Below are 144,179 nucleotides of genomic sequence, written 5' to 3'. Positions count from 1 at the left end.
GGAACTGAAGCAGCTGGAGGGAAAGACTTTTGTTACTTTGACTTCTGCCTTTCCATATGCCATTTTGAGCTTTCAAAAGTCTCTGTGGGTTAACTTGGAAAGCATGTCCAGTCCTAACCCAGACACCTGGGAATACCATGGAGAGGTATAACTAGAAATGCAGTGATTATAGCCCTTTTTAAGACTTCTGAGTTTGATATCCTCCCCGAGACAAGATACTGAGTCTGGATGTGACCCAGTACACCATGCACCATGCTGTGCTGCACACCTCTCTTTCCCTCCATCTCTCTTTTAAGGTCAGGGGAACTTGTAAACACAGGCAGTTTTAAGCACCTTTTATTTGGTAGCAGAACTTCATGCCTCCTGTGTATTCTTAGCTGCCCAAAGTTAAACATTAATTGTTTCATCTCCACTATACTGAAAAACAAAATAAGTTACAGTTTTGATTTAAAAAAAATTTTAAGCTCCACAGATCTGAGCAATCCAATCTCCAGTTCAGACTTATGGGCAATTGAATCAGCTAAAGTGGGAAATCTATGAAGAAATGATGGAGGATCAGAAATTCTTAACTGCATTTCTGTGCTCAAGATAATGCATGCAGAGCTGCATCATACCCACAGAACGCAAGCAGCATCTTGAGATTACAGAGCTTTCATTGCCTTTTTTGATTGATGCAAGTAATATTTATCTAGACTAAAAAACTCAAACAAGTCAAGTTGCTAATAAGGGAGTTTCTTATATTTTGGACCTTAAAGAGATAATGTAAGTGCAAATTTCACCCTTATAATTTCTTTGAGTTAATGGATATTTCCAACTAATGTAAGCATACACTGAAATTCCTGGTGATTGAGGGAATATCAGCCATGGGAATACATGAAGCCCTGTGTTAATAGCTGTCCTACGACTCTTTTGTCACAACACCTCAGATAACACCAGGACACTGACAGCCCGATCCCCTCTACCTGTGTAACAGAAGCATCCTTCTGCTCACCCAGAGTTCAGTAGGATCTAGAAGAGACACTACTGTCTCCAAGATCAAACCTCAAAAACAACGAGTGACACGAGAGGTGAAAGGAATGCCCAGTATCATTAGCTGGGATCAAGGTTGCCCTAATCAAAGGGTGGGCCAATGATGCCCATGAATGCTGCAGTGAAACAGGACAAAAAGAGGAAGACATAGGACTTTTTCTTTTAGGGTAACAGGGTCACCCTTTACACTCAATTCAAGTAAGCTTGTCTTACTCCTTCCACTTTCTTTTCTAGATGCCTGTATATCATTTTCACTTTCTTCAGAGGATTACATGTCTCGGGGACAATAGCTGAGTTTGCTGAGTGAACACAGAGCAATTAGAGCAGTGGTGTAGGCAGCCTCCCATTGCAAAGAAGTGGACAGCTTGCATGCTGCCCCACTGCCAACTGCACTTTTATCTCATAATGCCTTGAAAACTTTTCATTTCTGAATGGGCACTGTGGCATTTACTTCAGCTTCACAGTTATGGAAAAGTTTCCCTGTTGGCTGGTTTCTTTTTTTAGTTCTTAAACTGTTACAATAAGGACAAAGATCATGTTTGGTTTTCATGGTTTTTGTTTGTTAGTTTTGAAAGCAAAAATAAATATAAGATCAGGAGTATCTTAGAAATGATAAAAAAAAAAAAATGCATTTCAGAAAACACATTTACATTTCAAGGTACCACTCCATAGAGGAAAAGTTATCCTGAGATTTCAAAACCAGAGGCCATGTGAGTTTAATAATAGCAAATGACAGAAGCACAAGCCACAGGTATGCTTAATATTTTCTGTTTAGTTTCTAAGACAGCTTTCAAGTCTGGCTATTCCTTTATTTTGATTCCTCAGGATAGCTTTGGGCAGTCATGAATGTAAATTGAACTCTAAATTCCAAGGAAACTGGTTGGAATTGGTAACCTAAAACAGTACTCTCGCTACATGCAAGGGTGGATTGCAAGGAAATGTTATGTCACATATTCTGTGTTATTCTCTACATCTATTGTCTTCTGAAGATTTTTCAAGATTATGTCAACCAGAAACACATCTCAAGAAAGCAATTATCTTTTAATAAGCACTGCAATATCTAAGCAATGTTCATTTTACGTCTTTTTTACCCAAGCATCCAGATGCTCTTGCAAATAACAGCCCTAGAAATAATTCAATTTCAAGGATGCCTTTCTATACTGATTGCCAGATACCACAGGGAAAACTGGATAACAAACAGGCTAAACAGCTGTGTGTATTTAATCCGAGAGCAGCTTTTTTTAGCACCGCTTCATGCTAATTTAATAATTCATTATAAAAGCTAGCTTAGAAGGTTGACATCTCAGTATTGTCAGCTAGCCACACTTGTACTGAGATATCTTGAAAATAAGTAAGAAGCTAGAAACACAAACCTGTACTGCGCACTGTGTCCCCAGCATCATCTGCTAAGATGAACAGCAGCTATAAGAGTGCTGCACTGGCCTAATGGGACAGCCCCCTCAGGCAGCTGGCTGGCAACAGGAGCTTCTCCACCACTGTACCTGGCTGTGTTTGGACACACCTTGGAGACTGTGGCTGGGCAGCATACGTTCAAACTGTTCATTCAGCCCTTCTTGTTGAGTCAACATACAGCTCTAAAGACATAGGTCCAGTTCAGAACAGTTTCTGTGGTACAAAGCTGTGGTGGTGTGCTCTCTGCCCTGAGCTTCCTCCTTCAGTATGCCTGTTATTCCCAAGGCCTTGGGTACAGATAGATAGAGACACCCCAAAAACCTTGTTCAGGACTGGTAACTTCCACAATATTGTCTCAAACTCAGTGCCCAAGGAACTAATAGCAGGCACTCAGTTCACTCAGTTCAAGAGGTGCCAGCTGAGCCTGTGCTTAAATACTGTATCAGCTAATCATCTTATCCAATAAACAGTGATCAGCTAAGAACTCTGTATGGTAGCTGGCTACAAGACAGGCTCTCCTCTTCAGGAGGGACATCTCTTGAGGTTACACCTGCACCAAGATTCCCTTACATCTTGGTGTCAGGATGCCTTGCTGATACAGATTCTTAGTAGACATAGTTTTAAGCTTTGTTAAGATTCAGTTGTAGATTGACTGTGCATATATAACTCCTCAGACACGTAAGAATTCATCATGTCTGGGACTAGGAGTGAATTCAGCTGCACCCATATTGCTTACTTCTGTGGTTCACGGAGTTTAGAAAGCAAGGGGGTCCACAGTGAACGTTATGATTCAATGGGAAGATGTCCTGGATTAGTGTGTTTATGCTGTAAATAATCAAACGTCCCTTGCCATTTTGAATCTTAAACTGCTGTCTTATTTATGACTAAGCTTTACTAATTCATTATATTTTATCAATATATTCCTGCTTCTTTCTTACAAGTGATGTGTATAGCATAGTTGAATCCATGTGACAAAAGCCCAGCAAGAGAGATTCTCTCTGGAAAAGTCGCCTTCCCAAGTATCAGTAGCATCATCCCCTGATTCAAGAATAGGTTTGGTATTGCTATGAGACTATGTTTGATCACATATTCAGAGTAAACTGCCTGACTCACCTCAGCGCTAAAATGTCCATGTGCTAATGCTACTCCGAGAACTCATTTAAGGTGTAAGAGAAAACCTCAAGTTTTCTAAATAGCCCTAGACATTATGACCTGTTTGCCCAGAAGTACTTAAGGAAAATTTGCAACCTGATCAATGCAATGACACAGTATTTTTATCTCTTTCATTATTTCTTATCCCCTTAATACTGATAAACCACATAAACCCCTGAAGTCACAATACCAACAGCACATTTCAAAGATAAATTACATGCATTCTCACGCATGATGAAATTTGCCAAGTGAGAGCATAGATACTTTGGAAATGTGTACTGGGGAAATAGACAGCAGTAGCTTTGTAAAGATAGGGCCCTACATTATTCGTAGAAAAAGTTATTCTCACCAATTCAAGTGTCCATAGCTATTTTTGGCACTCAATAGTGGCATCAGCACAATAAATTTCCTGTTTGCAGCTTTCAGAGCACAGTGTGAAACCCATCTCTTCCCTAAGACTGTATCCTAATGGATCTGTAAGGTCATCCAGACTTCTCTTGAGTTCTGATCCTTTCTAAGCAGGAGCCTCTGAAAGAGAACAGAATCATTACTCATACGTTACCCTCGTACACACTCTGCCGTACAGTGCCTCTGGCTCATACAGAGATTTGCAGAGATGAGCCACACCATCTTCTGCAGTAAATATGCCCAGATCCCCTGTCCTCATGCATAGAGCTTAACTATCTTCTGTAGAGAAATGTATCTTAAAAGCTGAGAACCAAAGTGAAATGAGTGGGCAAATTAAGAGCAGTTTTCATCCACAGAAGAAAATCCAAGGAAGGGGATACTACAGAATTTTCAGGAGTCCAGCTACCTTGAAAGCAGTGGGGTATGTCATCATTTGTACAGCATGGAATCAGACAACATTTGTTGTACCTATCCTATGGTGTTTGGTGCCATCTGAATTCCAGGAAGCCAAACGACTGACTTGTGTAGGAGTAGGATAAGCAAATTCACTGAAAAATGAGAGAGATCTATGAACTGTCAGTCTAGAGACAAGCAAAAGTTTTGGGAATGTCCTTTGTTCAGCCCTGTATTTCTCAGTGCAGTTAGCAGACTAGCATCACTCTGACTCCTGTTTCATGATAGTATTTCAATGATTCTTTAAATTGGAATTGCTTTTCACATAATTATTCTGCCTTTCTGTCAGTCTACGCTTCTAATACTGATTCAAATAAAAAAAATCAAATAGAAACTGGTTCAGCATTTAATGAGAAATTATTGCTGCAAGTACAAATGTAATAAACTATTCATAGTAATAAATATACTTTTAAAGGCTTTATCATATGATCTTGGCAAGGCAATGTGATTTCAAGGACTACCTTTCCAAATAGTTCAATTGTCAACCATTGAATCAGAGAACGGAGGAAGGATTTTGTCTCTTGGGTAGGGAAACTCATAGAACCAGTTAGATCTCCTGTTAGAACCAGACTATTTCCCTCTAATTGCAGACTTTTTAGTAGAGCAGATCTCTGCAGGCCCATGATTTATGTTGAGCTGATGAGCTTCAGCTCACTGCAGTCATGAAAAAATTAAAGGGATTATTCACTGATTCAGGAAGCATCCATCTAATAGCTACTTATTAAACCAAATGAATCTCTTTTATAGGACAAACTTTAGTCCTTGACCACTTAATTATGTGTGAATAACCCTGCTTACTCTTCAGGAGATGTACCAAAAGAATGAGCTATCCTAAGCATAATGGCTAACATCAGTCTGAGGCAAAGAATATTAATTAAGCACCAAGAATACTGTTTCTTTCTTCACATATAAAAAATGGAAAGGTGACAGGTGAGAAAGTTATATTATTGCTAAACAGGCTTGTATTTCCTTTTAAAGGTATCTATAAATAATATTTATAAAGTGTCAGTGACAAAATTTTTTTTTATTCATTAAACTCTACTTTTATTACAGTAATTCATGGAGTCTCAAACACTGGCCAAGAGTATTTAATACCCTGCAAGTCTTTAACAGCTCATCCCAAAAATCTAACTATACATGAAGTAAGGTAATTTGGAGACAAAGAAAGTAGACATTGTCAAAGTATAGAAACAGTGAGGAAGTGTTAGAAAGGCATGGTGAGGACAAAGGTATGAGACTTCCTCATTCAAGTTCTGATGTTAGTTACAAGGCTAATATCCAGCACTGCAATGACAAAGAGCAATTGTATGGATGAAGAGGATGAATGCTGCTTCTACAGCTGTTACAGCACACATCATTCCTAGCTCTTCAAATGCCTTCTGGAGGAAAGTTCCTACTTGTAGAAATTGTACCTGATGATAGCACTTTCCCTAAGACCAGCTTGCAGAAGAGCTGGAAGAACAAAAGAACCTCAGAATCTCATCTGTGTCCAGGGTGTCCACAAAGTCTTCCACTATCTATCAGTTAAATGATGAAAAAGGCAAAAGACTTGAAAATGAAAAGAACTACAAAAATTGGACAAAGCCTGAAGAAGATGGGAAAGCTTCGAGGCTCATTTTATCCAAAACCACAGAATGATATCTATCTGGCTCTCCTTGAAATACAGCTACAACTGAAAGAAATGCTCCTTTCAAACTTATCAACTCATCTGTTTATCTCTCTCACAACTGGCTTTCGCCCTTCATCTTGCCCCCTGGAAAAATGGTCTGCCTTGGAATTGCTTTCCAGAACTTGCCATGGCATTTCTGATGTTTAACAAGAGGGTTGAAGATGTTTTGAATGAAGACTGGGAAGCTGAGCCAAAGTTTGCCAACAAGCTAGGAGCTTTGCTTGTATAAGGAAAAACAAAAACCAGGTTTGGCAAATAATTGTGTCTGGTTGCTGCATCCTACAGCAGGATCTGTTTGCTAACACTGAGTTGAAGCAGACTTTCATGAGGTGAAATAACCTCCCCTTCCTCAAACTATTAGGCCAGCAGCAGTCACTCCAGAGCCAAGAAAGTAAAACTGCTAGCAAGAGGATCTGAGCTAACAAAGGGCTGGGATATTGTCTCCTGAATGACTGAATAAAGAGTCATACAGACACTATTTGCCCATATTTTAAGACTAATATTTCAAATATTTCAAGAGACCAAGCTGAGGCTCTATTTCCTTACACTGTTTTCCCCTCTTCCCCTTTAACTCTTGCTCTATAAATAGATTTTATTTCTGGTCCATGGTGAAAAGTACTCAAGAAGACAAATAGTAGTGAATGGGCAAGGGTAAGGGGGTAGTGAAAGATTCTGGGCCAGGATTTTTTTTCTTAATATTAGTGATCATCAGGTAAGTATTGATCCTTTATTTTCGTATGTTACTGCCCAGCATCCCGCTGGTTTCTAAACAAATGCCTTCATATTTGTTCATAGTCTCTGGCACATATGCCAGGTCTACTTAAAGGGTTTCCCAGGTTTGTATACCAGCTGTTGTAGTACAACAGATATTTTCCAGATAAACTTATGATATTCCCGTAACAGCATACTCATTCCTATTTGGTGCACTCCTTGAACTGCTCTTCCTGTAACCCAAACTGATTCATGTGAAAACTCCAGAAATATGTAAAAGCTTCTAGCTACTCTGACTCCTGAAGAAGAAAGCCTAATTAAATCCTACCAGAGCACACACTTACTCTTAGGTTGCAGTAACAGAAGCTTGGAGGCCACAGCCAAGAATAGTGAATGAGCACACAAACTCAGAAATGACTTGCAACATGGAGATTTTCAGTAGAACATCTACAGATTGTTCCCCATCTTCTCATTAGATCCTTGATGTTGCTCTCTGACATTCATTAATCTGAGTTATGGACAAATATTTGCAACCATTTAGAAATCAGCAATTATGATTAAAGCATGAGGAAGTGCCAGGACAACCCAGCAACAAGTAGGTAAAAACTGTGATAAATATTTCATTTAATTTGATAAATAATTTCTACATTTTTTTAAGAGACATACTGACTGATATATTGCCTTAGGTAAGTGTAATGGTAACTCCCCTTAAATTTTCAGTCTAGTCTATAAGCATAAGGAAATGAAAGATCAGTGCAAGTAGCTATAGCCAGAATCAAATTAACGTATTTGTCAGACCATACTAGATGTCAATATCCAGAAATAGTCCTATACACACATGCACTGAAATGAGAGGTTGTCAAAAGAGAAAAGAGAATCTGGTTCTGCTGAATTCAGATTTATGATATACTCAACATAGCTCTTGAATAATTTCAGATCTGGAGCAGGTCCAGAGAAGGTCACAAAGATGCTCAGAGGGCTGGAACATCTGAAGACAGATATTAGGAGGAACTTTTTCACTCAGAGGGTGGTGAAGCACTGGTACAGGCTGCCCAGAGTAGCTGTGGATGCCCCATCCCTGGAGGTGCTCAAGGCCAGGTTGGATGGGGCAGCCTGGGTTGGTGGGGGACACCTCTGTCCATGACAGGGGGTTGGGACTGCTTGGGCTTTAAGGTCCTTTTCAACCCAAGCATGGGATTTACTCCAGCTAAATAAATGCAGCTACTTTGGATTCCTTTGAACTTGATCAAGGGCCAAACAGCTGAATTTTTATCTGTATTGAATTTACAGGGGAAGAGAAACTCTATTTCATTGCAGGGGATAGATAGTGGTTTTTAAATCTCACCAGCCATGAAAGTAGTGTAACGAACAAATCTTTTTTGGATGGAATGCAGGGAGGAAACATAAGGAGACAACTAACTCTAAATAATAAGCATTGAAGATTAAATTCTTAGTATGGTCCAAATAGAGGATTATTCCCAGCTCTAGTAAAAAGGTACTGGCAGGAGCCCTTCTGAATATAATTTGCTAAACTTACTTTAATAATATTCTGAAGAGCAAAGGAAACAACTTTTTTTGTCACTAGAAATACCACTTGAAAGCTTATCAGTTTCCACAGTTAAACAATTGGAGTGCTTTTAAATATAACATGCAGTAGAAAAGAATAATTTTTTACATGCTTGGTGTCATGGTTTTGGGCAGAGTAAAACTATTAATAAAGCAGAAAGAATTCCTAAATGGGTACACAGTAATAGAAAAATGCCAGGAGCCTTGAAAGCACCTTAGAAGCCTGGTTATTTTTCCCATAGATAAAGTCCATTTTGTTCAGAGAATAGATTTGTCTGCTCTGTTGCCTAATTTACAAGTAAATAACATTTTATCTCTTTTTTTCTTTTTCTTCCCTTTCCCCTTCCTCCTCCACCCCCACCCCTAATGATAGTTGTCATTACTCTTGGTTATGGACCAATTTGCATTGACGTGATTAAGCAGTGTAGGTACAGTTTGGCACATAAACCTACATTCACAAAACAGTACCTGTGTATTGCCTGTGTATTACCTGTGTAAAAAGTACACATTTGCCCTAAGAGAAATTCTAAGATTAAGAAGCACTGCTTTTCCCAGTGAAGATTCAGAATTGTAATAATTGTAATAATTTAAGATTATTGTAATGGACACAGAGGGATTAATTAAAATTCCATGGGAATTTTCATTCTTACGTACTGGCTTTTGTAACATATTCTAAGTGTATATTCACGTGGGGTAGCTAAATATTATTCCCAATTCTGAAAAACAAACTGTGGAGCTGTGCTCTAACTTCCAAATGGTTATTATATGGACAAGTTGCCACGCACATAACCATTTCTTTTACTTAAATTAATTTATAGTCAAAGGAGAATAAAATTTAGTCTCTCAGATACTGAGTCAGGTCACGGCCCAAATGGCTGCAGCACCTCAATCTCAGTTTCATTCCAGATGTGGGAGAGGACAACTGAGGCAAACAGAAGTTCTTCCACTTGTTCTTCGGAACTCCAGCTTTTACTGGTTGCCCCTTGCTAGTACTCCTGATGATTTTTATTCTACCTATATCTTATTCCATTTGTTACTGATGTCCAGCACAGAAAAATTTAGGCCCAAACCATTTCAGGTTTGCAGAGTCGAAGAAAGTGAAATTCAGGTATTTGTAATGGGAAGATCTCAGTGATGCTGGCACTGAATAGTAGCTTCAGCCTGTTATTACAGACATGGATTACAAACACAAAGGTTGCTCCAAAAGTAATGCCTCCTGTTCATTTCCATGTAAATTACAACAGATACAAAGAGCACAATGACACTGTTCGATAGAGCAAATTCTCAGCTACAATACACTATTTTTCAGCACAGTCACTACCATTAGTTAGGCATTTTTCCCACTGATGAACCAGAGCTGCTACAATGGTGTTACTGCTAGGACAATGTTGCCAATGTAGTCCATCTTTCATTGGCCTCAAGAGATGGAAGTCAGGAAATGCCAAATCTGGACTACATAGTGGTGTTCCCTGGTCATAATCCACTAGTTTGCATGGATGAGCTGATTGAGACACTCTTCATTTTGTGGTGTGACAGCTGTGCATGCCCATTCAGCATGTGGCTTGTCTTTCATGTTGCTGTCGCCACTGCTGAAACGCACCACCCACCACCTCACTGTGCTCGCATCCACTGTTTGATCTCCATAAAGGTTCAGCTAGCAGCAGTGAATGTCAATGGGTGCCATTTGTGTCCACATGGAGGAATTCAGTGATGCACCATTGCTTTGTACACATTTCCATGTCAGACGCCATTCTGTCAGACTGCCCCTCTGCTGCCATGTGTCACACAGCAACAAAATGTAACAGAGCACTGGTGGGAAGGTTCAACCTCTACTGCCATACTACCAACATTCACCTCTGACATCATAGGCCGATATCATAAAAAAAGGAGGCACTACTTTCAGAGAAGCTCTCATACCTGGACTGTCTCTAGGCACATCCAATATAGAATAAATCTTCCCAGAACCCAAGCCAAATCAGAATGAACTAAGCCACGGTGCTGCTAACAAAGTGCTGTGTCTTTTCTGCTGCCAAGCCTGATCTCACTACTTAATAAATACTACACATGATTTACTCTATCTATTATCATAAACATACAATTTTAAATGTTTTATAACACATTCACAAACAAGTCCTTCATTTGCTTTGGAGATGTGGAGACTGGAGTTCTTTGCCAGCAGTATTTTAGGCATGCAGCCCATGCAAAACTCCTATCTATTGCTTTAGTTCTAGTACACACTGAAGTAACTGAATCTGATTTTTCATCAGTGCGCAAGGAAGAGAAAAAAAGGGGGACCAGAGTGACTTTCACCAAAACTGGTAAAATCAAATCATTCTGGGATTTGCAAGTAAATATATTTGCCTCGTGTTATCTTTCATTTTCATATAGCTTGCTTCCAACTGGAATTCAAAATAGAGAAAAATATTTTTAAAAGTTCTTGAAATACATCCATTTTTCAGGCTTAGAGGAGACAGTGGGTTTGCGTTGGACTGAGATAAGCACTCAGAAGAATGAATGCTTATCTGAACCAAACTTTCTGAGGTTTTTCATTTTATAAAAAAGCATCTTAGCTGCAATCAGATGTCAGAGAGCAAGGCTGGTCTTGGGACTAAGGGCTCCAGCCATTATGCTTCTATTTCTGACTCTGTTAACAAAGTCCACCCAGCTGACCTTCGGCCAGTATTTTTGGCCTCCCTTCATCACTCCACCAAATGCAAAATGGAGATAGCAATACATCTTTTTCCTTCAAATGTTGGCCTATCCTTCCTGCTCCTAATGCTGCAAAAAATTAACTGCCTAATACAGAGAATTCTCCATCTCAGTTGGACCTCAATACAAAGCTATAACATTAAAAACATAATGAAAAGTGCTGGGTACTGCAAATACATTAGTTTCTTTTCTAGTTTCCTTTGTTTCCCTCCCAACTTTGTTTAAAAAATGCTCTTAAATAACAAACTATACTCAATAATGTCATTCAGAAGGGATGTCAGAAATGTGTAGCTAATTTGAATGTGTTAGTGAAAAGAGATTGTTAGTAATTTTAAGAATTGTTGTTTTGCAATGGAAAACATCTAATTTGCTGAGGAAAGTGGTAGCAGGCCATGTAATAACTTTTCAATTCACCTGATTATTTCATATGCGAGTTCATGACTCAGTCAAGAGATAGCTGCAGAAAAAAATCAGTATTGTCCCAAGGTTGGGCTAAACTGACCTGGGAAAGCACAAGATAGAGGACTGTGCTGAACACTTTTTATCTCATTGAAGCATACCACATGAAGGTTTACTGAAACTTTTTTGTTACAAACATTTAAGAGCTCTGAGAGCTAATGCAAATTAGCTAACAGCAAGTTTTCACACTGCTTCTTGATTTGACTGATGTTATGATACTCATTAGGGTAGTCTGACACTAAGTCCTTTGCAACTTTGAACAATAATGGGAATAGCTGCTGTTCCAATATAGTTACTCAATATTTTGGTGTGAGGATACCATGAAGCAAAGCCATGAATTTCAGCTTCTAGTGCCTGTTTTAAACTGTATATGTATACAAGTTAATAACCTGTGACAGGATACGTACGTATCCATTCAAAAATCCATAGCTGGAGAAATAGTCACTGCAGGTCTTGAGAGAAATCTGTTTTAAAGCCAAGACTTGAAAAAAAAAAAAAAAAAGCAGAACAATTTTCCCAGATCTTGTTGCCAAATACATGCATTGCTCTGAATTCCTGTATTGACTGTGGTGCATTTTCTTACAGCTAGTGAAGTAGGTTGATACCACTGGGATAAAAAAAAAAATGTTGTCAGAGCTTTGTAGTTTGCTGCCAGTTTCTTTGTACTGCAGTGGAAAGCTCTGCTGATAGTTGAACTGAATAAGCACATCACACGGGAGATGATAAAATTATCCAAGTAAAACCAAGAAAAAATAATATAAATAGAGGTTTATCCATCATAAATTTTACTCTAGTCCTCTGGTGTTACTTTCCAAAATATTTTAAAGAAATGTTGTTTTTTTCCATAGTCTGGAAAGCTTTAATGAGCTTCAAGACTGCCCTGTTCCCTCATACCACACGATGTATAATTGGTGAATTTTATCAAGAAAAGTGCAATGAGGATTTGACCTCTCATTCTCAGGAGGGCCCAGAACCCTTATTGTTATTGGGCTTCATATGTAACACTTTGTTCCTTCTTTGGAAAACTAAGTCTGCAATACAGAAAACTAGTGGAATTTTCTGTTTGATTTGCAGAACAATTTAGATGTGGCCCATAATTCACATTTTTCAAGGGAAATTTCTATTTGTGAATCTCTTAGAATGAGGGTGACATCTAAAATATCATACCAGGAAATCTTGAGTTGTTTATGCTTTAACAGCAAAGTGTAAGCCTAACATTGTGAACTCATCTTAACGTTAATGGTTTCTCCAGTGACAATAGTTTAATCCGTAAAAATCTGAGACAGCTGAAGCCTGCACTTTAAGCCATGAAAACCTAACAAGGCAGCCTGGGGTGTGTGAGGGACTGAAGTGAAAAGCTTTCATCTCCATGCATCTGTTTCCATGACATCCTATTCCTGGCTTTGATAGACACAGTCATGTCTTCTCTCTTATCTGCTCTTGTCCATTCAGAATGTATCTGCAAAGAGTGATTTTCTTGACCACTGTTTTTGTATCTCACTTTGCATCTACCTACTCATGCTGCTTTTTCCTTTAGAGTCTAGATGCAGTACTTTTCCCATTCAAGGTATCCCATACTCTATCTAACTTCACCGACCCTTTTTTTCTGATAGGCTTATAGTGCCAAACTGCATCTCATACCCATGATGTTCCTGGTTCACTGTTCTGTTAAGTATGAAAGACATAAGCACTTTATAAACTCCCTCAGACTGTGCACTCAGACTATTCATTCACTCATTCAGACTAGTTCTTAAAACTTTGTTTGCTGTGATGACTACCAGAAGCCATGGTTACTGTGCTAAGTCTGTTGCTTATTTTACTGACTAACGAGGTCTTTTATTTCTTTGTGTATAACTAACTGTTGGTTGTCATGTTGTGTGTTTGGGCTATAGAAACTTTTTTATTTAACTCTACTTAAAGCTTTCAGAACTATGCCTGCATAGTCCATGATGGGCAGTAGATTAATACGACACAGCAAAATCTTTTCAACTAACACTGTGTTCTGTGTTGGTATAGAAAAGCTGCATGATCCATCTGTGAAGTCTTTAAAAAGTAAAACCATGCTATTTTTCAGTAGTTTTTTTTCTTTACAAAACTAGAGAGCAAAACAAAAATATTCTATTTTCCACTACAGTTGCTTCAAGAGAAGATGAAAATAAGAATTGAAAATGGCATCACTCCATGCCCAGAGAAGAGCCCACTAAAGAAAATTAAGCAATAAAAAACAAGTACATTATTCTACTGCTCACAATTTTACCAGATTCTGGTATCACAGCCATGATTCAGCTCACAACATTCTTACATCTATTTTTTAGTAAAAGGTAACCTTCTCTCTTCATGAAAACACACAGCTGATTTCTTTACTTACAAGGGAAGGCAGGTTTCCACTCCAAGATTTAAATATACTGAACTCTGCAAACTACACCATGTACTTCTATCATTATGCTTTCAGGTTCCATTTTTATGCCTGGTGTATTAGGGAGAAGGCCTTCTGACTTCCTGATGATGCATTTAAATGAATAAAGGGAGCCACGGGGGATAGCTGGAGGCCTAAAAAATAGAGCACACTCAATGCTTTTATGAATACTTACATTTAATTAAAGAGCACCATATGCCACCAAAAGTACTGTTGGCTGGGTAACGTCCCTTTTAACAGATGTGATTACAGACATAGGGTAAATATTATGCAAAAAGACATAATAGTAGCGTAGCCCATTGGAAGGGAGAAACCTAGTAATACAAAAGCTACTCTAAACAGCAGTGTGCTGTTTGGCAAGGTTATAGACTTGCTCTGGAAATACCTACCTTTCAGCCTTGCATAGGAGGGTTTTTGAGCTCTTCAAGCTTCACCCTTTACATTTATCTTGAAAACATACATTGCTGTCCTACAAAGCACACAAATAAACTCTAGGTTTTATATTTTACCTCAGAAAGAGATCAGGAAGAACTGCAATTGACATTTAGTCCAAAACAACCTGCATCAGAAACTTCCAGTCCATTCATTCACTCATAAAGCATGCACACTTACCCAGCTGATTTCTGTATCCATCACCAATGAGAAAGTCCCTGGTAGGAGCTAGCCCTGGCAATCTGCACCTCAGTGGCATTTAAGAAAGCATTGGGACTATTCCAGATTATGCTGGACAGTTACCTCTCTGTTATGAGAGCCATTCTTCCAAATCCTGGTGGTCTTCCTTCCACTCTACCATAATGGGGATGGAGGACGATGAGATGGTTTACTGGAAAAGGAGAGGATCAGAAAACACTAACAGGAGATTGAAACAAACAAACAAACAAAAAAAAAAAAAAGAGGGAGAGAGAGAAAGAAAAGAAGAAGGTGAATGGAAAAGAAGTAAGGAAGAAAACACACTGGGAAATATTTAAAAGCTGCCTGGGCTTCACTCTTACTTCTTGCCATACAAATTGAAGGGCAACTACTGTTGTGTGAAGGAGGTATGTGTTAATGGAAAACTGGAAAGGTATGTAAAGCATTAATTCCTTATTTGTTTTTACTGCTATAATATCTGTAATATAAAAATATATATTTTCACCACATTTGTATCATTTATGTAATTTAATATTATGGACAACATAACTTTATATCCACCTCAGTTACTGCAAGATAAAGTAACTATTAACTGAATCAATATAGGCTAAAACAGACAAGCCACAGGTTTGGGAGACTGACAGTTGGAACTGTCAGGATGTAATATTTTCTGTAATTATTTTTTTTTGCTGGCATGGAAACACGCTTTCAGCTGCTCTTGGCTTCAGTAAGAGTTATGTCCGATTAAGGTAATAGAAAATCCTCCATTAACATCTATGGGTTGGCTAACATCCTCAGAAAATGGCTGTGGTTCAGCTAGTATATGTCTGACAAGAAAATAAGCTGAAGGAGGATGTCAAAACTACATCTGTCTGAAGATGAGAATGGATAAAAGTTATTAGTTTATTACGAAGAGAGGTGATGCTCCACTATCTTGACAGATGTAACCGTACAGTTTTTAACTCTGAAAGCAGGTCCTTCCTTAACAATATTATATTTATCAGGAACAAGCTGTGAAAAATCTTTTCATCAAATTCTTTGAAAAGATGACTAATCTCATGTAAAGAAAGAAATTACTGATGCAGACTGTCCTGATGTTAGCAAGCCTTCGGTACAGTACAGTCCCATTTTTTACTCAGAATACAGCCTACAAGAAAGTCTGTCTCATCTGAAACTCTAGGTGAGGGTTTGGGGAGCGGATTCCATCCCACTGTAACAGTGGAACAAGTCCGAGACCTCCTCATGCAATTGAATGCATATAAGTCCATGGGGCCAGATGATATCCACCCTAGGGTTCTGAAAGAGATGGCTGATGTGCTTGCTGAGGTGCTCTCCATCATATTTGAAAAAATCATGGCTGTCTGGTGAAGTCTCCAGTGACTGGAAAAAGGGAAAAATTACTCTCATTTTTAAAAAAGTGAGAAAGGAAGACCTGAGGAACGACAGGTCAGTGAGCCTCACCTCTGTGCCTGGGAAGATCATGGAACAGATCCTCCTAGAAGCAGTGTACAGTGTGTGTCAAAAAAAGATGGTGATCGAATGTCATTGAAGAGTAGAATAATAATTCAGTGGATTTGCAGTAAAGGAAATTTAGGTTAGATACTAGGAAAGTCTCAGTACACCACATAGTAATCCAGGGAGGTAAACCCTCGTAAAAATACTGAAATGTCAGTTAGAGGGTTTTATGGACAAGTTATTTTGACATGTTTAAGAAATACAAATGTTTCTGATACTTACTCAGAGGAAAGGCATTGGTTATACAGCTTCCTGAAAATCTTTCTCTCTTAGTTTCGTTCATTTCTTATAAAAATCAAAACACTGACAACAATATTTAAAGTAAGAACTACAGCTGTCCAGAGACTGTACCTAAGCAACCATCAGGTATAGTAGTACTACAGAGAAAAGCCACATGGCCTTGGGAGAGGATGAGGGGTTAAATGAAGAATGTTTTTTTTTGGCAGAGAAAAAAAATAATGATTCATCAGTTACAAAGAGCAGACCTCCAAATGGAACAAGTTACCAGAATGAACCAAACTGAACATTCATCTCGGCATTCTCCTCATTTACTTGCACAAAATGGCTGATGAAGTCAGGGAAAGAGTCTTTTCACTTCAGCACAAATTATGAATTTATAAACCAAGAGTATTCCATATTCACTGAGACAACAAACCAGAAACAAGGTAACAGTATCACCTTTTGTAAGCATTTTAAAATAGGTCTAATTTTTGCAAGCAAAATTTTCATATAAAATACACTTGCAGCCTGAAAGCTTCTCAGCACACTATGAACTTTTAGCAACGTACAGCAAATTACTTCAATTAAGTCTTTTTTTTTTTTTTTTTTTTTTTGCCTGACAGTGCTAACCTTTTTTTGTTAACCACTGACAGAACACTTGGTATTTAAGTAAATTTCCCTGAGTTGTGCTACAATATTGCCAATATCTAAAGTGGAGTAGATCCCCTGCATTATTTTTAATATTACTCTTTTGCCTAATAGTCTATAAACTATTTTTCTTGCTCCTGGCAAACAGGGAGTTAACTGAAGCAGCATCTCCTTCATTGCCCTCCTTTAAGTTGGCTGTAGGTGCCATTCTTTTGACCCTGTACCTTTCCAGTTGGCACTGGCTACGCTCAATCTACTGTGGAGTAGAGGAGGACTATCTAAATATTTCTGAGAAATAGGACTGTTTGGTAGTCGGACAATAGGACAACATTTCATTGCTTTTCCTGCTTCTCAATAGCCAGCACTGCTGTTTAACACAATTTCTCTTAGGTGTGTCACCATGACTTCTCCATCTCTCAGCTTTTCTTCCATCCTTTTTGCGTGCTTCTCTGTACTCAGATAGACAGTGCCACTAAGGTGCCCCCCTGCTACCTTCTGGTCAGTGTGCCAACCCACCTTTTCTAGACTGATTCTTAAGCTGTGATGAACTGAAAAGACAGTAAGCTACTCTGTCACTCTCATCACATAGAATTCATCACTGCCTTCAAACAGCTCCAGGGAAATCTACCAGCTCCAGCTGTCCTGTGTGTCCTCCATCAAGGGAATCTTGGGAAATGCTTATAAAATAAGGAACCTGTTTTCTAATTATGGGTTTGTTAAAACAAGGTGAAATCTTCGTTCTGTGGCTGCAAAATGGGAATCGTTAATCCCAGTGTAACTGGGATGCACTGAACTCTTCAGCACATCTGAAAGAGTGAATCTGTCAGTGCTTTGAAAATCATTTGTGGACCCTTAGAGAGAAAGCCCTGTTACAACTTCAAATGTTGGTATTATGATTCTCTGCCAAATGCACAAATAAGTACTAAAGAAAGATAGGAGAACACATCTCTGTAATGTCGTTGATTGTAACCCATTATCTGAGTACCCCTGAGTGCACTGTGCTTCTGAGATCTACTGATTGAAGAACAGTGCTAGATAATAAATGCTGTTGGAAGCCATTGAAAAACCAGCAGGTTGCCGTCATACAACTAACAATAGGCAAAAACAGATAATGCTACCAAGATAAAAGCAGCAGGAATGGAAGAAACTGTGTGGAAGAGATCTATAGAAGTGATGATGAAAGAAAATGGACACAAAAACTTTAAAATGTGTATTTTTCACTAATTTCTTGCAAGCCTTTCAATCTACAATAGAAGACACATGCTGCGGCAATAATTATAGATGATTATAGATCTACAGATGCCATGTTGTTTCTGTTGTTATAAACAATAAAATCGTCCATATACTCAAGACTGACAAAGACTGAAAAATAAAAGTCTTTGGATCCACACAAGTGTGCATACATGAAAAAAAAAAAAAAAGTCACTAGGTAGTCTATGAAATTACAATTACTCTGATTACCTCTCAGGCATATGTCCATGAGAGAACCACCAAATATTGACATGACAGGTAAAAATTTACATACAGGTTCATACCCAGAGAGCAGCCAGAGTGCTGTTCTAAGTCCATACCCCTTTCAATTCATATGATGTAAAGTTTATTTGATACCACACTGTACTTGAGTCCTCAGGGTATTCAGTACATTAAAGACACCTGCAGCTCTTCCTGTCTATCCTTTTTGTTTGATCTTCCTGACATTTTTGACTTCTATTCTTCCAAAGAGTCAAAGTACTCAACACACTTTTAAAATAAACACCAGACATCTCTAGGAGGGAAAGCCCTGACCAAGCCACTGCAAAGACGTTAAATGGATTCCTTTTATAAGTATTTGCTGTGGTAGAAGCTAGGGAGATTTCTGTGCTGAAACTCGTTAGTAGAGAATAAGGAGCAGCAGATGTCTTAAACTTTAAGTGACTGTAGAAGTTACTGAACAAACTGTTAACGCATACCCATTATTCCCTGAGAAGTTCTAGGAGAAATCAAGGATGATATAGGTGAGCTATCAGCAGTGGTGGGTAAGTGCCTGTTTAAAACTGTTTTTGTACCTCAGGTGTGAAAACCACACTGGTTTTCAAGAAAGACCTTTGGAACTCTAGGGTAAAGTACTGGTACACCTGCACTAGGCAAACTTGTAGAAATTCAAATAAAGAAATATGAGAACAGAATTACCCAATTCCTGGATAAATGCAATCTGGTTTGAAAGAGCCAGCATGACTCGTATGAACAGACATATTTGCTTGTGAATCTCTGAAGTGGTTAAACAAATATCATAAGGATAGTTTTTGTGGTTTCCTCTTGACTTACAGAAGTCAGTGTCTGAGCATCCTTCTTGGCAAGAGTGATAGGTCATAAGGAAAATGAAGAGGGGCCAAAATAAAAGTGGACTGTTACATTCTTTTATGGAAAATGTTCATACCAAAACCAACCGCAATTCAACAAAATGTTTTCACAATAGGTTCTGAAGCCTAGACTGAATTTCTGGTCAAACCCAAAATGTCTCAGCATTTTATCACAAACAAACACTCATATCACCATAGGGTTATTGCTTAGTCTAAAAATAACACTGAAAAATAAAAAAGAGGAAAAGAATATTTTTGAGCTTCAGATTTTACGTGGTAAAGAAACAAAGACTTCAATCTCCCCTATTCCTCAGTCGTTAAAATTTTAATTACAATTTAAAGCAAAAGAGACCTCATTTTCCCTTGATCATACTTCAGGATAAACTATTCAATTAATGTCCTGTAGCATATGTACAAATTGACTGTATAGTCTTGCCTCCATTACAGATAGATGTGCTATCATACTGATCAGCTTGTAAAGGCCTATCAGCATCCTCTATATAAATAAGGCCCACAATCTGAAAAGACAGAATTGAGGTTACATATTTTCAAACCAGCAGACATTTTTCAAACAGGAGACATTTGTTGGAATTATTTCCCCTAATTTCTATTTTATCAGTTTGCAGTTCTTTTATGCTACTGCCACAGCTTTTGGAACTTAAACATTCATGCTAGAGAAACAGCTGCCTATAGGGCAGTTTTCTAGCAAGGAAGGATTGTATTTACCTTATCATTCTAATGAGTAAAAAATCCCTTACAGTGGATTCCTCGTTCAAGAAAAAATGCAGATGATGTTCTGTGAAAACATTACATAAACTTCCCCAAGGCAAAACATTCACATTAACAAGATGAAATCATCTGCACAGGCTTAAAAACTCTTTCCCTGGTCTTACACAGTTGCAGGAAGTCTCCTGTGTAAATTAGCATTTGTTGATGCAGCGTCAGGGTTAAGCAGAAGGTCTTTGGTATATGCTACATTGCCAGGAAAAAACATGAAGGGCTGTTTGCCCTTCTCCCCTTCTGGGGAGAGGAAAAAAAAAAAAAGAATTTCAAGACAGTAGATGGCTACAGCTCATTACTGTGTAAATGTACAGCATGGAAAATGGAAAGTTAAATTAATCAGCATTCACTAGGAAGGCATACAGAGAATGATATACGTTCATGCCTCTTTATTTCATGTCACATTAACTGAGTAAAAGACAACAGACAGCACATGTTCAACTAACCATGGCTTTCACTAACAGTAGTGCATAAGCTGAAAATTTCTAAGATTTTCTTTCCTTTGCAGACAGAGTGTTGGAGAAGGTAGTTGCACACAGCCCCACACATGGCTCTCAGCACTGCTAATTTGCCCTTTCTTTTCTCTGCTTCACAGTGAATTATTTTCAACAAGGTTATACCAGGCTGTACCCCAATAAGTTTTGGATAAACTAGAGCTCAACTCTGCTTAACCAGCAATGCATTTTTTGACATTTGGATGCAAAGAAAAGTGAAAGCCTACATAAAGTGCCTGCCACACTTTTAATAAGTAATTTTAAGAGATTTAGTCTACTGACAGCAGTGTCACTTCTGGTGTGGACTTGAGTGTGTTGTAACTCTAGTACTCCTCTGAAAACCTGGACTTTTTATTCCCAGTACATCAAACAGGGACCTTGAAACTGAGGTACTGCAAATCCTCTTTACAAGCCATTAAAAGCAATTGAGGCATCATAGCTCATGCTTCTTTTATAGCATACAAGAAGAACCAATAGCTAAAATCTTGTATTATTTTTGCCTCAAACCTAATACAGCTGCATACCTGTGCATATTTTGCCACAGAACAAAATGCAGCTTTTGCATTAGTGCCACCCAGAGGGCTGTACTGGCTCAGGGCTGAGGTCAGCCTGCAGCAGGAGAGGCACAGAATCACAGCTTGGCCATCCAGAAACTTCTGAGTCCATCTGGTCCAACATCCTGCTCAAATAGAACCAGCTAGAGCAGGTGGCCCAGGACTGCACCCACACAGGCAGTGCACAACTGCACATCTTGCATCTGGAGCCTGCTGTCTATTTGCTGTTACTTGCGAAGGCAGAGAAGGAAATTGCACTGTGCTATAGCAGTACAAGGCAAGCAAGGATGTTGCAAAGTAATATCAAGAAGCATTAGCTAACCAAGAAGCAATAAAAAATAGCGTAACACATTTGAAATCGGGCACGTTAAAAAAAATCAGTATAGCCTTTACAATTGCCTTGATCACTAATATGAACTCCTTCACTTGCGGTGTCAGGATCAGTTACAAATTCGGGCATAAAATAAATGTTACACCGGCCAGTTTCTAGATGTAGATTTTGTCAAGTATGCTGCTCTGTATGTTTCCAGGTGAAAAATGACCTGTCAGCCAGCAAATGCTAGTGCATCAAACTGCCAGCACTGCAAGGGGAGTGGGCCGTGGCTAAGGCAGAGACAGCCTTGCACTGTCACCTCACAGCTGCTCCCAGCGCAACCTTGCTCTGCCCTTCTGGGATGTCAGTGTAGAGCAGCTCCTTAGCACTCACTTATCTGCACCTCTGTATGTTACACTGACTTCTCTGTTATTAATCGAGAAGAGCACACCAGGAGGCAGCTGTGAGCCATCTAAGTAATGGGATGGGAAAAGAATGGATTTGTTATGCAGCGTTTGTTTAAAAAGAACAAACGCTTCCATTTAAATACACTTCTGTTCCAAGTTTCAGGATGAGAGTATTAATGATATGGTTTCTAAAGATTCCCAATTTTCTACCAGAAATGAGGTTCAGCTGAATGGAGAGGTCGTGTGGAACTGGGTTGTGCCAGGCACAAGAGGAATAACCACTGTACTGGGACTGGTGAAGAGCAGCTGCTCACAGTGTTGTAGTTTAACCCAGCAGCAGCTCAGCACCACAGCCATTTTGCTCACTCTCCCATACTAGTGAGACAGAGGAGAGAATTGGAAAAAAAGGTAAAACCCATGGGTTGAGATAAAAACTATCTACTAAAACAGAGAAGGAAAGGGAAAAAAAAAAAAAACCAATCCACAATAATAGTGATAACTATATGTATGTCTATATATGCACTTACAAAATCAGTAATGCACAATGCAATTGCTCACCACCCACTAACTAGTCCCCAAGCCGTGGCTGTTACCCCAAATTTACAACTTCACATGATGCCACATACTACAGAAAATCTCTTCAGCCAATCTGGGTCAGCTCTCCTGGGTTTGTCCTCTCCCATCTCCTTGTGCATCCCCAGTCTCCTCACTGGCAGGGCAGTGTGAAGAGCTAAAACGTCCTTAGCACTGTGCAGCACTGTTCTGCAACAACTAAAACATTACCGTGTTATCAACATTCAAGGTCAGGCTGGACCAGGCTCTAAGCAACCTCATCTAGCTGTAGATGTCCCTGTTCACTGCAGGGAATTTGGACTAGATGGCCTTCTAGAGTTCCTTTCAAATCAAACAATTCCACAATTCCATGATTCTCCTAAATCCAAAACACACAGCAGACACTACGAAGAAAATCAGCTCTGTCCCAGCTGAAATCAGGACAGAGCACCTGTTCACAGAGCAGTGAACAGGATCCAGTCCTGTTAGACAGAGGTGAGCTGTGACCACTCTAGCAAGAACACAGTAGCACACAAAATTAACCTATTTCCCAAGACTGAAGACATTTTTCAGCAAAATTGCTCAGTGAAAAAAGATTAAATATTTGTTAATAAAAAATCTAACAGGCTTGATAATTTTGTATTTCTTTAACAGAAATACAAGTGAAAGCTCTGTAAGAAATATTTACTGACTCTTTGTAGAGCCACATTTCCAGTCAAGGACAAGCATGATTTTGAACTGCAGTCCTTGTTGGCTAAACAGAAAAGGCAGCAGGCAGAAAGGATTTTTCCCTCACCAAGCAGTGGGACTAACAAAGCCCAGTCCTCTCTGAATCCTTTGTCAACAGACTTCTTATAACCACAACTCCATGAATAGACACGCCCCATGTGATCCTGCTGTATGATGGGGACATACAACATACTAGCATTAGCACAGTGAGCAAATGTGAAGGCTGTGGGGCAACTGGTGTCCTACTGCCAGCTGGATGCCAGCCCTGCTCTGCTGCACATTGGCTTGAGTCCTACCTCCTGCCTGTCTCCTGCTGAGCCACAGTATTGGAGAGGGACTTGACTTGAATTCCCTGTGCCTCTTACCTGAACCTAAAGTTGGCTGACAGGGAGGGTAACATGGCAACTGTACAATCACATTTTTGGGAAATCTTATATAGGGCAAAGGTCTTTCCTAAATTAAATAAACAACCATAACAACAACACCAACAAAGAGACAAGCAACAACAACAAAAATGCAAACAAACAAAAAAGACCAACCAAGATTGCAGTCAACACATCTTGACCATGAAGACAGAAAAGTGGCACTAACAGCTCCTGTTTCCATGGAAAAGCTGTGATCAAGGGACTAGCAATAATCAGATGTTTTTTTCATTCTTTCAAAGTTATGAGACAAGAGAAATATCCACTGTAGCCCATATCTTGATGGTTTAAATAACAGTGGATAGGAAGCATTACTACCCAGTAAATAGTTTGATTTATAATTGGAAAGGTCTGCGCACTATTACTACTGCCAGAAGATTTTGCATGGGCAGATTAACATTCATCTGTACAGATAATTAAGAACAAAGCAGAGACATACATAACCAGTGTTGAACAGAAACACTTTGGCAATCAAGAATCCTGGAAGAGGACTACAAGTTGGCCAAGCACATCTTTATTTCACTGATGTTAATTTTTTATAAAGTTTAACATCCAGGAGATCAGAAATCCATTATTATCATGCCAAAATTCAAATAATCTGAACTAGTTGTAAGTAAAAAGAAAAAATGCAAGGCAGAGAGAATGGAAAGATTGTTCAGTCAGATAGAGAACTGGAATATAAATAAGCTACTTAGCATGGTTTATGCAAAATAGCTATTACTTTGTTAATGAGATTACAAGTTTGTTTGATAAAAGCAACCACAGCTCCAATACACTTAGATTTCCTAAGGTTCTTGGATTAGTAACACACAATGTGCTTATTAAAAAGTAATCACTTCTCTATATCAATAAAGCACATGAGTAATGATTTAGAAATTGCTGCAGAGATCCGAAATGTCACATCCACAGGGATTGGCTGCACACAGCATTCTGAGCAAGGCTGCAGCTCAGCTTTTGGAAGCACAGCCACTTTACTTTGGGAACAGGACCCTCCTATGGGTGCTCACCACCACCTTGTGTAACACATAGCCTGTGTCAGCACCACTGTGGATGCCCAAAGAGCAAAGCTGATCACAAAACGGATCCAGTTTAGAAATAACCTAGTTGCTATCTTCTCTGAAAGCTCAGAAACTTGCATCTTGTCAGATGGTTCAATAACTCGAACCAACTTAACAGGGTTTCAACTCTGAATCAGGGAGAAACATGAGGGTTGTACCTGAGCTGCTGTTCTACTCTGGAAGGCTCTGTCATCACCACCATGCCCTGAGCTAACTGCCACCTCCTTTCTATAATAATTACCGATATTTATGTATTTAAAAATGCCAAGTCTAAGTTTTGCTGCAATCTTTTCAGTGCTTTCTTTGGGAAAGAACAATTTCAGCTCTGTCAATGCAGCCATCATTTGGCTGACATGAGGGTTGGCCATTTGCCCTCATGGAACATGAATATTTTGGTTGGTGCCTAAAAGGCTCTCGAACACCTGTGGTAACCACTTTCTTTTTTTTACTGTGGTTGAGTCTTCACAGGCAAACCTCACTCCTTCCTCCTCAGCTTCAGTGGTGTTACACTGCTTTTAAGTATTCCTGAGCAGAGCTATCCAGAAAGATTTCTTCTGGAAATGGGGACTGAATTAAAACATTCAACAAAAAAATATTGATTAGCAAACACACATCTTCAAAGATGAGGAGTTTAATTTCTTCAACAAGGCAGATGTGATGCGCATTATGTCTAATGTTACTTGGCAGGTTTTGGAAATAAGAGTCATTTAAAGTTTGCATGAATTCATTTGTGTTCATATTTTATGTAAATAATCAAAATGATACAGATGAAATAAGACTTCTGGCGGCTTTAAAATTAATGTTCCTTAAATTCCATTTCATGGAAAATTAAATTTTTGTTCTGGTGCAAGTCAAAAGGAAAATTTTAAAATGGCAGAATTTCCCATGAGCCAGAAAGTGAGCCTCCAGAAGTTCAGCCGGCATTGCAGGGCCAGAGCACCATCAGGGGGATGAATCAGCTGCTTCTGTCAGGCTCTTAAGAAGTAGGGGGACATTTAGCGATGCTGAGGAACTCATCTATTTCCCAAAATACACCCAAGCTTCACAGATCATCCAGGAAAGCATATGTCCCTGCCTAACTAACCGATTCATGTCTGGCAGATTTTCCAGTTTTCTTTTGACTGTGGTAGACAAATATGCCCACATATTTGCACACAGTGGACACACAGTGTATCTACCATTCCAGCACAGGATTTGCCCAGGTGTAAAGCCCTGCAGGGTGAGGCAGTGCTGCTTCTGGCAGGGGGCATGGGTGGTATTATACAATGGAAGCTTTTAGTACACCATCTGGGCAGAGGCAGCTGACAGCAGAAGTGTAAATTTTATTGGTGTGACTTCACAGACATTCTGATTGTCTGCTTGCAATGAACTAGTATGGCACGAGCTGAACTGGCTTGCCCAAACACTTCATTCTGGGGGCATAACCTGTATCTCAAAAGTCATCCAGACTCAGATTTTGGAATTGCTAATGACAGAGATCCTGTTGAAAATAAAGTACCCTCACTATAAAAATATACTTAACCTTGTTTCTACCTACGTTTGTGCTCCCTCAACACAGAAGCTTATTTTTCATGTCAGCTGCCATTAGAAAAGTTTTACCACTCCCATAACTGTTATGTTCCAAAGTGACAGTCATCTTTTGAAAAAGAGATTGTACAAATGCAGAGGGCAGATAATTCTCCTATTCTTCCTTGGCAGAAGGTAACCAGTCAAAAGCTGTCTGCTCTGCAGTCCATTATCTATACAGCTCCAGAGCCCTTGGCTGTGACAAGCAAGGAAACTGTGTGTTCCATCATCTTCTGTGCCTTCTGTGCATATGATAGAGCTTATATCTCAAGCACACAAGGAAAACCAATTAAATAATCCAAGTAACTGCTTTGCCCTACTATGCAGGTATTTAGTCGCCATTAACTTCATTGTGAGCCACGCACGTGTTTATCAAAGAGAAATACTCCTGTGGCTCATTCTGCAATGCCATAGCACTTAGAATTAGGTCACAGATTTTTCTCATTTCACCATAAATTCCTGCTTGCTCAGTAATTATTACCATAATTTTTTAAGAACACTGTTTAGAGAGGACTTTAAAAAAGGATCCAGAATGATCAAAATGTTGCAATGGAACACCAGCATTCAGAATAGTCTAAAAAAATCTGAATTAACTTTGCATGTACAAAAAGAGTTTAAGGAATTTACTGATTGCAGCTGACAGTTATGTATACAAGGAGAGAGTTATCTGGCAACAGATGGCCCTACAATAATATTAATATCCTCTGTGCTTTTCATCAGAAAGCACTTTATGAATGAGGTCAAATGTAGTGGGAAGAGGCAGAATCAGATATAACATTTAGAAGCTGAAACTAAACAAATACAAGCAAAAAGTAAGTCACACTCCATTTGTTCTATTTATCAAAACAGCAGATGAATAATATAACAAGGAATCTGTCTGAAACATGACATTCTCCATCACTTATTGTCACAAAGGGAGGATCTCATGCTAGATATGTTACAGTTCAAATAAAATAAAATCTTAAAATAAATGTTATTTGAGGTTGTTTGCCTTTTTGATACAGTACATGAAGAATACAAAGTGAAAACAGAAATACTTATTTTCCTTGAAAATTTATGATTCTACTGCATTTCCTATCATATCCAGCCTAACTGCTAGAAACTCCAGCCTAAATCTTACTCCCCACTACAGAGCATCCAGAGAGATGCTATTAAAATGGTAATTTTCACATTGAGCTCACAGTTCCATTTTAGATTTGGTAGGTATTAAATAAATAAATTCCTCTGCAACTCTCAAATGTACATGAAACAGAACAGATTTTTTTGTCCACGTCATAACAACCTGCTGAGGACACAATACCATAATGCTTAATGCTACCTGATGCCTTCCTTAAGTAGTCATCAGATTTGATATGTCAAAGACTGGAAGATTGGTAGACTTACCTGATCTCTGACAACCTGAAGCATGTCTCTGCAGGGTTAAGCATACAGGCAAGTCAAACACCGAGATCCTGCAGTGTTCCCAGGTGAAGTCAAGATGCCAAGTCTACTAAGCCGATGGCTTTAGAAACCTGAAAGTGTGGAGAAGTGATGTATTACAGCTACTCTTCCTTTTAAACCTGCCTGTGCAACCTACATAACACTTCTGCAATAAACTGCTGACCAGATAGGAAAAACTGAATACACAGAACACCCCAAACCCAGTGACTTGCTGGAATGTTTAAAAGGTTACTGAATTCTTTGGTATGTTCAGCCCCAAAAACCACATAATTTTGTCTTCTCTAAAAAAGAAGAAACTGAATGTCATGATTCAGCAGCCTCACTTTAGAAAAAAAAATTGTGCTGCTGCAATATCCATTCTCTGAACTTTTACCTGCCTCAATGGTTTGAGAACTCTTCAGAGCAGTGACTACTTGTTTGCCTGTGTGGTTTGACCTGTGTGTGTGACAGGGTTCTCACTTTGATTGAGTAATTTAGGCTTACTGTAAAATCAATAATATGTCTGGAAAGAAGATGCTTATTATTCAGAATGACCTGTACAATGTTAGCGGATGATACTCTATGAGGCTCAAAAAGAAGCAGCTTATACTGAGCCAATATATGTAAAGGTTTGGAAGCCCAGCACTACTCTAAGAAGCACTTTTAAACTCCATGGCTGAGTAACTTTGCAAGTGAACTCCAGTCGTATTAGGAATCACAGGCCTATGCAAACAAATCAAAGTCCAAAAAGTGATAATGGTCTGAGCAAAGGGCAGAATGTGAATACAGAAAAAAAAGGAAGAAAGCAGGATAAATAGGTTCTACACTTAGAGATCTGAAGGAACTTATTCAGCTAGGTTGTTGCAGAAGAAATGAGCATAATTTACATAATTTCGGTGTTTGCAAGGGAGCTGCCTGGATATTTTATCTTTGGCTGGATCTTCATGCCTGTGACTTTACTCCTACTGCTGCTCATTGTCTATTTCAGGATCCAACTATCAAAAGGTGAGTCAGAATTTGGGGAGAAAGAGTGGGTAGGCAGACAAAACTTCTCATTTAACAGTCTGCTTTCAGGCTTGTACTATTAACTAAACTGAAGAGAACAGTGATCATAATTTTCTGAAGCTGTATGCATTTTGGGTCATTTTCCAATTTGAAAAATACTGTAAGAATATGTTTAGAATTTGGATTTAATCCTCACTTATAACTCCATAGTTTTGCCTATGCCGAAGCCTGTCACAGAGCTCATATCTGTCATATCAGAACTCATTCCTTCAGCTCTTTCAAAACCCTTTCCTTCAGACACTGGGCTAAGCTTGTTCCTGAAATCAGCTGCATTTTGACCTTTCCTCCTCAGAGAGTGTTGAAGGAGATAAGATCGTACCCTAGATTCCCTCAGTAAACTTCACATGCTTCTTGGTATAGCTTGATGCAAATCCTGTGTAGGACAAACATTCATGAGGCAGCTACTGTAGATTACAGATCCAGCAGCTCCCCCATGATCTCAAATGTGGACTTGGCTAAGTCAATTCTGACCACAGGGCTCTGCAGGCAAATCAAGACCTGGTGACAGTTAGACATCAGCTGCTATGAAACAATACTGAGATAACACTGCATTCATTTTTACATGACATTTCTCTTGCTTTCCTACTCCAGCCAAGACTGAGCAAAATAGGAAGAGGAGATGGGATACAGATCCCATGGGTTTGGGTATTTTGCTGAGGTTCAGAAAATATTTTCATTAAATCAAAAGAAGCCACCTGGAAAACCTCATGGACATTCCCGGTCATGCTGTGTGATCAGCCACTGAAACAGCCTGGCCTTTAGCTTTGGATCATAATTTCCTAAATTTTCTACGAATAACAATCAAGTTTTCAAGAGAGAGGTGAATGATCTGGCTGGCAGACTATTTTGTCAAAGGAATATTTCTTCCTTCTCCCTTTCCTAGATGAGAAGCGTGAAAGAAAAGATACCCCTGACTGTCCAGTGATCCAGGGAAGGAAATTCTCACGATTGTCCAGGGTAGGATTCTTAGGAGAGTGAAAGATTAATTCCTGTCTGCCCTAATCTGTTTGGGCATCACTGTCCCAGCTTTACCACCAAGGGCTTCCTTTGCTTGTCCTGAGTCAGCCAGAGTCCAGCCCATCACTCAAGTCTCAGACAGCTGACATAGACCATGGTAAGCAGTTCCCCCTGAGCAGGTGAGCTGAGTCAGCTCCAGACCATTAGGCAAGCCACATAACCAATAGATAAGCCTGGAAAGAGATTCCTTTAAGTGCCAGCAGCCACTCTCAGCAAAGCCTCAGAAATTCAGTAAACCTCAGTACTCATTTATTTAGGCTGTGTTAAAAATAAATGACCCAAATTTGCATTATTACAAGCAAAGCTGCCTTGCTTCGTTGTCAAATGAGCACTTTGTTTTTCTCTAAGAAGCAAGAGAGAGTATCCATTTAAATCTATCAAAATAGATAGCATCATCCCCTTAAGATTTCTTAAAACTAGAACTAACAAAGTAAACAGCAATATTTTGAACAATTAGCAATGACAAGAAAAGATACTGTCTTGTGACAAAGTTCTTTATAGTAGCTAGACTTTTTTTCCTCTCCTCTCCACTTTTTTTCCCCCTTAATTTTTCTACTGGTCTCTAATTATTCTCCAAGCCTCTCATGACGCTGTCTTGTTCTGAAAAAGCAAGCATATGGAGGTGGACATTGTGTTTCTGTTCTGTCTGTACTACAAGCTGTGTAGGAAGGATCAGGACAATGATAAAGGCTGTCATGACACAGCCACATATTCAAATATTCAGAAGACATGAACTAGCACTCTGCTTTGCACTGGTGCAGTCCCACATCAATCAGTGTGTGTGATTAGGCACCATAACATAGGATATAAAAGTATTACAGAGCATCAAAGGAGGGCAGCCAACATTCTGAAGGGTTGAGAGGGCAAGACATGTGAGGAGCTGCTGAGGTCCCTTGGTTTGTTCAGCCCAAGTAAGAGGAGGCTGAGGCCTACAACTCCTCATGAGGGGAGCGGAGGGGCAGCGCTGAACTCTGCTCTTTGGTGACAGCAAAACAACATGGAGTTGTGTCAGGGGAGGGTCAGGATGGTTTTAGGAACAGGTTCTTCACCAGAAGGCAGTGGGCAGGGAACAGGCTGCCCAAGGCAGTGAGCACAGCCCCAAGCTGCTGGAGTTCAAGCAGCATTTGGACAATAGTCTCAGACATAGGGTTTGAATTTTGGGTGATCCTGTGTTGAGCCAGGAGTTGGACTCAGAGATCCTTGTATGTCTTTTCTAACTCAGGATATATACTGATTCTATGCTCTTATTGTAGTTGTTGAAGGATTTTATTCTGTCTGAAAGGCGGTAGAGGCAAAAGAGAATAGTGTCTTTCTTTCAGTGACAGCAGTTTGTGTCAGAGATTCATTAGAAATAGGCATGGTCACTGTTTTGCATTCAGAAGACTTAAAGAAACATGCAAGCCAATACTAGTGTGCCACTCATGCATCTTCAATTTAATAAGCTTTTACCAATTAATGTTAGCTCCTTTTCTTTTAAAAATTCATCTTATGTATTTTTTTGTTGCTTGATTTATTTTCCAGTTGATAAGGAGCTGGCCATGCTGTATGACCCCAGAAACACCCTCCCAAATTACGACATCAATCAGCAGAAACCATGGAGATCTCGGAAAAAAGCAAGCACATAGGGAACTGAATGACATTAAAGGGAGTCTCAAGCCTCAGGACACAAGGTTACAACCAGTGCTCAGCTCTTCAGGTTTAAATATAACCAGCTGTAGATAAATATCATAGAGGAGAACAAAATGGAAAGAAGCTAGTGGCATGCTGTACAAATAAAAGAGTTGCTGCCATTCAAAAAGACCTCATAGCAGTTTTGCTCTCTCACATGTAGCCAAGTGATCAGTACTTTCATCAGCTCATCAGACACCAGAGACCTCCTGCAACGTACTGCATCAGTTTGTTTATGTGGCGCAGGATCCGGCAGGAGAGAAAGCACCTTGCTCACCAGTCCTTCACCAGCCTACAGAGAAGTACACTCAATATTTAACAAGCTCCTGGGAGAGCTGAGCTACATATAATGCAGGCAGTCATATTACATTGAAAATGCAAAAATAATAAGTTCATACCAAGCAATGACATCGAGAAATTGAGAAGGGTGATGGGGGGGAACTGACTTATTTTTATCAGGTTGTATGCTTTGTGAAAGATTGTAGGTTTTCTAAAGTATGGAAACAAAATATGACTGATGGGAAACAGAAGGACACTGTTGATCTTGCCAAAGTTTGAAAAAATGGAATGTTGTAATCAGTATTTTTCCAAACACTTATTACTTTATTCTAAGGACAAATCTTGAATAAATTCTTACAAAAAGAATTAACGAATAAAAAACTCTCCAAGTGTGGACGTGTGTGTCTCATATACTCAGAAATCCCTCTCCCCTTCCTGGAAGAATAATGCTCCAAAGGCAGTTCTTAAATCAGAAATATGCTCTCTATCACCCAGTTGTTAAGTAAACCTTACTTTCACAACATCAAATTGATATATCGGGACATTAAGGAGCATATTCTTCCTTACCTCTCTGACCTGGGCTTTTACGTTACCCTGCAGATATAGCACAACATAGCCCAAAATAGAGTATGCTTTTCTTAAAACCTAGCACATCCAGACAATAAAGGTAGAGAGTCTCAAAAGCTCTCAATATTGGCCTGCTCCTACCTTTAACAAACTCTGTTGTTAAGTGCTGGCACTAAGTAGCCAAAATAACACTGCTTTCCTCAAAAGATGCATCCTGACCTCATGAAAATAGTAATGACAAAAAAAAAGTGATGTTTCATTTAACTTTAATGTTTCTAAACTTGAATTTATGTCATTAGGTATTTAATGTTCACTAATGATAAATCAAGATAGTTACCACAGTGTCAGTAATGTATTTATGAATACTTATGTGACACAAAGTTTGAGAGACGAAAGTGTAATACATAAATATTCTTAAGAAGAGCACAGCTCACACAGCTATTATCAACCATATAAAGAACATAGTCATCTAAATGAACCTACATTAAAGTCTGTTCTCCTGGTAATGCAGATAATGATGTCTCCAGGATTAGTGTTCCTGTAAGGTGAAAATGAAACACACCTCTATCAGTAGAGATCCTAAAGTTAGAGTCAGGTATGCATCTAAGCAGAGAGATCTGAAAGTTTGATTCTAATGATCTGCTTACAAAAACAGAGAGAGGATAACAGCTTCAAAGGAGAGAGGACACCTTCCAGTTTTTGAGTATTCGTCCCTGCTGTAATCTTTATCCATATTTCTCTTGGCAGGAAAGATGATCTATCTGGTAGAAGTGGTTCATAGGCAGGGTTCCACACACAGTTCACTTTTGAGATCTCAGGTTGTAAATGGTGTGGGTCAGTTGTTGTAAATGGTGTGGTCAAACAGTTTTTGTTTGTCATCTGAATGGATACAGAGTAAGAACCACATCCTGCTTGGTGTCCTTACTCAGTGCCCCTCACCATAGGTTTCACTGAGAATACCTGATGAGATATATTTATTTTTGACAGAGAAAAATCATGCTTAGAGATAATGGATAATAAAAAATGCAAATGGTTCCCTGTCTTCTGCAGTAGGATATTCAAAGAGATCAGGTTCTTCAGCATTATGTATATGTCAATTTTACACAAAATTGTTATTTTACATTAAAGAAACATGCTGCTGGCATAAAAGCAGTGACTAATGCCAAAACCAAAGATAAAAGCAATTTACCCTCTCCACTCCAACCCTTTAATTTCAAATACCCATTCCCACCCCACCCCAAGAATGACTTGCCTAGACCACATGTAAAGATACAGAATCAAAGTTTAGTAAGCCTTATTACAACACAAAATTTTGTTGATTTCACAAAATGTCAGAGATATAAAATGTTATATATGATATATGATAAATGATATATATATATATATCACTCTTAAAGAGTACTCTTCTGGAAAATGTATTAGAGGGATAATAACAATAAGGAAAATATTATATAGATATTAAATGAGGATTATAACAGAAAACTACTAGGATCCCTTCACCACAACTGCTGATTAAAACGTAGGAGGATCTGTCACTCAAGACTCAGTTACAAGACATGAAAATCTTCAGGTCTTGCTGTTCTGAGTTTCATTACTGAATAGTGTCAAGAACCTCCTGTACTGATGCTATTGGCGTGAAAAATGTCACGATATCTTACTTTGTTTCTCTGAAAAGGGAAAAATATACATTTAAATATCACTACAGAGCAAAATCTTTAAGAAGCAAATAGCAAATGTATAGAACAAAAATCTGCTGAGGCAGATAAAGAAATACAACAATAGGTCTTTGAAAACCGATGAAAGCTGTAAGAGTATTTAGGAAAAGTATTACTTTCTAGTACAGTACTTATTCTATTTTTATACACATCCTTAGGCAACAATCAGTAGCAGGATTGTGGGAGAGTTAGTCATTTAGCCATTCATATACACACCTCCAAAAATATCACTGGATTTCCTTCATGCTAAACAGAATAAGTTAATGCTACACAAGCATTAGCAATACTGCTAATACCTAAATTATACAATTATACAAGTACATTTCCCAAGTGTAATATAAGAGAAAGAAAAAAAAAAAAAAAGTGAAATCAAGCAAAAATATAACAAAGCAGCCTGAAAAATCATAACAGTTTCACATCTGGAGTGAGGTCAACAGTGTGGGATATCAGCTGCTCCAAGTAGCCCATGTTCATTGTAAACATGCCTAAAGCTAAGAAGCTCCTGGTGCATCCTGGTCAAGGGTACAGTTAATTGTCACTCTGATCTCTATTGCATTTTATTCCATCTAGCTGATTTCTTCCATGACTAAATTAAAGTTCCTGTTCAGCCTAAGTTGTTAAAGAGAAGAATATGCTGCTAATTATTTTGGAAGCAACTGAAAAACACCTGAAAGACAATGCGGTCATTAGTTGCAGCCAACATGAGTTTATGAGGGGAAAGTCCTGTTAAACTAACCTACTCTCCTTTTATCAAAATGTTACCCATCTAGTCCACAAAGGGAAGCCTGTTGATGTAATCTTTTAGAATTTCAGCAAGGCTTTCAACACTGTTTCTCACACAGTATCCTTCTGGAGAAAACATCCAGAACACAGTTAGAAAAAACATAACGTAATGAGTGAACTCAAAGAGTTCTGGTAAATGGGATTACATCAGGCTGCTGGCCAGCCACTAGCAGAGTTGTAGGGCTCAATTTTAGGGCCAATTCTCTTCAACGTTTTCATTAATGACTTGAATATACAACTTCAAGGTATACTAAGTAAGCTTGTGGAAAATTATTAATTGTAAATAAATGACTCCCTCTAGGGCAGAGAGGCCTTCATGAATGAGAGGGTTGGGCAATCACCAATCACTCGAAGTTTAATGGGAGTAAGTGCCAGATTCTGCATCTGGGACACAGCAACTCTGAATGTAGGTACAGACTGGGGGTGAGAGGCTGGAGAACAGTCCTGGAGGAGCCAATCTAGTGACTCTGGTTGACAAGAAGTTGTATCTGAAATAGCAGTGTGCAGCCGAAGTGCCAGCCGTACACTGGAGTGCATCAGGCCCAGCACCGACAGCCTGGCAGGGGGAGGGATTTGTCCCACACTGCTGTCCCACCTCAAGCCGTGTGTATAAGAAAAAGAAAATAAAAGTATTACAGAGCATTCAAAGGAAGGCAGCCAACATGCTAAAGAGTCTGGAGTACAAGACATGAGGAGCAGTTGAGATCTCCTGGTTTGCTCAGCTCAGAGCAAAGGAGGCCAAAGGGAGACCTCATGGCAGCCTGCAGCTCCTCAGGAGGGAAGCACAGGGGCAGTGCTGTGTGCTCTGGTGACAGTAACAGGGCCTGAAGGAACAGCATTGAGCTGTGTCAGGGGAGAGGCAGCTGGGTGTTAGGAAAAGGCTCTTCACCAAAGGGCGGTGGGCTGCCCAGGACAGTGGGCATGGCCCCAAGTGTCGGAGTTCAGTGCTTTCAGACATAGGATTTGAATTTTGGATGGTTCTGTGCGGAGCCAGGGGTTGGACTCAATGATCCCTGTGGGTCTCTTCCAACTCCGGATATTTTACAAAACACTGTATTGCAATTGCTTACTGCATTGAGCAGTATCTATATATTTAAACTACACCTTGTTGACAGAGTTGCTTGCTTGTCCTTTACGAAGCCTTAATCTTTTATCTTAATCTAGCAAAGTCCTGGAGTACAATTCTAACATTTATTTTGAACCCTTGGGTGAGCACAATTAAAAAGATTTATTAAATGTTTTGGTATAGAATCCACATGAATCACTTCTCTCTAACAATATTTAAGCTGAATTATTTAATCAAATATCTTCTCCAGATTTTCATGAAATGGTCCTATAATTGTATTTGAAATTGCCTAGGTATTGAAAAGCCAGATTGTGAAATGTCTTGAGAACAATTGCTTTTGTTGCATTTTGAAGTTTTTTGCTATGGATATATAAAAAAGTAATAATGAAAACTAATCAGAATTGCACAGTTTTCCAGAGCATTTGAATAAATGCACACAACCAGAGTATCTAAAACCTGACTACTTTTACAATACGCCCTTGGAGCCTAAGCTTTTCTGCATGACAAAGGCTGTTTAATTAGTGCATGTTTAATCAATGGAAGTGATAGCTGTGCACAAGCTAGGCTGATCTGAAAGCAGTATTAATTATTCCCTAGCATAAGTTCTGATTGGTATCTGAAAAAATACAGCTCTTGCTGGAAGTTATATTGCGTTCAAAAATATTATATTTGCAGTTTTAAGAATTAAATACGCTTGCAATTAAAAATCCCACAGTACTGATCTAGCGCCCAACAAATCATGGAGATCTAAGTCAAAATGAAATTGAAATAATACCCTTTCTTCAACCCAAAGAAGTCCTGCAACTAATATCACGGCATCAGGAATACCTCTAAGATTCTATAGAGCTTCTTCTTACATACTTTTCGTGTATATCCATGAAGACATCTCCTTAAACTTGCTGCCTTCTTGACAGTCTCCTTACTTACGCACAGTGCTGTGGTAGTGTTCTTAAGTTATTAGATTGGATGAGGTTCTCTTTTTTAAAGACAGTTTGTTTTTTGAAGAAAAACGTAAGACTGTTATCTGCTGTTTTTCAGGCTCATGTGGGATGCAATTAAGAACACCTATGTGTATATAAGAAATCAACATCTTGGCTACTGTTGTATTATATTATCTAAATTATCCAGAGCCAAAACGAGAAGGAATTTCAGTTAACCAAGCACGATGACAACAGATGGCAGCAGTCTAAACTGAGAACAGCACCAAAAATACGTCACTCAGAAAGTGAGAAAAAAATTACTGAGAGGTTTTATGATTTGTTTTGTTATTTTAAAATCACAGTACATCCTAACTCAGTTAACTCAGTAGAACAGCTCACAGACTGGGGCATTTTCACTTCTGTAGTGTCCAAATCTCTTATTTTTCTGGAGTTTTTAAGATTTCTTCTACAAATTACAGATTGAGATGCTAATTGGAAAACAGTTAAAGAAACACACTGATAGATTAATAGAAGACAATAAATGTGCTGATCTTCAATTAAGTCTGGAAACTTTCTGTACTAACTTCTAATACTTAAGGTTTTTTGGCTTCTAGAACGTTATTTCAAAATTGATATGCTCATGTTAAATATTTACCAAATGTATGCTTGAGTGCCAGTAGTCATACAGAGAATAAACAACTTTATTTTATAACAGAATTACAGAAAGCAAAAATATCACTTAATACAACTTCAAGCTGCTATAAATCTAATTTGGCATTTTAACTATACACAGAGTCAAACAGCAAAACAAAGACAAAACAAAAACAACTCCAAAAACAAACAACACCCTCCCCCCCCCCCCCAAGAACTAAATAAAAATGAAATCCAAAATAATTAACAGGTTTTCTCTATGACAGTCTCAAAAGATGGTTCTTCTTATTACTTTATGAATGGAATCCACCTCATACTTTTACTCAGTGTCCTTAAAAACCTGTGTTAACCATTAGACAAAGTATCTGAAACACATACTTTCTCAATAACAAATGTCAGTTCTAACATGTAGGCAGTGAGGTTTAATAGAAAGCAAGCATTCTACACGTGTATTCAAATAATGGAAGTGTTGAAGTTTGGACACAGTAAGAAAAAAAAGCACTAAGGTTTTAAGCTGCCTAGATCTCTTGTTGGAAGAAGATATTTTGATATTCTTTCTCTCCCTATCTGGAATGTTGCAGACAGCAAAATGTCTACAAGAAGTTGAGCATTGGCACCAAAGTGCAAAGAGAACACAGTGCTGAGTCAAAGGAAATTTCTTCGTAACTCTTTCTCCTCTACAGATTGCCATACCATCTCTACCCCACAGAGAGGAGAATCTTAGAACAGAAGGAGTTACAGGAGATACCAGTATAAAATTTATCCAAAGAAATATATATTTTCAAATTTTAGTAAAGGTTGTATTTTTATTTAAAAAAACTTTGTTAAGTGAGACCATATATTTACCTGAATAATCTGGAAAAAAAAAAAAGAAAAAAATCTGTAAATTACTTCAGAAAGAGATTTCATTGAAATATTTGGGAAAAACCTACATCTAAATTAGTTAAGATCCCCTTTTCTGCACAATTACCACCTGCTCCAGTGAACAGTACTTTCCAGACCCCTTTTTTTGTTCACTTTCATATTCAAGAATCAGCTTCAGAAATGCAAATATTTGTGAAAAAGAAGATCATACCCTCTACAGTGTCATTAAAAAAACTAAGCTTGTTAAGAAGTGGTTATAAAAAAATAAACAAGAAAGCTTGTAAGAGATTATAGGCCAAAGATGTTAAAATTGAGTTTGGTATTGGCAACTCATTCTTAAAATTCTGGTCATCGTTGCTAGGCTTGGTGTATTCAGTTGAGCAGTGATGACTTGGAATGATCACAGTTCTTCAAGGTTATGATCATGGCCAGCATAATTTTTGTTTCTGGAAGAAAAAGGAGGAGGAAGATTACATAAGCATGCATAGCAGATGATGGGACACTTACACAGCATCAGATTCAATAAGTCATTTTTCCCATAAGTTATTTTGGGGGAGGCTTATTTCACAAAAATAGTATTACATGAACTGAAGTCTCCTTTGGCCCTAAGGTGGACAGCAACTCAGTTTCTGTCAGTGCTTTCCTTGTTTAGTATATTTTTCCCTCCTCAGAATTTTCATGGTGTTTTAACAGTCATCTATTGCACCCTTCATTTAAAATTTTAATCCAAAATCTAGTATAAAGAGAAATGAAGATATTTGCTCAATTAATAACCTTTGAGAGTACAACATCTTTCATTTCCATTAGAGAAAACAAGCCTACATAAAAAAAACACTTCAATAGTTTAGTCAGGGAAAAACTAAAAAAAAAATAACGTGGATTCATGGTGTGATTCAATTGCCTAAATATAGTTGTCTAAATGTATTTCCACATCTGGCCTTCGCTTGATGAAGAAGGGCATAAGTCTTCTGACAGTCTGTGCTGCAGACACATTTACAGCATTTCATGTGCTTGTGTCTGGGCAACTGAAGTATTCCTGAACGTTTAACTGAAAGGCATCATTCAGTCACAATGTCTGAAATACAAGAGTAATGTGGTGAAATGTCTTCAAACTAGTCCTTTTTTACTCCCAGATCAAAAAACTGTAATGCAACTGACAAACTTGGACAAAAACACCTGGCACTCTCTGATAATATTTCAAACACCATTGTACAAGGTATATATTTCTCAAAGAAGTGAAGCATACCCTCAGGACATATAAACAATTCTTTGAGTTTTTGTCCTCAATAAAACTTTTACCAAGTAGTAGAGTATTTGATTAAAGAACAGTCAAGTTTGCAGTTGGTCACTAATGCAGAAATATAACGCAAATCTGTGAAGACTACTTCTTCCTTCCATGATATAGTCCCTCCAAAAGAGATGCTATGATTACTTACATGGGACAGATTATGTTGAACACTGATTTGAAAGGCAATTTTGTGGATTGAGATAGTGTGAAAAATTTGGCACATTCTGAATAGATATAGCAAAAGAAGCAGTCCCCACTCCCAAGATTCTTAAATTCATGCTGAATAGAAGTATTGTGATTACAGTACATACTGTAATAACAAATTCTTACAAATCAAAATGATTTGTTCTGCTCTCTCAGTGCATTTTTCTACCTTAGATCCTTCTATGCAAATACTGAAAACAGGAGGATGGTTTTAGCATGTGAGTTCAGCGCTGCCCTGTACCAAGGGGGCAGAGAAGTTACCTAGAACAAAGACATTTTCCTTACTGCAAACTAACAGCTCTCAAAAATGGTGTGGATTTTTCCAAGCCTTTCTGGGTCATGTGTAACATTTCTATAATATTACTATCTCACAGTTGGTGCAGCTCCTTTTCTCTTGTGTTTTCAAAAGAAAGCTGGAGCACACATGCTCATTGTTTCCAGTGTCACTAAGCAATAAAGCTATGTGGCAAATCCTGGTGAACACCAAGAAAAGTTAGTGAAACAACATCCTGTACAGTTCCTCATTTAGTCACTTGTTCCCAAGCATACAAAATATCTCAACAAAACAACATACTCCTCTCCACTATCCCTCAGAAACCCCAAATCCCACAACACATGCACTAGACTTGTGGCCCTTCAGTCCATTCCTTTCCAGCCTGAATCACCTTTATTATATATAGCAAAAGACGACAAATGTTTGGAGAAACAGCAGTGTGTGTTTTAAGTTACTGACAGCTGGAATTGTCTGAGAACACTGCAACTTCTAAAGATATCTCTAGAAAGGTCAGAACTCTTCTATATCCACCAAACGACAACCCTTTGCTATTTCCAATTTTTAACAATTACATTCACCTAGCACTTCCAAATCTGACCTATACTGATTTTGGTTTGCGTAAGTTACAAGCAAAAATTATTCATTCCTTTTACAAATATATATTAACCTAACCAATACTGAAAATATTTTAAAGAGGGCAAAAAAAAAACCCAAACCAACCCTTCTCATTTGAGTACAATCTGTAGGAGGCCAGAAAAGGCAACTGGAACCCTCTCATTCAATACTGAAGGTCTGCATGCATGTGCAAAACCTGAAGCTCTCTTCTGGAGGACACAACCACTGTATAAATTACCAAGGTAATAAGAATCAAAACAACTTTAACTACTGGAAAAATACAAGACAAATTTCTCCTACCGTCTCACCCCACATTAACAGTTTTCCCACCTGAGAATAGCCAGCAACCCCTCTGCTCTGCTAGCTAAACCTGGAGATTAATCAGTAAAAACTGAGAGGTCTTCCCCAAAATAAAGGATTAAAATAGTGCTGTTTAATTTGGCTTATTTTTAAATCTCTCTCATTGTGATCTACTCCTTCCAAACCATATCTTTTCTTTGAAGTTGACTCTACAGCAAACACAGCCTATCAAGTTCAAAAACACTGAAGCTTCAGTTTTCAGGATATCCATCAGTGTGACAAAGCTGAAGAAACATGAAGCTTTATAATGCAAAGCTGATACTGAGCTTCACAGCATTTGCTTTTTACCAGAGAAACAGCAGATTTTATTCAGTTGCTCATTGTGATCTTCCTCTTGAATACTTCAAGTGCAGCTTTTTTTTTTTTCTTCCCAACACTTTATTATTAGTGACAAAAAAATTGATTTCTTTTGCATCTATAAAATTTGAGCATTTTTGTGGCACTGTGAGTTCTGCTGATTAACAAAGCAAATTTTCTGTAAGGAAAACTACTACAGATTTGACAGATTTGACTGTCACAGATTTTTGGAAATAGCTCAGGGTGACTGGTCTATCCAGGCCTGGGTTATGTTGCTCAAGTAGAAAAAAATTGAGATAGTATCTCATGTTAATTTTTCTTAAATAAATATTTTAGTATAATAAAACTTACAGAACATCCAACAAAAGTACAGTTATTGGTATATGACAAGCATTACACTCATCAGTAAAGAAAACTACCTTCTATTTATTAACTTCATTCATACTTAGATACAGTGAAAACCAGCTGTCTTAACTAAGACGTTTTAATTCATCTAAAGATATGTTAAACTATCCTTACATGAAAAGCCTACACTAGGAAATTGGTGGTAAGTAGGTCATCTATGACAAAAAAAGAATCATTTTCCTTGTTTAAGCTTAGCTTTTAGTTTTAAATCAGTGAATGACTGCAAATACAATAGATTTTTGAATTTCACTAAGAATGGGATATGTTTTGACCTTTTCCAACAGAAAAAAAAATGTCCAGACCAAAATTAAACAGTTCTGAAACTAAAGAATGTAAAATAGTTTTCCAGCTGAAACGAGAGCCTACTGAATCAGCATCTCTTCAAATTTTTCTTTGAACTGACAAAGGATTTAAAAATTTCAGTAGTCAAAGCATCTACCTTCTCATCTGAGAAAATAACACAAGGCAAATATTTCAATGTGGTTAAGATGGAGAATAAGCTGAATTGAAGTGTCTGAGCAGGCCCTCTCCCTACTGATAACTGCAGTCTTCCTTCTAAATAAGCAAAAGGTAAGGCGAGGACTTCAATTGCACACTTCCATTGTAGTGTAAACAGAAAATCATCACTTAATCTTCGCACTTTGCAGAAGTAGCCCAAAGTCCCTTTAATGTGAAAAACACATCTTGAGCAAGCATCGTAGGTAATACCACAAAAGCACTATGAGAAACCCAGGAGACACTTAAAGGCAGATGTGAATTTAATGTCAGATTAGACTTGAAAATAAAACGTACATTAACTGTCTTCTACTAATGCCCATTTAAATTCAGCATTTCATAATAGATAGCAAATACTGTATTTTTTTTTCAAGCCAACTTATTAGACAATGCAGTAGAAAATAGAGATAGAAATCGCAACATAAGTTTATTATAAATTTACCTGAAATATTTGCTTGAGGGCATTTTAGATTTTAGTCTTCATCTTCCTCAGCAAGTTCAGTTTCTTTGTGCACCACTACTCTTGTGACAGACATGTCAGGGTGCTGTTCTTTGGCTTCTTTGATTGCCTGTGCCAGAGCCTGCCAACACATTCAAAATACATAATTTAATAGCAGAAAGAAGCATTACAGAAGGGGCCTTACGGGACCAAAGAATAGGACCCAGGTCTTAAGAGACCTGAGAATAGGTGTGCAGCATCAGTAACTTCAGGAATAATTATTCAGAAGTCTAAAATTCCTAAACATGAGAGGGCTTGGGAAACAAAAACAAAACAAAAGAAACAGAAAACAACAACTACAAAACACACTAATGTAATGGCTACGAAAATTTACAGCAAGTAGCACATAGCCATAAGGTTCTCCCTGTAATGTTTCCATCTTAATCCAGAGGACATAGAGTACTTTATATAAGAAGTTTTAGAACTTTTGCAACAGATTGGGCAAATGAAGACAAAATGAGGACGGTCCTATTAAGGGAACATATACCAATGCATGCAGTGTGTATAATTACCAACGTTTCCTCAAGTGAGCTCCTATGAGCAACTGGTAACTGTAACTGGTTTGTATTTCACAACATACCAAATGTAACCTGTGCAGTACAAATAATGATTTAAAAGGAAGGGACTGCTGAGACTTAATCAGGGTTGATCACCAAATGACTAATAGTAAAATAATCTTTAGTTCTCTCTAGGCCTCTAATTTTTAAATTAGAAGTGTAACTAACACTTCTGTTCTGAAACTCCAAACTAAAATATTCTTTTCCTACCGAAAATTGTTTTAGTAACGTAGAGGGCAAGAAAACAAAACAGTTTGCGCTTCTCAAGAGCTCTATATCTACTGAGGAAATTGCAATCGAGATTTCTTAAATTTGTTAAGAGCTGCTCAATGCCTTACATTCCAGTAATTAAATATAAATGAACAATAATTTCATCTATTTTGCTCCATTACCTACTTATTTCAAAACAAAGAACAGCTTGGAGAATGGTTTTACTAAAAGCACTGCCTAGTATACTAAAGGCATTGTGTGACCTTTCCAGATGTCCCAAGAGCATTGTGCAAAGGCAGACAAGAGCAATGCCTAATGCTGAACAACCCTATCATTTAATTACAAGTTTCAAGAAGAGCTTGAACTTGTCAAGAGCCACTTTCTCGTAGCAGATCAAAATCTGAAATTAAATTCCCTGAAAGCTCTCACTATATTATACTAAGAAGTTAAATTAAATTCTGTTGAGCTGTGCAGCTTTCATAAAGTTAGAATTGGATTCACTGCAACTTTATGTATAAGGTAGGGTTTTTCATTTGTATTATGCAGCGACTGTTGATTGACTTTTTCATTGCAGTTTCATAGATAAAAAAAGTGCAATCATCTCTACAAAGAATAGATAATCGCAGTTCTTTCTCAAATTTTTTGGTGTACTTCTTAAATTCAATCTTCACAATTGGGCAGATAGAAGTAATTTTAACCTTTATTTCCAAGGCACCGTAAAACAAAACTGGTGCTAACAGAGATCAAAAGCACCTATATAAGATTTCTGCAAATCAACTTTTTTTTTTATGGTACAGAATTCTGTAAATAGAAGCAAAAAACTATTTTACATGTTCAAGATTTTATGCCTTAATATATTTCAAAGCTTTTGGTTGAGATGAATTCCACATTCAGAAGTTGCTGACATAAAGCAGCAGAGACTTCTATCTATCTAGATTCATGTATCAAAATAAATTATTTTAGTCATGCTTTTCCTCCCAAATGGCAAAAGCAGCACTAAACAAATCGCGTCTTTTCCAAAATAAGCAATCCCTTTAAAAACAGCATGAAATCTACTCACATAATCTATAATGCAAAGTCACAAATGCTTTTACCTCTCAGTCATACTCTATTCAGTTAACACCAGAGCCTAAAAAGTTTGCTGCAATCAACAATCTCAGGATCTTTCTACATCTTCACATTCAGCTTCTCTACTTTTCTCCTATTTTGTTTGAAAGATTTTCTAGATCTCACTGAACTACTGGTAACATACTAAGTGTTAATAGTTTAGATACTCACCTCATCATGGTCAATATCTGCATCTCCAGTAATGACAATTCGTTTCTCAATTCTTGTTTCTGATACACCACCTTTAACCATCTACAGATGGCACAAAAAAAAAAAAAGAAAGCATCTTAGTGTAATTAGTTCTTACAGCTACAAACATTCCTTTACTGTATTGAAACATGTACATTTTTGTGTCACTAGGCTGCAGTTAATTCTAAGTATTCGTGGTGCTAAGTCATCCTTTCCTTTTTCAGTTATGCAGTTAGTCACATGCTAGCCACTGCTAAAAAAAAAACAAAAACAAAAACAAAAAACTTGATTAAAAAACAAGGAATGGAGAATTCCTTTTGTTATTGGAGTCCAAGTCTGAATAGATCTCAATAGCAGACAAATAGGAATTTTGGGCTTTCCCATTATACAAATCTGACAATAAGAAAAATTCGACTTATCCAGCAGTGAGCTTCTTATTCTCTAAATAATCCCACATTAAATTCAAACATGATATGGTTTTCAGTTCTGTAGTTTATGTACTCTTCTGACAACAAGTTTTCAGTATTATTTCACATTGCTGAATGAAATAATTTCATGCTTTGTTTCTTCATTTCTCACTCTAATTATAGCATATAGAAAAATTCTCACAGAAAAAATTGTTATTTATTATTATGTTTATTATGTTAAAAGTTTAAAGACAAGAGCTGGAAACTTTGATCTGAGGACGTACCCAAAATTAGGTATTTACATAAATGATGAATAAAAATTGCACTTCTGTAGTTCTATCATACTTTGGCATGAAACAGTATAGGAGACCAAAATAGATGCCATGTCCTGTTAACATTTAGTTTTCCTTTCCTTTTCAAGCACGGAATTCAGAACACATAATCCAACACCAAAATATGCTTGCAAAGAAGAGTAGTGGTATGGTATAGTAGTGGTATGCTCTAAACCTAGCAGTACAAAGGAGGGTGAACACAAAGGCTAAGGAAACATCATTTCAGTACACTGTTACAAGAGATACCATGAGCAAGGTTTCTGCAGAACTGAGACAAATAGATGATGTTAACATAATTCTATAAGATAGCATCATGTATCAGAAGAGATGAACATAATGGTATTATCCTGACCAAACACAGAAATAAGATCAACATGAAATGTTAAAAATAATTAAATAATTAAACACCACATTTTCTAATTTTCGCCATTCTGTTCCCAGATATTCCTGTTTATTTATTAAGTCTCTTCTGTTCAAAATCTGAGTACAGAAAAAAGAAAACTCCCACATGTGCCTGGAATGAATCTAATCCACCGCAAGTCAGTTTTCTTTGATAGTTTAGCATATATTAAGCTAAAAGTGAATTCATGTAAGACTTAGATTTTTATTTAAGTTCAGAGAGAGATTATCCATTTTACCTTTGTGATGTGTGTAGTTGTGGTAGTAGAAATTGACTCTGATGTAATTGTCTGTGCACTCAGCAGCACACTAGCACTGCCAGCAGCACTACCGTCAAACTGTGAAAAGAGAAATGACATTTTTAACATTTAAAAGCTTTGTTTTCAGAAGAAATTTTTTTTTTTTTAATTATAAACATACATTTATTCTTTAGTTCAGTTTGAAAATGTTACAGTGAACTTTAAATCAAAGCCACCAAGTTTACAGAGTCCGTGCAGACTAAGATTTATTATAGTGGAAACTATATGACCAAAGTTAAGTCCGTTTTTCAGAAGCAATGTTACTATTTTAACCAACTTTTCAAAACTAAATGAGTTATACCTTTGCAGACAACTAAATTCTTCTATCAACAAAATATACTTCCAGAACTTTAGTAGAAATATTGTTCTATTTACACACATTTCACTTAACTTCTCATAGCCAAACTATAATCTTAGTTCCAAGTGAAAGTATAGTTTTTTGAAAAGCACATATCTTTGATATGACTTATTTTGAGCTACAAAGTATTGGAATAAAACCTAGCTTTCAAACAGTGTAACAAATCACCCTGCCACTGTACCTGTGGAGATTCGTATGTGATGGTTTTAGTTTCTGTTTGAACAATTGGAACTTCTTTTGTGGAGATTTCAGTTCTCTGTGTGGCATCTGAAATGGTTACCATCTCTGTTTTCACTACAGGAGGCTATGGTGCAAGAAATAAGCAGTCAACTCAAAAGACATAAGAAGGAAGTTTGTAAAATGGAACAAGAAAGTAAAATAAAAAATACATAAGAAGTCTAAGATTAAGATAAGTATTTGTCTCTTTTCCCATTTGTAAAGCATGTAATAAGCAAATGAAATGATATAACAAATGCACATATACAGCAGAAAATTCCTACCTCCTAATAAGCTTTGCCAATATTCCACGTTTCAGCCAATGGTAAATATCACAGAAGATAATTGATAAAACCCAGTTGAAAGGCATTTAAAATGTGTAAGGAAGCATCAGTAGGAAAAAATCTCTGTTTGTTTAAAGGTTCCATCAAATGAGAAACTGATAGCTACTTCAGATGGATATGCTTCACTTCAAAATTAATACTGGAAAAATATCTATCTTTACTTAGCCAAATTGCAAATAAGGACAGGAAATTCCAGTAATAATATAAAAGTTTAACTTCTGAATATGCACTACTAGAACAGAAAAACTACTTAGACACTAGGATTTTAAGAGAAATCCAGATGAAAAAAAGTCTTTTCTTTCCCTCAAATACTCCTGCACACATAGAAGCCCTTCTGCCCTCTCTTCAAACAGGCTATGCTTTGGGAAGTGTGGGTTGTCTGTTTCTAAAGGTCTTATAAATTATTTTTTTCAGGTCATTAGTCAGAACACCTGAGACTATGTATATAGAAGACAAGAACATAAAAAGTTGTTTAAGTGTGTGTGGGGAGAGGGAGCCAGTAATATAATACAAGCAAGAAAAAAATAACACCCAATTGTTGAAAAAACTCCGTAAAAGATCATGCTCACGTTACAAAGACATGCATACCCACACTTCGTTTTTCCCACTTGTTCTTTCCTCTTTTTTACGAAGATGACCCAATAAAGTACCCTTCAACCTTGTCTGGCTAGAATCAGGCGACTCTGACTGGAACTAACCTATGCTTCCCTAAATAGTGTAATAATAAACATGTGCACATATACACACTGAAAGATATACTAACTCTAGTCTGCAATTTCATAACACATCTTTAAAAAGAAAAAAAAGCAAGAAAAGCAGTGAATAATGAGGGAAAAGAAGAAACTAAAATTTGGGATGGATGTTTTCTAATTCCAATTACCAATAATTTTCCAATTACAATTATGTGTCATGGACGTGTCAAAAACAATTGACAAATAGACAAGACAAGACTTAAAACATAAGAAACAAATAATAAGTAACATTATGTATACGTATATAAAATAAGGGGGTATAAAAAGGAGATGGCAGTCTTCGGAAGGCTTGCTTTACTGGTGATGCTCAACCAGTTGCAGCAAACAGCCAGAAACCATAACTGAAAGAGACAGAAATTCACTGCTCATCAGTGGTTTCCCCTTCCAAATGGTCTGAATCTTGTTGGATGCCGTAACAGCTGGAAGAATAGGAGAAGAAGAAAGGCAGGTACATTTTCACCCAAAGAAATCTCTCTGCTTAATCTAGTTGTCAAACTGTTCTACCATTTACCTCAGAACAACAAATTATTTGTGGTGAAACATCAATGTCAACATGAGACACATCTCCATTGAGTTTGAGCTGTTCCTCCTCCTTTTCTTCACATAGATCTTGCTTAATTTCCTCTGACAAATTCTTCTCCTCTGCAGGTATGGTAGTTGTATTTTCCTGACCCAAATCGTCAGCTGCAACTTGCGTGTGCTCAGCTGGTACAGTTAGCTGACTGCCTTCTGGAGTGGCTTCCACATGCTGTATTTTTTCTTCATGTTCTTTCCTTTTCACATCTTCCTCTTCTTCCTGTTCTTCTCTGATGACTTCCTCAACAGCCCTGTGATGTGGCTGGTATTCTCCCACCTCTTCATCCTCACTCTCACTACTACTGCTGCTACTACTATCTGATGGCAAAGAAGAAGAGTCCTTTTTTGTCAAGTGCTCCACCTTACATGTTTCCCCAGCATCAGTGGCAACTTGTATTTTCCCTTTGTTGGTTTCGTCTATGACTAGTGTTTCTTCTATCCCAACCTCTGCCTGCTTCTTCTCCTCCACTATGTCCAGAGTCTCATGTGAACTCTGCACAAAAAACATGGATGAGGAAAAACAAAAGTAGATTATATGAATAAATTAAAGTGATGGAAACAAAATTAGTTGATGGTTGGTTCATGTCATGTAGAAGACAAAAGATGGTTGTGATGGTTAACTGAAAAGAAAGAATGAAGATGGACTGGAAGAGTTAGAGCCAAGTTTAACTATGGAAAAATCAGTAGAACCTTATCAGCATTGCTGACTTCAGTGCAAGATCCTTCTGCTCTGGAAGCATGTTTCTGTGAAACAAAAAGCAATCAGAGAACAAAAATCAATGCATAACCCTTTTAAACAGCATAACATTCCTCAAGCTAGCTTTAAGAATATATATGCATGATACAGAACAGACACTGTGTATCCACTGCGAGACTCACTTAGAACTATGCTCCTCTCCTAGTTCACTCCAATATTTCATTCAAAATTAGGTAAGTATTATGGACATTATTAAGCAGAATAAAGCAATTTGATTAAGAAAGACTGAAAATAAAAGTTTAAATCAGTGATGCTACTGAGGTAATTATTTATCTCAATTGAATCAGGAATTGGGAATAAGAAATACCATGGGAAAATATAAAAAAAAATGCATTCTGGTATTGGTTTATCATCACACAAGATAATAATAAAAAGAACAGAAAAACAACAAACTACTGTAAGGTTTTATTAGTTGTTCACTTTTGGGAGGGAGGCTGCTCATGCTTGTATCTTGTCAAAATAGCGACATGTGACTACCAAGATGATCCCATTAGGATTTAGTTTGAGTCCCAAATGATGAGATTAAGGCAACTATGTTAGTATTTGTTTTGCGACAAATGAATTGTGATAGATATGCCTGACAGCCCACAAAAACTATGTATTATATACTTTTTATCTAATTATTTCTGGAAAACCTCAATTTGAATTCAAGCAGCAACAATACAAAACCAACACATCATCTGTGACTTAATCCTAACATTTACGGCTGCTAACCAAGCAAAGCAACTAATAAAGTGCATGCCAGCATGCCTGGCAATGCTACAACAGCAGCCAGTTATTACTCCCGTTGCCTAGCAAGTACATAACTAAGCTCTTTGACTGACTCCCTCCCACCATCCCAAGCGGCCAGCCGGCTCTCGCAGCACGGCACAGCCGCAGCCCCTCTCGGCCGTCTGGGCGCAGGGCAGCGGCCGCGGGCAGGGCGGGGCGGGGAAGCACCTGGGGCGGCGGGGCCGAGGCGGCGGTCTGCTCCCCCGCAGCGCCCTCTGCTGGCCCCGCGCGGGCGGCAGCGAAGGGCCGGTCCGGGCCGGCGCCAAAGCGCTCTTGGCTAAATAGAATGGACGCTATCTCTTCTTCTAGGCTCTAGACGAGTTAGAGAAGGGAAAGGAAAGAATTAGACGGCGACGGACAAAGCGGCAGCAGCCTACAAAGGAAAGGGTCGGCAAGAGAGAAAACACGACGAAGACAAGCGTTTGATCCGGAGCGTTCTGTACGAGCTCAGGGCACACCTCGTGTGCATCGGGGAGGGCGAGAAAGAGAGGAACGCGACAGAACGTTGCCGTAATCACAGCGCTCAGCAGCGATCTAATGCTCTGTGCCCATCAAGCATATACTTCGGCTCTTTACTTCACGCTGTAAAAATTAAAAGCATTAAATATTTCCATGGATTTCCTAATAAAACAGTTTTCTTGAACTACTACTATTAGTATTGGGATTTTTCCCTTTTAAAAATCTGTTCTGAACACTGTGCAATTTCGATCTGTTCCACAGCTTCAGGCAGCCACATACATTTGCTTCAAACAATAAATTCCAACAAAGCTAAAAAGAATTTACTCATAGAGGCTGTTTTTCAAATACTTAAAAAGAGCAAATTTGCATTTATTAAAGAATCTGTTTTCAAAAACTTTCCCATTGTATTGCTAAAACCTGTTTTATTCAAGTGTACACAGAAGCTTACAAGGTTTAAAGCCTAAGTTGCTTATAGCCTGATCTGTTTTTGGTAGTACTGTGAAGCCATATGGTAAAACAAGCTTTTAAAATTCTTGTGGATACAAGCTTCTGAAAAAGCAAAGTTCTTTATTTCAGCTTTATTTTCATAAGCTCTTACATTATGAGTATAAGCAGTTAAAATAAAAAGCCAATAGTGTAACAGATACCTAATGTGGACACAACATACGCTTTGCCAGGTAATAAACAGGGCAGAAGCACATGCCAGAGGAAAGTCAAAAAGCCATGCAGATAACTGCTGTTTGAGTGGACTTACTGTGCACTGGCAACACAGAATCTGAACACTTAGGTTACACCATGCTACCATGCATACAGTGCTGTACATTTGGCATGCAGAAGAACAGAAAAGGAAAAAGAACTATTTTTTCCCCTGCACTAAGATTTGAATTATATTCCAAAGGTGTCCAAGAAAATTTTAAGAAAATGCAAGTTGATTATGTCTACCTTCATATAATGTTTGATATTCATCAGGGCAATGTATTCCTCACCATCACTTTCTTTCTCTTATTCACTATATCCAATGAACGTTGGATAAAAAGGCAAACCAGCGATTTTTGACCTTTTAATCTTTTAAAAAGAAAACTCCAATAGCACAATTTGCTTCACAATGTAACCCTTGCTCCCTGAAGAGGCATTTGGTACAAGTAACCAGATGTATGGATAGAACTGGCATACTTGAACCAATTACTGTATTTACAACAACAATGCATTAGTCTCTGAAGATGCCTAATTTCCTGGCAAACAATCTTCTGGCACATAGGAACATACACTGACTTGTCTGGAAGCAAAAGAGGTTTAAAAAAAACCAACCAGAGTAATGATTCTGGATAACCATAACATGATAGTATCTTTTTTTTGTGACATACATATAATTACACCACAATTTCTATTACAATTAAGTCACAGATGCTGTGCATTTGTGTGAGTACAGGGATACAAATGAGACATATCCAATGCAACATTTCTTATACACAGGAAATGCAATTATTTTGCCAAAGAAGGAAAAAAAAGAAAGAATATTAGCAGTGATATCCTTGTTTTATTCTCAACTATTATCCAACTATCCGAAAAGATAGGCAGGAAAACATATCTTCCAGGAATAAGACTGAGCAATGTGTACTAACAGAAGGAAGTTTAAATTTAGAGGTAACAAAGAACTTGAATTCTAACTACCAACATCAACAAATAATTTGGGATGAAAATATGCTTTTTCCCAATCTTGGTATTTATGTGTGTTACTTAATAGGACTGACAACTTTACAATCTGTTTTCATCGCATTTCCAGGTGGTGGAAAACAGTCCAAAGTAATGTAAAAAAGCCAACATCCCAATTGCCACCTCCATCATCACTATCATACTGCTAGCAGTCCCACTTACTATATAGCACTTTTCACTGCATAGATATTAATCAGGTTAGGAGAGAAGAAAAAATCTCCCTTTTCCTGGATTAACAAAGAAGTACGGAAGCATGGAGATACTCAGAACGTGACTGCATTTCTAGCATTATTGATTTGAGAAATGATTACATAGTAAATACATGAAATTAAAGTTATTGTGTGAATTGTTACATAACTGGAAACAGCAAGCAATTATTTCCACCTGGAATGGAAATACATGTTTTGCTGTCATCCAAATCACATAAAATACAGTAATTTTCCAGTGGAAAAAATTGTTCATTTCAAACAGGAACCACTCAATTTCATATTCAGTTTAGTGCTTAAGCAGAATGTTGCTGGCATTCATATATACAGATCTTGGTTTGAAACTCAAACTTTTCTTTGCAGTAGTGGTAGCAGGGGAGGGGAAAAAAAAGGAAGAGAAGGAAGTGCCCAAGCTAGCCCACAGCAGATATAGCAAAAAGGCAGTAGATTTCAGGGCAGCCACCTTATCAGTTTCCTCTGGTTTTGTTCCAGCAATTGATGGCATTGCAGTCCATTGCTTCTCCTTCCCAGGCAGCATTTTCACTTGGAAAATATGGTCTCCTTTTTTCTATTTAGTTTTCATTTTGTAAAACCAGTGTAAATCAACAAGCAATGAGACAGATACACACTATTCATAAACATAAAACCAAACATTCTGAAAATAACAGAACATACTATATGAACAACAACAACAAAAAAGAACAATACTTGAAAGGGCCTTAGCTTCAACATGAAGAAGTCAACATAAAAAATGCACACAAGCACATAAAAATTAAGTTACATTTCTACATAAATGCCTATTTTAACCAAATAGATATTTATTTATGTGTCAGACATTTGTAAATTTGTACCTGTGCATGTATCACTATGCAGAGATTCTAGTGCAGTACTCAAAAATTAGAGGAGTAATTTCCCTACAGTTGGGGAGTGGTAGAAATAATAGGGAAAGACAGAAGATATACTGATTGTTTCTGAGAACTGATCTGATTGGCTGTTCTACTCCATAAAAGCAGCGGCAATTAACTCCTCAAATTTAGAAGTTCAAGAATAGACAGAAATTTGACTAGGCAGGTTCTCTGCCACAAATAACTAAAATGATATTTTTGGAAAATTGTTTTCCAAACTGCTGTTTTAATGTTTAGTCAGAAATGAGGCTTAGACAAAAAGCAGATAAATTCATTTTATACACATGTGGAGCCTAAGGTGAATAAATGTTAACGACCACAGTAAACATGCCTCAAAGCAGCCAACAATATGAATTAACCAATCACATAAGGTCCTTTGCAAACAACGCAGGTCAGAGCTGTTTCTGCATAGACTGCCTAGGAAGAGTTAAAAGGCACAGGGAGTAAAAACTTCTGTCACTGAAAAATTAACTCTTTATATCTCTCAGAGTGAAGTTTAAGCTGCCATTAACACAGAGCAAAATACTGCCATTGCTTCCAGCTTTGTCTAGTGACTCTAGTCCAGTTGCTATGGAACAAAATTCCACGCATTATTTAAAGTCAGGCCCAATGATAAGTAGTAAAAAGTTAATGTATACGTAGTATAAACAAATATTACATTAGCCAGACAAATTTGTGTAAAGGACAAAAGGCATTTACTACATCATCTACAGGGTTGTATGGAAATGCATGCGGACAAGTGTCTGCAGAGACATACCCCTTGTGTCTGTAGGGACAGAGGTGTGATACGCCGCTTTTCCCACTCATTGGGGCGTGGTTCAGGTGTGGATTCCATGAAATTGCGCTTGAGCTCACTAATGCTAGCCTGGTGTTTCAGTAAGTCGTCCTGAGTCTTATCCAGGTCCTAGCAACCCGCAACGTAAAACAAAGTAGGACAAAACACGACAACAAAAGCAAACTTAACAGTTAAAAAAAAAAAAAGAATCAAACCAAGGAAAGTGCCTTGTGTCTGAAGAGCTGTTCTTTGGATACCTTAAAAGTTTAAGGTCATAATGGAACAAAGTTAAGTTTTTGGTGACTCATACACTACAACACTACCACATTTTAATGCAAAGAAAAGATAATGCTGTGCAGTTATCTAACAGAGCCACTTTCATCCAAAATACGAAACTACCAACCCTTTGAAACAATAATTTCTAGTGATTACTTGCTTTCATCTGAAATTTCTAAGCAGAGAAGGAAAAATTTGGGGATTGCAAGCTTCATGCAAGATATATTTCTGTGAACATGATAACACAGGGCCAAGTATGCAACCAACTAACACCTGCATCATTCACTTTAGAAGGACTACTCATTGTGCCTATTGTGTAGGCTTAAATGTACTGGAAGAATCAGATGTAAGAACTTAAAGACTATTATCAGTCTTCACCACATTCAAGAACCTGACTGTGGATACGACTGTCAAGTATATATATTGATATGCACAAAACCCATGAGTGTCTTGTCTAAACTGGATCTTCACAGGCAAGCATCAAAGGGGGCACCAGTGACAATATCAAATTACATTTTATTATGAATCACTGAGGCTCAGATACAGCAATTTCTATCAAAAAACTTGTCAAATAATATAAAACACAAAACCGATACAAACTCTTACATTTCTGATGTCTTTTCACTTGTATCTTCAGCATCAACAGTGCTGCAAATCTATTTCTTTATTCTCCAAATCTTCAGATAGACACCTTGAACACTAAGAGCCTTTCCTCCTTTTGGTGGTTCAGTAGGTTAATATTTTTACAGGACCAATGCCTCACTTATCATCTACGACTAATAATCAGGAGGTATTAAATATGTTCTCCTTATGTGTTTATTTTCAGAGAGATTGAAATACTGAAACATTACACCAAGGGCATTCCACTACACAAGTGAAGCTACAATACTCATGTCATAATTTTAAAAACTGTCTTTGCTTGACACAAGGCATGTTTCCTAGACTTGATCACAGTGAAGTTACGCAGTGTATGCTTTCAGTGCTTTAGTGAGTTATAGAAAAGCAAAGTTTAAATAGTGACCAAAAGCTGCGAAAAGCCAAAAAATGTATTAGTTATGTTACTGCGATCCACATACCACCTTATTAACAAACAAAAACAATTATTCTTAAAAAGACAGTTCTTGTGACAAAAGGAATTAATTATAGCCCCATTTGGATGAATTAAGTTAAAGACAACGGTAGGGTTTTCTGGATTTTCTTCAGTCACTAGCTTATGTTATTAATGACAGTGTTAAATGATGCTGATTTTAACTACAGATCAATCCACATTTACAGACTACATGGAAATCCTTACAATAAAATAAAAATCTCCTTTTCAGTGGCTAGTAATAGCACTACACAGTAAAATACTGTTCGAAGCTCTTTGTTGTTGCTCATTATCAATGAGAATCTACCTTTAGGGAGCAAGATTGCTTCCATTTAAAAATGAAAAAGTAAAACAAAAATTCCATAAGCATTTGTAAGCACTTTAAAAATCTGATATTTACCTACATTTCTCAAAGCTCCTAAAAATCCTAACTGTCAGAGCCAGAATTAGTTTTTCTATACTTACACCACTGTACTTGTGCCTTACTAGCTCCATTAGTTCAGGTTACACTTTGAAAAAAGTTGATCTAACTGGTGAAAACTGGAAACTCTACTCAACAAAGCAAATGCACGCTTTAGGTAGTAATGTATAAAAAAAATCCCATTTATGTTGATGAATCAGCCTCACGTGTTCCATATATCTAAATAGGGCTATTATTCCCACTTGCCACCTTGAAAACATCTAGCAAAAAAACACATTAAACATTCAAGCTAAGGGTTTTCTTTTCTTTTCTAAAACTTCTAAAAACTCAGAAACTAGAAGTATAACATGCATCATTTCCAAGCTGTTTTTCCCCATGCACTTCATGCACTGTGTACATAACAGCCTGCAGGTGACCTCCCATCCCAAGCAGCCTGGCAGCCCATGAGAAAAGAAAGTGTTTCTCGTATTATATACAAACCTCCAACATTAAATTGCTATGTCTGACATAAATATTTTCCCCGTCTACTCTCAACGAATTGCTCTGTGAAATTAAGTCACACATACACACACACAAAAAAATCAAAATTAACATAACATGTACCAGCAAGTTTTTTTATGTAAAAAAAAAAAAAGAAAAAAAGAAAAAAGACTCTTGGAAACAGATTGTCAAATAGTCAAATACAGAAAATAAAATGATACGTTGAAAAGGCACTATTCAGACAAAAACCCACAGAAACTTAAAGGTGCTAAAAAAAAATCAGGCAGCTGCAGCCAGATTTAACAGTAAAAATAAAAACAAACAAAACCTATGCACCTTCTTTTGTGTTTCCTCCTCTTCAGATTCCACCTACGTAAGCACATTGTAAATTATCAAGAAAAGGAGCCATTAACACATGCTTACAGAATAACAGAGGCATCATCTCTTTGTAAATGCTGCAAAGCGTGCTATTATTTACAGACCTTTATTATTTCGGCCCCAGATGTTGTTGAAATTATTAAGCGACTTTGGTCTTCCTTCACCTACATTGCTGTAGAATGGCTGAAGTAATACTTGGTATGTGGCATGAAAAAATGAAAATTTCACACTATGTCCCACTTGCTTCTCAGTGTTATCTCAGATGGATATTAAAAATGAATGACAGAAAAAGATGGTATGTATAATTTCTATGATAAAAACCTTAAGCCCTGCAGTGACTTGATGGGAAAATGGAATATAATGCATGACTTGTTTTTGGTAAAACAGTCTAGAACTCAAGTTAAACACCTAAATAACATACTTAGAAGTTGTCTTAATTATTCTAGGAATGTTGTTGTTTTGAGATGAGTTATTTGAGCCTCAACTCTCTTTAGGTGAATATATTCTTCCTCAAACTGCAATGCACTCTGCTGGAAGTGATTTTCACATCTTACTCACAAGTACTCTGAATGGCCTAAGGAAAAGCATTCTTTAAAAAGCAAACCACCTCTCATCTCAGCCTTGCCACAGGTACAAATACCAACCATCTTGAAAAGTCAATGTGTACAAACATGCACATTTGAAGAGTGGTTTTCTTATTGCATGTACTGTTGCATTTTAGATTGTGTGAACGCACACATGATGTGTTACGTATCACACTATTATTCATTTTTCACTTATCTATGATTCTACTGTCTGAAACTTCATTTTATCATGGATTGCTTTAGGCCACTGAAAAAATAAGAAAATCTTTAAAGTAATGTTTTTTGTTATTAAACTAGAGTTGTGTGTCCTATTTAGCAAGTTTTTAATATATAGTATATCTATTGATTGAATTGGTTTAAGCAAGTTTATTAAATGTAACACTGCACAGGCCCTCTTCCCCACTTTTGATTCCATTATATTGCTTTATATTTACTTTGAGGATCGAAATAAACCACCTTTTTCTAGTGCGTGGTGTTGTTGCACTAACATGCACAGTAAAGGAAAGGAGGCATTTTGTCAGCCACTCCCAATGATCAGAGCAATATATTAATGTGAAAGAAGATTCTGTATAGCAATTATAATAGTGTATTTCAAAGATAGTTCAAAGTTCAGTGATTAAAGTCTGACAAAACCTGAAATCTCAGCTAAGGAATCAAATCAGTCTTTGCCTTAACTACTGCTAGAGATTAATGAAAGTACTTCAGAAAAAAAAAATCTTAGACTCAACTTTGAAAATATCTTTGTAGAACGGAGAACATCTGAAAATCTATCATAGCAAAAGCTACTTTTAAAGAAATCACAGTAATAATTTTTTAATTCAGCACTTAGGAATTTCACTTTTCAGATCTTCACAGAACTTCTGAGATGTGCATTGCAAAATGAATGCACTGAGGAGATACGCATTTTAACACACAAACTGACAGTGCAAGTAATGCAAATTGCAATTATTATCAGGTAATAATAATATTAGGTATATTGTTTCACAGCAGTTTTCAGTTTTTTTCTGTTTCTAAACATTTTGAACTACAAAGCAAGTCTACCTTAGTAGAGTAGAAGATCATAAAATTATGCATGCTGCATGAGTTCAGGCAAAGATCGACCAACCCCCCCAAAAAAAACCAAAAGCAAAAAAACCCACCTATTGACTAAAGAATGTCAGTTTTGCACAAACAGGAAAAGTTGGAAAGATACATACACATATCCCTGCCAGTGTGCAAAACTGAGGAAGCCTCTGGGAAAACTAGCATAATGGCTATACATGGAGTCAACATTTAAGCAACAGAATTACACACCTCCTCTTCCTCTGCTTTGTTATTCAGGTCATTGTCATAAGAGGCACTAAATGAAGTCGCTTTAGGCTCCAGGTAGCAGAGGGACAGAGCGAGAGGAAGGGAAAATGTGAGTGAAAGAGGAATAGACTGGAAAGCTGAGAGAAGCAGCACAAAGATAAGGAGAAAAGAAGGGATGAAGGAAGGAGAGGTGATAGGAACATAGTGCTGAAGACCAGGCGGGAGGAAAGAGATGCAAACATCAGGAAGGCTAGGAAAACTAATATAACCATCTTCATCAAGCAGCGATCGGAAACAAAATGAAAAGCATCTGATAAAGCTGAATGAGACACACAATTCAGTATTTTTGTATTCATTTCTACAGATTTTCCCTTCCATGGCAGGAGGGCCTTGACTAGCTAGTGCTCTCGTAGATTCAAAGTTACTGTTCGGTGGAGCTATTTTATTTTCTTTATGATCTGGAATTTCTCTCATAGAATTACATTCCAAGACATCTGGAATGGCAAGGACAGGCTCACAGAGAGGATCTTCCTCTGAAATATCTGAAAGCATGTCCATCTCAGGGATAGGTGACAAGTTTGTGAGATGTGATGATGCAGAATGGATGGGTAGTGATGGTGGGTGTATGTGAGTGAGCTGAAGAAATAAATTCTATGCACAGTGGAAAATGAAAGCACAACAAAATGCAAGTTTGTAGGTACAAAAAGAGGGAGAAAGAAAGAAATTATTTGTTAGTGAATTTTTTTATTTAGGGATAGCTCTATTAACGCAATAGAAACGCCAAATAAAAATAGAAATCCCCTTGTGTTTTACAAGCAGCCAGCTTGTTTACTTCTACGGATTATGAAATCAAAACCATTACAAATGTTCTGTTCTCCAGCTGCTAAGAACCGTGCACTTTTGAACTGCAGTAGTCACTTGCATCAGATGGAAGCAGACAGACATTCAAAGCTTTGGAGAAAGGTCAGAGGACAGTGCAGTACACGAAAGACAAGCTGGCACTTTGATTCTTGGGTTTATAACCATTTCCTCTAAGACCTAAAGAGTGCTTTAGGGGGAAAAAAGAGCTGTTCACAGAGTTGGCATGTGCAACAAAACCTTACTAATCAGCTTCATGGAAAAACTTCCCAAAATACTGTTTTTTTTTCTTCTCTTGATTAAAAGATTGAAAGATACTACCTCTTCAGAAACAAGGGAGAATCATCATTTTTATCACGCCCAAAGTCAAAACATAGTAATTTAACTATTTTTCTCCCACCAATGAAGTTCACATGTGCCTTTTCCTAGGCTAATTTAAAAATGCTTTCAATAGTTAGAGAAGAACAACAAAAACACAACCATTGGTATTTGTTCCCTTCCTATACTTCAGTGCAGTGGGAACATGTCAGTTGCACAGAGAAATTTCCGCAGTCCAAATATCACCACTAAGATTCAAATGGGTAGCTAACTGGCAAAAAACTTTTTGAAACAAAATTACTTTTTAAATATGAAAGTTCTGAAGAACTGGTAGAAAAATAAGTAATATCCTAGAGAGAGATAATAATCACACAACTCCAAAGTTTTAGCCAACACTGTGGAAGGAAATTTCTATACGAAATCCTGCAAACTGAATTTTTTTTTTTTAAATCTATTCCCCCAGTAACTCCAACAAACAAGACACACAAATGGTTGTTCACAAAAAAGACGGAAACAGAAATCAACAAAAATTTCAACAGAAATCTGTATCTCAGTTCAACACGGAAGTTTTTAAATGAATAAATAATGTTGCTAAATTACTACTAAAACAATACTATTTTTACCTATAAATATTTAAATGCAGTCATAATACATCTGGCTTTGCATAACATACACTACAATGGAACAAATAAGTCTATGTAAACTAAGAAATTAAAATACTATTTACCCTTTTAAAGATTTTTCCAGAACTCACTCAAGCTTACTGAAAATTCAATTAACTTTATAGAAATAAAAGAAACCCGGGGAAAATTTATGTTACACACAAGTTTACCTTCACTTTTGTTTACATACGCTTAACAGTAAGATAAACTACAGACAATACTTGACAATTTTCTTTAAATATTTAATATGGTGCTCTGTATGATGCTCAGAGGTGGTGGGCTCTAAATAAGCAAACATGTACTACATGAACAAATAATTTTGGTGTGAAAGACATCCATACCTTTCCATCCTGAATCAACTCTAATTGTGGAGTTTTGAGTGGGCTTCCATCATCTTCTATGCCACCTTCTTTCAACTTGGCTTGTCCAGCAGCTTCAAGGTCAATGATTTTGTCTCCTCCAGGCTGCCCTCTTGTAGTATGGAAGTCTCTTAGCAGACTTTGGTCTGAGATACTCATGGGAGCTGTTAAAGAACAAAATAATTTTGGTTAATTGGAGTAAGTTAGAACATTTTGTTTTTAAGACTTCATAAAATGATTTTACAGTGATATCAACAGTGAGGAATATAGGCCTGTTACTGAGTGACATTATTTTTCAGCTTTTTGCTGTGTACAAAGTCTACGATTCTTATTGCACTGATGTGAACAGCAATACACTCTTGTCATAACTTCTGACATATCACAAAATAATTTTGGATAATTTAGGAAGGAATATCTTGAGATTAGTTAGTTGGACCACCTGTTCAGAGTGAGTCCAGGTTGCTCAGGGACTTGTCCAGTTGAATTCTGAGTATCTCCAAGGTCTCTCAAAATGAACTCATATCAGGGTGACCATATGCAATATAATCATTGTACTGAATAAATACATCAATTTCGTACCACCATCAAGGCTTCTGGAAACACGTTTGCTTGAAGAGCGCTCAAAGTAAGGAGCCGGTCTGTCTATGAGGTTGCTAGCCTGCCGTGTCTGTGCTTGCGTACGTCCGCTGTAGCGGAACTTGGAACCCAAGGTTAGAAATTTTGATTTTGGAGGCTGTTCTGGTGATAAAAGTCTAAAAAGTAAAAAGAAAGTCACTTAAAAACACTTCATGTATTTAATGAGGTACTTCTAACGCTACTTATATTGCAACTTTAATTCACCAGGCATGATTTGTGCAGTCCAAGAAATGATTCTATCATAAGATCTGAGAAGAACTAAAACAATACTTATTATTTATTATTTGCATTTGGAGCTGAAGTGATGCTGTTAATTAACACATTTTCCCCAGTACAAATAAGCATCCGGGGTCCTTATCTTTTGGTGCTATTGTTATTAAATGTTATTCTTTCTGGATAGTTGAGGCCAGTGTTATGTCCATATAGAACACCTCTTTAATCTTGCTTGTTAGAATATTACTTATAGGGGAAACTATATAACCCACTTCCGCTGTCTTTCCTATATTCTGAGGTACCCATAAGGCAGCTGCTGTTTCTCAAATTTAGGGAATGGTATTTCAAAGCTGTGTAGAAGGCTGTAGCAAGTGGAAAAAAAATAAAATCAAGATGACTGTAGAATTGCCATTCATCTTTAAAAAGCTTAACAAGCTAGATTCAGATGTCATTTTAGTTACAATGTGGCTTATAGATTTATATAGTTGATGCTGGATACAAGAAGAATGGGAAAAAAAGGCCTATTGTGAAAAGAGTAAAAAAGATTCAGTTATGAGTAGTACCAATGCTGGGTTCTGTGCTGGATATGCATGTTCGCACTGAAGAGTTAAGAGTCAGTGTTAGAGAAAGTCCTAGTTAACATTTTGGCAGAACTTGCTGCAAGATATTTGATGAATGTCGAGTTCTCTAATTTCTTTATGAAAACTTCAAGCTCTTATTCAACCTATCATATAACAGTATGGGTTGGAAGGGAGCTTTAAGATCATCTACTTCCAACCCCCTTACTACAGGCAGGGACAGTCCCCCTCCTAGACCAGGTTGCTCAAAGCCCCATCCAGCCTGGCCTTGAATGCTTCCAGGGATGGGGCATCCACAATCTCTCTGGGCAACATGTTCCAGTGTCTCACCATCCTCACAGTAAAGAATTTCTTCCTAATATCTAGTCTAAACATACCTTCATCCAGTTAAAAGCAATTTGCCTTCATTCTATTCCTACATGCTCTTATAAAAAGTCCCTCTCCAGCTTTCCTGTAGGCCCCCATTTGGGTACTGGAAAGCCACTATAAGGTCCCCTTGCAGCCTACTCTTCTCCAGGCTGAAGATCCCCAAAACTCTCTTAGCCTGTTCCTGTAATGGAGGAGTTCCAGCCCTCTGATCATCTTCCGGGCCCTCCCTCTGGATCCACACTAACAGCATGATGTCCTTCTTGAGTTGGGTGCCCCAGAACTGGACGCAGTACTCCATATGGGGTCTCATGTAAGCAGATTAGAGGGGCAGAATCATTCAACCTGCAGGTCACACTTCTCTTGATGCAACCGAGGGTACAGTTGGCCTTCTGAGCTGCAAGCACACACTGGTCGTTCATGTTGAGCCTTTCATCAACTGACACTCCCAAATTCTTCTCAGGGTTGCTCTCAAGTCATTCTCCACCCAGCCTGTATTTGTGCTTGGGATTACCCTGACCTAGATGCAGGACCTTGCACTTAGCCTTGTTTAACTTCATGAGGTTGGCATGATCCCACCTTTTAAGCCTGTTCAGATCCCTCCAGATAGCACCCCTTTCCTGTAGCATGCCAACTGCACCACTTAGCTTGGTGTCATCTGCAAACTTGCTGAGGGTGCACTCAATCCCACTGTCCATGTCACCTACAAATACATTAAATAGCACCAGTCCCGGTGCTGATCCCCAAGGAATGCCACTTGTCATTGGTCTCCTCTTGGACATTGAGCTGTTAACTACAACTCTCTGAGTGCAACCAACCAGTCAATTCCTTAACCGCCAAGTGGTCTATCCATCAAATCCATGTTTCTCCACGTTGGCAACCAAGATGTAGTGCCAGGCAACATCAAACACTTTGCACAAGTCCAGGTAGATGATGTCAGTTGCTCTTCCTTTAATCACTGATGCTGTAACTCCATGATATAAGGCCACCAAGTTTGTCAGGCACAATCTGCCCTTGGTGAAGCCTGTTGGTTAACCACCAATCATATCATCTTTATCTTCCATATGCCTTGGTAGGGTCTTCAGGATGATCTGCTCCATGATCTTGCCAGGCACAGAGGTGAGATTGTCTGGCCTGTAATTCCCAGGATCTTCTTTTTTTCCCCTTCTTGAAAATGGGGGTCGTTTCCCCTTTCCCACTTGTATCTTCTCACTGCTCATACTTTCTGTTTTCATAATCAGAGTCATCAGCTTCAGCACAGAGGGTACTGTTTCTTACAGTAACATCCTTGGTGTTAGAATCAACAGTCATTACTGTAAGAATTCTTCCTAGTTTCTGCTTCTCTAGAAAAGTTTTTGATGTTGCCTCCTGAAACAATGTGGTACTGCAAATACACACACGCTGCATGGGAGTCTCCACACCCTATTCTTCCTCTGAACATCATCTTTTTTTGAGAAGAACCAACAATTACTTATTCTATTGCACTTACAATGGCACAAATGAACAAGTAAGACAATGGATGCTGATTTTGTTCTACACTTTTGAAGCACTTGCACAGGGAATATCTATGTAAGTGGAATCAGATCCAGTATTTTTAAGACAGTTTCCAATATTGGGTTCTGAAAACATAAAATTATTCTGAAGATATTTCAATGAAACTGAATAGTTTTCAGATACTTTGCAAAATCAGTGGTGAGAGCGGAGGAATGCTAACGTTTTCTCTAAGAGAAGTTTAGGGCTTCATCAGAATGCTAGCCAGAAAGATCCAATCCTGCATGCCTAATATGCATAACATGCATGTGAATCCTAATGCATCACAATATATTTTTAAAGAAAGCAATTCTCATACTAATCCACTCTTCTGCACTAAGGCCATGTGTCTGGAACTTCACTGCTTCTATAAAAACATCCTGAAGCAATATTTGTGACAGATTTATTTCTCCACGTTATTTTCAAGAGTACATTATGCATTAAGAGGAAGCAGACTAGAGTGTATTTCCAAGTTCCTTTCTGTTCTGGATTTCCTAGTCTTGGCAAGCCTACAGCATTAACTGCCATTTTTTATATTCCACCCTACTGAGATAAACTTTTAATCTTTTAATGTGGAAAAAACAAGAGAACTAATTACTTCCATTTAAGGACATTTAAATGTATTTTTTGTATTACAAGTTTAATTACATAAGATAACTGAACAGTATGTTTGCAACATTTTAAGACACACTAGGAAAACATTAAAACAATCTTGACAACTTCAAATAAAACTTCATAAAGCAGAATTATAAACTCATTTTACTTAGGAGCCAGAGTTGCAGACCAAGCTTACCTCAGAAGATTAATGTAGGTATACAGTCTAACTATTTTTCTTAAAGCAGGCTTTGACCTTTGAAAATGTTACTGAAATCCTATAAGGCCGAGTTGACACAAGCAAATCCAGTGGCTTTTATTTGTAATTTTCAACATAGTTCATGATAAATGTATATAAACAAATTCATATGCTAAACTAATTTCTAATATTTTATAAGAAAATAGATTTTAATGTAATTTCTATTTGAGAAAAACTGAAACATCATGAGGTCAAGTACTGTAAGGAATTTTCAATGTCACATAGGGCATGCTGAGAGATTTGAAAGCTAAAAATGTACATCTAGATTTAATACAATTTACTGAGGTATACACAAGCAATATACATGCTACGAAAAAGCTATAGTGTCTTGCACTGCAGTGATTGCTTCTGTTGTTTATCTTCAGAGACAAACAGAGCTGGATTTATTTTACTGTTTTTAAATTAGGATGAGAGGCTCTGAGGATTTTCAGTCTGATGACATCAGTGGAGAATATGGATTTTACAGAATGGTTAAAGTATTTGTTACATAATTCTTGTCATCATGTCATTCCTGATTAGAAAAATTCATTTCTGATTGGAATGAAATCCAATTGATTTTATTATGTCAGAATTTCTGTAGTAAGATTATCTAATACATATTAATGCTCCTGATAATTTTTCTGTTTGCAAATGGTAGTTCTCAGTTCAGGACTTTTAACTTCCATAAGATTTTTTTCTTCTCCATTTACATCTGTTTTATTACTGTAAAAATAGGAAATACACTTTTCTTGCCAAAGCAAAACACTACATGAATTACTTGAAGAGCACTTTTGTTCTTGCTATTCCAGACAAGATCTGCATACCATTAGGAGTAACAGACAAAACAAACCAAAGGAGACTTCAGATTTTTGGAGTAAACAATAGTGGGCTATTATTCTTAATAAACTTACCGAATGAATTCTATCAAGCATGAAAAAAACAAGTGTTTTGAAATAATTGTTTCTAAAGTAAGGACTTCAATTGTCATTCTCAACACATACACAAATGTTACATTCAAGTATGTTCCAGATTCAGTGAAAATCTAAATACTGAAAACTGCCCAGTGATACAGTTCTACTAATGAATTGCTTAGGTGTCATGTTCTTCAGGTTCTCTGTCTAGCAGGTGTGTTTAGTTAATACCTAGCATGCAGTGACAGGATTGAAAGCATATTAAAATACTTTTTTTTTTTTTTTTTAAAGTAAGAGACAGGCTATTGAAAGAAAAAGCTTACCCATGCTACAGTGAGAAGCTGTGATTCAAGATACAATGTCTATTTAATGCAAAAGAGATTCAACCTAATCCTATGTATAGACTAAGAGGAGCAATCCTTGAGAGTAGCCCTGCAGAGAAGGACCTGAGGGCCCTGGTGGATGAAAAACTGAACATGAGCCAGCAATGTGCTCTTGCAGCTCAGAAAGCAAATGGTATCCTGGGCTCCATCAGAAGAAGAGTGGCCAGCAGGGACAGGGAGTTGATTGTCCCTCTCTACTCTGCCCTCGTGAGGCCCCATCTGGAGTACTGCGTCCAGGTCTGGGGGCCCCAAGGCAAGAAAAACAGGGAACTGTTAGAGAGGACGCAGAGGAGGGCCACTAAACGTTCAGAGGGCTGGAGCACCTCTCCTATTAAGACAGGCTGAGGGAGATGGGCTTGTTCAGTCCGGAGAAAAGAAGGCTGTGGGGTGACCTCATTGCAGCCTTCCAAATACCTAAAGGGAGACTACAAACAGGAGGGGAGTCCACTCTTTATAAGGGAAGATAATGGCAGGACAAGGGGAAATGGTTTTAAGTTGAGGGAGGGATGATTTAGGTTGGATATTGGGGAAGTTCTTTACAGAGAGAGTGGTGAGGTGCTGGAACAAGCTGCCCAGAGAGGTCATGGATGCCCCATCCCTGGAGGTGTTCAAGGCCAGGTTGGAAGGGGCCCTGAGCAACCCGGTCTAGTATTAAATGGGAAGGTCAGCAGCCCTGCCTGTGGCAGGGGGGTTGGAACTTCATGATCCTTGAGCTCTCTTCAACACAAGTCATTTATGATTCTATGATTCCACAATTCTGAGACTCCTTGGTTGCAAGAGTAGCTGCACTTCCACATGGAGGTTGCACTATTATAAAATCAAATTACTTTTCAATGGTGAAAACAGAAAGAGAAACAACTCTATTGTTAAAGTGGTCATTTACAAATAGTCGACAGTTTCAATGATCAATTCAGAATTTTATATTTACTAGTTACTGGAAAAAAACAGAGAGAAAGAGTTTATTATGTAAACAAATAGCACTCTTTTTGTTGAAGTAATTCTTCTTACTTTAAAGAGTGACTTGTGAACTCAGCCCATTTTATAAACAAGCAAGAATTCAGATTCAGAAGTTTACTGTCAAACACTCAGAGCTTCTTTTGAAGACATGTATCAGCTTTCTAGACTCTCATTCTGAAAAGTCAATCTTTCAGCTAGTACAATGTATGATTACTAGTTTAGTTCCATACAGTTAGCATGCTGGAAGTTAAATGATAGTCAATTGTACCTGAGATCTTTGAAACTGGTAATTTGTGGTCAATGACCACAGTTTCAGTTTCTTTTGCCTAAAGAGTGTCAATTGATGGAGAAAGTAAGGTAAAAGAGGGGAGAAATCTTCCCTACTTTTCTCATATTCTTTCAAAGAAATATACGAGTTTGGCTGGCAAATTGGAAGAAACAGGGAATTATTATTTACCTGAAGAAAGTATGGTGCTCCACACAAACCTTCCATAACCTCTTAGCGGCCCGATGGTTTGGCAGTTTGAATCCAATAGTGCTCTCAAACTGTTCCAGCTGGAAAGAATTCCCAAGTAAATCAAACAATTTCCTTAAGCTGTTTATTAATTAGAAGGCCATTCACATAGTCCCATTGCTGTAACAAGCAATAATTCTCCTCTCATAAGACTTCAAAAGAAAAGAACACAAAACACCAGAGTTTCTAATCTTTTCATATAATTATACTGGGTGGGTTAGTCACGATTGGTGATGATCATTTTATCACTTCCTATCTGTACTAATGACTCCTTTTGAGAAATCTAATAATACTTTAGTTTTTCTTGCTAGTTTTCTGACAAGCTGCCCAATGTACTTTTAAACTGCAGGAAGTAATTGTACTGCAGGTCGTGATGTATGCTTTCAATTGGATTTAATACCAATCTGAAATCCATACTCTAGTGTCACTCTGACTGATCTGTTTCATTATATACCAGATTATAGAAAAAATATTACATCTGTGTTTATACATCTGTATTCCAGAATTTACAAAACTACGATGTTTGTATTGGATTGCTGGCATTTAGACTTCAAACAAAATTACTTCACCTTGTGAAATGCAAGAACCATCAGTATTGTTATAGCTCCAGTCACCTCATTTAAAGTCTATTTACACTAATACACTTTAGTGACTTCAAACTGATACTGTTCTGCACTTCAATACATCAACAGAACAGGGTCTAGAAATTACTCTGAAGTTCAGGTGACCAGAAACACACAACTGTTCTGAGAAATGATGAGTTGCTTTATAAAACTGCATGTGCTAATAATTTATGGAAATTTAAACAAGCCATCTTGAAAAATATATATTTAAAACTTGCCTCACGGTTTATAAACACAATTGATTTCATATCAGCAGACAGTAGCAATATTGCTTTTACATGAATCTGTGGAAAAATAGTTGGCACGCCACTGAAAATTTTTTATAAATTCATATTTTGATTTATCAGATAGTACATACCTTGCCTAGAATAATTCAGGAATAAATTTAAGCCTTTTTTCTATTTAGCTCTGCAATTTCACTAACATCTTTTCTCTTATTTATTCACACAATAAGAGATACCCTAAGCATTTCAGAGTAAAATTCATAAAGTTCAACATGTTTCTACCAAGAATTTCCTGTTAAAATGTGTTCAAAATGTAAGCCTTTCTCCTTTATCAACTTTCATTAACTTACAATGGTATCTGAAAAGAAAGTTGAATTCAGTATTTCCATGGCTGCTAACAAAACGAGCATCCTACAGGACAATTCAGGCCTTTGGCTACACTCAAAAAACTAGAAGCATTGACATTTAATGAACAATTATACCCAAAGAGGAAGTGAGTCCGGCTTCTCCCTTAAGGCTGCAAGTTTCTATGAACAGGAAAACAAGGGCAGAGTACTAAATTTATTTGTAAAACTACTGCATCTAGTAAGAAAAAAGATCTTCTGCTTGGATAACATTCATTAACCAAAAAAGTGTTTAATATAAGCTGTAGAATTTGAAGAGAAAAATCCAATTAATTTCAATTCCAGCATAAACCTGCTAGAGTGCCTGGTAAAATGGCACTTGGTAAAATGATGTTATTTTGTTGCTAGATACAAATGATTGGACAAAAAAAAAAAAAAGCAAAATAGAAAGCCATTACTTACTTCTGCTGGCCTGACTTTGATGTAAAAATTACTTCTCTTGTAGGAAATCTTCAGAATTTTTGGCCAAGCAAAGCGGTTGATTCGCAGTCTGTCTTTGTAAATGAGCAGTCCATTAGCACATACACCCAGCATGATATCCACGCCTTCAGAATCCTAACATGTATGAGACAGTTTCATAAAAATCAGGTTAATAGTATTCCAAAAAGAATAATTATCCCTGGTAAAACCTTGGAAGGAAGAATTTTGTTTCATATCCAAACCTGAAAGACGGTGATAATGAGATACTTAAGGAAAAAATGGCTGAGTAAAACAATTTTAGAGGAAACATTTTGAACTTCAGTAGTGACTTTACAACTGCTTTATCTGCACATGCCACAGTTCTGGGAAACTCTTATATATTCTGATGATAAGTACTAAGCCAACAACATGCAACTAGGAGAAGTATGGTAGGAGTGCAATCAATAGTTTTTAATATAAAAAGAAAAGAAATTAAAGAACAGACCTTTCCAACTTGTGAATGAAAGTAAGAGTAAGTTGGTGATGATGGTGATAACTTATATTCACCTTCTGTTCCAGTCAATATACAGGAAGTAATGGATAAGTAAATGAAAACATCAACATAATTATTTCAAAGCACTGTCAGGCAACATATCTTAGCATTCTGTGCCACTTACAGGCATTTGATGTCTGTTTGGGACGCTACAGAACCAAGCACTTACTGATAAGACTTGGATATGCCATACCACTGCATACTAATACAGCAGAATCTTGCATCCTCACAAGCAACAAATGAACTACTACAAAAGCCAACACTATCATTAAAAAGTCGCTCTACCAGCATAACAATTAACAGCTCCAAGAGGACCCTGGCAAACAACGCTTCTAAAGCTTGCAGCTACTTCACTACAGCAAAGGAAAGCTCTAAGGACCTTATATATATTGAGTTTTATAAAGTGCTTCCAACTAGGTGAATTGTCATGCAGCACTTGTACTAGAAAAAAAGTACCAGAGACATATTTAACGTACATGAATAAAAACATAAGTGTACTTCTTTCATGCATTTCTAGGAGAACACAAAGTTTACAGGAAAATCACAAATGTGTGCAATATTTCTGTACGCATAGAATTTTTCTCCAGTATTTTCAAGTTTTGTTTTTCTTTTTTATATATAGAGTTGATATACTTATAATGCACTCATTTTCCTAATAAGTTGAGGCTCTGTATTTGGGGGAAGGGATGGGTTTGGGGTTGGAGGGGGGGAGTTAGTTAACTGGCTTGTTTTGTTTTTGTGGGTTTTTTTTTACATTAAAAAATCCCATGAGAAATGCTAATTTCATTTGAGCCATCCAGAGGATTGGAAAGAAAACACCAAAAAGCACCCTCCCTCAAGACCTTTCCCTTCCCATACCCTCTAAGACTTAAAGTATCACATAAATAATTGCATATTCTTTTAGGCTTTACTTTATAGTCCAAGTCTCTTTGGCATTAAAACTCAGACTTTTAAAATTTACTTAGTCACTCAATATTCTTAGGATGCATGCATATCTGTGCATTAAATAAAGCTAGATTTAGAATGAATTCTAACAATTTTAGAGCTAAGTAATTACCATGATCAAGAGATAAAGGGCATATATGTAACTACTGAAGTTCTGAGAAATTTTAAATGAAGTAATTTGTATATGCTACACCCTTTAATATCAAGCACTGTCTTCAAACCAAACCAAACCCCAATACCTTGGCATGATGCAAATCCACTCCATACATTGAGAGCCTCTTCGCATTTTCTAGGAACTGGGAATCTGCCTGTGCTGGAGTCAGGCCCCTAAAACCATTGAACAAACCTTAAGTTCACAGACAAAAGTACTGACAATCAAAACTAACTGGAATAGAAAAACAGGAGTTTATAAAGGTATCAATAGCACATTTGCCCTAATAGGAAACTGTTCTTTCAGAGTATGTGATATTCTTTTAATACTTTTTTTTTTTATTCACTGTTTCAACATTTTTAGGTTAATGTTTCCTAACAAACTAATTCATAGGCTTCGACAAAAGTGTTTTTCCAAGCTATTCTTTTCTGATATCTTAATGAAGTTAAGATTTTTAAATGCTTGAAATTAAGAAACTCCAGTTATACAGCAAAAGACTACCAGAGCAACAATAAACTTCAGTTTTAATAGTTTTACACAAACTCTTAAGAGAAATGACCCAAGCACAACAAAGAATTTCATTTTGTCCCACTATATCTGATAGACCTGTGTGTTTTGTGTAATTCAGCTACTTTCTCCTCCATTTCTTGAGTTTGATTGGGTGCAAATTGAAATTCACTGATGTAGTCACTACGATGCTCCTCTGGGTCATGATCACCCATTTCAGCCTGCAGGGTATATGAACCCAGGAGGGTGTGAGTCACAAAAGAACATGGCAGGCGACCAGAGGCAATATCTTGGCGAAGCTGTAGGCACAAGAAATATCTGCAAGACAAAGGAAAGGAGAAAAAAAAACGGACAAAGTTACCAATTTACCAATTCAAGTTCATATTGCAGAATTTATCCAGATACATGGCATCATAGAAGCACACTTTAAAGCAAGTGAGTACATTAGTAATTTGTTACACCTTGTTTTATTTGAGCGTCAGTTTACTATGAGGCAATGTCTTCAATTTTTAAGAGTCAGCATCACTTTCATAAATAACCTGAAAAGCAGGAAAAATTCTGATTTCCAATGTATAAATGAATGAAAAAAATATATTTAGCAACAAAAGTAGACTTAAGAATGCCCTCATTTCACATTCTTGACTCATAACTGTCTATGGTTTACAAATAAAACCTATGGATTTCCTGTTCATTTCCTACCGAATATCCCTTTGGCTTAAAAATTGCAACTTTTATATACCTTATAGTTCACACTACCTAATCAAACCATATAGTACACAGTACAAATCTGTTTTAATACTGAACTCATAATTGTCTCCCTTAAACCACATATAGACTAGAATTTAACTTCAAGGACCACAGATGATCTTTTACTAGATATAGCAAGTTAACAATCAGCAGACACTGTGCCCTAGCACAGATATTTAATTAAAAATAAATTTTACAAGTGAATCCCAAATTTTAAGGAATTCAGCTTTAAGCTATCATTAAAATTCTTTTCTCAATTGACTATGCAATTCAAAGGCCAACTGACTTATTGAAAAGTTTCAAAGTAAACACATGTTAAGATATACTGCATACTAAAGGTCTTAAGTTACTTGTAGTAATGTATCAACTACAGATTTGTAAAGCTATCTTATTTTGTGCAGAAGACTGATCAGGTGCAAGATGATAGGTAATAACATATCTCATCTCAACAGAATTAACTAATTCCAAGCTAAAAGGAAGTGCTTATGTTTTCCCTAACTATGAAAAAAATGAGTAAATAGAACGAACTCTATCCACTGGTTGTTTGTCTTACAATTCCATAAAATTTAGGTGCCTAGAAAGCACTGAGAAGATAGTGGACACTATGTAAGAACTAAGAAGATAATTATTTCCATGTTTTAAGGCTATATTCTTGAAAGTGTAAGGTACAACACAACCATATTCTCACTTATTCTATAATAAAGCAGTAGCTCAAAAATAAGCCACAGATTTCCTTCAGACATGATCATTTTCATTTACCTTCCCCTCCTGTCTTCCTCCCAGATCACATCCCTGCTTATCATTATATTCTTTTTTTCCTGAATAAACATTGGCCTCTCATTCTTATTAAGAAATACTTCTTTAGAAATTTCTGCTATCTCACAATACTCCCATGCCAAATAACTTTTTTGTGTCAACATTCCTAAGAGTAGTTGACATATGAACAACTTTAGCACTGTATAGTAAAAGTCAAACCTGCTATGGCATCCAGAAACCAAAGAAGTCTAATTTGATCAAATAACATTATTTTTTTAATTTCAAATTATGAATATGCATACCTAGTGATGTCTTCAGTCAATTGAGAAGGGTCAGGAGGATAAAATTTCACATTAAAAGTGAACAGCCAAGGTAAACCTAGACACAGGAAACAACTGTTAAGCTCAAATACAGATGAAGCAAGCAAAGAAAGAGCCTTACTGAAAAAAACTTTAGGCAGTCACGTAAACCTTAGATTAATGAAAGCTTGAAGAAAATACTTGAAAGTACTTTCCTCCTTTTTTATATTATTAAGAACCACAGATTGTTTTCATTATCAGTTAACTCATACAGTGAAATATTGATATCTTGAAACTTCTTTTTTAAATAATGTTTTACAAGAAGTTATGTAAACAGCACAAATACTTAATTTGAAAACAACCAGACTACCTTACCACTTTTGAGGTATTCTGTTCAAATACATACAACTGTTTGCATTAAGTCTGCATTTATTACCTACCCTGTTTAAATTGATTGTACTTTGATGGACTGTACAATTGGTATGTATGTGAGATGTCAAAATAAGGTCTGTGTTGCATACAACAGAAAGAAAAAGTGAACTGTTATTGAATGCATGGAAGACAAAACATTAGCCATTTCTCCCTTTACATCATTTAAGTTTTCTCAAACAAGAATACCTTTAATAACTACAACAACAATTGTGCTTAAATTTTTAATTAACATGGTGTCAAAATTGTTAACACCACATTAACCTTATACGCCAAAGCACACTTAAAACTAGGCTAATATTTTGACAAAGCATGAAATGCTGCCTTTAATTGTAACTCTAGTTTCAAAACAGCTTTTAAACCTTAAAAATGTGAGGCACTCAAATAATGAAAATCCATTATCAGAATGTCACACTTTTGTAAATCCACGTGCAAGAAGAATATGCTCATTGAGAAGTACTAATGACTTAACCAAATATACAACTTTCCGAATTCAAACAAATTTTATTTGGCATAGCACAGTCATGTATACATAAAAGAAAGTACTAAAATAAAAAGCCAGAAAAAGCATTTAATAGTTTGTTTTTGCATGCTGTTTCAAAGCAGCTAAGCTTTATCATATCTTGCCAGAGTAAAACTACAGTGTAATTTGCCAAAAACAATGATGAAAGATAAAAATAGGAATAATATAAATAAATCTAACTAGAGTATTTGTCTCTCATTCATTTTCTCTCATTCCATTTTTTTGTAATATTTTGTAATATTAAAACAATATTTTTGGTGAAAGATATAAAAAATAACTTTAAAAAAGAAAAAATGCAAGGATTTTATAAAGCTGGTCAACATGAATTCTGAACCTCTAGTCAAATTTTTAAAAGCTGCAATATAAACATAAATCACACATTAAAAGATGTCTATTATGGCAAAAGAAATTATCAAAATGCCATTTCCAACATAATATTATGGACGTTGGCATTTTTTTTAAGGTTGTTTTCCTAGATATCAAAAACCCGCTGCTTTAAATTTCAAAGCTGTTAAAGAAAAAAGGTACTTGTGTCAAAATTTCAGCATTTCAAAAACTACTTCAGATTTTCTGACGTGAGAACTCACTGGAGCACTTTATTTTCTGCATAATTCTGTTTAACTAGAACCTTGTATTTCAGCTGGCTGCTAACTCACTATTTCCTTTAGAGAGCTCGGCAATCCAATGCATCTTAATGCAATTATTTGTTAGGACAATGATAGCTTTGCTTACAAAGTGAGGGACATCTCCTTAAATGAGAAAGCCTAATTTGTTGATGGACACATAATACTGAATTGGGTAAAATATCCCTCATTGCATCAATTACTGAAATCTAGCACAAGACAGAATTGACACAAAAATACTGTAAGAAATTTTCTAACAATAACTTGCAAGATGAACAAATAGAATAAAACCTGAAATAAATGATATGATGGAAGCAGACTAATCTCTCAGAATTTAGCATTATTTAATGCTAATATTAAGTAAATCAAATTGATGACAAGAAACAGTTGGGGCAAAAATATCTATGCTAAGAGTAGTTAGGAATTGGAATGATAATGGAGGCTATGGGGGAGAAGTTGCACTTCCACACAGGTGCTAACCAGACAATGCTTTCCTGGAATGAAGCAACGTTTCTTGGCATGAAGAAATTTTTTCTGGTCTAAGATTACAGTCAAACTAGTCACAGGTTAATTCCTCTTTATTGTCAGTACTTTTACCTTTATCTTTCAGAAAGCTCTGTATCTAGGAACCCAGATATTGCTGAGGGGGGAGGAGATGAGAAAGGGAAAAAAAAGCTTCTGAAAGCTAAAAAGAGCACAAATCCTCTCAATCTACAGACTACGTGAAAAATTCCACGTCTGCTCATGCTAATTCCCATAACTAGTTCATAGGAAAAAAATGTAGTTGACTTTCCACGAAAAAATTTCTGGACAGTTGATAACCTTATACTTTATCTGAATACTGATTTATCCTCAAAATATAGACCAGCAAGTATACTACAACACAAGCAACCTATATTTCTAGTTCTCAATACAGCATACTGTTTATAAGCACATCATCACATCACAGAGGCACACAAACATGATTGTCTTCACACAACAATGCATGCTATTAGTAACACTATGAATTGATAGCCAATATAAAAATAAAGGGTATTTAAAATGATATTAAGCAATTTGTCTCTGACAAAACTCTGTCTTAATATTATAAACTATAGAAATGTCAAAAAAATTTCTAGACAGCTTGATACCTCAAAAATGCTTCTGTGGCAACTTTAGGCACATTCTTAGAGAAAAAGAGTGCAATATAACTAAGCAGCTAGCAACATACAATTAACATGATTCAAACTTCTAAATCAGTGAGTTTTTATTCCAGTAAAACACATTTTATAGCTTTTACTCATAGAACCATAAAGGTTGGAAAAAACCTCTATGATTATCTAGTTCAACCACCAATTCATCACCATGTCCACTAACCCACGTCCCTCAGTGCCACATGTACGTGGTTCTTGAACACCTCCAGGGATGGTGACTCCACCACCTCCCAAGGCAGTCTGTTCCAACACTTACCAGCATTTCTGATAAATTTTTCCTAGCATTTATCCTGAACCACCCTGGCAGAGCTAGTCCTATTGCTACTTAGGTGGGAGAAGAGGCTGACACCCACCATGTCACAACCTCCTTTCAAGTCACTGTAGAGAGCAATAAGGTCTCCCCTAAGCCTCCTCATCTCCAGACTAAACAATCCCAGTTCCCTCAGCTGCTCCCCATAAGACATCTGCTCCAGACCCCTCACCAGCTTTGTTAACCCTCCCTGGACATGCTCCAGGGTCTCAATGTCTTTTGTTGTGAGGAGTCCAAAACTAAGCACAGCACTCAAGATGCAGCCTCACCAGAGCTGAGAGTACAGGGAACAATCGCCTCCCTGCTCCTACAGGCAACACTACTTCTGATACAAGCCAGGATGCCATTGGCCTTCTTGGCCACCTGGTCACACTGCTGGCTCATGTTTAGCCAAGCACCAACCAACACCCCCAGGTTCATTTCTTCCATGCAGTCTTCCAGCTACTGTGCCCCAGGACTGCAGTGGTGCTTGCAGTTGTAGCCAAAGTGCAGGACACAGATTGGTTGTCTTGAACTTCATCCCACTGTCCTCAGCCCAGCGATCCAGCCTGTCCAGATGTCTCTGAAGGGCCTTCCCACTCCCTTCTGTGCCTCAGATAACAATTTTTAGTATACTGTGTAATTAGGACAGGTGCAGTGCTCACAGACAGATAAAAAATGCTCCATGAAATTAAGAAAAGCAATAGGGAAGATCTGTAACCAGTCCACATTGTTAAAGCTGTACAAAGAAAAATGAGTGCAACCTGTCCTTTTTGGACCAAGATCCAGCTCAAACTCAACTGTAAACTGCAAAATCATTTTTATAACTAACAGGAGTAAAGGAACACTTCCACAGGACAATTCTTCATTTAGCAGAGGTGTTTCTTTCTCTTCATTGCTAAATTCTGATACATCTGTATTAGCTACAAATTTCACATGTATATACTTATTTACATAAAAGAGTTGGATATAAAATAAAGTGACCTTACACATAGAAGCGACCATGTTTTTATATATATACACATACAGAGTCATTTCAGGCATATATATTTTATCTGAGTTTTGTTAGCAATAAAATCCAACAGCTGGAGCTGTATACTAAAATCCTAGTCTTTTCCTTAATAAATTCTAATTTCCTGTAGCACTTAATGTACAGATTGGAAAATCTTTAAATATTGTAATACATGGTGCTGCAAAATTCTAAATTTGTGCTACACAATTCTGTCAGAATTCTATTTATTAATTTATCACTATTTGGTCATACACATATTTAATCATATCATTATTCGTTCTTATCTTTGATCCTTAGAAGTTGAGATGTTTAGTCTTATCTGCAGAATATACCATAGAACCAAGAATGCCAAAAGTCTCCCTACTCCACAGTATACCTTAATTACTGATTACACATTTCTCAAGGTCAGCGTTGCATCTGGCTATTTTTAAGTTCCCCGGTCTGAATGAGTGGATGCCCATTAACGATAAAGATGCTGTGAACAGTCTTCAGCATGAATAAAAAGAAAGATTTAAATGTATAGCCCACGATTTGCCACCAACTGCCTTAACTGGCGTATTACTGTATCTGCTCTAATCCACTTCCAGAGAGTTAGTTTTCCGCACTCCTCTCGATAATTAAATTGAAACAGTGAACAAGCAAATTAAGACTACTTTCTTCCCTCCATCAGCCAATCATTCCTTTTTAGAAAAAGGAAACATCTTTTCTGTCACAGTAACTGCTATCTCTTTTGATGCTAGTGGACATGATTTCATTCAATCTTGAAATTTAATCTATGTAAGACACTACTGTCTCCCTTTATAGCCAACAAAGGTTTACCTCTCAGACACCTATTTCAGAATGCAATTGCTCACCTCCTTCTGAAGAAGCATCCACTTCTTCAGAAAACAACTACTATTTACTTAGGTGGATGCGGTTAAGCACAATTAGAACAGATTAATTATACTATGGGTACTGCCATGAGTTTCTAGAATCTTTACCGTTAAAAAAGTATTCTCATAACAAAAATACTAATGTTTAATTTCAATAGCAAATATAGTTAAAATATATCATATACCAGGTGAGATTGCACAAAAAAACAGACACCAGACTCTTCTGCCCTCAGCATTTCCAAATGCTCTCTATCCTTATTAGACATACAACACATGATATGCAATATGAATTTTTTATATTTCATAATAGAACTTAAAATTTTCACATTAAAAAAATACTAATAGTGCAGCAAATTTAAAAGAACTAATTGATATAACAGTGCCTTGGACTTAAACAACTATTCAACACTACATACAATTTTAACTTTCATTTCGAAAATCATGAATTATAGCCACAGCAAAAGCAGGACACATACCAGTGACATTTTCAAAATTTGTATGGAGGGAGGGATAAGCAGGTCTATAATTCACTTTCACATACTTCAACTACACAAATGAGCAAATAAGTTTCCTAGAACATATGATTTATACATTCACATCTAAACTCTACTGCTGACAAACAATTGATCTTCAGTCACAATACCATGATGAAACCAGATTTATGTAGCTTACTCATTCAATTGTTAGACTGAGTCAAGAAAAACTCAAACAAAACTGAATTGAATGTTATATACGCACTGCACATACAGTGTCTTGCGCACAAATTCTCACATTAAATTTTATGCAACTGTAAACATCATACTCTCTGTAAAATTCATGATTTATTTTTTCCAAAAGCAGCTACTGTTTGTCCCTTTACTATATCCAAGAGCTGAAGTCTCAGTTTTGCAAAAGCCTGAATCCACTTTGGATGTACCACTTTTCAAGACAGTGACAGAAATGTAATTATCCCACCTGAACTAACTGGATTAATTTGAGTTTTTTATCACAATTATAGGAGTTTTAAAAAAAGTTCTGAAGAGCTCAGGTTGAATGAAGACAGACAAGTTTTTCTGTCACCTTCATAACTGTGAGAAGACAGCTAGTAATTTGTGTAATTTAAATATATTATAATTGAATATTTTTCATATGCGAGATACCTATTCCTAATTATAACTAAATCTGAGAAAAAAAACAGAAAAAGCTTTCCTTTCATTATATCCACCTAGCTGGGAAGAAAAATTTGCTTTTGCAGGACATTCAGGTATCTGGAAATTTTAATACCTTGATTACAAAGAATACAACAGTATGTTAATTACTTGCAAATCAGCATAAGCAACTTTGGTTGTTTACCTTATAGGCCATGCCTCTGAACTCTGAAGTACTACAGACCAGAGAAAAAAAAATCTAATTGAGATGCCTAAATTGAGAAACTGGACTTGATCTCCTATATAAAAGCACATGTCTTCATGCTGTATGAAAAATCGTATTCCCTTAAAGTAGTTTTGGAATACATATTAGACAGTATTAAAAAATGTTATGTAGTGCATCCAAAACAATTGCAGGCCACTTCTTACATTTCCGAATTGTGACGTTAGTAGGGTCTTTGAAAGCAGATGAGTACTGAAGATAATAACACAAAGCATCAATGTCCTCCTTCTTTTTTCAAATATTAAAATCTAACAAAATATCCTTCAGCATACAAATAATAGGTTTTTACTGAAGATCTGACATTTCTTCAGAATAAGAAGTTACTATACATATAACTTTTTTTTCATTGAAAGAATAATTGTAGATGGCTTCTACTTACATAACCATATTAGTAAATTTAAACAGAAGTTTATTAACAGAATATTAAAATAGTTCTCCAGTGAAACTTCTGCAACTTTCATTTCTCCACTGAAAATAAAAACACATGCCTTCCTTAACATAATAAAGGATTTCATCAATTTACAATGATTATCAAAAGGTTTAATTAACATACTGCCTTTCTTAATTACAAGTGTTCCAACTGGATCAAACACCTCAAAACAGATCAAAGTCAGTTTCTTAAGTAACTTACATTCTTGTTGAGTTGGAAGTGTAAGCACATATTTTATTATCATTACCACCTCATAAAATTAGCATTACCTCCCCAGTTAGATTTCCTGCCAGCCTCTAACAAAAGAAAGCTTCCACTGAATAATAATAAAAAATAAAAGGAAGTCATGTTGGTCACAAATATGTAATGCAACGAGAAGAAATTCATTAAGAGCTGTTCTAACCCTTTTTAGTGGTTATTATGAGACATTTAAAGTCAGGAAGAGTATTTCCTGAATTTATTGTCTACTGTAATAGTTACATGGCTATTGAAATACTTGACTGAACTTCATGGGAACAGAGGAAAATAAATCACTTGTTGTATAGGGGTTGGAACTAGATGATTGTAAAGGTCCCTTCCAACCTAAGACATTCTATGATCCTCTGATTCTATTTTGAGTATGGAAAATAGATTTCTCACAGGTATTCAATCAGAAACATGTCGTAGAGAGTATTCAGAAGTTCCACAATTGACAACAAATTTAAAAAAAGCCAATATTGGACTGGTCAGGTTTGAAAACAAATACATGCTTTCTGTAAAATATATTGATTTTCCTGTAGTTTCATAATCTTCTGTTGAGTCTTTGAAGTTAAAGAGCCCTACAGCAACAAACATGACTAACTTTGGAAGACATTCTCCATCTCATAACTCAAATAGCAGCAACCTCTGAATAACGCTCACTGTTTTGAGACGCAAAAATATCAACTGATTAGTCAAATGTAAAACAGAAAAATTTGGGTCAGCAGCCAGTATAATGATTAACTTCTACAGCACAAGTCTGTTTCACTCTTTGGATAGCAGACAGAAACAGAAGCCTTGGTTTCTGTTCTAAGGCTGAATCCGTCATGATCAGACAAATTCTTTTAGCACTCTAAGCAATTTAAGCAACATCCACACTACTGAGTTCAGAAAGGATGTTTCAGTGAGCAAAAAAATGGGAGCATAACATCCAAATACAGAAGTACTTACTTCGAATTTGTCTCTTAATTTCCTTTGAAGAATCTAGCCAGTTCTGGAAAAACAATAAAATAATGAACAGCATTTAAAATCATTTATCAGCAAGAGGAAGAAGTAATTCCATACAATTTCATACAATGCAATTAAGGTTTGTATTGTTCCAACATCTGTTCTCTTTAAAATTTCCCAGAGAATCCTAAAATTGAAATTGTAATTTGGTAGCAAGTCCCCCCGCCCTTGCATATAAATGAAACTGTGTAATGCCATTCCCTTCATGGTTGTCTAATTGCTTTAGACTATTTATGCTAAGTGGATATTCTTACAGTAGAGGTTGTCTATCAAATTACATTTGACAAATGCAGTTTTCTCTCATTCTCATTTTATTGACATAAATAGACTTTCAGGAAAAGTTATGTAATCCCTACGTGCCTGTGCCTACACACCTGTATAGAGCTATTTAAGACAAGATTTTTCTCTTGATATCTAAAGATTTATTACTCCCATCACTTTTCTTAAAGAGTATACATTCTAGCTCTGAGAACATTCAAAAGCGCTTTGAAAAAGGGCTCAAGTTTCTGAGTTTCCCCAAAGCAAAGTTCTCTATGAACACGCAGGATTTCAACACTGACACAATGGCACTGTTCAAAAATAGATCCTGGCTCTATTTTAGGCAATGCACATCAAGTCTGTTGTTCATATCAACAATAAGCTGACTAGAGATGTTGTGGAGTCTGCTTCTCTAGAGAGCATTTACACTTCAGTAGCCCACTGCAGACAGTAGCAGCCTCAAGATCAGAAGGGACCTCAGCACCAGCACTAACATTTCTAAAGATGCAACTATCAACATTGCTTGCCTAAACTACTTAAGTACTGAGTCTTGGATACAATATGATTCAACTTTCAGTCTTTGGTGCTGCACTGATATAACAGGATATATAACTGATATATACAAGGATATAAAACACTCCTCAAAAAAAATCTGCACAATACTTATTCTGCTTAAATCACAAAAAAATACCACCTGTTGGAAGAATCTTGACAAAGAAAAGCCTTGAAATACATGAGAAGTCTTAGAATAATTTTAGCTGAAATTAATTTCAGCTACAATTATCATACTAAGTTTTCAGTTTTGCTGTTAATTCCATTCCCAAATGGTCTTTTTCATCAAATTATAGATAAAACTAAAAAGTACCATGAACTCTTAAGCTTAACACAAAGTATAGTATAAATTAAGCAGAATAAATATAAATTACATAGTGTGGCATAATTATAGCAGAAAACTAGGATGCGTGAGTACATGATTGTGTCAACATTTTACCTTTCATTATGGCTGAGTGGAAGAAAATACAAAGCAGAATGTGCTGAAAAATTAGAAGAATAATAATTTCTTTAAATAAATTATTCAGTTCATTTTTTGATTTTTGAAGTCTTGGGTAAGTTTATTGGAAGCAAACTTTGTCAACTTTCCTTTGTTCCATCAAATAAAATCAGATGTTTGTTTTCCATTTACAAGTATAATTACAGGGATTTTGTTTTTGTTTGGTTTTGGTTTGCATCTGTGCCTTTTGTTTTGAATAAAACAAACACTATGGAAAAAAATCTACCCTGAAATAGACCCCTTAACACAGAATAGGCAGGTCTGTCTTTCAATACAAAAGACAAAGTGTACGTATACTACATTGCTCCAGTAGGCAAAAAACTATTTGTTTGTGAATGGTAAGGTTACAGATAAGACAAAATAATGAATTGTCAAAGAACAACAAAACATTCTCTAACAGTACAAAAGTATTTTGTCCAAATTCAGAAAAGCAGCATTTCCAGCTGGTGCCCACAACATAAGAGCACAAGCTTTCTAACACTTCTGCAGCCCGCTTACAGTGTGAATGGAGCATTCATGAAATTTTGGGGGGTGCAATGCAATGAAATACACATTAGACCAATAAATTTAATGTTTATAAAGCCATGAAAAAAATTGTTAATGAGTAATTTTATCTAAATAGCTTTAACATGTCTATTAAAGCTAACAAAATAAGTATGATTTGAAAACATAACATCTCTCCCAGCTGCACAGAACACCCATAGAGGAAAGTTAATGGAACTCCTCCTCCAATGGTACCCTGATGTTGCATTAGGGAGCAGCTCTAATTCAGAAGAGTGCCTGGCATTGAGTTTCCACACCCCACAGCTGCTGTCTAGTTCAACAGCTGGCTCCTAAATGGGTGACTGTGATGACTACACAAGAATGAGAAAAACACACATCATTCAGTATTTAGTACTGACAGGGATGGAGATCTGTGGCATTTTAATCTCAAGAGGAAATATTCATAACAGGAAAATGTACTAGAAAGAGCTGGTACTGAGATGAAAAAAAGACTTCAAACTTTATTTTAATACAGAGAGGTGAAAAAGAGAAGGCTAAAACCAGTGAAAATTCCAAGTCTCCAAGCTTTCCGTGGCAGATATTGGTGAACAGAACTCATCAGCATCACCACCCCCTCCTATTAAATAAATCAATACATTTTTTTTTTTCTTTGAGAAGAATGAAAGGATGATGAGATGTGTGAAAATCTTAAGATTCTTTAAAAACAAAAGTAAGTGTGCCTATCTTACTGATTCCATTCTGTGAGGCTGTACTATTTCAAATCTACAGACATGAAAGAAACATCAATTGGATGGGGGTTGCGGGGAGAGAATGACAAATCTCTCAGCACACAACTAGGAATTCTGACTTAAGACATTGCAGTGGCTGCATTTCATATAATCAGGATGTATTTATACCATAAGTAGGACTAGAACTTGCAATAATTTGTGTTGTACAAACGTGATAGCTTTAAGTTTGGTAACTTGAGTGACAATAGCAGTGAAAATAAAAAACCTTTACAACTGAAGCACATGATGCAGTACAGACTGTGCAACCTACAAGAGACTGTAAATGCTTCATACTGAAGCTAGGGGTTTCAAATTCTTTTTTGAAATTCTGCTTTTTCCTACTCAACCCACAATTAAAACTTTGAGCTGCAGCAGAGACCCACATCCACACTTATCATGCAGCAGAAAACCAAACAGGTGACTTAAGAGATACTTCAACTTCTAGGAGTCTGTTTCCTAAAGGCACCGAAACAAACTGCAATCCTAAATAAGGTACTTCAAATCAGAATCTTTAGGAGCTCACATCTTGCTGAATATCTTGCCATAAGTGTTATTTTGTACAAAAGAGTTACAACTGTAAGCAGTTGCTGATGATAATATCAGTTGCTTTTACTTCAATTTCTACTTTTTCTGCTTTTCTGTCAATTTGTGATCTTCAGAATTTCTCTTTAGTGTTTTGCTTTTACTGACACGTCTAAGAGAACTGATTGACTGATTTTGCTTTCTTTCCTCAGCATTCTGTAATCACTATAGAGAAATACAACAGTTATCATCTTGCACATATATGAATGTTTGTAAAATATATGCCAATTGCACAAGAGAGGAGCTGCTCTAATAGCTTTGGAAATCAAATTAAAATAAAAAAGCTCAAAAATCATCAGCAATAGAGAAAGACTATCCCTGTTGACAAGCAAATGCTGTACATTCAAAGAACAAAAAGAAAACAAAATGGGAAATCTAGGCAAAGTACCTTCATTTGCCTACCAAAAATAAACTGCTCTTTTCCTTCTCATATTTTAAAGACATCAGAGTGAGTAATCCAAGGAATACAATAGTTCAACTCTGCTCATCAATCTTTATTTGAAAACTAATGTGTACCTAGACCTAATCTCTGTATTTTACTGGAAGTTAGTTTGGACAAACAACAACTTTTCATCACTCGCAGTGTATGATAAACATCATGTGGTAACATGACACAGGCTGATATCAACAATAACTAAATACATACATATATATACATACACATACACACACACTCATATAGAGAAAAACAGACTGGCTCTTTTTAAGGTATGGCTCTGGGTACCTCCATTTACATGAGTGAAGAATACAAGAAGTTGGTTCAAGTAGAAGCGCATTAGGAAAGAAAGAATTGACGTACCCTGCACAAATCTAAACTTTCCTGCTCTGTTTTTAAGAGCTGAAGGCTCTCTATTCTACCTCTTAAGATCTACCAAAATGGGCTCTTTCCTGATATAATTCAAGGATCCCATGTATGCTTTTAAATATTTCATCTCTTCCAGTGATACTGGATGATCCAGTGATATATGTATTTCACTGCGTGTATACATTCATATATTTCCAAGAATACTGAATAACGCAAATAAAGGGACTGTAAGTGATAAAAACAAAAAATAAATGACATTATGGTATTGCTCAGAGGATCAAATGGGGTACTCTTTGTTGTTACACTGACGAAACTCGTATTTCTATAAAGGGTTTAAAAATCAGTAACAAAAATATACAATATCCAAATAAAAATATTTTATACAGGGAAATCATTAACACAGAGGACCTGAGTGTTTTGTTCAATGCTTTACAGAAAAGCTCCAAAGCAAGCAAGTCCAGAAAACAACTGTTTTTGAAGTTCTCAGATTTATTCAGATCACTAAATTAAATTTCATTTTGAACACAAAAATTAAATGAGAATTCATGCAAAGTAATAAAAATAAAAAAGCAAAAACAGCTTCACTAGAAATAATTAATACTCATGCAATGATACTTCCTGCCATGAAAACAGAAATGAAGATTAAAAGAATTACATTTTTTTCCATTTCAATTTGCAATTATTAGTCTGTTCTTTATGATGGAAAAGATGACTGCAGGTATATTTCAGTTTGTGGACAGAGTAACAGCTGGTCCATTACTAACCACAAACATTCAGATGCACGGAAAAGCTAAATTGGCTCTTAGTAATTAGTGGAATGAACGCCAACAGCTGATCTAAGATGTTCCTCAACTCATCAGTCTAAATGTGCTCACCAAAAACAAGTGTAAAAAGATGAAAGAAAACATGTTACCAAAAGGAACTGAAGATAACCTATTTGAACACATTTATGTCAAAATACCCTCTTAATTACTGAAACTAGCACACGTTATTGGAGACAGACTAGCTCCAGTCTCATCTTTTCAAGTGAAAATTTTTTGATGTTTTAATTGGGCCCTCATGAGGTCCTATCTGGAGTACTGCGTTCAGGCATAGAGCTTCCACAAGAAAGATTTGAAACTGTTGGAGTGGGTCCAGAGGTAGGCCACAGAGATGCTCAGGGGGCTGGAGTACCTCTCCAATGAAGAAAGATTGAGAGAGCTAGGCTTGTTCAGCCTGGAGAGAAGGCTCCAGAGAGACATCATCAGGGCCTTCCAGTAATTAACGGGACCTTATAAACAGGAGAGAGACTGACTTTTTACTTGGGCAGATAGCAATAGGAGAAGGGGGAATGGTTTAAACTAAAAGAGGGGAGATTTAGATAAGATACTATGAGGAATTTTTACTCAGAGGGTGGTGAGGCACTGGAACAGTTCGCCCAGAGAAGCTGTGGATGCTCTATCCTTGGAGGAATTCAAAGGCCAGGTTGGACTGGGCCCTGGGGAGCCTGGTCCAGTGGTTGGCAACACCACCCACGGCAGAAGGGTTGGAACTAGATGATATTTTTTATCATTCTATGAAAAGTAACTGTAAGGCCTAACATTTTTGGACTTTGGGCCAAGATATCCTTTATATTATTTGTCAGAGCATTATTAAGCACACATGAGAAGAAGCAGTGAAATCCTTGGAAAGGTAAACAGAAGATCAGTTTGTTTTTATTATTTTATCATCCATAGATTTGTTTGTGTGTCTGTATTTTTAAAAAGGCTAACAAATGAATGTCTTCACAAACTCGCAGGTTTGTTGGGCTGTTAAGGCAAAGAGTTTTCCTATCTTTACCGGCGGGGACGGTAAAATATTTTATTACTATAACAAAATAAAGCCCAGGAATTGTTTAATTTATTTTCCAGGAAATGCAAATATTTACCACCCCAAAGTAAAAAATAGAAATTTCGTTAACATACACAGCAGTATCTTGTACTTGACACAATTTTACTGTGCACTAAAATTGACAGCTTATAAATGGTTTACTCAAATGTTTGTAAGGGTATATATTTAATACAGTATCCCTTACTAAACTACTGCAGTCAGTACCAATGTTGGGGAAAAACAAAACTCTAATACAGGCTTACCTTCTGATCTGAATTCTCATAAAACAACAGCCCAAAATAGTCCTTTTCCAGTAAATTGAGATGCTCACACACTTTGTCAAATAGAATTTGTCCTTTTGCTCTTTTCTGGAAAAATAATAAAAAAAAAGTACTATTAGTAAATGCTTGATTTTATGAACATCAATAAAACAGGCTGAATAAGGAGATACAATTAGTCAGGACAACTTAAAATTATCTGTAAAATGGGTTAGAAAGCTGTAAGCTTTCTTATGATAAAATCATAATAAAGTTTTCAAAACTATAGATATCACAGTAAAAATTTTCATTCCTTTTCCAACTCACTGGCAAAGTTGACTTGCAAGTACAAGGAAAATTCAGTACCATTTCTTATTTTAATTATTTCACACGTTTAGTTGTTGCTAAATAGTTCTTAAGTTAGGTTTTCTTGATCTTCATTTTTTAAATAATCAAAGACTTTATGTGAGACAACTGTTTCTAGGTTAATATCTTCTAAATATCAAGAAGCTTTCCAGTGTGTTAATTTTAATTAGTTTCTGCATTTCTAGCATTTTTGTATTACATCTCAATGACTTTTCTGAATCACATATAAACTCCAAGAAAACATGTTACACTTTTAAATTGAAAAGGGGAAAATCAGATATCATGAAAAAGTTCTGTAATATGAAGGTGGTGAGCCACTGGAATATATTGCCCAGAGAAGTTCTGGATCCCATTCCTGAAGGTGTTCAAAGACAGGCTGGACTGGAATGACGGGGGGATTGGAACTGGATGGTCTTTAAGGTCCCTTCCAAACCAAGCCATTCTATGGTTCTATTAAAACCAAAATCCTTCATCATCTTCAAGAAACAAAAAAACAGAGTAGTCCAATAAAAGTAGGTGATCAAACTAGTAGAAACAAGATACAAGAACAAGCAGAGCATAATCAACAGGTCTGCCAAAACTGTATAGAGATTTTGAGAGGAAGAACATAAATAAAGAAGGCTGCCTTTTATCTAACTCTCGTTACCCAAAAAATCCATTAAACACTCAAAAACAAGGTCTTAGAGAAGTTTATTCTCAAAAACAAACAAATCTCTGGCATTAAAAATAAAAAAAGAAAAAGAAAATCATTTTCATTTTATGCTAATTTCAATATTGCAGCCTGATATTTTATAATGGTAATGAAAGATATAATTTTATTTTACTCATAAAACATCTGCTTTTTGCAGCTCTGAAGAATTACAGCTTAAGTAAATTGCAGTTAGTCCTGAAGTTTTATCTGTTATTTCCATACTAGAAAGTGGGAATGTAAACAAGGTCACCCCGTGTCTTCCTATTGCTGGTAGCGACTGGCCCACGTCCTGTTTCTGTGTGCCAGGTTTTAGGGGGAAAAACTGTACTGGAGATAGCAGCCGATAAGAAGCAAAACACTTTAGATCATTTGGCTTACAATACACAATCAGGGGTAGGGAAGATCAGAATTTCTTTCTGCAGTTAAAATACAGCCTGTTGGTGGAACATTTGAACATGAACGGCATGCAGTTTCGCCTTTTGAACCTACATGACTGTTCAGCTATTTGTGGCATTTACCAGCAAGGCCACAACATGGCATTTTCAGAGGCCTGGCAGCCGAAAGGAATTTCTGCATTTGCTTATCGTACAGATTTCAGTAGATGCCATACACTACTACAATTCCAAAGAAACGCCATCAACTGCCTCTGTGTAGGCCCTGGTGACACTGAAGTGATTGTATCCCGCAGACAGGGACAGAGCGCTCACAATGCTCCTCAAGTGTGCCTCTCACTGCAGCTCCATGGTGCTGCGCTAAATGTTAAAGCTGGGAGGGCAGAGAAAACGGTATGCGCAGAGCAAATAGTGAAGGCGTTGTTTTATTCCCCAAGAATCCAAAGCCCTACTTAATTAAAGACTGCACTGTTCAGCAGACGTTGCAGTCTTGAAGATCAGAAATTTTTCGTAAGATGCAATTATAAAACAAGCACAATTTGTAGCTGAAGCGTTACAAAGCATCGGGGGATCTTAGAAGTCCAAGTCACTTTTGAAAAAAGGGAGCTGGGAACCTCAAGGCTGATTGGTACTTTCACAGATTTTACCTATCAGAAATACAGGTAACTATTTCTCCAGCAGTTTGAAGTAGCCACTTTTCTCTACAGCTTCCCCCTCTTCAGCTTAGTAACAGTCAAGAGTGGTGGGCTGACCCCAGCCAGCTGCCAGGTGCCCCCAGGCTGCTGTCATGCTCCCCCTTCTCAGCAAGATGGAAGGACTGGAGTCAAGGAAACCAGACCTGGGAGTCTGTGCTGGTGACTGATCTCACAAGGTACATTTCTGGCTTAGAGATAGCTTCACACTTAAACATTATCGAATCTGGAGCAAAGTTTTCAAAACAGGCAAAATTATTTCATTCTGATTTTTCTTTTCCTAAATAAAAGATATTCTTACTTCAGGCAGACCAGTTGGGTTTATTCAAATGCTGAACTACGCATCACAGCAGTCAAAAAATGAAGATTTGCAAATAAAACCCAACGATAATTAAACATCTATTCCATATCAAGTTCAATCATACCTGTCTTTACTCAGGGTTAAAACATTATCTAACTGTACACTAAGGCTACACAGATTTATTTCATATAAGCAAACTAAGTAACCAAAGAACCCGTATGTCAACTCCAATACATTTCAGTTGTTCATACGTGCATAAAATGCGGTCAGTGCTGGCATCCTTTAAATGCTTTTTGTTATAAATATTTAATTAGACTGCTGGGTGAATGCAGTAAACAAACACAGTATGATCTTCATTTCCTTCTAACTAGCAGCCATTGTTCAGTTAGCATTTCTTTTTATTTAAACTGCTACTCCTACTAAAACCCACATTACATTCACAGAAGAAAATCTGAATAAGACTGTCACAGATCCCAAATCTATTTAAGAAGTTTCCTTGCAACTACCTAATGTACTGTAGAAAGAAAAAGCCTATTTTCTTTTATTTTCACTTCATCTAAGCAAGAAGAATGTGTCACCCTAAGAGACTGAGAACTTGCACCTGTGCTCTAAGATGTCAATTATCAGGAAAGGAGTTGGTCAAAATGAGATAATTTGCATTATGCTAAAAAATAAAAAAAATTGTTCCCTAGATCATGTAGTTTCCTTATCTCAAGCATTACAGCAGTCTGCTCACTCAAATTAAAATTAAACTGCTATTACATCTCACAAATATTACACTATTAAAAATGAATTTACGATGCTATGGCCATGCATATATTTCTCATTTCAAGGAAGTACAGCAATTCAGTGACTTCTGACAAACTCTGCTAGACATCTTTCATCTTCACGTTTTCACAAACCTCTGTCCCAAGCTGCTATTCCTATGAGTGAACTTAACTCACATTAAAGGAAGTAATAAAATGTAACTGAACGTTACTAACAGTTCACAACCTATGAAAGTTCTTTTAAGTCATGCTCCTCCCAAACTAGTCAAACAATAGCTTCTTCCTCTTTCGTCCTCTGCAGTCGTTCACAGTTATCTATTAAGAATCTGAGGATACATGGATGTTATCTTTAAGAGCTGTGATATTCTTAAGATTAAAAGAACGTACTAAATTGTTCACGTTCTCCATATATGCATATACTATAACTCATTTTCTTTAGTGTAGTATTTCCTCACAATATGATCATAGAATGACCTGTGTTGAAAAGGACCACAATGATCATCTAGTTTCAACCCCCTGCTATGTGCAGGGTCACCAACCAACAGACCAGGCTGCCCAGAGCGACATCCAGCCTGGCCTTGAATGCCTCCAGGGATGGGGCATCCACAACCTCCTTGGCAACCTGTTCCAGTGCATCACCACCCTCTGTGTGAAGAACTTCCTCCTTGTATCTAACCTAAACCTTCCCTGTTTCAGTTTAAAATCATTCCCCCTTGTCCTATCACTATCCACTCTCATTCCCCCTCCTTTTTGTATGCTCCTTTCAAGTACTGGAAGGCCACAATGAGGTTTGGAGAGTGCCTGGTATCAAAGCTTTTAACACTAGCGCACTAATGCTGCTTAAAGTTTTTAATTTCTCAGATCAAATAGCAGAGATGCTGATGATGGAATTGACAACAGATTAATTTTTGCAAATTCAAAGACCACAAAACACCACAGCAAGAGTATCAAATTAAAATGAATGGAGGAATAGATTTCATTTGGTACAAGGCTTATCCTCATTACACTTCTGGAGGACAGTAGAGTACTGTAAGCACTGTCTGAACACCGGTGTTCAGACAAGTTAATTTTAGAAGCTATGCTAAAAAAATAGGCTATGAACCAAGTCCTTCCAATTTGCATCTATGAAAGCAAGGTAATAAAGTATAGATAGAAAAAAATAATGAAGGAAAGCATCACCAAAGAAGCTGAAATATCTGTTTAAAAAGCTCTTGATAAAAAGAATTATGGATTCAGCTAAGGTCATATTGGCAAGCTGATACCAGTCAGATCTTGTAAGACAAAATAAGCTCTAAAGGCAAAAGAACAAAGGTGATAAATTAATTTAAAAAGCAACCATCAAAAAAGAAATATCTGAGATGTACTTTATGTTAGAAACCAAACAACTTTCATGACAGACATGCCTTGGGCAACAAGAAAGACACGTAAAAACAAGCCAAAAAAGCCAGAAAAAATAATTTCATAGTAGAACACTAGACAGCTTCTTAAAAAAGTGAAAATATGCTGATTTGCTGAAAGTGAACTTTTTTCTTTCCATAAGCAATTTCTAATATAAGTTTGGTAACTCAATATGTTAATGTTTTTTCTACTTTTTCTAGCTCAACACCTCCAATCAACTTCTATTCTGTGGCTCTCACCAGCAGATGACAATGTGTTACAGATGACATATTGAGAAATTAGCTTTCAGAAGCATTTTATCACAGAACAAGAAATAATTAGGATTCTCTTTACTTAAAGGTTTCTCTCAATGCATTCCACTTGTCACATAATCTTTTGATTCAATTATAGATTTCAAGACGGAAGTATTTTATGCAGAAGTTACACCAACTTAATTTTAACAAGATTTTATAATGTAATAAATCACAATTGTATTCACTCCATAAAGGCTAAGTTTGCATATTACCTAATACATTCAAAGAACTAAAAAAATTCACGTTAGAACAAAATGTAAAATCGTTTTAATCTTTACCAATTTAACTAAGTGTATGTAACTAACTACACTGTAATTTATACTATCAATTTTTTAATTCTGATGGTACATAGATTTCATAGAATTCATTATAAATATTTGCTCCCAACATTCAACTCATTTCTGAAAATTCCACAAAAATTTTGAGTGACTCCACTGTGCAAAATCTACTTCTACGACTGCCTTTCACTTGAATATAATGTAGCATTAACATTTCCATATTAACGTTGATAAGCATTAACATTTGCTTTTTCGATAAGGATTTAAAGAGCAGCCCTATTTTGACTCTGTAAATAGAAATAAGTTTCAACATTAGTCATAACGTATGCCTGATACCAAACTCCATAATAAAACCAAATCCCCCAAACTTTCACAAATTGCTGCTCTGCTGCAAAACCAACGAATGGAAGAGCTGGCAAGACACTACAAGCTAGATACTGCTGTTGTCTTCTAGTTATTGTCACAGACGCATTGGATTTTCACCTCAGCAAATGGCACATCTCTTATTTTAGCCCTTGAAATTCACCCTAATTGTGCTGCGGTGGGTGACAGGTGCTTAATAAAAGAGATTTCTGAAAATCATTTACAAATAAAACAGTACTTTCTTGCCATGTTTAATACTACTGTGCATTAAAAGATGTTTTTGACTTTTAATAATGAAGCGTAGAATGCCTACTGAAAAGCAATGAAATTAAACAATTTAAAAACAAAATTAAAATTAAAAACATTATTCTGGATAGAATAGCAGCCAGTTTTTTTCTTCAGTTAAGAACTATCAGCTTCCCAGAAACATTTACTTATGATACCATATGCAAGCAGCTACAACTATATGTAAATAAAGTTCATGCTGCTTATAATTAATTTTTCCGTGCATAAAACAATTTATGAAGTATTTGAAGAAATAGAATTAGATATATCCGTCTCAAGCACTGAAGAGTGTTAAACACTGTGATACTGGACGTAGCCTTTGAAGGAAGGCCTTCACAATTTGCCATTATTTGTGTGTTATAACCCAAAAAGTTAAGCTTTGTACGAACAGCCACTTAAAGAATAACGTGTTAACAGAACCATAAAGGCAGCTCATAAGCTAATATTGCACGCTACATAGCAAATCATAACAGATAGCTCCAAGATACAACAGGCTGAAAACAAAACTTCCAAACTATTCCTTTGCTTCTTCATTATTCTCTCCAATTGATAGTATTAAGAATCTCTAAGAAAAATTTTAAGAAATTTTCTCTAAGATCACGTATAAAATAAGAAGGCTACATGGAAATCAAATGCATAGGCCTGATGAATAGACTTCAATTTGGAAAGTGCATTTCTTCAAACAACATGAGCAATCACTATTGCCTCTCTCAAAAGAGAGACAATTTAGAGATTTTCTTCCCTAGAAAGATCATACCAGAATACCTTTGGACAAGCAATACTAATTAGTAAGCTGAGAATACAGCTTTTCCCCAGTCTTCTTTATGAGCAAGTCAGCATTTTCATTTTTCTTATGCTCCCAAAATAATCACCTGTAAAAAAAAAACCTATGTTTTCCATTGAAATACAGAAAGAAAGACAAAGAGACAAGCTATTTGATTGGAGGAAATAGGACTTTAAAAAGAATTCTTAGTAAGGCTGGATGGGCTTTTGAGCAACCTGGTCTAGTGGGGAGCATCCCGGATTCTAGAAGGGGGTTAGAACTAGGTTATCTTAAAGGTCCCTTCCAACCCAAACCATCCTGTAATTCTATGATGATTCTATTATTTCTAATTTTTCCCTCACCTCATGGACTCTATTGTTGATGCCTTTTATGAGAAGGCAGAACTGAGTAAGGAAAGCAAAACTGTGTTATTTAGATTTACTTGTCACTAGTTTAACTAAAAATTATAGCCAAAGACACTGAAACAGTTTGATATTTCAAATGCTAAATCACTACTTTAAAAAGCCAATGTTAACTGACTATTCGTTATGCTGCTACCACAGTGAAGGAGACAGGTTTCTTAGATATTAGTTGAGCTTGGAAGGGACATCTGGACATCTAGTCTAACACTTCTGCTCAGAGTAAGTTGGTAAAGATCTTGGCCATTCAGATTTTGAATATTTTAAAGGATGGTAACTCTGCGTGTCATACAGACCACTCCACCTGCTGCTTGATCACATTAATAACTGATGTATTCTCACATTCATGTGTTTAAATGGGATTTCCTTTATTTCAGTTTGTATTCATTTCTTCTCATTTCACCCTTGGGCACCACGAGGAGACTGTAGCTGCATTTTCTTTACTTTTACCCCCATCAGTTATTTATACAGTGTATTAAAGATGCCGAGCCTTCTCTTCTCCAGCTGAAACAGTTCCACCTCTATGAGCTCCTCTTTGCACATCAGAGCTCCAGGACCTTAATCAATGTTGTGGACCCCTTCATTGACTTGCCCCAGTGTGCCCAAAACTTTCTTATGTTCGAGAATCAAACCCAGCACTCCATCTGTCTCTCCAGCATTGAGCAGCGAGGAAGGACTATCATTTCCCTGAAACTACATTCTTCTTACTGCACCCTGGGACCTCCTGTCACCAGGAGGCACATTAATGGGCTATTGTCAGCTTCCCCCACAAGTAACAATGTGATAATTCCCCCTAAAAGGTGCAAGACTTCTTCCACACCGGAATCCTCTCTGCCCAGTCCTAGAGACTGTCCAGGTCCCTCTGGACAGAAGCACAGTCCTCTGATATATCACAGCCCTACTCCCAGTTAAGCCACCAAATAGAAAGTAGCCAAGGATGCTCTTCGTGTATGCTGGTCATTAATTACTTTTATGATGAAGATTGATGAAGATTTAAGATGGTAATTAGAAAAATACTGTTTTCTGGTCTGTAAAACAACCTTGTCTTTGTAATTGTATGTTTCCAGTTTTAATTTCCTTACTAACAAATCAATATATTTACAGAAATGCAGCTAACAAAAAAAAAATAATGAAGTTTGTTTACGGTATACTGTAAGAACATTCTGATCTAGTGGTTGGAAACCCTGCACATAGCAGGGGGGTTGAAACTCGATGATTGTTGTGGTCCTTTTCAACCCAGCCCATTATATGATTCTGTGAGAAGGCAGCAGGAAAGTCCTGGACAAAGAAGATCACTCCAAACAAAAATTGGATTAGATGAAGAATCAACCATGGAAAACCAACAAGCTTTGTAGTTGTTTGGAGTGCAGAGATTGTTTACTGACTTTTTAAATCTTCCATTATTTCATACTATTACTTTCTAAAGCAGAAATAAATCAACATTTACAAAAACACTAAAAACTAAAAGGAAGAGTAAAGAAAGGACCAGTACCAGAAACTCATCTAAGATCACTGCAGAGAAAAGAAGCTGAAGTTTCAGTTATCAGTTGAAGCAGCTGATAATTGTAATATCTTGTATGTACAGTATGTACAGTAGAAGAATTATAAAAGCTCTTCATATATTGAAAAAAACTGATTTGTAAAACTGCAGTCAGCAGTCCTCAGATTCCCTCAGTACGATCCAAAAAATCATGACAGATTGTTTCTGTTTCCATTTTGCTTCCCTCCTTAATTTTTTGCTTCTGTAGAAGCAAGATACAGAGACCATTTACTACAAATAATTAGAAAACAAATATTCTGAATCTTCTTTACCAATTTAAATGATTCACAAAGGACTTAGAATCATAGGATCAAAGTTGGAAAAGACTGCAGATAGTTATCTTTGAGTTGTAGATGTAAAATGTCTTAAATGTATGGTAAAAAAAACCTCTGTTTTATGACATCTCATTATTGGATGGTGAAAAGGCCCAGGAAGTTCACATTCATAATCCTCAATTAATACAGAGATACGATTCAGATTCAAACATCTTGGCTTATGTGAAAACAACTGCAGAGTCACCTTATTACACCATCCATATCAATTCTTAAATATTTATGGAAAATATATAAGTAATAAATACTGCAGAGATTGTATGTACATATATAAGTACAAATATATGTATTAAACATTTAAGAACTCTTAGGGACAAAGTTCCTGCTACTTCAGAATATAAGTATGCATAGACCTACACAATTTTTTTTTTGCCAGAGAGCAATTATTTTGTAGAGTATTTTTCATGTTCATGTTCTATTGCAATAAAACTTTCTTCTGCTGACAAAGCACAAAAATCAGGTTGATGACTAACACCAGTGATGGCCTCACTACAGCTTTTCCACCAGTTGAACTTGGGTTATGTTTAAGTAGCGTACATTTTACATTATTAGGGAGAGATCCACAGACAGCTGAAAAATTTTACTTCAGAAATAGACTGAAATTGTTTGGTTTTAACATCAGGAGTAGGAAGAATAGGTCTTACCTGATGAATATTATTTAAGCAAGCTTGCACTATCACTGACTAAAACCAAAATATCTACAAACTACAGTCAAATAGTACCAGAGAGAATTTCATATTGTCAGACAACGAATATGCATTTCTGTGCTGATATGTAAAGTTTATTGGAGAAGAGGTTTGAAGAAAAACACGCTAAGAAATAAAATAAAACTAAGACATGATGAAAATTCTTGAAGTCTTAAGAACAATGTTTCTCCAGTTTCCTCTTAGTTTCAAAAGATCCAAAAAGACAGCTGAATAGCATCCATGTAATATTTTATTAGAAAATATAATAGAAGTATATTATAAAATTATAAAATATTGCACAGTATGTAATTAAACTACTGGGAAACCTAATGAAAAGAGAGGATACAGGGGAAACGATGTAGCTTTTGACTGCACAGTTCAAAGAGACCCACAAAACCATCATGTAGAGGCTGACTGAAGGAGACTTTGGAATGTGATACAGCAGAAAAAAAGCAAAAGGCTAGCAGATGGAGGCTAAAAGGATAAGAGGAAGGCCTTCACAATCTAGTAAATAAGTTCCCATCATTTAAAGAGAAATACGGAAGTGTCAAAAAGTCTGCTTAGCAGCTCCTACATAGTGATGATAGTGCAGTACAGGTCAGGCCTACAGTACTACTATAATCAACCAAGGGAGATCAACCCTGCAAACACAGACCCAGAACAAAAAGCAAGGTAGAGGAATTGAAAACAGACAGGTGTACATTCTGGAACAAGACAGCACAGTAAGCCAAATACAAATTTGAAATCTCCTGTGAAGAAAGTTAACCCAGCATCATCTTGCCTAATACTTGTCCTACTATAACACAGATTTGTTCAGACTCAAAACAATGGTTAAGTACATTAAATTCACTTAATTTCTTCATATTTTTATTACGTTAGTTTTAATTGATTAGGCCAGGGATAAGCCTGTGAGCTATTTATACAATGCAGGGGACATACTGTACACCTGCAGAGACAACAAGAGAAATGTTCCCAGACTTATTCATAGGAATGTCCTCCTGAGGTATTGTACCAACCTGCCACCAGTTAATTTCAGATGCATGCATCTTCCAACATAACTGGCAGTGACTGATGATCTTACTAACTCCTTTAGCTGCAGATCATACAAAAGCCACTCTGTGAGCATGGCCCTCAGCATGCTCAACCTATATACAAGTTGTGAGTAGTTAAAAGCTTCAGTATAGTTACTCCTGCTTCAGACTAACATCTCAGTGAATTGCGGACATTATTTTACATGGAAATAACTTCATTATATTTGTGAAGAAGAGTACTGGTTAAAAAAAACCAAAACCATGACAATCTACTTAAGAGATGAACACTGTATCTGGAGTTCCAGCTGCACGGCATGGCCATGCAGTTCACACATCACACACAGTCAGTGCTGCTGGAGAGATGTCCATCTTTTATGCATTTGGAGGTTGGTTTGATTTTACCAAAAAAGCCTGCTTGGTTTCCCAGGAACCCTAACATGAGTCTAACCAAAACTAGTCAAAGATGGAGGATTGGTTCTCTTTGTAGATTTCAAGTAGCTTTGTATACAGGAACTGAAGAAAATAGCTAGAGTCCTCTTTGTCATAACAGAAAACAGCCTTCCAAGCCTTTGCACTAAAGCAACTGCTATCTTTAGGGAGACAGCATTAACCTGCAGTAATCTGCTGATCAGATCTATTTGCTACCTTACTTAACCAGAACTTATTAAAATAAAAGAATCTCAAACATAAAAGCTCTGTCTAGACCAGTACCCTACAGCTAATGTAGGATAATAGGTATCACATGTAGAAACAGTTATATAGTCTCTAAATCCCTAGAATCCTCAGCTCTAGGCTTTCCTGATCCCAAAGTGTATTTCTGGTTAATGTCCCCATACAGATATTTCCTCTTAAGATGTATATAATCACTTTCTGAAGTCATGGAATCTTTCAGTCTCATACAAATGCATTTTACAACGTTTATGTTAATGTAAAAACAAGCATTTTAGTTTGAATCTGCCCCTTAAATCAAACCATTAATAGCATCCATAATTTGCCCACTAATCTAAGTGAAAAAGTAAGGAACAAGCTGGAAAAGCTGAAAAACCTTCTATCAGACTTAGCCGTGAGCACTGCTGCACCAAATACAAACTACAGACTTACTGATGAATTTTTTTTGAATAAAAATATTGTTTGCTCTGGGAACACACTCATAATAGTTGTTGTCTCCTTCAAAGTAGCTATTTCTAGAAAGAAATCTGAGCATAAACTCAGCAACAAACTTCCATCCCTTCAGGCAGAAAACAAACACACACACCCTGCACTGGAAGTTTAATACTTCCTAAAACCAGAGTGTTTTTGAAACATGTTCTTTTAGAGTTTCCTTAGGTTGTGGCTTAAAGAACATGATTGAGAGGAACTGTTCTGATTAGTATAGGAGGCATAAATTACTATTAATTCTACAGAGGAATTCCCCCTTAGAAATATTAGGAGTGCATGTACTATTCTGTTGATTATTCTATTCATTGAACTTAAGTCACCATGAAGAAGAAAGTGAGAGGCAAACACAACAATTTACTCCAGAGAAGATAAAGATTTGCCCTTAAAATCTTTGTCATTCCCTCTGCTTTTGTGAGTTCTGTTTTTCATATACATAGGAGCTTTTTGCCCTGTTAATTCTTGAATGCATGTACTGTTGCTTATAGGTGATGCATGTAGATCTGGAGATTCAAACACAGTCACTGCTGATACTTCAACAACTATGAGAAACTAATAACATCTGCTCAACACTAAAACAAGTTCAAAGAATTAACAAGAAAACTGGCATATTCAAAAGAATCAAGTATGAGCATATGATAATTATCAACACGAGTATAAATGGCATCCTTTCCTTTACCACTTACAGTAAAGAAAGGTGAAGAGCACTGTCATGTTATCAGTCACCCAAGCACACATGTAAGCTATTTTTAAAGAGTAAGATTTACAACTAGTTATGGTAAGACAGCAATAAAACAGTGATAAAATGAAGAAAAATTGACCGGATTCTGGCATTTCAGACCAAAATGAGTACTGAGTGGAAAGAAAAAAAGGGAAAAAGTGACTGATTTGAGGCATTCTAAATATTCATAGTGTAGAATGAAGGACAGTAAAAATATATAAACAGAGCAAAAAGGAATTAAACAGATCAAGCATCTGCAATCTAGTCATGCACTGAGGGGAAAAAAACATTTTCTGAATTCACATCCTCTGAACCCAGTCATAGCTACCCATTTTTGTATCTAAAATTATAAAGTCTATTAAATTTGAGAGTATACACTTCAAATTATCTCACTGACAGAAAATTTGGAATGCAACTTTGTTCTTCCTCTCATATAATTTTATGTCTCACTATTAAACTTTGATCTAAAATATTAAACAACTTCTGTTGGACTTGAAGTTTGGAGACTATGATCAGACTGAAAGAGAATATTCAGAGGATGTCAAAGCTATAAAAGCCAAGAAGCTGTTTTCCAGTAAGCTTACTTTCTGCCAGTGATCTTCAGTCAGATTTAACAGACAAATGTATACAATGTCTAATCCAGCGATTTATATTTGTAAATATCCATGCAGCTGTGAAGTTTTGGTACTTGAAAATTTTTAAATACAAAAGCATGTATTTTAAACTTATAACAGAATTCTATTTTGAAGCAATTTTTTTTTAAAATATATATCCAGCTGAGATTATTATTTTAATTGAAACTAATGAACTCAAGGCAACTTTACTAATGTATGTGACACCACACTGTGGAAAACCTTCAACCAAAACACAAATACAACAGAAAACACAACTTCTCAGAGGTGATCACTGGGTAGCTCAAACTGTTTTGTTAATTGCACTTTATCTTCTTTGCTAGTATAACACAGTGTTACACTTTGCACATAACACATAGTGCATTTTTTAAGGACAAAATAGAAATCAAGTTCAAAAAGGAACAGTTAACTGAGCCTTAGCGATAGCAGTGGGAATGCAACCTTGTAATGTGTTAATTAGACACATAAAAATATACTCGCTAAACTCAAAATGAAATGAAAGCATTTCCTTTTTCTCTATAAAGAGAGCTCTATATAAAGACTTAATACCTTACCTCTAGATCACAGTTGTATTCTGTGCCATCCAGGAGCACCACCTTACACTGCACAGTTTTAATTTTCTTAGGAGGCTTCTGAGGAATACTTTCAGCTGTCTGCACTTCTTTTGTCTCCCTTTTTTCCTTTTCTTTTTCTTCTGCAACCTTTTCTACTTCAATTTCTTTACCATCTTCTTTGGCAGGCTACATAAAATACAGTTAAACAATTCTGTGATAATTCAAGCTCATGAAAGAGGACCTTTTTCTTATCCTGTTCATTTCTTTTAGAAGCCACTAATTCAGAAATTAAGCCTTAATAAAATTTATGCATACATTGGAAGAACCACAACCTGTGTAAGCACTGAGGTCTATTTGGCCTGATACTGAAAAAAGGTTTTCTGTTCTTGTTCTGAAATCATAGAATGTGCCTTTTTTCCTTCTTTATACACTAGGGTTTTTTGTTTCTTTGCTTTAAACTAAAAAAAGTTTCTTTTTAAACTCCAGGTTAGAAAGTAACTTTTGATCTAGTCCAGTATTCCTGCTCAAGCAGAGGGAACTACAGCAGTTTGCCCAGGACTGTTTCCAGCAGGATTTTCAGTATTTTCACTGACAGACCACCACTACAGCTAATCTGCACCTATTGCCTCTTGTCATTTCTCTGCATACCACACAGAAGAGTCTCACCCCTTCATTTCCTCCCTTCAGATACATTGATTTTCCCTACTCTTCTTTCCAGGCTGAAGCATTCCAGCTCTTTCAGAATCTCCTCCTATGAAAGATTCTTTATGTCCTTAATCACCACTGTGGCCCTAGAGAATGTGAGGTTTGAGGTTTAAGAACTGAAACAACTTGTGCACATCAGGACTCAGAAACACTGCAGAATATGGTGCTTGCTTTCAAACTCAGTACCAGATTCCTAGAGCAAATCAATAAGAGCAATAGCTACAAGAATGGTTTAAGGTTAAGTATAACAAAAGATTGACATCTAAGGACTCTGAGATAACCAGAACAGATAACAAATGGATTAAGTCACTAAGGAGCTATTTGTGCAATACAAAGGCTTCAGAGGCAAATCTGGTTAAGAAGCTTCTCCTCTTATCCCTTCTCATTGCTACTGTAATAGTCAGTTCACTATCCCTTTGGACTATGCCAAAGGATGATGTTATGCTAAAGTTACAGCTAAAACAGCTTGAGCCAAATAAGTAACTATTGTGCTGAGGAGCTTACTCATACCAACCCTATTTCACAAAGTGACAGTAACTGCCATTTTTTTTCCTTATATGATACCAACAAAGTCTCACACAGATTACATACATCATGAAGTAGCCCCCCACCTCCTCAGAATTGTTCCAAAACATTCATACACACTCTCACACTTACCTGTGTTTCTGCACTACTAACAGAGTGTTTTTCTTCTTTGTCATCTCCTTTAGCATTATTTTCAGCCACTGTTTCTAAGCTCCTTTTTGGCTGAGCCACCCCCTCGGATGGATGGCTTTCACCTTCTTCAGGTGCTTGTTCTTCCCCTGTTGCTCTTTTCTTAGCCTCATCTTTGGGTTCTGCCAAGGTATAGGATTTTTGTTTTTTAAGCCAGGGAGGAAGGAAACGAGAAATACCCTTGCTTTCAGATGAATCTTTTTCCTTCTTCTGGCTACTTGGGCTACTAGGGCTGGTCGGTGCTGGGACAGGAGAATCTTGAGTCTCTTCAGAGGATGCTTTCCTGGACTTATCATTTCCTGGAGTTTCTGAGGCTTCTTCAGGCTTGCCCTTGGCTTTGTCTTGTCCCACCTGCTCAGAATCTTTCTTTACTTCTGTCTCTGAGCCAACTTCAGTTGTCATTGTCACAGCTTAAACTAAAAAACAAATAAAAATGCAACAATAAAAATAGCATTATGTAGCATCACTACTTTTACTGACACATTCACAGTCATTTGTAGCAATAGTCTACAACAGATGAAATTGAAAACAAACAATACTGTAATAGAACATGAAAATGATCTTTATTATTAACATTTGTTATTTTTCCAAAAATCAGCTAAAAATCAACACTCTTATCCCTTGGTGTGTAGTACTAGATTTTGCTGCTTTGCTACTCTGAAAGTGCAATATGATCATACTCAAAATTCACCTGCCCAAACATCAACTGCATGTTTTCTTCCCTTCCTAAAGAGGCATTGTGAACTTGCATTTGCTCTTACTGAATAGCACAACTGTACTAAGTACTTTCCCCTCTCTAATCATAAGGCTGCTAAAAGATGCAGATTTCTCCCTAACATACCACCTTTGTACCACAAGGTAAAATTAAGTATATTCTTTATTTTGAAATAACCAATATGAATGAGCTTAAGAGTCTTGCAGCAAAAAGGAAAGTAGAACCTTAGGCAGCCAGTCAAGTGGAAAGATTACTGAGGTCTGAAGAACAAGAAACAATCTCAGGAGATGATACACTTGTTGGTCATTGTTAACATGGTTTAACAATTGTAAAAACTGAAAGAATTCTTTGAACTCAAAGAAATGAATCAGGAACCAGAGAACGTTATTTCATTGTTTAATTCTACGATCCTTAGGAAAGCATAAATAGAATTTGTTTAATAACATCATACAGCATTTACAGTATGCAGCTTCCAATAAAGCACTCATCTATAGTAAAACAACTCCTCAAAGAACAGCAACAGAACAGTTATCCTGTTGGAACCTGCATCTCTCTGTATTTATACATATAGAAGACCGTACATACAAACAGATGTACTTTGATTACTGAATCTAAAAAGCTCAGACTAACTTCATTTTTAAGAACTCCCACAGAAATTGATGATACTGAAAATTAAAGATGGAGAACGTGGATAATGTGGAGAATGACTGAACAATTTTTTAAAGTTTTGAACAAATAACCCACATGAAAATGCCTACAAATATGAAATCCAAGTACTTATTTTCAAACAATTAAGATTATTTTTAGCAATTGAACCAAAACCTCAGCCTTTACATACTGAAGGTGGTAAGAGGTTAACTGTACAGACTAAAGGGACAGACTGCTGCAGATTTTAATTTTTTGTCTCAGCAACAGTCCCATGACAAAGAACTCTGACAGAGTCAAACAGTTCCTATGCCACAACAAGACCATTGGAGCTGGGCCTAAACTGATCTTAAGCTGTCAACTGTCCCCTTTGTAAGATTAGAAGATAAAGTACTGATGGGCAGAATATTAAGAACAACCCTCTATCCTACAGACAAAAAAAAGATTTGAAAGCTTAATAGTTTACAGAAAAACTTTCTGTAACAGTGCTAGTGATTAGACACCTAAAACTATGTTATGATATATGCCTCTCCAACGATATCTCCTGCTGAAAATACTTCTTAGAAACATGAGCCAACTGGAAAAAAAAAAATAAAATCAACCTTTATCCTTACAATTCCATCCAAACTGCTTCTTAATTCAATATTATCAGCTCATTTTCAGTGTAGTAGCCTCATTGCCAGTCTTTATATTGGTCAGCAGATGGTGCCATAATAGTTCTAAAAACCAGTAGAACAATTCACAGGTCCAACTGCAAACAGCAACAATATTCAAATTTCAAGCATGGTTCATGAGTTGTGACAAGAAATTGTATGTTTTCATATAAGTCCTAACATGAACTATTTTTAATACATAGCATTTCAGAGGTGCATACAGTGACTTACTACTTGGTGATGCTAAGAATTATTTACCTGTGCACACGTACAGGTGGATGTTTAAGCATACACGTGGAGGCTACGTGCACACGCATCTCCGAGATCAGAAAAGGCACAGAAGAGCATCTCCCTAAAGGATATTAGGTCTTCCAAAAAATCCAATTTCCAAAGAACTCCAGAAATATGCACGGTGGCCATGAGCCCCAAAGTTAACAGGAATAATACTGCACGAATTCTTGCTTAAGTCACTATTCAAAATAACAGGTGCTCTGTTACTCTATGTTAAAATCCATTTCATCATAAAGCCATCTGCATGCATACAATGTTCTCCTTTCAAATATAGCATACACTTGAATTACCAGGAAATACTTATGTTGGGATAAAAATATTTAAGTCTGCAGAGCCAAGTGGTGTAGTATAAGAAAAATACTGCAAAATATATGTTACCATTTTTTGTAGAATTCTCAGAACTCATCAGAAAAACTCAGAAGTCCTTACACAAGATGTTGTGAGCTTAAAAGATACATAAATAATAGATTCAGAAGGAAGTGCTACAGTAGTTCTGAAGACCACCAGGGACAGAACCATCAAAGATGTAGACAGTAAGTGAAATGAGACAGAGAAAGCTATTTCTGGCAAAAATTGCACAATGAGTACCTGCAGTATAGATAGAATACTTTCACAATGAAACTATCATGCTGACAAGTTTCTGACCCAAAACAACTCAAAAAAAAGTTACTTCAATTCCTGTTTGTAAGTCAAAATATGACAGTTATGACTATTTCTCATTATCTTTTCTCTATTAAAGCACACAGAATCACTGAATGAATCACAGAATGGCCAGGGTTGGAAGGAACCTCAAGGATCATGAATCTTCAACTCCCCGCCACATGCAGGGCCACCAACCTCCCCATTTAATACTAGACCAGGCTGCCCAGGCCTCCAACCAATCTGGCCTTGAACACTTCTAGGGACAGGGCACCCACAACCTCTGTGCAGCCTGTTCCGGCACCTCACTACTCTCATAGTGAAGAGCTTCCCCCTGACATCCAACCTAAATCTTCCCTCCCTCAACTTAAAACCATTTCCCCTTGTCCAAGAAACTAAGTTTATTCCCAATCATTTTGGTGCTCCCATCTTTTCAAAATGCACCTGTTGCAGGCCATCAGTTCATATTTTTCTGGTGAGTAACTCAGCTATTGCAATCCATATACAACTTAAACTGAATTCCTTTAAAACCTATAGTATTAAGAGGTACAACTCCTCAGAAAGCAAAGATTACTATAGCACAAGCTGTTTTGCTAAAGTTTGTCTATTGACACCAGGTAGCAATCTTAAAAGCATATAATAGAAAGTATTAATAAATTAAATAAAAAGCACTGAAGACTACATCATTGCTTGTTGAAAAGTATTTATATTCTTGTGTCACAAACTATACAAAAGCTTTCAAGAGCTATAAGAAGACAAGTTGTGAAGCCAACATCGAAACGCTTCTGGAATTAAATTTAAGCAAATAAGCATCTTTCACTCATCCTAATGTTATCCATACCATACCCAGAGGCAATGTGAGTCTCTCATGTCTGTATTTACTACCTACAAATAGTTCAATATATCAAGGCTAGAAGTTTCAAGAAAAGGTCCTGAATGAGAATCAGGAAGTTTTTTTTGCCAGAATACATACGCGCATACAGAATCTGCTTATCAAGCTAGCATTGTACTGTTCCCTAGCTGAAAAACATGTTGCAAGCTGAGGAGAATTCAGTAGTCTTTTTGAAAAGAGTTATTCAATAAGAGTGACCCCACCCAAGCCTTGACACTGCTAGAGAAGGGCATGCTCAGTGGAAAAACCAGGACTTAGTTCCAAGTCTTTTCATTCCAGCAGCCAGAAAACGCTCACGGGTCAAGAGACAGCTCTGTTTTCCAGTTATCTGTCCAACAAACTAAGAACAACAGTTTAAGAGAAATCTCTCCCTATCCTTGAAATTAACACTGTTCACTCTGAGCAATGCTTTCTCTCCAATCTCCATTTCCTACCTTCAGCCACATTCCATTCCACCAAATGATTTGGTTTTTGTGACAGTGACACGCATTCACTACAACATAAGTCAGTTTCTAATGCATCAGCAAGATGAAAAACAGTTTGTTTTTTTATACTTGCAACATGAATTTTATACTTGCAACATGAATTTTACTCTTGTAGCAATTATGCTTTCAGGACACTTACAGTACCTTCATTAATCAAAGCATTGCCCAATTCAAAAAATTATTCACTGGTTTACTTGTACCCGAGAACTTTTTTTTCCTCAAGCACATTGAGAAGCCTCAGTGCAATAACACCCCTGGATGCTTGAATCCCAGACACATGATTATTTTGACAATTACCTATTTCCTCCTCAGTGGAAACCACAGAGTGAATTATTACCATTTCAAATGTTTAGGAAATGTACAAGACCATGAAAAAAAGGGAAATAACCACAATACCAGTACTCAAATTCAGGAAAAAGAAATGACAAGTGACTAATCTGTGCTTTTGGTATAATGCTAGTGACAGATCTTGCAAGCAGAACAAATTTGTAAGTAACTTTCATGAGCAGATGTAGCTGTTAGCTTTATTTCATCACTACATCAAGACTGAATATCACAGACACCTCTGAGACCACACTAATATGGCCTGTTAGCTTTTTATTTCAGGTAATCCAGTTTAAAAGCAGTAATAGAAACCTTCTGAGAATGTATTGACATGGTCTGCTCTGCCATGTATGAGAATGAAATTCAACATACGTCGTTCACAAAACTTCGGGTCATAAACACCACAGAAGTGATTTTTCTATGGCAGCATCAGTTCTGTATTTCAGATAGAACGTACACTTCAAAAATTTTGCCACTGTGAATATATACATCATACAGCTCTTTAGCAAGCTGGTTCAATAATACTCATGGATGTTCATATTGATGTTACCGAAGGAAATAAAAACAGAAAAAGTGACATTTAAGTTATAAATGACTTTATATAGATGTAAGATTCTCCTGTTATTTTTTAAGCATCTTTTTTTCCTGAATCAGGATGCAAATTGAAATACAGAACTGATACTAGCGCCTCTCTTCCTACCAACAGTGAAGACAGTTTCAAATACTTGGTTAATATTCAGCATCTCTGATAATTAACCTCCAGTAATCTTACTCTGAGCTTCACAGTGAAGTAATCACAGATTTCTGTAGGTATATTGCAGCTGGCATGCTGCTGCCATTATGTGAATTAACTGCTGAAGAACCTTCAGAGATCCTGACACAAACTAAAGATACAACAAATGAGAACTGACTACAGATATAAACAATAGTTAAAACTGCTGCTGCAATGAGTAAAACACTATTCCCAAACCTCTCTCAGCTATCCTATATTCCTCAAGTTTCACAAGCAAGCCACCTGAGATGTCCTGCAATGGCATTTTTATTTTGCAGCCAGTACAAACCCACTGCATCTTTCACATGCTGCCAGAACACAAGTACTCTCTCAGAAAAGCAGAACTACTCTGCACTATGTTCTTTCCCCCGAATACTTAAAACGCACATAAAGTGATTGATATACATGAAGCAGGACATAGCAAACTTTCTCTTACATACTTACATTTACTGTAGTAAATAACAAATAGCCGATAGTATTGCTTCTAAAGAGAGCATGCATCTACTGCTCCTTTGGGAGCATAACACTTCCAACTCCAAAGCAACAAAAAATAGTGAAAGAGAAAAAGATGCCTCTTAGCTGAGCAAACGATACTAGCAGCCAAAACTTCAGTCCCATAGGCTCTTCTGAATGCTGGTATTTGATTAGCAGAACAAAAATATCAGCAGTTTTCAAAAAGGCTTCCACTTCTCGTGGCAATGGCTTCCCCACTGATAGTATTTCGCCACTACAACATCTCAGCTAGATAAACTGAAATGATTCTCTAGAGGTCAGAAATAAAGCTAACAACACTAACAAAAAAATGCAATAAAGAATTTAACCCAAATAGTGCTGTGTTTGAGCCTGGACTTCAGCACTTACTGCATTTGTTAGTCATCTAAGTGCTTTAGTCATTTTCTGCTTTCTGGAAGGACATTCCCAGCTTGAAAGACTGTAATATAAAACAGATAACAGGATATGCAGAAAATCCCCAAGGGAGCAACTATTTAAACAAGGGGTGGGTTTTTTTTGGAGAATTAGCAAAAGATAAAAAATAATTCTTACACATCAAGAAATGAATAGAGAGAAATATTCATGACTGTCCTGCAGACAAGGAAAAAGAGCTAGTGACTTGCAATGACATTACATATAAATATGTATCACAAAGTACAGTTTACTACAACAGACACTCGCTGCAGAAAGCTTTTTAATGAACATATACAAATGCAGACTGTATGTTGTTAACAGCGATCCTATACAGCCAGATAACTTTGAAAGCTTGGGAACAATTGTAAGTGCACGTAAACTCAAGTTGACAGCAACTTAACTAATAATTTCATTACAAAAGCACATCAGAAAACATTCTGAGGTACACACCAGAAGACAGATTTAGTTGAATGGAAGTCCCAGTCCGTACAGATCTGGAAGGTTTCTCTTCCTCCTTTTAGGCTCAACAGTTTAGATGCTGACAGAATGCATGTTTCAAAGTTTTTTTGTTTGTTTGTTTTTCAGCTTCCAGTATGCAGCTCATCTTGAATTTAATCTTGGATCTAAGCCCATATTTAAGGTCACAGTTGCAGATCTCTCCCGTTATAGAATCATAACAGTATGGGTTGGAAGGGAGCTTTAAGATCATCTAGTTCAAATCCCCATCCAACCTGGTCTTGAATGCTGCCAGGGAGGGGACATGGACAACCTCATTGGGCAACCTCTTCCAGTGTCTCACCACTCTCAGAGTAAAGAATTTCTTCCTAATATCTAGTCTAAAAACCTACCTTCATCCAGTCTAAAACCACTTCCCCCTCTCCTGTTACTACCTGCCCCTATAAAGAAAAAGTAGTACCTCCCCAGCTTTCCTGCAGACCCCCTTTCAGGTACTGGAAGGCCACTATATGGCCTCCTCAGAGCCTTCTCTTCTCCAGGCTGAAGAGCCCCAGCTCTCCCACCGTGTCCTCATAGAGAAGGTGCTCTAGCCCTCTGATCATCTTTGTGGCCCTCCTCTGAACCTTTTCCAACAATTCCACGTCCTTCCTCCACGTTGGAGGCTCCATCCTTTTAACCAATCCTTAACTTCCATAAAACTTAAATACAAAGCAACAAATAAGAAAAAAACAATAGTGACAGCAATATAGATCAGTTCACTTGAACAGCAGATCCTGAAACAAGATGTACAAGATTAAGAACTGAAGTTCACATCCAGATGAACCTGGCACAAAATAGCCTCAAAAAGGCTATGAAAGCATACCACCACCAAATCTAAGCTTTTAGCACTTCAAGCATGTACATCCACATCTCTCAGGATAGGAAATGCACGCAACAGATTTGACTTTTGGGAAGCAGAATGAATGATACGTAATTGACACTGAACAAATTCAGCAAGAAGTCTGGATACAGAAACATAGTAGAGGAATGCTGCTATTCTCTATTTTTTATTATTATTACAAAGAAGTAGTAATTGGGAAAAAAATGAGTAAATGTTGAAAAAAAGTAAAGACAAGAGATAAAGTCAGGAGTAAAAAATGGGGTGGGAGAGGGAAAGAAAACAGGAAACAGCTGCTGAAGACAAAACAGGAAAAAAGGTCATATTTGTGTAATAGCCAAAAAACTACAGTGAGGCCAGAAAGGGGGGCAGGGTGGGAAAGACAAATCCTGATATGGGTGAGGTTACAGTGTATGGTTAGTGTGCAGATAGAACACAACATCTCCAAATGCAGGTCCTGCAACTTCTAGAGAGAATACTCACAATGGATACAGTAACTGCAACTTCATCCTTGCACAAATATTGCTCAGTTGAAGTTTCAACATGAAGTTCATGTAAGAAAGGGCAAATGAAGGACTAGGAAAAGCTAAAGATCATGATACAGCTTGCACAGAACAATTTTGTTGTGTACCTAAAACAGTGTACAATCAAATGCCTCTTAAGCAGCCAGTACATTAATACTGCCCCCTCCATTATTATTTTTTTCATCTTATTTCATGACTTGTTCCAGTCGTATAAGATGTAAATAGACTGATCCTTCCCTCACACTCTTAATATCATCTATTTGTTTACAAACAGGAAATGAATGCTTTTCACTGGCTTTTACTGTCTCTTGAAACCAGCACAAGTGCTAACTCCACCTCTCGTGTCTGCCATATACGCTCAGTCTAATGGAAACCTGAATGTTTACACGTTACATGCACTTGCACCACTTGGTGAGTAAAACGTGTTGGTTACCAGTAATATTTCAACCTACTTAATGTAGTATCAGAAGAAAACAGAACCTAGAAATGTCATCTTGAATTGTAAAAGCATGCTGCCAAATTTGATGCACATCAAGGAACTGTTTTGTAATGACAAAATAGCAGAACTGAAAGTCTGTCATCTCTTTTTTTTTTTTTTTTTTTTGAAGTTATAGCTCAAATGGCCTATTATAAAAAGCTAGTAATGTGGTAGCAAATCTGAATGCAAAAAAATTAAAGCCATTTACTTATGGTAAGCTTATTAAGCAACATATGGAAAGTATGGCAGATAAAATTTGTCCTGATAAAATAACAGACTCTCCTAAAAAATAACTAAAATCAGTGTCTCACCAGACTACGGCCTGGAAATTTAAAAAACAATTGAAAAAATATCAAGTGATATTTGGAGAGTAAGGCTGCTAATTTCAGACTTTAGGCATTGACAATAGGTGTACTGATGCTACAGATATGACTCAACTTACCGTTTTTATTAGCTATATTGAAAATGAATATAATGTCACTGAAAAAATGGTTTCTTTGGTATCATTAAAAGACAAGTAAAATTAGATTTCTATTGAGGTCATAAAAATTACATTAAAGCAGTTTTGTTCAGCCTTTGTCAACATATCTGCTATAGCTACTGATGGTGCCCCAGAGATGGTTGGTGAAAAAGAGGTAAGTATAAAATTAATAGAAAATGCAATTGTTGCCAGCAATTCACATTTGATGAAATATCACTGCATTGCACATCAAGCTTTAGAACTGGATATTATTCAAATTGTCAAAGCTGTGAATTTCATGAAGTCCAAGGGATTGAATCACCCCCAATTCCAGGAGTTCTTTAAAAGTATGTATGCCGATTATGTGGTTGTCATCTACTTTCCTGGAAAGAGATGGATAAGTCAGGGTAAAAATGCAAAATAGATACTATAACTTGCAAGATTAAATCAAGCTGCGCACAGAATCAAAAGGAAAGTTTGTGCTAGAATATGAAGATTAAAAATGAGTCACAGATTTAGCATTATTGTTAGATTTGACTGCTCTTTTGAATGAGGTAAACACATGTCTTCAAGGTGGAAAAAAATCAACTTACCTGTGCTGTGTTTCAAACAATAACTGTATTCAAAATGAAACTTAAATTATTTGCCATAACTTGAGCTTGCCACAATTATATGCATCTTGATACCTTGGTGTAGCAGAAATACTCAGTCACAACCTGAAGCAGTGATTGAGCACCTGGTAAGAAGGCAGGGCCAACCCAGAGTTACTCAGCTGCAATGCACCTGAGTGACTGGAAAGGGAGGAGCCAAGATCCACACCTTCCCAGACCTCAGTTAAAGGTGGGCAGTGGAGGGAAGGGTATCTTGCTGTGGATCCCAGCCTGAAGCCTTCTAAAGGCAAGCAAGTTTTCTTCCTTCGTTTCTGCTTCCACAGCAGCTGCATGTGGGCTTTTTCTCATTTGCTGCAACTAAAGACTACCACTCTGCCATTATTGCTATATTTTCCATCATATTATAGTGTTACAACTGGTTCTGTGAACAACAAAAAAACCCTTTATTGTTTGCATTCAGTTTTGAAAAAAAGAAATTTGAAAATTGTTTCAGACTGATGAAAAAAAATTTTTTGCTATATACATGCAACTCCATTTTCAGTCAAACACATTACTTGTGTAATTTCAAATGGAATGTATAGAGTACAATAATCAGATATTCAACTAAAAAATAGACTGTCTCTTTACTAGACTTTTGTTAAGACCTCTCTTACCACAGGAAAACCTTACCAGATAGATATCCTTCACTTCAGTCACACCTTATTTGTGTCATCACTTTTTGGCAGTATTAATACTTGTGAACAACTATTTTCAAGAATGAAGAACAGGATAAGTAAAACTTCATCAAAAAAAGTATCTGATTAACACTTCGAGAACACACTAAAAATTGAAAAGAATTGCAGCCACTTATACTGCATCAGACTGATGCATTAGTTTCACAAAAACAACGTCAAATACCACTAGCTTTTGTTGTTTGTTTTTTTTTAATACTTTTAATAAAACAAAGGAAGCTTTATTACCTGTATACATTAACTGTGTTATAATGTGGCTCAAGACAATTCCATTGCACTCAACATGGCCAAGGCAAAAGATTGAACACTCATGGATTAGGTGAAAAAAAGACTTACGCCTTGACATCTCTGAAATGACAGAATTTTTCATTAGTTTTCTTTTGTTTACTAAACTGGGATGTACTGCTCATTCTGGAGGGAGAAACAGGCCTTGCAGAGATCTGGATAGACTGGAGCACTGGGCAAACGTGAATGGTATGATATTCAAAGGGAAACATCAACTGCTGCACCTGGGACAGAGTGAACCAAATTCCCAGCCATATCAGGTGAAAAAAAATTGTGATGGCACTACCCCATGAACAGAATCTGCCAGCATTAAGTGTTCTCCTGCAATCTCACAAATCACTACACTTACATACTACTCAATAATTGAAGCAAAAGGAATGTAGTTTTTCTGTAAATCAAACCACTGCATTTCTTATGCCAGTTAAAAGAGAATGGATTTTATACTGTGTGCATCTAGAAAATACACTAACACCTGGGAAAAGATTGTGAAGAAGCAAAGTAAGTATTACCATCTTGTATTACTCCATGCTAAGATGCATAGGTAAGCCTCTTAAGTCTATATAGAAGAAAGACATATCATAAAGACATTCAGATGGAAATGAGAAACCATAATTATTTTTTAGTACAAAGTTCTACAATACTGCCATGGGAAACAAATTCCTTAAAATTCTCAAGGCAAAGCAACAGTGCTGTTTCAAGTTGTGATATCTAATCTTCACCATTTGCAACACACTCTTCTCACCTCAGTTTTATACATATATACACACACAAAAACATCTTTCATCCTTTTCTCAATTTAATCTTATTTACTTTTTTTTTTCTAGTATCCTCCCAATTATCAGTTAAGCACTATGCCTTCCCCTCTTAATTCCATAAACATTACTAGAAAGTCAGGGTGCCTAGTTGTACCAAAAGATTGGGTAGCACCCAGATAGTTTAGAATCTCACCTGAACAGCAAGAAAATAACTGATTCAATATGAAAGTGGATTTTATTTGAAATATATTCACAAGAGAGCAAGCAAAATGAGCTATTTATAAAATTATATGAATATCTTTATTTGCTAACTCATGGTGATTAAAATAAGTAAATCACATACAGTACTTGAAAAACTATCCAAGTAATCATAAGTTATGTCACAGCTAAGTATTTAATATCAATCAGAGCTTTAGAAATACAGAATGCATTTCTGGAGCTAATTTTTCCAAAGAGTTACACTACAGTCCTGTATAGGGATTTTGTTTCTGCCCAAATCAAGTGGAAACCAACAATTAATTTACTATAAATATTTTCAGGGAGGCTGAAACAAAGGGAATTTAGTTCTTTTTCTGTGCATCTTGACATACATCCCTATTGATGTTCTCAATGCATTCAATTAGAAGAAAATAACATAAATCCACTTTAAACAGATAATCAAATATGAGAATGGTATAACTTGCCAAATTTCTCTGCTCTATACTTCCAAGTATCTCATTCTGAAAAATGTGGATAGGTTATGTTCTTGATTAATATTTGAGAAGCCCTCTGAGTTCCATAGCTGAAGAGATTGCAAAGAAATCCAATGCTGGAATTCATTTTCATAGGTAATCTCCTCCAGAATGATCCTCTGATGAATAGAGATGAAAATGGAAGGCCTAATTACCTCTGAAAGAACCTGCCTGACAAAAAATCCAAGTCAAGGCATATCTAGAAGAAAAAGGATTCTACACTTTGTCAGCACTGTCAGTGACCTCCTTTAAACTGTCTCGGATGGGATGAATAGCAAAAGTCACCAATCCGTTTTGACTGCTCAATCTGAGCCAGGTTTTAAGCAGCACGCTGTGCTGCACAGGCTACATTAATCTGTCTATTAATGAAAACACGCAGAGCTGTATCTGTTCCTGCCTGTCAACAAAGAATAGTCCTCATCTTCATGAAAATCAAGGATTACCTTTATTTGAGGAGGAACACTTCCAGTTCAAAGAATTACTTCAGAAGTTTCAGGGAAAATATACATTGTGTTATTCAATTCAGTGCTGGCTTTGTTTGCAGACCTCATGCAGAGATACTAGAAATATCACATTCTTTCTCTCTCAGTTTTGACCATGAGACTATCTTAAGAATTGGCTCTGACTAATCTTTAGCATATTCCTTTACTAAAAGAAAATAAACCCAGCAGGAATGAAAATCAATTATAAAAAAACCTAACAGAAGAGACGTCATTTGTCTTTTCACTAATTCCTAGTATTACAAGACTGAAAAAAGAAAGAATACTGAAGTCACTTGGAAGCTGCAATATTTCTACATCTTAGCATTTAATCCCTCCAGGAAACTCAGCAAGAAGAAGAGGAATGCAAACAAACTTTAAGAAGCTGTGCTGGAGCAAGTTTTTCTTCCTCTAGTTTCAAGCACTTTGTAGACAGCAATCCAAGAAAAACTCTTAATGTTTAAAAATTAAGTAGATGGGAAAATAGGTAATATTTATAAGTTCCTAAGCTGTTTATAAAGAAAACAGTATTATTTCTTCACAAAACTGCTTATCATTTAATTTTTAGGCTGCTCTTGTGACAGAACCTCAACAGATCTGACAGCTGATTTTAAGTTATCTCCAAATTGATTAATGAAGTGACGAAAAACTTCTGTAAAGCCACTTTCCAAAGGAAAAGAAAGTGGAGAGTTGTCATGTAAGATATCTGGAAAGCCTTTCCAAAATATTGCAGTCTAATCTTTCAAGACTAAAGGTTAGTTGTTTTTTGTTCCCATCCCATAAAGGATAACCCAAACCCATAAAGTTCAATACATGGCAAAGCAACAAGAACTTCAAGGTTAGATGCCAACTTTATTTTCTAAATAGAACTAGGACTACTTTTACCAGCTGAAACAATTTATTGTTTTATTTCTTAACTTTAAAGACAGGTATTACAATATGTTAGTTACCTTATTTTTCAACTAATAGCCTCGTAGCCAGCATTCATTGACTACATCCATCATTGAAAGTGAGTATATTCTGTGAAAGAGCATTATTCCTCAGGACTGGCTAAACACACCTTTTAAATTACTGCAGCTTGTAAGGCTAAAAAAAGCCTGTCCCTTCATTTCAATGGGTTGGCAGTAATGCTCCAATCGTGTACAAATGCCTGCATATAAGTGTTGTAATATTTTATTCCTTCTCAATGAATATCAGTAGATTTCAGCAGAACACAACATCAGTATATTACTTTTGGTATTCCTTTTGTAATTATCAATTATTCACACTTATATTCAAGTTATTCTATACATTAATTTTGGATTCATTTCACTTAATAATGTTCAATGATAATAATCTTTCATTTGGGATTATGTCTCCTACTATTAAGACTGAAGTTGAAATTTGTTTTCAAAGTGCAGCATAGAACATGAGAACTACACAACTGAGGTAACAGTTTTGGAAATACATGGTTTGATTAGAAACACATAGAAAATGGATTACTATCCTTAAATCTGATTTTAAAAGTAACAGTCCTAGCTACAAAACTTTTTAATTTAAGAGGCCCGGCTGTTTACCAGGCTGAGGACAGCATTCCTTCTCATGAATTGGCAACACATGGGTCCACACCATCAGTTAACATGCTTGCATTTTAACCAACAAGAGATTAAGTCAAGATGAATTAACTAGTTTTTGAGAAAAGTCACAGATCAGAAGCCTTAAACTATTACGTAGCAGCTTTAAAATAGTCTTCCCTCCACTTCTCAGCAAACTTTTACAATATCAACACTGAAAATGCTGATGGTATTTTAATAGATTCATTTACTGTAAACAAAGCTGCAAATTCTTTTCCCTTCTACTCCCTAGTATCTTGCACATCCATTAGACAATTCCATTGATTCCTTCGTGCTGTGACGCTACTCTATCAGAAGGTCCCCCATTATGAAGGTTAAGAAGATGCAGTGTTACAGATTCTACCAGGATTGATAGAAGTTTGACACAGGATACGTTTACTAGTACAGATGCACTAACAACTTTGCACTATCAGTCTTCTGAATTTAGATTTTCAATTCTGAAAATTAGTAGGGTAGAGTTTCAATGAAGTTTTTTTTACTTTTATTTTCTAATTTACTAGGGTGTTCAATGCCAGATTGGATGGGGCCCTGCTCTAGTATTAAATGGGGAGGTTGGTGGCCCTGCATATGGCAGGGGGGTTGGAGCTTCATGATCCTTGAGGTCCCTTCCAACCTTGGCCATTCTGTGATTCTGTGAAATAAAAGTAAGGATATTGAGCCCTCCAAAGAAGCTTTTCATACAAAGCCTGCAGTTGAATAGCATAGGTAAGACAGGAACAGTTTTGTCCACAATCATTTCAAAATGCACATGATAATTCCATCCCAAAAATAGACTTCACAACCAGGTGATGCTCCTTTACATTGGATGAATTTCGAATGAAGACCAAACAACTCTTTACTATGAGCTGGTGTTTTCTCAACATTGCATCACCCATGAAGATTTATTTTTCCCCTACAAATCAAGCAGATAACAGCTTAAAGAACCAACCTAGCCATTCCAATACCCTGCATAGCACAGATTATTATACATTATTCCTTGTTTACTAGCAGTGTGCAAAACATTTAAATATCTTCCATCAGCTGTATCAAAGTATATCTCAAGACCATCAGAACAGTCACATTAAACAAAGATGTATCAGACAAGGTATAACTTTTCTCCTTACTATATCTTTCCTCTGCTTCTGTTATTTCCCTCAGTATCTTGACATATTGACTCTAATAAAACCATTCACAAGACTGGCAGACCAAAGTTCTCTACTTCAGTGCCTCATTTTTACTGCAGGAAGTGAAAGGCCAAGTGTCCCAAGGGAACGGAGGCTGGCATGCAGACAAGCTAATGCATGGGGTGCTGTGCCAGACCAAATAGGCTGACCTCATGCAGCAACCAGCAATATTGTTTTGTATTGCATACTTCCATGAGCCACAGTATTTGCTTTTATCTGAATTTAATACATAGCTGTAAAATGAATCATTTTAGGAACGAGATCTCAGGTCAGTCTGCATAAGATAGAGTATGTAAAAATACTAAACACAAAGTTTAGTAAACACAGTAAGCCCGACATGTAAGTAGGATCTACAAGGATGGCAGCCATAGGCCTGCTAAAAAGTGAGCAGTATGTAACAGAGATTCACCCTGACAGAAAATACAATGGAAAAAGAGATTAACTAAGGGAAGAGTCCTTTCAATATCTGCATCATTTTTGGACAGAAATGCATTCATTCAGACATTGTTTCATTCTTCCCTCACTCCATTTTCTTAAGTTAAAAAAGCAGACACAATAGGAGAACACATAAGAAATAGAAATTTATAAACACCTACTGAGAAAAACATTTAAGTCACATCCGTGCTGATAACATTGCTCTAAGTATCAGACAACTGAGATGTCTACACCCTCACTCACATACTCAGTACTAAGAGAATACAATTTTTTTTTTTTTTAAACTTTGCACAGAATTCCATTTGCCATGTATTCATAAGTTGATGGCAAAAAGAACAAAAAACCTAAAGAGAAAAGAATTAATGGTATTTATCATGCTGCTGTTGAAGCAAAACTAAGACTACTGCATACTGCAATACTGAATGTTAAAAATACTTAAAAGATGTTTGTTACATAGTCCAGGCTAATCTTTGGCTATATGCATTCAGAGGATGCATATGTGCAGAAACATGAACATTTTGCAGAATGCCTGGTTTTACGTAGCAAGACTGGAACGCTCAGCTACTTTGGTATTTAACTTCACCATGAAAAATTTAATAGCAAGATCAAGTCAATCACAATCTATTGACAAAACATTCATTGTTAAAGAACAGCATAAGTTACTGTAGAAATCTTGGGTGTTAAATTAAGGTCTGCCATGTCCTGTAAATTAAAATACAAAAAAGGCCTCTAGAAACCTGTAAGTTACAGCTTCTTTTTCACTAGCTGTCACAAAAATAATACCAGCTTTTTTAATTTTTATTTTAACTTAAATACAAACAGCATTTGTACAAAGAAAACTTTAGAAATAGCTCAGATTCTCATACCATTGGATGAGCCTTCCCTCCCACATGCCCTCTGAAAATCTACTGTGTTACTGTATAACACCAACAGTGGAAAGATGTTGTAAAAGGCTTAACTGAGGAATTATGATGCATGGATGAATGGGTATGAACTTGTAATTATTACACTCAATCCAGATTCCCATATAACAAATGAGATTTTGAAGCCACTTTCCAAGAAAAGTACTAAGATACTTAGGAAAACTAAACCCACCTTACAGTGGCACTTGCAAAGGTCTTGAAGCAGATGTGTTTAAATACTTGATGACCAAGGAACCTATTTCAATCTTAACAGCTAACAATTCAGACATCGTAACTCCCACCAAAACTGAAAGTAGCGCTCTGTCAGCGTGCATTGCTGTCACTGTTGCTCAACATCTCCTTTGACTCTTTTAGAATAGGAGCACAAAAACTTAATGTACTCTCTCTGCAGCTTTGAACAGACAACTCTGTAGCCATTCAAAGAATGTGTTCTGCAATCTCTCATAATTTAATCACTGTCTGTCATAATAGCCTATTGTGAAAAAATAATCCACTCATTTATTTTACCATCAGTGCACTCAGGCATGGTCAATTTATGAGCAACACAGTCACATGCATCAGCCATGAGAGATCTGTTACAGTGCTGCTGGAAAGCTTGCCTCACAAGCAAGTTGCTTTTTTCCCCAGTTATCCATAGGCTGAGTCTACAAGTCTCAATCTTTCATGCTATTCTCAAAGGAGAAACAAAGGGAAGCCTTTAAGCCTTTACAATACACTTAGCCAGTAAGATAATTAACTTATAATTTAACGTTAAAACTTGAATTACAATAACAGTAACAATGTCCTTTAAGTCAGGTGGTCATGGAAGAAAATGACATCTTGATATCTTCATAGTAGCTCACAGTATGCAGGACAACTAATACAAACAGCAGCGCTGCTCACACTAGAAGACCAGACGTCATTGGAAGTGTAGGAGTTGTTGGGAGATACAGAAACTACAATAAGGCCTGGAAGTTGCAAGGCTATGCAACTGTCAGAAGCTGCAAAACAGCAAGCCAAATCAATACAACTACGTACACAGTCAAATTAGTGAAAGCATGCAATATCAGTAGTAGCTGTGAGATAGATAACACTAAAAGACTGAGACTTTGCTAATCAAGAAATCTTTATGTATGAGCAGTGGCCGAAAGATTGAAGATTTCCATATCATCTATATACATGAAAGCAACATCCACACACCTTTTAAATTAAAATATGTACGAAAGCTTGGACATATGCATATTGCTGCATTATCTCTCATCCACCCAATGGCTTCATGGGAAATAACCTCCTACATGAGACTTCATACAAATTTTTGTCTACTATAGCAAATATTAAAGAGGAAATCATTCTGATCATCATAAAAATTAAGTAATTTCTATCCAATAATTGTTGAAACTCAATTACTGAAGAAAAATATTTCACATACAGTTAGTTATGTACACCTGCCTCTTTTAGTGCCATATGCATAACACCCATGCAGTATCCCACTCCATACAGTTCCACTGTCCATTCCATTTTTAAAAAGAGATTTTTCTCTACAATTTATCAGATGAAAACAGTCATGCAGTTCTCACAATACACAGGGATTATAGAAATACCTCATAGAAATATTTCCAGAACAAATCAGAAGTTTCTTGTTTAGAGCAATAAGGTATGAATATGAGAGTATAAAATGGAGACATAATCGCTTAAAACAATCCAGTTAATTAATAGATCCAACATACTACGTAGTTGCTTTGGTAATTTTCATCTTCAAGTATATTTGTGACTATTAGGAAAAAAAAACAACTATACTGCTTTTAACTTATAAACTTTCATTGTGAAAGTAGTCAAATGACTTCCAGAAGAAATCCACTTTACCAGAGATGCCTAACAAAACATATATGCATAACTGTGGCATCATGTTTATCCCTGCATTTAAAGATATCTTAGTTTATCCTCTAGAAGTTATCATGAAATAAATTCTTTCAATTAACTGAAAGGAATATACTTTGAGTTATTTCTCAAAGTGAAAAAGACTAATACAAAAGGAAAACTAATACAGCTACAAATACTTTTCAGCCTTCAGGTTTCAAAGCAGTAACAACTATCTGAAGTTGTTTTAATTCAAGCCAACGCTTTTTGCAGGGAAATTTTTCAGGCTCCAAGGATTATTGTTGTTAATTATTATTATTTTTTTTAAATAAGTCAATGAGAAGTAATTTCTCAATCAGCATTCAATTCTAAAGTCTGACAAGAACTCAAAAGACTGCAAACAAAAGCTGGAGCTTACTATCCAATTAGGTCAGCAACGCTAGTGCCTCAAAAAGCAAACACTAGCAAATACACTAAGACTTTCATGGTTAGAATCTCTAATTCAGAAGCACACATTTGGGACTAATGCACTGTAAGTGCAATTCTGCCACTTTCTAGACTTATAGATTTGAATTCTGAAGAAAACAAAAGAATGAGAAAAGTCAAACAAAAGCAAGCATCAAGTATCCACAAAATTAAGTTCTCAGGTTTCCCTTCTAAAACAGTGTCTCTAAGAAAAATGAAAACCTTTATTTTGCTCTACTGCTACTTCTCTGATCTAGAAGGTTTTTTGTGTTAGAAAGGAACACTAGCAGGCAGACTCTGTACCTCACTACATACCCCCTGTTTAATATATCAACTACAAACTCACCGTTTTTACTTCTGTAGCAGTCTTAAGTCTCAGAATTAAATCATAAATTTATAGTGATTTTTCAGAAATGCCTCTGTCAAACTTGAGTCAAAATCTACAGTTTTTGTAAGACTTCTAAAAGCCTAAACTCCACTGCACTGTTTGAGCAATGTAACATGGTCACAGGCAACTACAGCAAATACACCTCCTTTGTATCGGACTATGCAAGGCAGTGAAAACATTTCATAGTAGCAGAGCACTCAAGAATATGGTAGTCTAGCTTGGATCACACAGATCCAATTACTTCACTGAGAGTATGTTTAACCTGAGGTTGCCTTTGAAACATACTGAAGTAAATATAATTAAAGTTTCAGGTATGTGGTGTTGTTAAAACTGAGAAGTATCTTTTTATGGCACTGCACGCACTAGAAGTTACAGTTACGTTTCAGAATTCATTATCAGGACAACCTTAAAACTTTTCGTACTTGCAACATCACAAACATTAAAAAAAAATCTCTCCAACTGTTATACTACAGAACAATAGAAAACTTAAAACTTTTAGAAGATGATCATTCAGGCTCTCCAAAAATACTGGGAAAGACAAGTTTAACAAGTAGAATTTTTAATAGCAGATAAGTTTCCTGTTGTCAAGACTCTCCCATCATTCCAGAATTAAACAAATTCTGCTTTTACTTTTTTAAAAATTAGAGTTTGTGCTAGTTAACATATTTATTTGATTTATGAAGTATGTGTTGAATGAGGACTTTTCAAAATAGTGAATTTTCTGCACACTTGATTTACTGGTTTGGCTAGTTCATCTGATTTCAATAGCAAGCTAGAACACTTTCATAGGTCAAACACCACATTTCTCAAATTACCTTAGCTCTAAGTTTTGTACACACTATTGAAGCATCAAACCTTTTCAATTTTCTTTCTACCTTTTCTCCTATTTCTAGCATCTTTGTTTCCTATTAATTCTTGGCATATAAAGAAAAACAAGCCTATCAGAAGAGATGCATGATATTACTTACTATAAATACATTTTCTAGAAGCAAGTCACAAAGAGATTTAAATATAGCTGATACATAAATTTTTAAGATTTGTCTATTCTGTTAAGACCAGTCACGTGAATAAGACTATTAACCAACCATTCACTGGGACAGAGAAGCACACAAAGGGACAAGAGGGAAGACAGGACTCAGCAGGACTGACAAGGCACAACTTTTTCCAGTCTAATTTCTTTTCCGCACAGCAACAGCACATGCTGTCACTTCCATCCTTCATCCCACAGTTGAGTCCCGGTGACTTTCCTAGCCTCATTGCACAGTGACCCTTGTCCTGCTGCCTTCAAGCCATGCTCCTGGTTTCTCTCCGCTCCAATTTTCAACCTACTATAGAAATTCACCCATTTTCAGCCAGGAGAAAATAAACAGCCGATAATACTGCAGGAACCAAGCTTTTCTAGTTTCCCTCCACCTCTCAGTACAGATCTATTGCAAAGATATGCTACTACCTTACTCTCTGCCAACATCATAAAAGCAAGCACAAGATGGGGCAAGATAGGCAGAATGGGCTACAAATGTCAGTCTTAGCACTCTGAGCCATTAAAGCTGGCAAGGCACAGAATCTCTACTCCAAGAAACTCTTCCTTCCATTCCAGGCTGCAGCTTAATTGACCTTACCAGCCCTCCAACCTACAAATCAATTCCTGGACAAAAGACACTCAAGAAAAGCATACAACAAAGGCAACCTTGGTCTATACCTTCTCCTTTCAAATAAACAAAGCCATGACTTTGTCTGAAGTATTAATGTAAGACATTTTTAAAAAGCAGCTGTCTGGCAAACTTTTGTATAATATTTCTATCAGCTTTCACTAGGGGGTTTACATTAAGCATTTAAGTTGAACTTTGTTTTTCCACATGAGAAACAGAGAAGAAGAAAAAAAAAATCAGTATAATACTACTTCTGAAACAAAACAAGTTTGTTTCCAGTTACAGCTAAATTCAGGAGGTTCCAGTAAGATAATTCAGAGAAGTGCCTCAGGAAGCATTCCTGTTTGGCTTGGAATTACTAGACAAGCCTACACTTTAAATTCTTCATCCCTTTACAGCTGTCTGTTTACAGCTACACTTCATTTGACTGAACAGCTGCCATCAGCTACTTGCATTCTACAGACACTTAGGCTATAAATATATATAAGTTATTTTATGAAATCTGCATGTATGACATCTTCAATAGCACTCTCGGTATCTGCAATACCTGCAAGTTGCCAGCACTTCTCAGCCAGAGGCTCATTCTTAAGCATTTAAGAACTATCGTCTACAATCTGACAGTCATTACTAGCTTCACAATTTACACAAAACCTCAGCTTCATCCAAACAGTGTTTAAACCAACTAACTTGCAGATGATCATAAGGAAGATGGAAAAAATAAACTCTCCCCATTAACATTCACTGTATTTACAAGTACTAGTTTCTCCCAGACAAAGACTCAAGAAGAGATTTATAAGAACTGTTTTAACAGAAGCCTGCTGTAGAAGTGCTACCCTTTGTACTCTCATGAACTCCTGACTATTAAGAAATATAAGAAAAGCTTTCAAGTGTGCAACAGATCTGCTCCTAACAGAACTAACAGTTTCTTTATATTGTCAGCTGTGTTTCTTCAAGTAAATAATAGGTGAACTAAATATGCTGAGCTAAAGCACCTACTTCTTTCCTTCAAAGGAAAAAATATGAATACCCTGTTTACAGCTATGGTCAGCAATCACACCACATATCACAGAGGCTGATATGTAGTATTGCTGTTCTTGGTTTGAGTTGTCACTTTGGAAAGTGGCTTTTTGCAGCCAGCAAGACCATCATACAAATCAAAACAAAGGGAAATCCAGATCTGCAATTAAAATAGAATATCATAACATTTTGTCATTACTTCAAGGAGCGTAACAAGAACGAGCACTCTCAGCTAAGTGCTCCACACTTACCATTTTGATAGCCTTTCTGTTCGTGTTTTTGCAGATTAAGTCTTTATTGCCTTTATAGCATGAAAACAATATCCCTTTCCTGCTAATTAACATCAATTTAAAACAAATTAACTATATTACTACTTGAAGCTGTATCACAGTGATATACTTTTTGTCTTCAACTATGGCTTCAACACACTGTTCCATACTGAGTCCCCTGGAATAAGATTCAGATTCCTTAATTCAGGAGACAGCTACAGGTATCAACATCAAGCTTCATAAGCTTTTTGACTCCCCACACGGAGGAAGTCTAGACTTATGAATATGTTCAGGAAGCAGCACAGACACAGCAGAGATGTTAAGTTAGTTTTCAGACTTCACGCTAGATGAAAAGAAACACCTCTATCTTTAATGACTAAGCAGTATTCAAAACCCTGACTCTTATAGGATATGAAACACTTTGCATATGATAGATATAATCAAGTCTACAGAATACTATGCAGTTATTTCAGCAGTCCTGCTGGCAGCACTTCAATGCTCTCTCTGAAGATAAACAAACACATTATTCTATTAATCCAATTCCTTTGAGGATGGCAAGTAGCTCCTATATGCACAGTAATCAGTTTTTCCTCTTTGCAGCTGCAGCTTTCCTCATTGCAAACTTAAAAAGCTACATTTTACAACAAATTGCAGACTAAGGCATGATAAAATTGAGCTAAGAGCACCCATAATTTGTTATTGTCAGACACTTCACACAAACAGATATGAAAACAGGGGAATTTACATGTCAAAAAATATAATTTCATGTTAGCCATGTATTACAAAAAGAATGTCAGTAGACAGTTTCCTTTTCATTTCAAGATCTATCCTAAACATATTCCTATTATTTGATGAATCTTACTGGCTTTAAAAAAGATTCTGCCTTGAAGACAAACACACCAAACATAATCAGCAAGAGAAAGTATATTTAACTGCTACAGTCAAATAAGCATTCCTTACACATTTGTCTCCAGTATTTCTAAAGAATTAACTTGAAAGACAGTATGTTCCTTTTAATATTAAGGATACAATCAGAAACTTTATAAAGAGTTTAAAGAAAAGTAGCTTTTAAAAATAGAAGTTGGAAAGATGCATGCAATTCCATGATCTGGTACTCTTAATTCCACTGAAGGATAATAAGATGCATCTGAGTTTTTAAAACATTCTATTTGCAGAAAGAACAGTTCTGTAAATTGAATATTCTTGAAAAACCTCAGAACTATTCTATTCAACTAATTTAGGAAGTGAACAAGATCACTTTAATGCAGTTTGAATATTTTATGCAACTTTAGAAATCTGAATACATTAGTTTATATAAAATAACCTGTCTTTGTAGCTATTATCCCGACTCCTAAAGCTTTCAAGATAAATAAATTCACAATTTGGAGTTTTTAGAAACTGCTCAAGAGGTACTAAGCTCTCCCGAAAACTGTCCTAAAAAAAAAAAACCAAAAGAATACTGGACATCCAGTCCTTCCCTCTGAATCTTTTCCATGCAGTTCTATCAGCTCTTTTCACCTGCTTGCACAGGTTGCCCAGAGAAGCTGTGGATGCTTCACCCTTGGAGGTGTTCAAGGCCAGGCTGGATGAGGGTTGGGCAGCCTGATCTGGTAGGTGGCAATCCTGCCCTCAGCAGGGTGTTGAAATTGGGTGAGCTTTAAAGTTTCTCCCAACCCAAGCCATTCAATAATTCTATGATTCTTTTCTTCAAACTTTAGAAGTTTTATTTTCTTTAAAATATCTAATCTACTTTAATAGCACATTCATCACTATCACACAAAGTCAAAACATTTCCACGCTTAACTGCATTTTAATCCCTGTTCTTGTCAAATGAGTTCTAAATATGCATCTTATCACTGAAATCTGAAGTTCACGGCACAATGTTTGGCCCCATAGAAGTTTTAGGCATATGATTAGTATTTTTATGAAAAGAATAGGGATAAATTTTGCATTTGATAAGCAAGAAAAGACTGCATACAAAATTTCTGGAATGCTTGTGTGGGCAATGTCATTTGTACTTCTGGAGGCTGGTGCACTCAAACAATGGATTAAAGAGTATCTTTCAGATACAATTTGATTGCAGATGACTGGTTCCATTGCAACTGGCTTGGAACATGCTCAAATTTAGGTAAATGTTCATAGGATATTCAACTAGGATGCAGAGAGGTTTATTACCACTATAACCATCATCTTCACTCCTCCAGCTGTACCTTACCCTCTCTCCTGTGCACTAGAAACAGAAAAAGAACCAAGGAAATCAAGTAGTATCCACCCTCACAGAACCTTCTCCCTGACTGCAGGCAGGCATTGGGATTTATAATCTAAACTGTCTGGTACACAGGCTGCTGCTAGTGTCGCCTGCAATGTTGGCAAGCTGTTAAAGTTACAGAGTGAGAAGTATGTGCCAAAATATGTACTCCTGCTTGCCAAACATATAATCTCAATACATACTTCCTGATAGGAAACCAGTTTAATAAATATGGGACAGTTTCCTCTTCCCTTCGCTTAGAAACAGTCGTCTTTCCCACACACTTAAAGGCAGAGAAGAAGAAATAGCACCACTTCCACACTTAAAAGAAGCTCAGTTAGTTCTGTGCATGGAACACTCAGTTTTGTTTGATCAATCATATTTCATATTTTCTTACCAATTCAGATGACCATCACCAGGCCTTGATTCCTAAAGAGCCTCTGTCTCCCACTGCTCATGAAACACTCCCAAACACATTTGACAGCTAAGTTTATTTGGTGAATACAGTCTCAGCTGTCGCCTGATTCAGTTTGCTTTGTGATCTACTAGTAGGTCTTCTCTTCATCTAGAAGAGAAAAGAAATACACACAGCAAACCAAGTGCATGCTATTAGCTTTCCCTTACCAGAGATTATAACTAAATAACTGGATACATGCAGAACGGTGAATTTCTTCTAATACTTGAAAAGATAACAAAAATATTAAGTAGAATACGTGGCTCTAGGAACCAAACAGCATGCAGCATTATAGGATAGCCCTGAGGCACTTACTTTACTTCATTACTATGCCATGGCAGTGTTCTATTAAGATATCTAATGTCTTATGAGCAACACTCACATTCTGGAAAAACTTCATCTGGGATTTCAAAAACAAACACTTAAGGAAATCCCGAAGGTAAGTAATGATAAATTCAGAAATCTTATTGAAGAACAATTATGAAAGGGATATTAATATGTTAAAACATGGACTTGAAAATTTTCTCAAAATAATTAACTGGCTTCTACAGAAGAAAAACAATTGACATCTAGGTCTGACAGAAGACTTGTCCACACACTGAAACATGCACAGCTTAAGTGTAACTAAGGCAATAATCATGACTGTATTTTCCCTATCTTGCAACATCCTTTTAGTGCTAACACCTTCTCCTATTAGGGAGAAAAAGGAGGAAATAAGACTTCTTAGTCATGACAAGCTGTCACAGATTTCAGTTGCTAAATAAGATATATTCTGTTGAGTAAACTTAGAAGCTTACAGAAGTCAACAATGCATAAAGTTCATATTGCAGCAATATTTGCCTGATAGCAAGATGAGGTCTACTCAGCTTTAATAAAAGCATAACCATTCTTGGAGGAAGATAAAGCAGGCAAATGGATAAATGATTTCACTGAAGGGAAAAAGTGGTAAAGTAATTCAGAAATCTCAGCTGAAACTGGAAAAATTAACATCTCCTAGTCTATAACTGCCACAAGTTCAACAACGGTAGCTCACACACAGTTTAAACTCCACCTGACATCTGTTCAACACATATCTGTACAAATAATGATCAAACTAAAACAAAACAGAAGAAATCTCTTGCCTTTGCTTTAGAAGCTAAGTTGTGTAAGTTTTTATTTTTAACCATTGATTTGCAAGTAATGAGCTAGGTAAGCTTCGTACACACATGCACACAAAAGCAAAGCCCATTTTCTGCACTGGTTCTCTTCTGACTAATCTTTCCCTACCCTATTACTACCATCTGCAAAATCTTATACAAAACCTGCAAGCTGGACTTTAGAACCAAATACAAACTCTATGTTCTTATAAGGAGTGCCAAGGTAATCATTGGCAAAATGTACACAGACCATACATGCCAGAGCATTAAACCAAATTGTAGGACCCTCTCCTATTCTTAACAGACACCTCTGGATTCTCTGTGCCATTATGTTCTGGCTCATGTCTATGAGCACATACTTGCAGGTCCATTCAGCTTTATTGCTCTTCGTACAGAAGAGATGTAGACCTACTGGAGCAAGCCCAGCAAAGACAGTTGCACCTGAAGCATCTGACATCAAGAAAGGCTGAAAAAGCTGGGACTGTTTAGCCTGGGAATTAGAAGGCTCAGAGCAGAGAATCTTATTATAATGTACTACTGTTTGACACGGTTAGTAGAGAAAACAGAGCTCAGCGATACCTAGTGAAAAAAAAATTAAAATGAGACAATGGGCATCCCCCCTCCCCAAACTTTGACAGTCATCATAGACAGAACAGGATGCCAAGAAAAGTTGTGCAGCCTTTTTCCTCAGAAATGTTCAAATCTGAGTGGACAAGTGTCTGTGACCCCATTTTGAACAGGAAGTAACATTGGACTGAACAATCTCCAGAGGTCTCTTTCAAATCCATGATTCTATAATTCCTGGCACAAATAAAAATGACTAATCTGGTTCTCTAAGAAAAGAATATGTAAAGTTAATAATGAATGCTTTTATGTTCTCCTATGACAAATGCCGAATCTACCACAAAAATTAAATTAGAATCTGTACCCCAAAACAGCTAATAACCAAAGCAAACTGAGACCACGATACCCCAACCATCAGATTCTGCTTTTATCACATTATGAAGTTTATTTGAAAACTGCTGAAGTTTGCAGAAACAAACCTAACTACATAAGTCAATTTCAGCTGATATTAGAGATAGGACCTCTAAATCCAGTTATTCAGCTTGAATGACTCATCATGAGTTTTGCCTTCTGGCTCTCCTCATCCCACCACTGTTACACTCAAAATACAAAGTGATTTATGCACAAATGTCATTTTGTGCATTTAACTCAAGAATCTTTCTAATTCAAGTATGCAGACAAGGGATCATAAGAACAAGAATGGAAGGCTGTAAAGCCCTGATTGCTAGCTTGATAATTTTGGTTAGACATTTGTGATGTTTTTGCAAATATATGAACTGAATTAGTTCACACTGATTATCTGTGTACCTCAGCTGCTGCAGCTGAGACGACTTCAGATGGTCACTCCAGTATTTTGGCAGCGATTCCTCAAACTACAAATAACCCATGGCATAATTTCTATCCTACCCAACATGAGGGCAAAAGAATTTGTTGCAGTTCACTTTATTGGGCATGGTGTCACAGAGACCAGAAGTACAGATCATAACCACTGTGTATGGAAACGATAAAGTGTCACATTCTGAATCAAAACATGACCTTTACTCACAGCTGGGCAGCCCATCAACTTCTAATTTGAGCACAAACAGGCAGTTTAAAAACCTGTAACAATAATTTGGGCATAGGTGCGTGTTCACGTGTAGACAGTGTGAACACTTCAGCCCTGCCCAAGGGACTGACTATACCAACTTCTAGATATTTTTTATCTTGAACATATGAAGTTCAATAGGCTATGTTGGAGATTTCTACTATAAAGCACTTCAGAGGAGTTCACTTGAAGCCTGTCTAGGTTTTTAGTTGCTAAATTCAGTTTCTTCTGTTTTCTTTTAAGGCAAGAGCTTCAAACAAAATTTTCTTGAATTTTTACAAAGAAGAGAGAAAAATAAAAAGTCTTCGGCATCCTATTACAAGAACTCAGCAGATCTGATTTAGGACACTCATAATGGCATCTCAACCTTGTCTGAAAGGTCAGGAGATGCCTCACATTTAACAAGGCACTACTCTTCTAATGCTTACATAAGCTATGGAAAAAAAGAAAATAGTCATAACACCAGAGAAAAACATCAAAAATCTTTTAATGCATCAGTTTTCACAACAAGAAATTCCTCCCCAGAATACCTACCTTCTACCTGCCTGTCAACTGCTGTATTTCAAACATTCTCCACATGATAGAGATTTTATCAAGTCACTAAACCATTTTGATGAGACAACTTCCTTAAACTGAGAAGTCAAACAGTATAAAGGGTACAATAAGAAAGATTAGTTCTGCTTGTTACTAATCTTGTTTTTTCTTATATGTAGGTTGCTCCAAAAATTATGCCTCCTATTTTTATGCAAAGTACAACAGATAAAAGGCACAGTAATACTATTTGATAGAGCGAGTTCTCAGCTATAAAACATTAGTTTTCACCACAGTCACCACCATCAATTATGCACTTTCAACAGCGATGACAAAGAGCCTCCATGCTATGCTCGTAGCAGCAGAGGTGACCCAATGTTGCTATCATTGAAAGGCACCACCCACCGCCACACTGTGCTCACATGCACTCTTTAGTGTTCAGCAAGCATCAGTGAATGTCAACGGGTGCCATTTTTTCTACATGGAGAGATTCAATGACACACCTTTGTTTCACACACACTTCCATGTCTGATGCCATTTTGTCACACCGCCCCTCCGCTGCCATCTGTCACACAGCAACAACACATAATGGAGTACTGGTGGGAAGGTTCAACCTCCACCTCCATACCGCCACATTCGCCTTTCGAAGCTGCTCTTGTGCATTCTTTAAATCAATAGCAACAGAGAGCAAAGATGTTTCCTAACTGATCTAGCAGCATCCTCTCAGGAAATCTAAGTGACTGGAGAGTAGAGGGCAGTGAGAAATGGAAAGCTAATGGAAGTCTATGTAGCACTTCACCCTTTGCAGCAGTAAGTTACACAGACATATTTTGAGGAACAAAGCAGAAAGATCAGACTCGCACACAAAAACCTGCAAGGGCATTTAGAAAAATCATGTCAAATCAACAAAGCATACAACTGATTCAAACAAGTAATTACAACCCAATCAGTAGATGAAACTAGTGAACTAAATATAGAACATATGCTCTCTTGGTTGAAAAGCACTGAGCTGCTGAGAAACCTCAGAATATTTTAGCCCTTTGCAGAATTGCCAGCCCTCAAGGGTACTGGCATCACAGTTTTGTCATGTGAACAACTGCTTACTCTTGAGAAGTAAATGCAGCCTATGGCAATGCTTTCCAAGCAAGGAGACAGGTCAGTAAATTGCAAGGAGAACATAGCTCAAAAGATAACAAGGCATGTTGCTTTCTTTTTGTAAGGGGAACAACTGTTTTCAAAACATTAGGTTAGAAGTATTGGAGGAGACATTCATCTTCACTTGATGTTGCAAGAGAAGAATCTTAATTGTCATCTTGTTAATGAAAGGCCTACTTCAGATTATCTCACCTCATTTGCAACAATTTCGAAACAAGAGAATGCAGAGCTGGCTGATGCACTTTCAGACCTGAAAGTTATCACCTTCAGGTAAAGTAACAAGCAGTTTCTCATTCATGAGTGGTGCAGCCCCAAATCCCAACTGTAGATCAGGTAACATATTACTGCTCACAGCAGAGACATAAAGTTACACAAACCTTAGCAGTGTATAACCATTAGACCACTCAATTTATTACAAGTGTTTCTTTAGCTACAACTAGAAGAGAAAAAGTTGTCTTGAGTTCTTCAGCTGCTTTGGACTTAGCAAACAACAGTAATGTTTACTTCACAGTTAACACAAGGGACGACAAAAAAAAAAAGACTAGAGAACAAAGGAAAATGAAGTGGGAAGAAGAGGGGAATGAAAGGCCTGGAGCTGAAAGGATGAAGGGGAGAGAAAATACAGAGAACCACTCCTTTGGAGGATAAGCTAAAGTGAAAGGGCAGGAAAAGAAATTCAACTCAAAACAACACATCTAACTGCTGCAAATGAAAGGCCAGCTTCAGTTTAAGACCTCCTGCATAACCTCCATATACACTACAGATATTCACTCTTCTACTTTTTAAGGCTTTATTCTTATTTTCAAGGTCACCCGATAGCAAGACCACAGTACTTGAACCATCCATTGATGCTTGTATCACTACTTGAAGCTAAAAATCAGTATTGATAAAAAATTACAATTCAGTTAGCAGGCAAACTTGCTGTTTCAACATTTTCATATATGCAAGACAGACAGTAATTAAAACTACAGAAGAGACAACTCTACACATTAAGTTCACCACATCAGACATGAGGAGCAATGAATTCTAGTCAGGAGCATCTCGAGAAACTCCCGGTCCAACTCATTTCTATAGGAGGCTACTTCCCCTGTGCCAACACAGTTCATCCATCATTTCAGACTGATAGTATACAGCAAAAATATGCTTAAACAAAAAAGGCTGCAATTTTATTTTATGCTACTGAGAAGTAAAAATAATTACAACTTAACATGGCAAAACGTGGTTGGTCTTCTTACACAAAATAGAAGACTTACTACTCAAACAACAGCAAACAACTAAAAAAAGACACATAGAATTTCCATTACAGCAGCATCTTTCTGTTTTAATAAGATATTAAGTACTTATGAAGCTTTGTTTTGACAGGCAAAGTTATTTCATGGTTGTTTCTCCTACGTTTTACAAAAAAAGCCCAGCAAAACACATACTGCAAACACAGCTTCATCTTTGTAGAAAAATCTAGTAAACGTTGTTCTGTTGTGTGGCAAACTTCAAAACACCAGAACACCAAGAAACCTAAGTAAGAGAATTTCCACACAATTATTCAAGTACCAGTTACGCTCTTCAACTATCAGAGAACTTTTAACTGCACACATCTAGGAAAAAAAACTCACGAAAAATCAAATGCATGAAATCAGAAATTCGTGTATCTGTGTAACAAAATCTGACAAATTTAAGAGTAATATCATGAAACACCCTTGCTTAAATGCCTAAATATATAGAAGCCCTCCTCCTCAAAGCAGGATGAGCTACTTTCAAGAATCGAAGTGCCATCTGACAGCAGGCTAATGCACTCCCCATACAGTGCTGTCCCACTCTCTAGCACTAGTTTCTCATAACTAAAACAAAGTACTTTCCCTGTTATAAAAGTTGGAATAGTGCAAATCCTAACACTCAAGCAACTTCAGCCTGGCTCTAATTTTTATCATCTACCAAAATATTGTTCCTTCAACCCTGAAGTGCTAGTTCAAAAGCACTAGTCCAATATAGAAAGAATATGGTCAGAGCAGGGAACTGACCTCCATTATAAATATGCAAAGCATTAAAAAAATAAATATATAGGCAGCTGCATGCATCTTTTCTACCTGTATATTCTATAACAAGTTTTTAAATCAACACCAGCTTCACATTAAACAGGCTACCTTTAAGTTCTTAAATATACATATTAACCATCTCTTCCAGTGGTGACCCATGAAATACGCAAACGAAGAATTTACAATACCTCAATCAGACAATTTTACTTAAGTTCCTATTCACTCTGAACTCCAGGTAGTTTGTCCACCCTATGTCTTGATGACATTCGTTTTCCACTACAGATGTTCCTGAAACACCAACTTCTTGAAACCCTGAGCCTGGATATTTCTCACAAAGTTTCAAAAAGTGAATCTCAAGAACAATGCCTGCTAGAAAACCAGTAGGCAGGAACAGCTCATCCTCACTACACTGTAGCTCTAAATGAAGCTAAGTGGTTTTTGTTTGTTTTGTTTCAAACAAAGAAAAAAGTTGTATTAAATGGGATTTCAGAGAATGTAAATATTAAGTTTCTTAAATTTGAGTTGCAATCAGAATTAAATATACCCTTCTTTAGTGTCCTGTGCAGAAAAATTAACTGCTTATATACTGATCCTTCTGGTCAGTATCCTCTACTGCTGTTAACCTTGGGAGCTGTACAAATAAAAACCCATTTAGAATTTGAAAACTACCACTTACAGAAAAGTCTCTTAAGATAACTACATAAATGGAGTCATCAAATACTTAAGAAAGTCAAAAACCTGACTCCTTTTTAAAAGCAGTCAAACAAGAACATCCTTGTGAGCTTTTCAACAGAAAGAATTCATGTATTTTCCTTTGCAAGCAAAGATCATTCAGAAGTAAAAGAAAGCAGATTTAATGTCAATAACTTACCATCTTAAAGTACAACATATTAGTCTTAATTTAAAAGAACACCTTTGCTAGGCAAATTAATCTTCTCACTCATTCAACAGTTTATCTCACTTGAAACACCAGTGTCTATATAATTAGGGCTCAGTGACTAAGCAGTTCAGCAAACATCATCTACTTCCACCCAGTTCCATTCCTAATTTTTGACACTGCACAAGGTACATCCTGCCCATTATCTAAGACATGCTGTAAACAGCACCAACAGATGGTGAATTCTACCAGCCATTCTCATAGTTGATAATGAGAAAGAAACCCTAAAAACTAGAGAAAACTGAACAAAAGGTCTGAAAGATGCAAAGAGGCTGACAAAAAGCAGCTCTGCTGCCAACACATCAGGCACATTTTGTTTTTCACATAGCCTTTCAAAAACAAAAAACCATTCATTAGCAATAAGTGAAAACACTTTTCATTCTTAGCACAATACTCAAAGTCTTACAATGCCTCAATAGCCAAATCACTTAAGATTTCCACAAGTCAGCACCACAAGATACACTTCAACTAATATATGTTTATTTTCCACTAGAGCTTCATTAGGTACTATAAAATACAAGCAGTCGGAAGTCATGATACGTATGGAGACCAGAACTAAAGCAGCCTCTGGCATCATCCTTTGTATACAAGCTTTTCCTTCAGAAAGACTTGTCTGATGTTTAATACCCGGCCTCTAGCTGAGACTGAACATTTCTGTCAGAATTACTGAGCTTACAGTGGTCAAAGGATGAAAGTAAGATGCACAGTTACACATCTCTTAGTTAACTTGCTAAAACAAGTATGGATGTGCAGTGCTAAATAAGTTTCTGACCTTAGCCCAATCAGGTCTTACAATTCAAGAAGATGCAGTATCAAGTTACCTGTTACAAATCATTTCTTAAAACTTGATACATCACATTAATGCTCTCTCCAAGTCAAAACATTACGGTCTACTACACTGTTTCATAGTCAGATTTCATTTTCTATTTGTATTACATTTTCAAGAATAAATCCCTTCTGGTACTATATAAGCCCTTTTACAGAGCTCTTTTTTTTTTTTTTTTAAATAATAGAGAATGCACCTTTTTTTCCCCCCCAAGTGTTTTCTCATCTTCAACATTGAAATATTTCCAAATTCACTTCCGTAGTGTCATTTCTGCTACAGTACAAGAACAAATTGCTGGTAATGTAAGCTTTTGCAACCTTCACACATTTTCCCTGGAGTATTCAGCCTATATCAGGTCAGGACAACTAATGGGAAATGGTTTTAAGTTGAGGGAAGGAAGATTTAGGTTGGATGTCAGGGGGAAGTTCTTTACTATGAGAGTGGTGAGGTGCTGGAACAGGCTGCCCAGAGAGGTTGTGGATGCCCCATCCCTAGAAGTGTTCAAGGCCAGATTGGTTGGGGCCCTGGGCAGCCTGGTCTAGTATTAAATGGGGAGGTTGGTGGCCCTGCATGTGGCAGGGAGGTTGGAGATTCACCATCCTTGAGGTCCCTTCCAACTCTGGCAATTCTGTGATATGTTGCAGGTCATAATTCTGCAGTTATTCCAAGAAACTTAAATAACATCTTTCTTTCTAGAATGATACAACACTAAATTCAACCGTGACCAAAAAAAGTAATATTTTAGCATGGCTAGATGTTTTACCTTTTCTGCAGAATGAAATCGTGAAATGAAGGTTGAGTATGGTTCTCAGATGTATGTTTTCCCCTTCAAATTGAAAATATGTCAATGCTTGGCAACATTTGGAAAGAGTTACAATCTTGTCATATGCTGCACAAACAGCATACTTGGATGCAGAGGGGAGGTTGTGGGAAGAGGATAGGAGAAAGATCTGTCAGTGCACAGCTCTTATCCACATCCACTGATAACTGCATTCTATAAAACACATCCTCAAACACAAAGAAGAAAGTATTCTCTGAAAGCAAGTATAAACATCCAACAGCTTATGTTAATTATCACGAGAGATTAGAGGTCCACAAAAGGTTTAATACTAAAATCACTTGCAACTTGCCTTTGTGCTTTGTTTCTGTTTTGGGGTTGTTTTTTTTTTTTAAAATGGGAGTGGATGAAATAGTAGTATTGATTTATAGGAGCCTCAGGCTTGACCCAAGCAGCTGCCTCAGACCATTATGTAGCTAACCTCTTGTCAAAGACTGCTGCAATACAGCAGCACTGACTATAAAGGAGACAAAGCAGCCTTAAGACCAAATCATAACTTAACCATAACGTTTGTGCTAAGACATTCCTTGTGGTTCCAACCCTGCTCCCTCCCCAGACATGGGATTTGCTTCAGATTCATGGTCCAATAATGCAACATACTACCAGGAAAAGGACCCAAATCATCACACGAAAATGTATCCAGTCCTCTAACAGAAGATCCACGATACACAGGCTTAATATTTTGACATTTTTTTATTGAAAGACAACAGAACAGCAGCATTTACAGTATTAAGTAAAATGTCAAAAGGAAGTTAAGCAGAGGATAAAAGGGCAAAAAAGTCATTTCTCAAAGGAAACAAATAGCTAATTTCCAAGTAGTGTTTAAAAAGTAGAAAACACTGTATTTGAAAATTGAACATGAAATTTCAGATCTTAAAACTGAAATTTTCATTCTGAAATGAGTTTGCTGGGGTTTTTTTGTACTTGCAAGAAAAACTCCATATATTCCAAAATATTTTCTAAGTGAATGCTTGCTCTTGTGAGTAATTGAAAGCAATAAGCTTTTGAATAAATGTGAAACAAGTGCTTATTTTTGTCCTCAGATTTTAGTTGTTTTAGTTTGCAGAAGTAGGATATGTACTGAGTCAAGAGTCAGTGTAAAAGTCGCCCTATTATTCAGTTCAGAAGCTTACAAGAAGAATATCTATTTTAAATCCCACAGACAGGATAGCAGAGCATTTCCAATTGGAAAAAGCTGTTGTAGCTTTCCATTGTGGTAAGAGATCACATCATAGATTTTAAATATGCACTAAAGAATGTTATTAAGAATACAAAAACTATGTTTTTAAAATGTTGTAGTCAAATTCTTATCCAGCCCACTAAAAAGAACACCACATTTATACTCTGTACTTCTCAAGCCACAGTAATAGCATAGCCATAATTTCCAGTAAAAACTGGTGTTACATTTAGCTGTACAACACTACTAATTACAGGGTAATTTCAACAATAAATATTTGGTTACACTCTGCTTTGTCATCAGTGCAAGTAATTTAGCTGAAATTGATCGCTTAGAGAATCCAAACTTCTCTTTTAGAGACTATTTTTATTTTCTGGTAACTGAAAATTTTCTCCTATAGAACATTTCTCTAGAAATAGTGCTTTTCAAACAGAAAACCACACGGTGTCAGAAGCAAAAGGGAAGATTCAAATCTAGAGCAGCAAAGCAATTCATGGTTCCTTTTAAACCATCCTTAGCTAGCCCTACTTTATTACTCAACACTGAAGTCTAACAATGACCTTACAGAGCACACAGGCTGCATCACTTAATAACAATTAGGTAAACTAAAGTCAAGTTATATCACACCATCCTTCAGAAAAAAAAAAATCCTGGGAAGAAACAAAAACACAGAAGAATGAGCACCACTGTAGCTATTATATCAAGTAAAACACACAACCCCACAGACGCTGACAATAGTCTCTAGTTTTACTAAAATCCTCCTGCAATGCTTCTTTACAAGATCTCTGAAGAGCCAAGCTACTGTTAGTGAAGAGCAGTATCTTCCCTCCATTAAAAAGAAAACTAAGAAACCAAAAATAAAAAAAAAAAAACATCTACCTGCTTCTGAGAATATTCAGAGACAGCCAATCAGTATTTACACAAGAGGTCAACTTAATAAGTCAGGCCTTCATAGCATCTCATATAGTTGAGTCCAGGCACCATCTGTTATGCCCCCCAAAGAAAGCTGTGATGTGCAGAGCAGAGGGTAGGCACCTGAACTTCTCAGACAAGCTCAAAGGCTCCCTACAATCAAGTGACCTACTCTGATAAGATCCAGACCCAGCATTGCTCCAAAAACTAGAGGAAATAAAAAAAAACAAAGCACAGAACAGAATGGCTATTTTTTGATTACTCCGTAGCTGGTAACCTGTGTTCTGTTGATATGACTTCCACATGTCCTGTAAATCTTAACAATATACTCAAACACATAGCGAACATTAATATGGAAATCAGTTGCTAGTAAAGTTACTATCACACAGCAGTTCATAACACAAACACTGTAATTAAGAAATCAATATTTGCTAAAAGAAAAAATACTCACTGTATTGTTAATATGCTGCTTTCTGTGAAATATTATGGAATTGCCACATTCAACAGTTTAAGTTTTACACATTAAAAGCTAACATGTTTATAAGAAGTTTAAACAGCCCACAGAACTGCTGTTATTCCCAGTGTTTTTACCCGGATAATTTTCTGGTAATAAAAATAAAGACAACAAAAGTCACAAGTTACCTTTAACACCACTAAAAGTCTTGAAGACTTGTAGAACACGATCCAATTATGACAACTGGATAACAGCGTGATATCTTCTTGATCTACAAAAGAATACGGAATGAAGTTTCTAGCCAGAATACAGCAATCATCTCCCCTCCAACCAACTGATTTGGAAAACCAGAAGAGTGAACTTGTTTTAAAAAGAAAAAAGATATTTCTCATTTAAGCACTTCAACACCCTGCAAATACTAAGGAGGTGACAACCACAAATTTAACTTGCAGTTTCATTTCTAAAGTCTCTTTAAAAGCCGCATGGCAGTTTAACTCATTCAGTCAAAAAGAGACTTTCTACAGAGAAAGAACTGACCCCTCACAATGCAGTTTGACTACTTGTACAATCCAGGCCATAACACAGTCACACACTCCCACAGGCCCTTTTCCTACTTCCATGTCTTTCCTTATGTCTAGCATACAATGAGCAACTTTTCAGCTTTGCTTTTCTTGGGTTCATTCTGCCTTATATAGGGAAGAAAACCCACCTCTCCCTCTTCATCTCCCCCAAAAACATAAGATCAGCTCTAGAATGCATCTTTTTCTAGAAAGCACTTGATTTCACTTTAAAAATATCTAAAAACAGCATATACGCTACATTATACAATCTTTGATAACATTTTTACCCTAGTGAAATCTACAAATGATAAACTAAGATATACTAAACTAAGTGATAATCTCACCTTCTTTCAATTATGAGGGTAATACTGTGTACTACAGATAAGCAGCAGAAACTGTTTAGATTTGCTTTCTAGCCAGTGAACCATTTCATAGCCACATTACCCAAGCTCACCCATGTTACAGGTGCATCACCTATCTCTGGTGACAGTGACAGGGCCCAAAGGAATTCTGTGAAGTTGTGTTGTGGTGGGGGGTTAAGTTGAGTGTCAGGAAATGGTTCTTCACCAGAGGGCAGCAGGCATGGAACAGGCTGCCCAGAGCACTGGGCACGGCCCCAGGTGCCAGTTGACAGAGTATTTGGATACGGCTCTCAGAAACACTATTTGATTATTGGGTGGAGCTCAGAGTTGGACTCAATGATCTCTTCCAAATCAGGATAGTCTGTGCTTCCATGACCTATCATTCTTTTATTCTGCTTCTTCCCCTGTTCATAGTTGAATAGATTGACACATTTCCTAGTTCTTGCAGTTCTTTAAAGTATTCCCAGTTATACACAAAAACAATATTTTAAGAGTAATATCTCATTGACAGAAGTAAAAGCAGAATTCAAAAAAAAACAGAATCCTGTAAGGACCAAATTCAGAATAGAAAGACATGATCTTGTCACATTTTATGTGCTGCTTATAAATTTAGTTTGATATTATTTGAATAAGAACTTACAGCAATATCTCCTTTAAATGTCTAAAACATGCCCATAACACTTTCCTATGATCCATGCTTCTCATTCTTAAATACATGACTCAGGAAGAGGTCACATGAAAACGGACATTTTTACCTATATCCACACTCACTAAATAAGTCAAACCATACTGAATGTAGTAATTAATACTATGGAGTTATATATTAATAAATCAAGTTATTCTTCAGGTTGCATCCCAAAATGAGAGTGATTTAAGCCTACAGTATTGCCACTAAGATCCCAGTAAGATACTAACAGGTCAGACTGGTTTCAGAGACCGACCATTATTTGCTCCTACCATTAAAGCCATAACAAGAAGTGGAAATAAGAATGATATTTCTTATGGATTAATTGCAATTGCTGAGGACTTACCAAATCAGAGGTGGAACAAAAAGTATATTTCTGAAGAAATGAAACTTGTAAGTCTATGGCTTGCAGCCCTAGCAGTAAGTCTACACTGTCCCTCTCTTCTGATTTCAAAATGCACACATGGGATATGTACTTCTGCAAGTCCTGTCTAGACCATTATAAATTGCATTATTACAGTGCAAAATCCTCTGCCACGGGTACAAACTGTCAATACAAGCTCTGAGATCCACAGCCTCTGAAAACCAGGAAGGAAAGGCCTTTTCTAAGCTCAAAGGGAACTCAACTCAGCAGAAAGCTGTAATTCATGCAAGAGAGCAGCTCAACTTCTCACCATAGAGAAAACAGCACAGTAAGCAGAAATGGAAATGTTGGAAAGAGGAGAGCAGCAGCTGAAGGAGAACACTTCAGCCGAATACCCTTTCATCGGATTCATTCCTATGTAACATGGGATGGCACAAAGTAGGGTCTGCCCAGCAACAGGTTGGCTCTGGAGTTTAAGGACAGAGTTCATTTCCTACTCAAAACTTTAAAACTTCGCGCCAAAGGATGCAGCTGTACTTCTTGAGTATTTCCTATTACAGAAATACTTCATTTCAAACCCTCCAGGGCTAGAAATATACAAGCCTATGAGAATTTCCTGAAAGCTGTTGTGTAGAGCTATGGGCGTATAGCATTACTAACGCTCTGGCAGCACACATGCTAGCAGACAAGAAAATGAGGCAGTAAAGCTAAGTAAAGCACTACATGTCAATGAAAGAGCTATAGATTATACGTTTTTAATTAAGAACGGGTCTTGGGCAGCTTTAAAAGAAGCAAAGCCATCTTAAGTGCCCTGTTTACTAGCCATTCCAATTATCAAAGCACCTCAACACTGGTTTATTCACTGGCTGGCCATCGCTTGCTCCCAACCAGCGGTTTTATTTCAGAAGCTCTTTCTGGAAATCATAACCATTAAGATGCCCAAAATCTCAAACCACCCCCTTTTACAGACCTCCTTTATGTCTCGGCAGTCACTTACAGAACACCGGCTACCCAGCCCGCTCTAGTCACACACAGACCCTTTCATTTCTACACCAGGTGCCCACGCTACGTGCAGCCCTCGCTGTGTGGAAGCTCAGCTAAAGGAGATGAGAACACATCTGGGGACGACACCCGACCCCCTTCCCCGCCTCGCAGCCCGGGCCGGGCGGGCAGCACGGCCAGCCCCAGCCCCAGCCGGCCGCGGGACGGGCTCACAGGACGCCAGGCTGGCCCCAGGGCCCGGCAGGGCGGCCGGAGGCAGCGGCGGCGCCGCGAGGGAGATTCGAAATCAAGCGCCGAGCGGCAGCCGCGCGCGGCTCGACCTCCGAAGGAGCGCTAACGGCTCCCAGCGGCCGCAGGAGGGGCAGGGGGGCTCGGTGAGCCCCGGGCCGCAGCCGCCGCGCCGGACGCGCTTCCTCGGAGCCGCTGCCGCCCCCTGCCGTCCCCGCTCCACCCCTGACGGGCCCCGCTCTGACAGCCCCCGACCTCCCGCCTCCCAGCCGCCGCCCGGGGCCGGGAGCGAAGCGAGGAGAGAGGAAGCAGGCAGCGCTGCCCCCGAGGCGAGCAGCCGGCCCTGCCCGGCCCCGCCCGCGGCCCCCGCGTCCCGCGGCGGGAGGAGCGGGGAGAGAACGCCGGCGGGTCCGGGGCTCGGCGGCACCCGGCCGCCTCCGCAGCCCACGCACGGCGCCGCGACCGCTCCGCGTTCCCCCCCCCGCCTCCATCCCCCTCCGCTCCTCTCCGTCCGCTCCCCACCGCCGGCTGAAGGCGTCGACCCGCAGCGGCTCCCACCGGTACCTGCCGGCCAAACGGCCGCCGCGCGCCCGCCGCTCACGTACGAAATCCAAGTTCCCAACCGCAGCCGTCAGCCCAGCCCGGGAGAAACCCCCGCCGGCTCCGCCCCCCGGCCAATCCGCGCCCCGCCGGCCCCGCCTCCCGGCCAATCCGCTCCCCGCCCGTCCCCGCGCCCCGCCTCCTTCCAACACCTCCGCCCCGCCCCCGAGTCGGGCCGCGCCCCGCGCCCCCTTACCCCGCCGCCATTGGCTGAGGCGCCCGTCAATCTCAGAACGGGTACTCCGCTACGGCCCCTCCTCTGCTGCCGCCAACGGCTGCCGGACGTCTGGGTTGGGGGGGCGGAGGGAGGGTCGCCTGGCGTGGGCCGGTGGGCGGTTGCTTGGTTGCCTGTGTTAATCTCTTCGTTCCAGCTTTCTCCCAGCATAGGAAAGAGTTAAGCTTTGGGCAGAGAGGTAACGCTCAGGCCTGCGCTTGGTGCATGTGTGTACAGGAAAGAAAGGCAAAGCTGAGAGAAACACAGCAGTAACAGGTGTATAAAATCTGCTAAGCAGACAAGGCCTCTCCTAACTTTGATCTTTTTTATTTTGCTGGTTAAGAAAATGATTTGCACCACACAGTCATACTGAATTTACAAAGCCCAGAACGCAGTGTCTGCTGCCCGTACAACTTCATCATTTCTATGCGTTGTCACAGAATCACAGAATTGTTACGGTTGGAAAAGACCTCTGAGATCAGCTAGTCCAGCCATCTGCCCAGCACCACCATGCCCAGTAACTCACGTCCCTAAAAGCCACATCCACACCTATCTTGATCGCCTCCAGGGACTCCACCACCTCCCTGGGCAGCCATTTCCAATGCCACGCTTCTCCTTCAGAGATGAAATTTTTCCTAACACCCAACCTGAACTTCCCCTGATGCAACTCAAGGCCATTCCCACTCGTCCTATTATAACCTGAAGTTAACCAAAAGCTTCCCACCTCACCTCCATAAGCACACACAGTAGATTTTCTGGTTTGCAGCAAGCGGTGCAGTAAAGTAAGCAATTTTCTAGGTAACCTCTGTGTCATGATGGAGAAAACTGGAATAAAAAGATAAAATGAAGGGAAAGAGAAGTATTATGACTAAGGCTCTGAGTGTTCTTTAGAGAATTCTAGAAAAAAAATCCTTAGATCTCTAAACATTCTTTGTCAAAA

At 37.1% G+C, this 144,179-nt stretch overlaps 2 protein-coding genes and 1 long non-coding RNA gene across 16 annotated transcripts; 1 reads left to right on the top strand and 2 right to left on the bottom strand.

The window, feature by feature from the left end:
* Nucleotides 1–14,014: 14,014 nt before the first annotated feature.
* LOC149919046 (uncharacterized) lies at nt 14,015–33,450 on the bottom strand. Of its 3 annotated transcripts, XR_016464739.1 has the most exons (5): nt 32,874–33,450; nt 32,710–32,764; nt 27,595–27,722; nt 14,721–14,834; nt 14,015–14,119 (listed from the first exon to the last, which is right to left on the bottom strand). It is a non-coding gene; the product is annotated as an uncharacterized LOC149919046 (long non-coding RNA). The 3 variants fall into 3 exon arrangements; XR_016464737.1 differs by having other exon boundaries at nt 32,710–33,450; XR_016464738.1 differs by having other exon boundaries at nt 14,721–14,808; nt 32,710–33,450.
* Nucleotides 28,414–31,991, top strand: SMLR1 (small leucine rich protein 1). The gene is made up of 2 exons (XM_090136691.1): nt 28,414–28,635; nt 31,234–31,991. Exons 1-2 carry the CDS (start codon nt 28,503–28,505, stop codon nt 31,335–31,337), a joined length of 237 nt encoding a protein of 78 aa, XP_089992817.1. The 5' UTR covers nt 28,414–28,502; the 3' UTR covers nt 31,338–31,991.
* Nucleotides 33,451–42,605: 9,155 nt separating the features above from the next.
* EPB41L2 (erythrocyte membrane protein band 4.1 like 2) lies at nt 42,606–143,106 on the bottom strand. Of its 12 annotated transcripts, XM_090135797.1 has the most exons (24): nt 142,990–143,106; nt 139,413–139,495; nt 102,355–102,827; nt 100,993–101,178; nt 87,340–87,444; nt 81,205–81,247; nt 73,239–73,314; nt 71,533–71,751; nt 71,015–71,102; nt 69,281–69,433; nt 67,571–67,668; nt 61,287–61,459; nt 60,690–60,871; nt 58,514–59,161; nt 56,595–56,627; nt 53,977–54,123; nt 52,778–52,882; nt 50,105–50,248; nt 49,099–49,152; nt 48,344–48,901; nt 46,702–46,824; nt 46,103–46,201; nt 44,708–44,788; nt 42,606–42,744 (listed from the first exon to the last, which is right to left on the bottom strand). In XM_090135797.1, exons 3-24 carry the CDS (start codon nt 102,811–102,813, stop codon nt 42,637–42,639), a joined length of 3,882 nt encoding a protein of 1,293 aa, XP_089991923.1. In that variant the 5' UTR covers nt 102,814–102,827; nt 139,413–139,495; nt 142,990–143,106; the 3' UTR covers nt 42,606–42,636. The 12 variants fall into 12 exon arrangements, with proteins under 12 accessions (XP_089991923.1, XP_031466339.2, XP_031466333.2 ...); XM_031610479.2 differs by lacking the exons at nt 50,105–50,248; nt 56,595–56,627; nt 58,514–59,161 and adding exons at nt 56,259–56,321; nt 127,524–127,691; XM_031610473.2 differs by lacking the exons at nt 50,105–50,248; nt 56,595–56,627; nt 58,514–59,161 and adding an exon at nt 56,259–56,321.
* Nucleotides 143,107–144,179: the final 1,073 nt, after the last annotated feature.

The sequence above is a fragment of the Phasianus colchicus genome, chromosome 2, assembly GCF_987193195.1.
Source record: "Phasianus colchicus chromosome 2, bPhaCol1.hap1.1, whole genome shotgun sequence".
NCBI classification, from domain to species: domain Eukaryota; kingdom Metazoa; phylum Chordata; class Aves; order Galliformes; family Phasianidae; genus Phasianus; species Phasianus colchicus.
Note: the sequence above shows the minus strand (reverse complement) of the source record. Positions and strands in the feature narration are given on the sequence as shown.

Coding starts and splice junctions, on each gene's coding strand:
- EPB41L2 (XM_090135797.1), bottom strand. CDS start 102,813: ATGACAACTGAAGTTGGCTCAGAGACAGAAGTAAAGAAAGATTCTGAG. Junction 81,248..87,339: donor ATGAGAATTCAGATCAGAAG/GTAAGCCTGTAT, acceptor TTGTTTTTCCAG/AACTGGCTAGATTCTTCAAA. Junction 69,434..71,014: donor TGGATTTGCATCATGCCAAG/GTATTGGGGTTT, acceptor CATACATGTTAG/GATTCTGAAGGCGTGGATAT.
- SMLR1 (XM_090136691.1), top strand. CDS start 28,503: ATGAGCATAATTTACATAATTTCGGTGTTTGCAAGGGAGCTGCCTGGA. Junction 28,636..31,233: donor CAGGATCCAACTATCAAAAG/GTGAGTCAGAAT, acceptor TTTATTTTCCAG/TTGATAAGGAGCTGGCCATG.